Below are 144,179 nucleotides of genomic sequence, written 5' to 3' on the forward strand. Positions count from 1 at the left end.
TCTTCTCTGTCCATGACAGTGGCTCCAGGGGAAAGATCAGAAGGGACAAAAACCCGTGTTAGTGGTTCTTTCAGAAACCCACCTGTGAAAGGCCAGGAATGGTGATTGCTTCTGGTGCCAGTGCCAAGATCGATGTCGCTGTCCCTTAGGACAAAGGCATTCTGAAGGAGCCTTAGGGGGGGGTGAGGGGGAAGGTTCTCTTGAGTAAGTTCCTCTTCGTGAGAAGTATAGGTGCATAGTAAGCACGTGGTGTAGATTCTTGCCAGTTTTTTACTGATTTAACTCCGCTTCTTAAACTTTCGCGTCGTTTGTTCGTGTGAACGAAACAGTTGTATGAAATTGAACTTGCTTCATTTGACAGAGTGAGAATTACCGCAAGTTTCAGAGAAGAAGTGGGCAAGAATAGTCAAAATTCCTCCTTTCTATTTTCCCTCTACTTGCCTGGGTTTACCGCCACAATGAACAAGGGAATAATAGGAACTCCTATGGAGGTTTACTCCCGAGAGTTTCGAATCAAGAGTGACTGGTTTTTTTGGTTCCAATTCTTAGGATTCTTACTGAATTAATATATCAATCTTATCAGGATGGATAACACAGAGAAAGTTGAATGACCTCCACCAGTGCTACTGTATTGGAAAACAACCAGTTTTCGGCTTGAACTAGTTTTATCTTCGGTGAACTTGGTTATTCACCGTAAGAAGTCTCCCTTCGAGACCTGGCTTGCATCCAACCTTCATTCTACTTCATTAGAGAATGGAAGGTAGGGTCTGCTTCCAAGGTCCGTTATTATTGTCTCTCGAAATGAAGAAGAATTATACTAGTATGTTCAATTCCGTCTGTTATCAGTTACGCTTCTGAGTAATAGGCGCATATCTGTAAATTAGTTCTTCTGGTACGCAACTGAGACGAATATTACCTTAGCTTAATTAACCTGAAACTCAGGACAGCCTTTTGGGCCTCCCAAGAGTTTCTGGTTTTGATTTTGAGATGACTACTGTGCATTTCAGGGCTGTGTCTAATTGATTTTCATTGATAAAATTTTACCAAATTATCTGGTATGGATCGTATTTTGGAAATAGCTATATGAAACCACGGCCTAATTGGCAAAAATATGCAGTAATGTCTAATGTGGATAATTAAGGTACTTATTAGAGTAAATCAAAGAACTGTAAGGGGAACTTGGCTAAATTTAGTAGGCACCCAGAGAGAGGCTAGTTGTGACATAAACTATGACATAATAGCAGGGTTCCCAGTAGTGTGAATCACAAATCTTAACACTTTAGAATAAGTATTAAAGGAAGGCTAGCAAGTCACTGTTGAGAATGACAATAATATTATGGTTTCCATTGGTGATACCATGGTAATGAATAGGAATTTGGTATATATACATATGACAATATTATAGTAAGGGGATTTGGTAAATATACATATGGCAATATTACTATTTTCATTTACAGTTTTATGTTGATTATAGGAATACATAGCAGTTATAACATTATTTCTATTTACCTTTTGACTATCAGACATACAAGACTTTTGGAATTGGTCAAATACAATCATATTGAAATGAAAATATGATCATTTAGAGGTGGTTGGTACAATATTTTGCCCTAATGTACCTGGTAACCTTACATAATAGTAAACACCGCCGACAACAGGGCGAGGGCAGCCGATCGTCATTGGTTAAAGCCAGGGTATACGTGACTGCTGCTTCACCGATGACAAGCCTAACAAATTGTCCTCAAGACTTCAAGACTGCTTTCGTGTTACGTGTTTTTTGTTCCGATACGTAATACAAACCCTCGGTCCTTTAACAATAGGAAGGTAACTAGCGGCAGCTGGGACGGTCGTAAGCTTCGAACAAGGGGAGAACGGTAGTTAACTGCTTGTCCGATCGTGCGCGCGCCCGCGCGCCCGAGAGGTGAAGAATCACTTTTGCTTTCGGCCGCGGGTGTGAAGGACGTGTTCGTCATCGCTCTGCCCGCTTCATCGTCGTATGCTTTGTTTATATTGTGTTTTCTACTAATGGTTTGTTTGACTTGAAAATGAAACTGTAAGTACACTGTTTTCATTTTCATTACTTAATTATGAACCAACATGGAGCTATCGCCGTAGATGCGGCGATTTCCTCTCTTTTCATGAATTGAACCCTTGAATTATGTCTCGGTGCCGAGGGCGGAACGCTCGCGCCGAGTCATATATTTTGGGCGAAAGTGTGTAATTGAAAATGTAAGTACTCTTTTCATTATATTTTTGCCCTGTGCGTTCCTTACCGAGAGTGTGATTGTGCTCGACACGAGCCTTTTATTTTGTATAATAGAATGCAATGAAAGTGGATTCGCAATTGCAATATTCTTTTCATTTTTCATTTATTTATTTGCATGAAATTTAATTTGATCAATCGATTTTGATTTGTTCTTACCCGGGAATTGATCCTTACGATTAATTTTATGTGAAAGTGAAATCGCAAGTGCAGTATTCTGTTTCATTTTCATATATATTTTTTTATGATAGCATCATATTAATTTGGATCAAGTTTCCGTTCTTCCCCCCGGGAATTGATCTTTTCCCCTTTAAGTTCTATGAAGTGAATCGCAAGGGCAGTATTCTGTTTCATTATCATATTACTTTTCACTGCTGTGCGGGGTAGGGTGGAAGCGAAGGTCTGCCAGGAAGTTGTCGGAAAAGCTCTCCCGCGACTCCCTTGGTATCCGATTCTTCGTCTTCCTTCCTGCCCCCAGCTTCAGCTTCTTCGTTGTATTTTGTATTTGGGTCTTCCTTGCGTTCGGGGTGGGGCATGCCTTCCCCCCTGTGCGTGGAGGGAACCCCTCTTACTAATCTATGTATGTTACCGCAGGTGCTACATCCGTGGGAGACGACCTTGGACAGGTATGGACCACCGCGGCGGCAGGGCGTGCCTAGCATCCACGAGCTGCTGCAGCGTCTAGCGAGGTCTGGGGCGGTCTCCACTACTACCACGCCGCTTATGCTGCTCCCCCCCCTCCTGGTCTACACTCCCCATGCTGTGTCGGTGACGCCGTCTGCCGCTACTAGGGCCGCCGCCGTACCGAGGGGGTGTTGCCGCCGCCGCCTGTTTTCTTCGTGTTGCCTGCCCCAGACTTCCGCTGTTCCAGCAGCTCGCCTTGGACGGCCGGCCAGTACCAGGTTCCGCTGGCTGCGATGATTCTACGAGGCGATCGCTGGCCCTGCCGTACCTGCCGCTGATGTGATTCCCGCCTGTTGGCTTGGCTGTCCCTTCTGGGTCTACCGCTGCCGCTGTTCCTGCCGCTCCTGAGCTGGTTTGCTGTTCTGTCGCTCCTGGTTCCTGAGCCTGTCCATGCTGGTCTGCCACGGTGTGTCTTCCCCAGTCCCAGGTCCTTCCGGACAGGTGCAGTCGGGTGGCCGTGTTGCTTCGGCAATAGCCCCGCTCCGGCCTGGATGGAGGACCTGACGACGTGTCCTGCGTGAGCTGACGAGGAAGAGGAGAAAGAGGAAGCTGTCATCTTCGTCTTCATCGTCTGCTGCTGCCTCTTCCCCTTCGACTTTCTAAGGCCCATAAGCCGAAGAAGAAGAAGCTGCCTCCCCCCCTAAGAAGTCTCCTTCGGGAACTTCTAAGGGCCCGTCCCACCTCGGTGGGACGGGGGGTCCTTCTGCTGGTCCTCCTGCTCCTTCGGGAGCGGGGCCCGTCTCCCCTTCCGTAAGGAAGAGATAGACGGGGACCAGAGGAGTATCGGTTAGCTCTGGTACTTCCTCGCCTGGTGCTAGCGGCGATGCCGCTACGCCAGGTTCTGGCTCGGTCTCTCGTCGTTCGGCGGGAGATCCCGAGTGTACGCTCTCCCTCGGGAGACCGTGCAGCCAAAGTTTCGGCGCTAGAGTTCGCTCGGCGCCAAGACCACGGCACGGAGCAGAAGGCTGGCGAGAACCGCTCAGGTGACTCTCGCCAGGCCAGCGGCCCGCTCTCGCAGCGACCAGCTGGTAACCGGGTTTTGTTATTCCCCCTAAGAAGACTCCTTCGGGAACTTCGAAGGGCTCGTCACATTCCGGTGTGACGGGGGGGTTCTTCTGCTGGTCCTCCTGTTCCTTCGGGAAAGGGCCCGTCTCCCTTCTGAGAAGAAGAAGAAGACGGGGACCAAGGGTGTGCTGGCTACCGCTGGTACACCCTCGCCTGGTCTTGGCAGCTCTGCTGCTAAGCCAGGTACCGGCTCGGTTTCTCGTCCGCGAGAAGTTCCGAGTGTACGATCTCCTTCGGGTGACCGTGCAGCCAAAGTTAATACGTCTGAGTTCGCTCAGCGTCATGACCGAGGCACGGAGCAGAGAGCTGTCGAGAGCCGCTCAGGTGACTCTCGCCAGGCCAGCGGCCGCTCTCGCAGTGACCAGCCGGTACCTCGGGTGGACGTGACGGTCTCTGACCGGCCACGGGTTGAGGCTGGGAGAGGTCCCCCAGGTCCCCTCGACTGACGGTACCAGCCTCGGCTGGTACCAGCGGTTTGACGTGCCGCGGAGGACGCTCACCGGTCTCACGGCGAAAGCGAGCTCTGCATGTCACTGACCGCCGCGCCCTCCCACAGGGACCGGGCGGATACGGTGACCAGCAGCAGCTCGTCTGACGCACGGGACCGGGGTCGACGTGCTCAGTCGAGCCGCTCGCCACAGGTGAGCGGCACGGCCAGGCCTGCAGATCGATCCCCACCGCGGGTTGGTTGTGATCGGCTGCAGCCCCCCCACGTACGCTGGTCCTGCCAGCGAGCGGGGGGGGAGCGTCAGGTCTGTCTCTCCACTACCTTCAACTTCCTCGGGCTACACCGGGAAGAGCGAGGTAGCTAGGAGTGATCGTGAGAGGTGCGCCGCTCACGATCCCGTCACGACGCCGCACGTGCCACGTATGGTCTTAGGACCAACCAGGACGTACGCGCAAGTGATTGGAGGCGACCGTCAGGGGGAGAGGGGGGGGGGGTAGTAGCGTCAGTTCTGTCTCTCCGATACCTTCAACTTCCTTCGGCATACGCCAGGAAGAGCGAGGTATATAGGAGTGATCGTGAGAGATGCGCCGCTCACGATCCCGTCACGACGCCGCACGTGCCAGGTTGGTCTTAGGACCAACCAGGGACGTACGCGCAAGTGATTGGAGGCAACCGTCAGGGATCTGTTGCTGGTCCTTCTTCTGAAGGAGGAGGGTCCTGGGAGCTGCTCTTGTTGGAGGGACTGGACGGTCCTACTCCTCAAGACGCTGTAACTTCCGAGATTCAGAGTAACTTTACCCAGGTTATTGCACTGATTCGTCAGCACAACGACCTGGGGGAAGGAGTCGCCGCTCCCACCAGCAGAGCCCATGTCTGCTCGAGTCGTTTTGCCCGGGGCCCAAGAGGGAACCCAAACCGACGGTTGGGTTTTGCCGCGCGACGGAGCTTGCCGATTCTGTCTTGAACCAGTCTCTCTCGTCTCCGGACAAGAAGGCTCTCTCAGTTCTGGCCGGTCGATCAAGCTACTTCCACCTCCTCTACTGCGACAGCGGCGTTTCTACGTGTCTTCGGACACCGTATTTAAATACTCCTTCGGTCCTCCTGAGAGGTTTCGACCTCGCGAGGACTGGAATGAGTCGGAGGACGGTATCGGCTCTCTCCTGTCAGTGTCGATCAGCCCCACCAGACGACGTTCACAGTGGCGGCAGACCCTACCTACAGTGAGAGTTCGTAACCCTCCTCGGGAAAACGTTTTCTCTGACGATACGTTTTCCCAGACTCTGAGAGGCCATCGCCGCAAGGCGATGGCTGCTCCTTTCTTCTCCAACTGCTAGTTCCACTGGGAAGGCGAGCGAAGTATCCAATTCCTCCCCCATTCCCTCTCTCCTTACGGCTACGAGTTAAAGGGGAAGGATCCTACAGAGATTTTCTCTGTAGGATCCCACGTTGGGGATGCGCTACCAGGGGGGACCTTCGGGTCTACCTGACGTAAGCCCCGGTCGTTGAGGAGGGATCCTGCCCCATTCTCGATTTCTACGGGAATCGAGAGGACCACCAGCCGATATCGTTTGACGAATTCGGTGGGGGTTTCGCAGACTGCTTAGAATTCTACGGAATTTCTAGCGCATTCAGAGTGTTAGAGTTTCTTACGATCTCCAAACACTTAGGCGAGACCACGGTCCAAAGTGAGCGAGACGAGAATCCCCGATATGTTACACGATAATCGGGAACCTCGCCTATGCTCGAATTCCTGGAATTTCTAGCATTAGGAAGAAAGACTGCTGCTGAAAGAAGACTATCTCACAGTAGGCGACAACCTGGAATAGAGTAGAACGGACGGGAATATCCAGTTTGGCTGGAACTATCGTCTTAGTATTCTGTTCACCATTGAAGCTTTCCTTCGAGGAAGACTTCTCCTTCCATCTCTTTAATAGAGAACGAAGGTGGTCGATCTCCAATCCTTATTTTGTTTTCTTGAAGGAAAGAATTTAGGATGGAGATCGTTGTTCAGAATCCTACAAATATACTACGTATATTAACCTCGCGACATGATTCTGCTAAGCAGTTGAATGGTCCGAGGGGTAGGCGCATATCCTGGTTATTCACTGGATTGCGACTTAGACGAAAAGTATTCTAATTGAACTGCAACCCGGGTTGCCTGCAACCTCCCAGGAGTTTCCAGTTTCAATTTTATATACTTATGGTGTTGTCACAACAACACCATTTAAGCTTTTATATTTACCGAAATTCGTTTCGCTTAAATATAATTGCTCGAGCATATCTTTTTATGCTCGGTGGTTCTAGCCGAACGCATTTCCTTCGTGGAAAGGATTACTTGGCAACTCAGGATGACGAGTCAGCGACAGCTACTGCGTATTGAATTGCCCGAGGCATTTCAGTATCACTGCCGCTTTGAGATAGACGGTTGTTTATGTCTTTCTCACCTGCTTTGATTGAATAACAACCGTATCTCTGCCCAACAATCACGGACTTAAGTCTCTGATTAACGGGGATTCTCGCATACATGAATGACCATCTACTGCTGTGAAACGCTAGTATTCATCGTCTTCGGTATTGCGAGAATTTTAAACAGAGATATCTATTCGACTCTCATCTTTCTGTTTACCGCACGGTAACAGAATTCTGTAATAGTCTCTTGCTGCATCGTATCCCGATAATGCGAATGATTTTTGCGGAATCTGAGTTTGTCCTCAAAATATCTTGTATTCGGAGGTTGTAACAATTGTTTCATTGTTCACCCCGGATTAGCAGATGTATTGAAAGACATCGCCTAACTCCCACACCTGCCAGCTCTACTTCCAAACGTTCAGCCCATGAGAAGCAGTTCTTCAAGCGGCTCTCCCCTGTGTTTCATTACTGAAGAACGCCCCGCTTTCATTGCACAACGGACAGCAATGAAATGGCGGTTAGCGTTTTCAGTCATTTGTAAGCACAGGTTTAGAATCTTGAGATTCTTTCTCTCGATTCAGCTGGAAGACGTAGGTTGCATTCTTTGCCTACCTTCGTCTTCAACGTCACATAGTGTTGTTTCTCCTTAAGCTGAGATTCAACGTCTATGAGATTTTCTTGCCATCAGGGACCTCGGTCTTTTGAAGGCAATTGACTTTCGCCTTTTGAGCTTATGCATTAAGAGAATCATCGCCGCGCCAGTCCAGCATCGGTGACTAACAAATATTTTATTTGTTGGTCTCTCAGCATAACTCTTTAAAGGGCGAAGGTCAGTGACTTACCCGGATGCTTGGACAACTTTGCCTCTACTGATTCCGAACCAGTCAGTCGGCAGCTGTCAGAGCGCCCGAGTCAGTTACGAACTATGCTGTGGAACTTAGTTCGGTTGTTCCAGAGCAATCATTACTTCGTCTTAAATAGCTTGTCAGTATGAGTACTGTACATAACCAAAGTCGAGAAGAGGGATAGGTCATACGACTATTCCCTTCTTTTCGTCTTAGGTACTGCATGACTTCTCTTGAGAAGTCAAGCACAAAGGGATGGGGATTTGTGACGCTCGATTTCGTACCGATCTTCGTAGCGAAGACTCAGAACCCTTCGGTAACTGACGATTGGTTCGAGTCCATTCACAATACCCTCCCTAATGGACTTCACCGCCTCCGATACGAAGGCTATGCTGCTTTGTCCTGTGAAGGTGCGACGGAGACTGTCTGAAGAAACTCGACACCAGGATGAGTGTCGGACCTCTTCATCATTCTCTCGCGTTCCGCAAGAACTTCTCCGTGGCGCAGGTAATGAAGGCAGGCGCCTGGTCCAAGGACCGCATGCACCTCCTTCTACCTTCAGGATATTGCCCACAGTTCCTTAGATCTTTTTCCTTGGGAACCGGGTGGTGGTTGCTCAACACGTTGTGTAGTTAACCCAGACCCTCGCAGGCATGAACAGCATCGAGTCCTGGTGTGACCGTAAGAATGGATGAGGATGAGAGTGTGACTGGCTCCTCTTCCCATCTTTTTCTTCCCTCTACCTTTGGGTAGAGGGACACGGTCGTCACCCTGCTGGGTAAGGACGAGATGCAGGTGAGCTACTCAATAGAGCACCATCCTATCCCTTTCAGTAGGGATAGGAGTAAATATCCACCACTTCCTCCAACAAGGGGGAGGAAGTGGATGCCAAATTGAGACAAACCCATCATTTTATGATTGTCTCTTGCAAACAGGAACAAGTTCTTGCTTGCTGGTACGAAGAGATACGCTTGCCTCTCTCTTAGTACTTGGCCCAGAGGTCTGACCATTGATCCTGCGGTGCACACCCCGATCAATCGGACAGAGGTTTGGATCCCTCCCTTGCTCTTACGACCAGGGAGGCACTCCAGGGTTGGACGAACACCAGTCTGTTCACCAAACAGACTCAGATTCCTCCCACCAAGAAGGTGAGTCTTCCTATTGTTAAAGGACCGAGGGTTTGTATTACGTATCGGAACAAATGACAATTTGTCGAAAATTGCATTTTTCCTAACTATACAAACCTGAGGTCCTTTACATATAGTCCCACCTCATGCCACCCCTCACTCTGCAACTTTTTGCATGGGCCTAAAAGCAAAGTGATTCTTCACCTCTCGGGGCGCGCGGGCGCGCGCACGATCGGACAAGCAGTATTAAACTACCGTTTCTCCCCTTGTTCGAAGCTTACGACCGTCCCAGCTGCGCTAGTTACCTTCCTATTGTTAAAGGACCTCAGGTTTGTATAGTTAGGAAAAATGCAATTTTCGACAAATTGTCATTTTTTGCAGTATGCAACAAAGAAAGAATCCTATGCGTCATATGCTAATTATTAATGGGTAAGTGGTTAGTAAGGCAATACACAAACACCTAACGATTTAGACAACAGGACAAAGGTGACCTTTATAGGGATTTCTAGTATGACGAATATGAAAAAGAGATACAGTGGAATGTTTGGAACCCCTATAAAATCACAAAAAACAGCCTATTTTGTTAGTTAAAACTCAAGAAAAACCACTAAACATTTTCATACTTGGTTTTTTTATAGTTTATCACAAAAAAGTGCATTTTATGATGAAATGATCAAAGAACCAGGAATTTGCGGATATTTCTCACAGAAAATACAGCAAACGCAGTGAGTTTTCCGCGAATAATGCGGGGAAAACATTCCCGAGAGAAATCCGCGAATGTGTGAGTACGCGAAATCAGGGGGCCCACTGTATATTACAAATGTTTTGTTTATATCAAGGTATTTCTAACTTTTCAGACCAAGAATAAACAATGGCCAAATTTGCTTGACTAATAAACTATCTCATTGATGAGCTGCAACGACCATTTTTACAACTTGCCAATTCTCCTGACCTCCTTACACACATACACACACACATTTATATATATATACAGCATATGTATATACACCAAATTCATTACATTAACCATTATATATAGTATATATATATATATATATATATATATATATATATATATATATATATATATATATATATATATATATATATATATATATTTAGTATACATATATATAAATTATAATATAATTTCATTATGTATTATGTGTATATGCATTTATGTATGTACCATATTTGTCTATATATTATACAGTGGTACCTCGAGATATGAAATTAATCCGTTCCGAGGCAGCCTTCGTATCATGAGTTTTTCGTATCTTGAACCTCATTTTACATGTAAAATGGCTAATCTGTTCCAAGCCCTCCAAAAACACCCCAGTAAATTTCATAATAAAGCTAAATTGACCTATAAACAATGAAATACTACAACAATTTGGACCATTCAATACCTAACTTAATACGTATTAGTAGTACTAATATGTATGTACTACCTGTAAATAAAGTGTATTAGTGTTTATGGTATACAAGAAATACTGTACATACATACGTACGTATGTAGTAAAATGTGGAAGCTTACCTTTCGAGTGAGTCTATATCCGAAAGTGGCGACAGAGGAGGAGGACAAACGGCAGAAAATTTGTTACATAGTACGTACACTTAACTTAACGAAACACATTAAAAATGTCAGGGAACATAAACTAAACTTTATGAAACACATCATCAAAACCGTAACACTAAACTTTACAAAAAACTTAAAATTAATTTTTATTTATTTATTTATTTTTATTTTTATTTTTTTTTTTTTTTTTTTATTTTTTTTTTTTTTTTTTTTTTTTTTTTTTTTTTTTTTTTTTTTTTTTTTTTTTTTTTTACAAAAATTTCAATTTCTTCATCACCGAATGGATGCCAGTCTGTTTACAGAATTTTTCGAAGCACCCATGAGAAGCCTTGAACTCTGGAGTTTTGCCGCCGATGCTCCCCTCTCCTCCGTTGTCTTCGGCTTGGGCAATCAAATCGCTGAAAATAGCGCTGGCCTTCTGGCAGATTGCTGTCTCGGTTATCGTATCGCCAGCGATTTCTTTGTCCTCAATCCATAGAAGAAGCAGCCTCTCCATTTCATCATGCACGTGGCTCCTCTTGGTGGATAAAATAGTCTTGCCCTTGGAAGGTGTAGCTGCTTTGATGACTTCCTTCTGCTTAAGGATGGTGCCTATCATAGACGGATTTTGGCCGTATTCCTTAGAGATCACACTCAACTGCATGCCAGCTTCATACTTTTTTATTATCTCCATTTTTGTCTGCATAGAAAGCATTCTCTTCTTTCTGTGAGGTTCAGCAACTTTCTTGGGACCCATGACTATACTGTACGTAATTAAGTTATGTAGTATACTAATTAAGTTCTCACACAACATGATAAAGTAGTACAACGAAATCAATAACATGAATTTACGTTAACAAACTAAATCGTATATGTGAATGAACGAATTCCGTGTGCGTACGATAACGCTGGTGAGAAGCAGTGGCTGAAGAAGAACGCCGCTACGTACAATGCATGATGGGATCATGGGAGAGATGCTGACCAATAGGAGAGAGGATCTTATGGCGGTGACTAGCATCAGGAACCAATGGGAGAGCGGAAGGATGGTGGCGAGTCTACTCAGTTGGCGGCGCGCGAGTTTTAAAATTGTTATCTGTGGTCCGGGCGAATCTTGGACTTTACAGCAACAACCTTTCGTATCTTGAAAAATTTTCGTATGTAGAGCCACAAAAATCTTTGTATTTGCTTTTGTATCTCGAGTTTTTCGTAAGTTGAGCCTTTCGTATCTCGAAGTACCACTGTATATATATATGTTATATCACCCTCTTCCCTGATGTTGAAGTATGAATAAATTTCATTTATGTATTATGTGTATATGCATTTATGTATGTACTATATCCGTCTATATATGTATTTATATATGTTCTATCACCTTCTTCCCTGATGTCAAAGTATGAATAATAACAATAATGATGATGATTATAATATTAACAAGAATAATTATAATAACTGTAATGAATGTTATTGTGATTATTATCATTATGATTAATAATATCATTATCAACACTTTATGTGGCAGTGTGCATAGGAAAAACAAATTTTGTTGAATAATGCATCTGTATTCATTGGCTAAATATTGGTCTTTATCCACATAGACCCTAAGACTGTTTGGCAAATTTTGCGGGTATCAGAACGATACTTCACATGTCCTTGAAACTGGGGGGTAACAATGGTTTTCACAGGGGCTGTTCAAGACTTGGTGCATATTTCAAATCAACAAAAACGTGGATTGCGCCATGGAACTGTATTACAAAATTAATATTCTCATTTAATGCCCATTCCTTAATTGTACTCTACTTGGGAGTTAGAATGTGTGAAACAATAAAAGAATTTCATATACAGTTACCATCCGAGTTACGACCTAGATCCATTCCGACCAACACGGTCGTATGTCAGAATGGTTGTTTTAGTCGAAAATACCAGCCAAAATGGGCCGACACGTGGATTATAAGTACTCTGTTAAAGTGGAAGATTATACTGTACTCGAGGACATATGATATGAATGTGTTGCATTTTAAGTAACTTTTTCTATGTTGAATAATATTATTGTGTATATACAAGCTGTTTATTTATCATTTTATGCCTTTTAGTTTCACCTTTTATAATTTTTTATCATGCTTTTCGTTGAATAATATTACTGTACATATGTATATACAAGCTGTTTATTTATAATTTTTGCGCCTTTTAGTTTCACTGTTATCATACTTTTTCTGTTGAATAATATTACTGTTGTACTATACGTACAAGCTGTTTATGTATTTTATCATTTTTATGCCTTTTAGTTTCACTTTTATCATAACGCACGGTCGAAAGAAACGATCAGCTGTTAAGTCAGGCGAGGCAGGGGATGGGAAGGGGTGGTTACTGCGCATGGGCCCATGTAGAGGAGGGGGTGGCTTCGATGCTGGATGAGGCGGGGGCTTTTGTGTTCGTTTGACAAACATGCTAAGTGTCGTTTGGATCTTCTGCTTTTTCTTTTGAATAATATTACTGTTGTACTATACGTACAAGCTGTTTATGTATTTTATCATTTTTATGCCTTTTAGTTTCACTTTTATCATTTTATCATAGAGATATTTTAATATTATACTGTAGGTGCAATGTATTTAGCTTTTTTTTTCAGTTGCTTAGTTGATATACTACGTACATACATCTTAATATAATATGGTTTTAGAAATAAAAATATTTATTACTGCAGTTGAATTTATTATACAAAAATACAAATGAAGATCAAAATACGAAAATAGAAAAGTTACAGTTCAAAAATAGAACATACAGCTGTAGTACAAAATAGAAAATACATATGCATGTAAAAAAAATAAAGCAAAAAACAACACTCAAAATTAATGTTCACTGGTGCTTGGTTCGACGTCATCAACACTTTCTTCATACGCACGGTTGAAAGAAAGATCAGCTGTTAAGTCAGGCGAGGGGGGCAGGGGGATGGGGAAGGGGAAGGGTGGTTACTGCGCTGGCTGATGTAGGGGAGGGGGTGGCTTCGATGCTGGATGAGGCGGGCTTTTGTGTTCGTTTGACAAACATGCTAAGTGTCGTTTGGATCTTCCTGCTTTTTCTTTTCATCGTAGATTTCTTTGTATGGCCTCATTACTTCTTGCATAGATCTCTCTATCCGGGCAAACCGTTCAACATTCGGATCCATTCCTTCCAATTTATGCAGCATTGTATTAAGCATTTGTATGGCTTCCGATAATCCCTTTACAGTAAACTTTCGTTCGTGCTCCTCCTCTTCTACAACTTCCTTTTCTTCCTCCTCTTCTTCTTCATCTTTCTTTCTTCTTCTATTGCTACCAGTTCTTCTGGATGCTGTGCTGCCGGCGCCGTCGTAACTGTCATACCGCGCTGCACGCACTACGCTACCGCGCTGCACAGTAAACGCCGCCAAACAATATAAAAATAGACCCCTGTCGGACACTGTCGTAAGTACGGGTGGACGTAACTCGCGCAGGTCGTAACTCGGATGGTAACTGTACTACTGTTACTACTACTACCAACATCTTAGTCTTCATTCATAGTGTAGGGGGGGGTTATCTAGTAACGTACGTCACTACAGTATCTATGAGTCGGAGGTTTTTAGTAATGACGTTATACTAGCCTGTATGTACGAGCCTGCTAGATTTAGCTAAGTTTCCCCTTAAATTTCTTTTGATTTACTCTGATAAGTGCCTTAATTAGCAAAAATTAGACATCACTGCGTATTTTTGCAATTAGACCTGTGGCTTCAAATTGCTATTTCCAAAATACGATTCATATCCGATGTTTTGGTGAGATTTTATCGACGAAAATCAATTAGACACGACCCTGAAATGCACAGTAGTGGTATTGTTTGCCAACAACACCACAACATTTGCATTATCACCAAACAAGAGGGTTTCTTTCCCTCCCATTTTGTTTAAAATGCAGGTGCTTGAGTGTATCTTTTTTGCACTCAATGGTTCTAAGCTGAATGCATTCCAAGATGGAATACACTCAGTATAAGGAGTTGAGTGAGGGGCAGAGTGCTGCCTTCTGTCTGAGATTCTGTTCGTTTTAGTATTGTTTCTCTATCGAGGATTAACTACCATTTTGAATATCTGCTTGGCCTACATGGAGTCAGAGGAATTTATTTCTGGTGATAGAAATTCATTTCTTGACATAATGTGGTTTGGATCCCACAATAAGCTGCAGGTTCCCATTAACTAGGTGGCTAATTGGGTTCCTAGCCACGTGAAAATATCTAATCCTTCGGGCCAGCCCTAGGAGAGCTGTTAATCAGCTCAGTGGTCTGGTAAAACTAAGATATAGTACTTAACTTAACTTAGGTCTCTGGTTAGCTCAGAATTTCCGCGTAAGCCCCATGTCTCGTGCTCCACATTTTCCATTGCAAAAATTTTCAGACAGAGATATATCTCAGACTCATTATCATCATTCTGTCTACCCCATGGTATAACAGAAGTCTGTAGTCTTCTGTTCCATCCCCTTCGGTTGCTGCGATGATGCAGAATGATTTTCTTCAGACAATTTGAGTTTTGTCTTCTAATATATATTTTCCTATTCGTTAGGTGTTCAATTATTCTTTGTTCACCCCAAATTGAAAATGAATAACGGAAGACTTTGGGCCTGTCCCGCCTGACTAGCTCTGCGTCCAGAGTAGATAGAAAGTTTCCTCCCTGTTCAAACTCACAAGAAGTGGTTCTTCAGGCAGTGCAGTCCCTGTTTTCATACTAAAGAATCTCTGCCTTCATTGCAAGCACTGACTTTCTTGCTGAGTGCCATTGAAATACGCGGAATAACTTCTTCAGTCCTCTGTGAAACACGAGGGATTAGAGCGTCTTCACGGGTGGTGTGCATTGACAGGACATTTTCTATAATCATAATTGTGAGAGTTTACTTCTCACCTTAGTTATTCACTAAGTAGTATTGTTTCTCCTAAGTTGCAGTTTAACTACTGATGAGAGACTTCTCTTGCCATCACAGGGACCTTGGTCTCTAGAAGGCATTTGACTCTCGTCTAATGTATATATACCTCGCGAGAATCATCATCTCATGTCTCAGCATAGTTGCCAAAGAAGATAGACGATTTGCATTGTTTGTTATCAACATCACCCTTCAAAAGGCTGGTGTCATGTCGTTACTTGATGCGCAATCATTAGGCATCTGTTGACAAGTCCGAATCCTTCATGATTTCCTGTGCTTTGGAGTTTGTATTGGTTGATCCAGATCAGTCATTAATTTGTCCTATTGGTGTGTTGTTGTAATTAGGAAGAAGCGACACCCTTCTTTGAGTGTTGATACCTTTATCCACTGCTGACTTCCAATGCAGAAGTGTCTAACGACACGTCTTCCTCTGAGTCCTACAAGGATCGTAAGGACCTCCTCTGCAGTTGTATACGTCCACTTTACGCTCTCTCAGAGACCGACCAGTGCCAGTGGCTTGGTACTTTTCACCACTCCGAAGAATATGTTGGACTGGAAGATAGATGCGGTCTCATTATGAACACATTTATTTCTTTCTTTCTTCAGGCCTGCCCGCAGGTCCTTGTAACCTCTTTTCCTTGGACTGGTGGTGGGTGCGGTTCTAGAGGTAAGAAGGATGCAAGAGTGACTGGCCTCTCCACCTTCCCCTCCTCGTCCTTCTATTACTCTTCCTTCAGGTTGAGGATATGACTCGAACTTACACTTGCTGGTCGGGCTTTTGATGCGGTGAGCTTACACATAGAGTTTCTTTTCTATTTTTCTTATCAGAAAAATGGAAGCAATCCTGCTCCTTCCTCTAACAAAGGGAGGAAGGAGACTGGCAATAATGCAAACCCTTTTCAGAACTTTGCTTTAATGTCTCCGACCCTTTTTCAGATGAGTTACGATTTGTCACTCATTTCAAAAAGGCCCAGAAGTCTGCCTCTTGACCATGCAGCTCCTATACTCTGATCAAGTTGTCAGAGGCAGGGCACTCCTCCTCGCTCTTGATGACCAGGAGGAATAGCCCAACTGTGCCTGAACTCCAGTCAGTTCTAGAGGCTCACTTACATTCTCCCACCAATCAGTGAGTCTTCTTGATGTTAAGTGGGTTTGTATATCGTGTAGGAACAATCACAATTTTTGAAAGTAAATTGTATTTTTCCTAACTATACATACCTGAGGTCCCTTTACATTAATGCCCACCTCATGCTACCGCTCCAATCTGGAAACCTGGGCTGAAAGGCAAATTGGAGTGTTTATATCCAGGCAGGCGGGCCTACCCGCCTACCAGATGGTAGTTACTGCCTAACAACCTTGTTCAAGAATTTAATGGCTGTATTCCAGCCTACGCTAAAGATAATTCATAATGGAAAGGACCTCAGGCTTTTATAGTTAAGGAAAATACAATTTACTTTAAAAAATTGTGATATTGCTGTATTATTCTGTTGAAAAGGATGGCTGTGTTTAGCAAACATTAATTTTATATGATAACTTTCTACTCATTTTAACAGAATATGTTTGAAAGAGGGTCTTCTTTCAAGATATTATTTTATTATTATTATTCAAAACATGGATGGATTCTCTTCATGTAGAACAAGCCCACAGGGGCCGATGACTTGAAGTTCAAGCTTCTTAAGAATGTTGTGTACTATATTGAAAGAAGTAAGAGAAGTTAATGTGATAGTCAGAAAGAAAGAAGAGATCACATATTAAAAAAGAAAAAATAAAGTAAATTAATAAATAAATTAAAATGTAAATTATTGAAATACAAGGAGAACTGTATTAGGGTAGCAATGCATTTGATCTTTGCTTGAATTTGGAAATACCAATTGCATGACATCCTCAGGGAGACTGTTCCACAGTCCAGCAGTGTGAGAAGTGAGAAATAAAGGACCTTCGGAACTGAGAAGGTCAACAATACTAGTGTAGGTTGTATCCCTGAAACATAAATTTATTGAGTGACAATTAGTTTTTGGTTGTTTGTTGAAGTTCATTCCTAATAAATTTAGGTTTAAAGTTGATACCATAGAGACATTTGTTTTTGCAGAGTCTTCCTCTGGAGGTGAGTGTACTGCAGGTGTTCTACGTGTATGTTCAACAGTGCCCAAGTTCTCAGCTTGGAGAATGCTGGGGACCGTTGCTTGTCATGGTAAAAGAAGGTACCTTGACATTATCACCTCCAGCCCAGCTTGTTTTGTTAGCCACACTCAATGAGTTTGTTCAACGAGCAGCTCCTCTACAAGAGAAAAAGGACATAAAAGAGTTGCAGGTATGTTATATTGAAAGAACACTTCAAATATTTATTGAGCCCCAAACTGATTACGAGAATAAATTTTTTTTCTTCTGAAAATAGAGTGCCATTATTAAGGGTATCTAGGTTGTGCCAGTTTTCCACTATAGGGAGGTTTTGTTTTGTTATGCCTTTGACAACAGTCCTGAAAGTTCTTTGTAGCAGTCCATCTGTTTTCAGTTGTGTTTTGTCTTTTTCCTTTGCTAATTTTTTGCTTGGGTATCCAACTTTCATTTCTTTCTAGTAGAATTTTTACCCCAAGGGGATCTCTATGCAACTATATGTGTATTCCATGTACATATTGCTTGGTTCTCAAAGCATTTTACAAGGGTGCAGCTGAAGGATCACCATAGAAATATGCTGTTTCATATTGTATTACAAAACTTATTATTTTCTACATGGATACAGACCTGTGGAGTACCTTCCTACAAATGTGCTGACTGGACTAGGGGGATAAGCTAAGCCCCTTCTCACCAGCTTCCTTAATGTCCATTTGCCTGTGATGATGATCACTCTTGTGCTCTCCCTTTTCATGCGCCATTTTTGGGGCCTTTTTGTGTTTTTTATTCTTTATTTCATTGCCCAGTGCTTCCTAAACTCATTTTTAGTGACGTGGAGTTTTTGTGTGTATTGTGTGTGATTTTGTTGGTTTTGTGGTATACTTTGTTTTCTGTGCTTGCTGGCATGGAGAGTAAATAAGATTAACAATGTTATACAGCCTCCTTTGGCAGTATATTCACATTATTTTTATATTTCTTATACTCTTTCTTGTGCCTTTCCATGTTCTGAATGTATTTCTTGATTGTCTCCTTAGAGGGAACATTATCAGAAAAGGGGGAGATGAACAAGAAGGACGCATCTAGTTGCCCCTACACTGGAAGTGATGTTTGGTCCTTCTAGAACTTTCGATTCCCCTCCTACCTCTCATTCTCTTCCCCTCGGGAAAGGGCAAAGGAGCATGTTCAAGGCTTGAGGTTTGCTACCATCTTGTCTCTCAGTGAGCCTTTGAGTTTACCTCTCATTGTGACTCTTGTGCGTTCGCAGTTGCACACGAAGGGTTTGGTGTGACCTGCCCAGTGTGGGTTTACCTAGTCCAGTTGTTAGTTAGATGCCCTGGTTCTGTACCAGATGTACTGATAGTATGATCAGGTGACCATGTTGAAGTAATATCAAATAAAAAATGGTATGTGATCCACATTAACAATAAAGGTAGGATTTTAATATCCAGTAAACTATAGGCACCATTATGTCATTGATGCCATCTGATTTAATTGCAGCTACGATAAATATGTAATGATTTTGTTTGTCTTTTATTGCTTAAAAGTCATTTAATTTTGTCTTGTAGTAGCATTCACTCATTTTTTTTTATTTCAGGAAGTATCTGGTAAATTACTGGAATCCTGTAGTAACATTGCTGGATCCTGTCTTGAAGCCACTACATGGTTGAGAAGGAATTTGACTGTCAAAACTGAGTCAGCTGACAAAAAAGATGGAGTTAATGGTTGGTTTAGTTTTTTACATCTTTTAATCTAATATTCCCATTGATGTTTGAATTTAGGCTTTGCTAGCAGCACAGATGTTCCCCTTTGCTTCAATAAACTAATTAGCTGTGTAATTTGTTTTAAAATTTTCTTTAGCTTCTACTTCCAGTTCCTAGTATTGATTGATTTCTTTTGGTACTTATTAAATGTATGCTTATAGTTACTGATACTGAAATTTTTGCCAATAGATATAAGGATAAATTATTTGGGATGAATCTTGCCTACTGTTAGAGTTAGCTTATATCTCCGCATTGATAGGCGAGTTGGCATTCTCTTATTCTCCACCAAGGAGAAATTGACTCAAACTACAGAAGTTCATGCACTTCCACTAACTTGTGCATTTCATACTTAACCAATTGGAGATGCTCAGATGTCTCCTTCCATTAAGGGGGTTTTCAAAAGTGTTAAGGGTTCTATCCTTAATCAACGGGAAAACAACTGTCCTTGTGTCAGAAGCAGAGGTTTGTGTATTGCTTAGGGTCACATTTTAGAGGAATTTTCTGCACCTGGAACCTTGTGGACATCCAAGTTTCTCAGCTTTCTTAGATATAGTAAGACTTTTTTGCTGGCTGCAATCAAGGTTATCATTCCATACTTTCCTCAGTATTGTGTCATGTGCTATTAGATCTGGCTGATGATCTGCACCTCAAGGTGTTGAGGTCATTTGAGATTGAAGCTCATACAACTTGGTAACAGTCTCTGGAATGTAGACGCAGGTCTTGAATTTTATCTGCAGATTTCTTTTGAGCCTCTGGAATGAGTTCCATTGAATTATTAACTATTGAACTTTCTTTGATAGGCAGTCAAAAGAGTAAATTTATCTCAAGCACTCTCCTTAAGGCTCTTGTAAAGGGACTGTTATTTTATGTTTTTGCCTTATAGCTGAGAATGTTGTTGAGAATTCCAATTTACCATCTTTGTTTGGGAAGAAGATGAAACACTTCTCTGTCCTGTTGGGGCAATTAAAACTTACTTACTTAGGTTAATACTTACTTAGAAGGGGCAGTTATCCTTTTGTTTTGTGATTTTAGAAACTTAAAGAACGTCTTTGTCAAAGGTTAAGCCTGGATGAGACAAAGTTAACCTTTTGTTCTGTGGGGTTAGAAGACCTAGATGTCTTTGTCAAAGGTTAAGCCTGGATGAGACAAAGTTAACCTTTTGTTCTGTGGGGTTAGAAGACCTAGATGTCTTTGTCAAAGGTTAAGCCAGGAAGAGGCAAAATTAACTTTTTTGATTTGTTATTTAAGAAAATCTAGAATGTCTTTTTAAAAAAACATGAGATTTTTTGTGATTTATTTGATTAGGCTAGTGTATGGGAACTAGTTCCATACCTTCTACCTTTATTGAAGGTAAACATTCACAATGTGACAGCTGTTGCAAATTCATTTAGTGTTTTGACAGTTTGTCTCTTGAGGTTGGGATTAATGCAGTGTAGTAGAAGTGCAAATTGGTTTTGCTTACTCACTACTTTAAGTATGCAGAATTGTTTTTTAAAACAGTAAAGCCCTTAGTCCGCTACTAGTAGTCTGTAGTCTTTTCCTGAACTGAAGAAAGAGCACCCTTTTGGCTCTTTGTTTTAAATCTTGGGTATTAATATTTTGGGGAGCATGAAGGTACATGTATTGTATAAGAATGTACCTTTATTTCATAAAGGTACAAACCTTTAGCTTAATTGGCTGAGTGGGTTTATTCTAGCTGCACTACCAACCATCCTTTTCTTAATGTGGGAATCAGTTAACTTTACCAGCAGGTAAAGTTAATCCCTAATGGTATAAATTTTCCTAAGAAAATTTATTACTATTTAGATACTTACCTACTGTTTAAGTAGAGACCCACCCAGCCTCCCCACAACTTAGTAGGCTGTCAAGGAGAATTCTGCCAGTGTTTTTTTTTTATTATTTTATTAGCTGACAGGTAAGATGGGTGAAAGAAGAGTGAGGGCAGTTAGCTAGCTAACCATGGTAGGTAATAGTTTAGAAAGTTAAGTATTAGTAAGAGTAATGTAAAGTCTGGTTTATCCACAATTATATTTGGGTAAGGGTACAATTTTCTAACTTATATTAACATAATACAATAATGATTTTACATTATATTAACATGGTGAATTGTACAGAATACATATTTTGAATGTTATTTCTTAATAGTATAATCATATTTAATAAAGTTCCAATTTTCTAATTTTAACCTTAATTTTAATTATCATAATGATTTTGCATTATATCTACATAGTAAATTCTACATATTACTTTTTCACAAGACATTTCTTAAAATTATAATGGTTGAGGTTCATTGCGGTGAATATATGAAGATATGTGTTAAAACATTCAAAATACATGTGGTGGAGACACAGGTATACTAGACATTCATCTGGGCAGCCATTCAATCTTTTGTTCGAACGCTGACTCGCCTGTTGGCACGGAGATATAAACTAACTTTAAGTGTGTAAGTATCCAAATAATAAATCTTGTTACAAAGATTCATATTTACAGAGGTAAGTATGCTATGTTAATTGGTGAGCATTGAACTGTGATGCTTGTTCTTTTTTTGCTGTGACACAGTGTACAGAAATTTCATAATATTGGCAGAAGACATTTTACTGTGGTATTTCAGAAACGAGCACCCTAACCCATTGTAGATGAATATTTAAAAAGGAGGATACTATTTACGGATGGGTATGAAGTGGGCCACTGTGGAGAGATGATCATTTTGTAGCTGCCAAATAAGCTCTTAGAATGCAACAACATGATAATGTTCTGATTAATAGTGATATTTGAGTGTCTCTTGGGATATACATAGCTATTATGAAGCATCACCATTGAAGCACGACCCTCTCATGTGAGGGAGGATGTTCCTGTTGTGTTTGATATTCCCAAAGGATCAGTTTTGCTTTTCCAATATGTAAACAACTGGCTTGAGAAGTATATTTTTTTGAGTAGAGAAAATCCAGGTTGGAATACCATCAAGGTGTAAGGCAGGAGTGAAATGTGATTAATTGCTAGGACATGGCACAAGAAGAATGGTTTTCCAGTTTTTGTCTGTGATGGGCCAAATATTTGAGTACATTTAGGACCAAATTCCTTTGTAATAAGGTCAGGCTTTAATTAGGGCTATGAACAAAATGAAAACTAATGGGCCTATTGATAACCTGAACTAGAAGAATTTAAATTGGAAGACTCATTAAAGAAATTGAAGCATGTTTTAGGAGATTTATGAATAAATACTTTTAGATATCCATTCTGACAATTGATGAAAGCCTGACTTCTTTTTAAATGGATTGAAGTACTGATAAGACTGTTACAGTCATGAAGGAAGTCTTAATGTGGAATGATTTAGGCATTCTTGGCCATAGAGCCTTCAACTATAGTACTAAACTGGCTTGGTTCGAGAAATTGTTTGGCTTGTTTTTCCAGTAGGATGATGATTTTGTAATCAAGAACATGAATCTTCTGTGAGTTTTCTTTATTTGGATAAGGGATTGGGAAGCAAGCAGTGGCCCCAATACAGAGGGAGAGAAGGCTGTGTGGGAATTAGCAGCACAGGCAGGAAAGAGGACTAGCATCAGCACCTGTGCAAAAGCTACATAGGTGGGAATATGAAATTTTGATATGTTAAAGGGCTGAAACTTTTTACTGAATAGAGTGGAGATGAAAGATATCAACTCACTCAGTGGAAATCCATTACACCGAAGGATATCAAGATCTTTTTAGTACGTATTTATCTAATTGCCCACATAAAACTGAAACCCAGTGCTGTTAAGACAGTGGGTTTTTTTCTTTTTGTTACAAACACAATTTTTAAAAAGAAATTCAACTGAATATGCAAACAGTAAATATACGTACTTAAGTTGATAGTTTCTTTTCATTTTCAGATGCTGTTTCATACAGTGTAGCAGCACTTAGTGTACTGGCAGAGTTACTGGCTCCCCTTCTGGATGTCTTGTATGTGAGTGAAGAGAAAGACAAAGTTGTTCCTCTCTTAACTAATATTATGGCTCATGTTGTACCTTACCTACGTAATCACAAGTAAGTACCTTGTTTGATATTTATAAACAAATGTTAACCATAAATTGCCAAAATTTTTTGTTTCCAGTGTTATATACAGTCAACTCTTGAAATTTTAGGTTTTGGGTCCCCAGAATTGATTTAGACAGGTAACTTGCATCAATATTTAAATGGATATTTTTTTAGCTTTGTAGCGATTCACATGACCCTGCTTATAACTTACTTAGGTTAAAAATATAAAGGAAGCTAAAAAAAGTTTAGTGCGCGCGCACACACACACACACACACACACACACACACACACACACACACACACACACACACACACACACACACACACACACACACTCCTGGTTTAAAATTCTTTACAATCTACATTCCAAATATATTTTCTGCTTAAGAGGTAGGCTGCTGTCACCTGAATAGAAAATTTTGTCTGTGTTAGAATTGGGCATTTTTTTTTTTTTTTTTTTTGTAAGAATACCTTGGCTGATGACACAGATGAGTAGTATCCATGCCCTAATAAGAAAAACAATATAGTACATCTTGTAAAGTCTTTATATATAGTAGTTGATGAAACAAAATATGTAATACCCTGACTGATATGTGTATTTATGACCAAAATGGGATTATGTTTGACCTTGAAATTTCAATTTACACATTCTAGGCGAGGAAATATGGCAGCTTTTTCAGCATGCTCACAGCTGCTGTCTTCCCTGTCTGGTTACCAGTACACTGTTAGAGCTTGGCGACGAGACGTGTTAGACCTTTTGCTGGATCCTCAGGCTTTCATGATGCTTCCTCCCATTTTGCCTTATTGGCGAACAATTGTGGATTATCTTTGCACACATGATAAAACTGTTTTCAAAGAATTGCTAAGTAAGTATTTGTTCCTTAATATTACTTGAAATTCAATATCTCTTTAATTTTGTATTATTAGGGCTATTTTATTCCCATCTTCCATTTTTTGTTATAAAAAATATGAATTATTTGGTAATATAGCCTCCTTGCATAAATAGTTTTGTGATGAGATGTCTGGAAAGGGATAAATAGAAAGGAAAACAAATGGTGGGGCGAAGATGGTCAAAGAGGAGTGGAGGGAAGATAATAGAAGGAAGTAGGGAGGCTTTGAAGGACATGGCAAGAGCAAAAATATTTTGAAGCAAAAGGGGAGATGGAATATGTTTTGGAAATCTAAGTGTATAAAGAAAGATAGAAAGAAGTACTCTGAAAGCGTCAGCAAGTATAAAAAAATGACTTGAAAATTTAAAAGAATAAGTAAAGGGGATGTAAATGCAATACTTTTGAGAATTTAGTATATGAAGAGAATAAATGTGAAAAATAACTGCATATTTAACTTTATTTTCTGAATTACAGGTCGGGTTTCTATGTCCCAGGGTGGATCATTAAGCTTGTTTTCCAGCAAAGAATCAGAGTATGAAATTCGGGCAGGATTATTGAAAAGATTGTCTTTCACCATATTTTGCTCTGAAACTGATCAGTACACTCGTTATATACCTGAAATACAAGGTATTGTATTATATCATGGTTTTAAGTTCTTTGTTGCTTGTTACAGTTGTTAGTATTTTCACACTTGCTTAATAAATTGGAATTCCACCTAGGTTTATGTGTTTTTTGAAAATTTTTTTCATACATGAATGGTCAATCCTGTAATTTTACTTTGTCATGAATCGTGATCATAAGCAGGACAAAAGGTTATCCTAGTGCTACCTTTAGTCATTCTTGGAACAAGAAAAGTTGTCATCTTCCTGGTGAGCATTCTTACTCACATGCATAATTTTTTGGCTTGCTAAAGACTTTATTCCTACACAAATACAGACTTTTGGTTTTTGCATAGAATTATGCTTGCAAACTGGAGCTGGATGGCCATTAACTTTCAAAAGAGGTTGTTAGCTACCAGAGATAGGTGGGAAGCTTTCGGCCGCCATCGAGTCAAGGTGTCTGCTGCGCTCTCTGCCCAACTCCCATTTGACTTTCTTTTTGTTTTTGTGATAGATGAGTGTTTTTATATGCTTGCCTATATGCAAATCCTTAACTTTCAACAGCCTGGGGAGAGGAAACCTTTGGTTTTTAGGTGTTGTCCTGGTAAACAAACCTTATACGTAACTGGTTCCTCTCCTCATTGGAGATAAGTCCTCATACTTTGTGGTTTCCATGCAGGAAGCGTGATTACAATTAATAGTCCATGTAGTGGGTGAAGTTTCCCCAGGAGGAGAATAGAAAGAGGTAGGTTTCTTTGGTGTCATCAGGATGTAATACAGTACTCTTTTGATGACACCGAGGATTCTCTCTGACTCCTTCTCAACCCTGGCAAACTTCCACCTGCTGTTGCTACTCCTAAGGAATTAGTTTCCTCCTTCGATGTCTCCTACTGCTTCATCAATAGAGAATTAAAGTAAGGGTATGACTGACCGTTTTGACTTTTCCCCAGTGGTCTCCGATCACTTGGAGGGGGAATTGTTCTTCTCAGGATGAAAGGAGATTGCCTCCCTTAAGCTAACTTGTTTTTCAGGTTTTGTGGAGCCTGAGGGGCTTAGGGCATCCCTAAGTCTCCTGGGGGCATTGAGTGTTGAGGGTTTGATCCACCACTTGAAGGCCTCCATAACTGACTACAGTACCTACAGTACTACCTCCAGTAGTGTGCCCACTAGTATTACCCTACACATCATCTTCCCTTGTTGACATCCATCTCCACACCCTGCTGTCCAAAAGCCTGCTGCAACTGGCAGAAGTTGTAGAACAGGAATCGAGAATCGTTGTTGTCTAAGTCTTTATTTTCGTCGTGTGCTGTCACCTCCTCCCCTTCTTCTTCTAAAGCTAGCAAGCGGAGGAAGAAGAAGGCTGCCTCTCCCAGCCTTAAGCCACCTTCCATGGAGAAAGCTACAGTAAGGATGAGTTATGGAGTTCCATTTGACAACGTCTGAGAGAGAGAGAGGTGGTTGGATGGTTAACGACTGAATTGGCTGTTGGTGGGTTCTGGGTTGTTTGCTGGTGCTGTTGGAGATTAGAGTTCTGTGTTTTGAGTGAGTCTTTTTAGTCAGTCTTGGGTTAGAGCCTGTGACAGTCAGTAGTGTCGGGAGCGGTTGGTTGAAGGCATTGATATTCAGCTGAGTTGTGTGTTTTTGTTTGTTATTTAGTTGTTGTTGAGTTAGTGTTGTTTGCTTAGACTTGTTGTGCCTGTGCTGTTGTGATTTGTGTTGTTTGTGCAGTGGTCTTTTGTTGTGTTGTTGAGTTTTGTTGTTATGTGTGAGGTTGTGTTCCTCGGTTGTTTGCTGTGTTGTTAGAGTTGTGGTTGTGTTCCTTGGTTGTTGTTGTGTTGTTGTGGTCCTTGGTTGTTGAGTTGTTGGTTGTAGTCCTTGGGCGTTGGGTTGTTGTTGGGTAGTGGTTCTTGGTGGTGGTTGTTGTTGGTGTCTCAGCGACCTTGACCGGAGGACAGCACAGCATACATGTGTTTTTTTTTTTTATGTGTGTAGGTGTAGGTCAATTGTCCTGCTTGTATTCTGTAGTGTAAAGAGGAAAGTGTGACTGAGGGTGGGTTTGGCAGCTGGGGTGATTAGGTTTATGTTGGGGGGATTTGTCACTTGTTTTTTAAACTTGTAATCCCGCCACATTATTTTTTGGTGCCCGAACAGGGACTGTTGGTGCGGCAGCTGCAGGACGATTGGGGTATTGAGTTGTGTGATTTGGTGGAGAAAGGTTGAGGAGGGAGGGATTGGATTTTGGAAGGAGATAGAGGCTGAAGGAGGCAGCTGAAGGAGGTTTGGCGAGGGAAGCTAAGGAAAGATTGGAAGTGGAGAATGAGAGGTTGAGGGTAGAGTGTGAGGAGCTGAAGAGTGAGTTAGAGGAAATGAGAGCAATGCTAAAGAGTGCGAAAGTGGAAATGAAAGAAGAGGTGAAAGGAGCGGAAGAGAGAATGGTTGAGAAAATGGATGAAAAATTTGGGGTAATGATGAATGCAGTGCAAGAGATGATGCAGGAAATGATAAAAGGATTCATGGGAGAGGGAGCTGTAGGAGGTAGGTCTACTGGGTCTTGTGACAGGCCAGGAGTGGTAAAGAAAGTGAAAGAGCGAATGGATGAGAGTACGAGTGACTAAGGTGATTTAGTTGTGATAAGTAAGGGAAAGAAGGGGAAGATACAGAATAAGGATAAACCTGAGGACAAGAATAAGAAGGGGGCTGAGGAAAAGAAGAGTAAGGGAAAAAAGAAGGTTAGTAGGGTGACGGACAGGATGACTAGGTAGGACTGAATACATAGGGGAAAGGGCTGAGAGTGATTTAGATAGCGGTGAGTGGAAACAGGTAGGTAGAAAGAAGAAGGGTAAGAAGAGCATGGTTAGGAGTATGGACGTGAATATGGAAGTGGATTCGCTGTATTCGAAAGAGGGAAAGAAGGGTCAGAATGGAAGTAGCGAAAGTGAGAGTGAGAGTGAGCGGGTAGTACGAGAGGCTGTGTATATGAGAGAGGTACCCCGTTACTTGGAACCATCTCCGATTCTCATATATATAATTCTCTAGATTTAGTTGATAAATTAAACAAAATTGCTCTTTGCCCTACTGATAGATTCGTTAGTTTTGATGTATGTTCTCTTTTTACTAAAGTCCCTATAGACTCTATTTTAGAATATCTTAGTAATGAACTAACTCAGCATGAATTACCTCTACCTATAAGTCACATTATTTCACTCACGAGTTTGTGCATTTGTGATTGTAAGTTTATATTCAATGGTGAATTTTATCAACAAATATTTGGCATGGCAATGGGAAATCCTTTATCACCATTACTCTCAAACCTGTACATGGAATTCTTTGAAAAACGCTACTTACCTAATATCTTGGTTGTTGGGACTTATTTTTTTAGGAGCTAAGCCATTTCATCATCTGTGAAGTTCTTTTGTAAGCCCCTTTGACGAAGAACAGTAGCTACGCTATCAAAAAAAGATATTGAATTGGAAGAAACCTGTTCTTTGCAGCTGCTGGGAGTCCTCAAACTGCACCTCTTTCCTTTACAAAAAGGCAGGGAAACTCGGTTGAACATTTATCTTGCACAGAACTGGCACGTGATGAGGAAGATAGCGTACATACACACTGTTGCCGCATATGTGCGAGTAGGATAAAAGGAAAACCAAGGTAACTGCTGTGGACTGGAGGTCAAGCCTTGTGTCCTGAATCCTTTATATTCTATCACTGTGCCAACAAGTGCTATTCTGGCTGAGAATCCTTTGTAAATGGTTAGCCTTTCTTATGAAGGTGTGGGGGGACCATGAGAGTATAACTCCTTTGAGGACTCATAGCAGCTACCAAAAACAGATTTTTCCTGTGCCAAAGCATGTGTTTTCATACAATCAACTTACCTGTCAGATATATACATAGCTAAGACTCCGTCGTCCCCCCGACCGACAGAAATTCAAATTTCGCGCCACTCGCTACAGGTAGGTCAGGTGATTCTACCGGCCTGCCCTGGTGGCAAGGACTATGGAACCATCCCTTTTTAGTTTTCTATCATATTTTCTCTGTCGCCGGTGGTATCAACATTGTTGTTATTACCTCCTGACTTAGATCATTTTTCAACATTGATCAACGTTTTTCGGCTTTTTGGTGACGTATTTGGATCGTGTTTGGCATTCGCTTACTGTGACTGTTTTTGGAATAACTCTTTGGATTTTTCTCAGTATGTCTGATTCTAATGTGAGTGTGAGAATGTGTGTGAATGTAGGCTGCAGGGTGAGGATACCGAAAGCTTCGGTTGATCCTCACACTGTATGCCGTAAATGTAGGGGGTTCAGTGTTCTGCTATTAACACTTGTAAGGAATGCGAGGGTTTGAATGCAGAAGAATGGAAGACTTTGACTTCTTATTTGAAGAAGTTAGAGAGGGATAGAGTTAGACGACTGAAAGGTGTGAATTCAAGGCCTATTGAGCCTTTCACGGATAATTCTAACCCTACTACTGTAGATTCTCCCTATAAATCTCATTCTCAGAGTGTCTTTTCGGATTCGGCATCGGAAATCGCCAATCTGAAAGCGACTATTCGAGACATGAAGTTCCAAGAAGATGTGCGGAATCCGAAAGGTTACGGCTTAGGGATGAGTGGAACATTTATTTAGTGAAGGTGAGTCCCATCCAGTGTTGTGGCGGGGGAGGGGGTTGTTGAATCGTCCCTGCGGCGCTCCCAGGCCTAGACCTCTTCCAAGCTCACATGCCCAGAGGAGAAGGAAAGTCGAAAGCCTTAAGGAGGTCGTGGGGAATCCCCACGGTCAGACGTCCCTTCAGCTAGCTCTGCTTCATGGCAGCCAGCTCAAGGGCGCTATAGAAAAAGCGTCCTTCGCGAGTGTTTCTCGTCCTCTCCCTCTCCCTCACCTAAACGAGGGTGGAAGGAGTCGGACTTATCGAGACCGCTGAAGCGTCATATGAAGCAAGACATTGATTCCAGCCCAGAGCGCTTCTCGGATGACGCCCCGTCTGCCCTATTAAGAAGGCGAAGGTGGCGTCAGCGTCTCCTGACGCTTAGAGGAAGTACCCCATCATGCTTCTTCCCCGAGTGATGACGAGAGGCGTCATGCACTAGATGTAGGAGAAGCGTCAAGAAAGATAATTATGGCGGTTCAGGAACAACTGTCATCTCTTGTGGGAGTGTTAGCGCCCCGTCGGAAGGACGTGACGCTTCCAATTAAGAAGTCTCGTCCTCTCGCTCCTGCTCGGAGAACGGGGGCTGACGAGAGGGTTGTAAGACAAGAGAATCGAAAGACGTCTTTGAGAAGTGAAGCGTCATTTCAAGCGGATCTTAGACGTGACGCTCCGTCCAAGATTGTGACGCCGAGTAGGAAGCCCTTAGAGAGCGAGCGTCTTCCAGACGCGAAGCGTCATCAAGACGTCATATATGACGCTCGGAGAGCGGGAAGCGTCATACAAGACGTCTTCTAAAGCGCGAGAGAAGCCGCAGGTTGTGACGCCTTCCAAGTCGATCAAAACGGGAAAAAGGAAAGACTTTCATTCCCTTAGCCCCTCTCCGATCAGGAGTTTGTCTCCTCCAGAAGAGGAAAGCTCTGAAAGGAGAACAGAAACTCAGGATTATCACGAGTTGGAGCAAAACTCGGATGATGACGATCATGGAAGAGAGGGCTTGTCGAACTATAAGGTGTTGACTACCCTGCTTTTGGAGGAATACGGAGACGAGTGACTCCGGCTGCTCCTCCTTCTCCGCGCTCGCTCTTTTCTTTCGAGTGCGGAAGGCGAAGAAGCCTTCGTCTTTTTCTGAAGATGAAGCCCACCATCTCGATGAAGCGGGCTTTGTTTAAACGCCTTAGATTCCTGGATGAAGTCGAAGAAAGACTTAGTCAGGACAGTATTTTGCATGCCTCCAGCAAGGTTAGCTGGGAAAAGAGGCATATGGTACAAGACGGGAGAGGATATGGGTATCGCTCTCCCTTCTACAACAGAGGCAGACTTTTCGACGTTAGTTGACGCTTCAAGGCGTCCTAGTCTTAATTCTGCTCGGATACATGGAGTATTTCAGAAACTGGATCATCTCCTCAAGGGGACTTTTCCATGTATTGGAAGTCTTCAACTTCTTAGATTGGTCCTTGGCCGGGGTGATGTCCAAGAAAGCTCACGATTCACAGGGAATCGAACCTGAAGCCCTGTATGCATTTTGTCTTGCATCGACAAAGCGGTACAGGATGGATCTGTTGAAGTTGCTTCATTATTTGGAACAGGTCTTTTAAGAAAAGGACGGTGTATGGCGCCTTCTTAACAAAGGCAGTATCGCATGCACAGAGGGCAGCTCTACGTATGCACCTCTATCTGATATTGTTCCCTTTCTCAGGTTAGTGAAGGACGTGGCTACTCTTAACTGAGAAGGCGACGCAGGATCTTCTGACGCAGTCAGCTAGGAAGAAGAAACCTGCTTTAGTTTCTTGCCAAGAAAGAACCTAGCACTTCTATGCAGCCCTTTCGAGGTGGTCCGATCTCCAGACCTCCCGCAAGAAGGAAGGCTCCAGAGAAGAGAGGTAGGTCCGCCTTTCGTCCCTTTAAAAGGGAAAATGAAACATTTCTCCTCCAAACACCAGTAGGTGCCAGGCTCCTGGGATTCGTGGAGGCCTGGACACTGATAGACGCAGACGCGTCTTCACTAAATATCATAAGGAAGGGATATGTATCCCTTTCCTGAATACTCCGCCCTAACGTCAATACCAAGGGAACTATCAGCCAAGTACAAGGACCCTGTGCTGAGGGATACTCTTCGATCGATGGTGGAACAAATGTGGGACAAGAGTGCAATAGAACTAGTACTGGATCAAAACTCCCCGGGGTTGGGTTTTTACAATCGCCTTTTTCTAGTGGCGAAAGCCTCGGGAGGCTGGAGACCAGTACTAGACGTCAGCTCTCTGAACAAATTTGTTCAGAAGGAGAAGTCTCCATGGAGACTTCTGCTTCAGTCCTAGCGTCATTACGACAAGGAGATTGGATGTGTCTCTAGATCTCCAGGACGCCTACTTTCACGTCCCGATCCCACCCTTCATCGAAGAAGTACCTCCGTTTTCATGAGGGCGGGGGAAGGATCTTTCAGTTCAGAGCCTTGTGTTTCGGCCTGTCCACAGCTCCTCAGGTCTTCACAAGCCTGATGAGGAATGTTGGCGAGATTTCTTCATCTCAAAGGAGTGAAATGTCTCTATGTACCTAGACGACTGGCTCATCAGCCAGATCGGAGAGACAGTGTTTTTTGGAGGACCTAAAGTTAACTCTCGATTTGACCAAGGCGTTGGGATTGCTGGTGAACCTCGAGAAGTCTCAGCTGACCCCCAGACAAGACCTAGTCCTATCTGGGGATTCGGATGGATTCTCGGGGTTTCGAGTTTTTCCTTCGCAAGAGAGAACCGCAAAAGGGGTTTGAGGATAATCTCTCTCTTCTTAGAGAAACATCAAACGTCAGCGAGGGAATGGTGAGCATTCTGGGGACGCTTTCCTCGCTGGAACAGTTCTTCCCACTGGGAAGACTTCATATCCGTCCACTTCAATTCTTCCTCAAGAAGTCTTGGAGCTGGAAAACCGGACAACTGTCGGACGTTTTCCATTCCAGTGGAGATAAAGGCACACCTACAGTGGTGGTTGCTACCTCTGGAAGAGAACAAAGGGATCTCTCTAAGAACACAGAACCCAGACCTAGTGTTGTTCTCCGACGCGTCGGAGACGGGTTGGGGAGCGACATTAGGCTCAGAGGAAGTGTCAGGCACCTGGGAACCAGCACAGGTGTCCTGGCACATAACTGCAAAGAGCTCTTCGCCGTTACAACCTGGCATTGAAGAGCCTAGAAACCTCTGGTGAGAGACAAGGTAGTGCAAGTAAACGTGGACAACACCACCGCACTTGCCTACATTCGGAAACAGGGAGGACCACACTCCTCGTTCCTTTACGAACTCACGAGAGATCTATTAGTTTGGACGTCTCACAGGAACATCTCCCTGCTGACAAGGTTCGTACAGGGAGCAAGGAATGTGAGGGCGGACAGGCTCAGCAGGAGGAACCAGGTCCTTCATACAGAATGGACTCTGCACGAGGAAGTATGTCTCGATCTCTGGTCTCTGTGGGGAACTCCTCATGTGGATCTCTTCGCAACATACATTTCAAAAAAGGCTACCAGTGTTTTGCTCGGTCGTGGAAGACCCAAGAGCGATTATGGTAGACGCCTTCCTGCTAAACTGGTCTCGAGTGAGACGTTTACGCTTTTCCCCCATTCAAAATCCTGGGGTTAGTAGTGAAAAAGTTTGTGGCGTCAAAAGAGACGAGGATGACATTATAGCCCCCCTTTTGGCCGGCCCAGGAATGGTTCACGGAGGTGGTAGAGTGGATCGTAGACTTTCCAAGATCCCTACCAGGAAGGACGGATCTTCTCAAACAACCACATTCAGGAGGTACCATCAAAACCTCCCCGCTCTCGCTCTGACTGCCTTTCGACTATCGAAAGACTTGTCAGAGCGAGAGGCTTTTCTCGCGAAGTGGCAAGCGCGATCGCGAGAGCTCGCAGAACCTCCACTACGAAAGTATACCAGTCGAAGTGGGAGGTCTTTAGAAGGTGTAGAGCCAAGAAGTTGTCCTCCTCCTCTACCTCTATAGCGGAAATTGCTGATTTCTTGCTATTCCTGAGAGTAAGTCTCATCTTGCCGTATCCACAATAAAGGGATACAGAAGTATGCTCTCGGCTGTATTCAGGAACAGAGGTTTAGATCTGGCAAATAACAAAGATCTCCACGATCTCGTAAGATCTTTTGAGACTTCAAAGTCGAAGGAACCAGTACCTCCGAACTGGAACTTGGACGTAGTCCTCAAATATCTGTCTTCGGATAGATTCGAGCCTCCGCATCTGGCATCATTTAGAGACATAACGAGAAAATGCCTATTTCTTTTATCGTTAGCGACGGCAAAAGAATTAGTGAGTTACAAGCTCTGCAGGATAAAGTAGGATTCAAGGGAGACTCGGCTATTTGCTCGTTTAAGACCCTGTTTTTTAGCGAAAAAAACGAGAACCCCACGAATCCCTGGCCTAGGACATTCGAAGTCAAAGGAATGTCTAGTCTCGTAGGCAGAGAAGCAGAGAGGTCTCTATGCCCTGTTAGAGCTCTGAGTTCTATCTTCAGAGGAAGCGTCAGTTGGGAGGCTCTAGACAAGGTCTTTGTGCGCGGTAAAAGACCCACAAGAACTGATGTCCAAGAATGCTCTAGCGTTCTTTGTAAGAAACGTCATTACGGACGCTCATAAGGTCTGTCCTGACGAACAATTACAACTACTGAGGGTAAAAGCTCATGAAGTAAGAGCGGTTGCGACGTCTCTCTCGTTTTATAAGAATATTGTCGCTTAAAAACATTTTAGATACGACATATTGGAGATGCAACTCAGTATTTGCATCTCATTACTTGAAAGACGTGCGTGGTGACGTATGAGAAGTGCTTTTCTCTAGGTCCTATCGTATCGGCAGATACGATTCTGGGTACGGGAGCCGACACCAATCCTTAAAATGTATATACTGTTCTTCTGTTTGGATATGGTCGAGAATCTCTTCGAACAATGGAGGATTCAGGCTCGCAACGGGCGGCCGTATGTGTTCATAAGAGAATTCTCGTCATATCCAATAGTTGAGTATAATTTTTTTGAAAAATTATGTATGTGCGTAGTGGTTTTTGAGTTACGGTTGTTGTGACGAGTTCGGGGATAACTTGTAACAATCCTTAGTTCTAACACATGGTTAGGATCAGGTGGTCGGATTGGTTGTGTGCTCCTTCATAAGGTGTATTGTCATATAAGTGGATCAGCACCATTGACAAAGTCCTTTTAGGCTCTGCTGAGTAAGTGGGTAAGACCCCATCGGCAGACCCACAAGAACTCTTGGCCATAGATCATATATCTCGCTAAAGTCTTGAGGTGATGCAGACTACTGGGCAAACACCCACCAAGTCTACCACCTATCAGGTAGGAACAAGGTTTTATTTATACCTACAACATATGTTGTTTACCTGTCTATTCCATATAGTAGCTGTCTCTTACCCTCCACCGAAGGGTGCCAATCAGCTATGTATATATCTGACAGGTAAGTTGATTGTATGAAAATGATATTGTTATGTTACAATAAAGTTTCATACATACTTACCTGGCAGATATATACAATTAAAGGCCCACCCAGCCTCCCCGCAGGAGACAGGTGGAAGAGAGAAAATATGATAGAAAACAAAGGATGGTTTCCTAGTCCTGCCACCAGGGCAGGCCGGTAGATCACCTGACCTACCTGTAGCGAGTGGCGCGAAATTTGAATTCTGTCGGGGACGACGGAGTCTTAGCTATGTATATATCTGCCAGGTAAGTATGTATGAAACTTTATTGTAACATAACAATATCATTTTTGTTGGGAATGTCATAGATTTTCGTGGTCCTACACAATCCTGTATGTATGTTATCTTTAAAGAGTCAAGACGGTTATTTATATCTTTATCTTCAATTTTGGGTAATATTACGGTACCCTGGACACTTTGTTGTATCACCTTTTGTTAATTTAAACATTAATTTCATACAATCAACTTACCTGTCAGATATATACATAGCTAAGACTCCGTCGTCCCCGACAGAAATTCAAATTTCGCGCCACTCGCTACAGGTAGGTCAGGTGATCTACCGGCCTGCCCTGGGTGGCAAGACTAGGAACCATTCCCGTTTTCTATCATATTTTCTCTGTCGCTGGTGGTATCAACATCGTTGTTACTACCTCCTGACTGGAATTCGCTTTTCAAGGCAATTGATCATCTTTATTGGACTTTTTGGTGACGTACCTGGATCGTTGTTTTGGCATTCGCTACCGTGGACTGGATTTGGACTTGCTTTTGATTTTTCTTCAAGAATGTCTGATTCAAGTGGTTGTGTGAGAGTGTGTGTGAGTGTAGGCTGCAAGGTGAGGATACCGAAGGCTTCGGTTGATCCTCACACTGTATGCCGCAAATGTAGAGGTTTTGACTGTTCTTTAACTAACACCTGTCATGAGTGTGAGAGGTTGAATGTTGAGGAATGGAAGACTCTAACTTCTTATTTGAAGAAGTTAGAGAGGGATAGAGTGAGAAGGGCTGCATCTAAGGGTGCGGGTAGTACAAGGCCTATTGAGCCTTTTAATGATTCTAACTCTTCTTTAAACTATGCATTTGATTCTAATTCTGTATCAGGGCCCTCACAAGCTTTGCATTCAGATTCGGCCTCAGAAATCGCTGATCTGAAAGCTACACTTCATAGGATGAAATCCAAATGGCTGCCATGAAAGGTAAGGATTGTGAAAGTGACTTTTTTAGTGAAGTGAGTGCCCCCAGTGTTGTGGAGGGGGCGTCTGACCGTCTCTGCGACGCTCCCAGGCCTAGACCTCTTTCAAGCTCCCAAGCCCAGAGGAGAAGAAAAGTCGAAAGCCGTACGGAGGTTGTGGAGAATTCCCCCCGGTCAGGCGTCCCTTCAGCAGGCTCTGTAGCTCGACAGACTGCTCAGGACCACTATAGGAAAAGCGTCCTCCGAGAGTGCTTCTCTTCGTCCGCCTCTGCCTCTCCTAAACGAGGGTGGAAGGATTCGGACCTTTCCAGGCCCCTGAAAAGACACTGGAAAGAACCTGTATTTGATTCAAGCCCCGAACGCTTTTCTGAAGAAGCGCCTTCCTCGATCAAGAAGGCTAGGAGGGTTTTGACGTCTCCTGGCTTTGACAAAACTCCTTCGAGGTCTCCCTCTCCCGTTGAAGAAGACGCCGGAGAGGCTTCCAAGAGGATTATCTTAGCTGTACAAGAACAGTTATCCGCCTTGGTAGGAGTTCTTTCGAAGGATCCTCCTCGTAGGAAAGACGTGAGGCTTCCTGTCAAGAAGTCTCGTCTTCCTTCTCCCGCCAGGAGTGAGGCTCCTGTGGGACGTGAGGCGTCTTCTAGGCGTGAGATGTCTTCTAGGCGTGAGATGTCTTCTGATAGAGAGTCGTAGGCCGAATATGAAGCGCCAGACAAGCGCGAGGCACGCACCAGCCAAGCGCGAGTTTTCTTCCAGACGAGAAGCGTCTTATAGGATTGAAGCGCCAGACAAGCGCGAGCAGCCTAACAGGCGCGAGGATTTAGCCAGACGTGAGACGTCTGCCAAGCGAGCAGCGTCAGCCAAGCGTGAGGCGCCAGCCAAGCGCGAGGATTCAGCCAGGCGCGAGGCGCCAGACAAGCGTCATCCAAGCAAGGATGAAGCGCCAGAGAGGCGCGAGGTGCCAGCCAGGCGTGAGGCGTCAGCCAGGCGCGAGGATTCAGCCAGGCGCGAGGCGCCAGACAAGCGTAATCCGAACAGGGATGTAGCGCCAGAGAGGCGCGAGGCGTCAGCCAGGCGCGAGGCGCCAGCCAAGCGCAAGGAGCCAACCAGCCGCGAGACGTCTGCTTTGATTCATAGGGGCTCCGTACACGCTCTTAGCCCCTCTCCAATTAGGAGTTTGTCTCCCGCAGAGAGAGAAATTGGGGAGGAAGACCCAGACTTGAAGTTGAATTCTCCTTCTGATCCTTTCTTGGAAGAGGACTCAGAAGACGAGACTCACGGCAGAGAAGGGCTGTCTAACTACAAAGTTTTGACAGCTCTCCTTCTTCAGGAATACGGAGATGCCTTGACCCCTGCCGCTCCTCCTTCTCCATGCTCCCTTTTTTCGTGCTCCAAGACGCCAAAGTCGTCGTCTTTTCTGAAGATGAGGCCGACGATTTCTATGAAGAGAGCTCTTCAGTCTCTGGATAGCTGGATGTTAACCTAAAAGGAGTTGGTTAGAACTGTGTTCTGCATGCCTCCCGCTAGGCTTACGGGCAAGAGAGGTATTTGGTACCAGACTGGGGAGAATATGGGGGTCTCTCTCCCAGCTTCGGCTGAAGCTGACTTTTCCAGTCTGGTAGACGCATCCAGGAGACAGCCTACATAATGCACGAATAACTTTGGGTCTTTCGGAGCTGGATCATCTCCTCAAGGGACTCTTCCATATTTTGGAAGTCTTCAACTTCCTGGATTGGTCCCTTGGGGTGATGGCCAAGAAGGCCCATGCCTCGGAAGGCCTCGATCCGGACGTACTCCTCTCGATCTTGTCGTGTACGTATTGACAAGGCGGTACAGGACGGCTCAGGGGAAGTCTCTTCTTTATTTGGAGCCGGTCTCTTGAAGAAGAGGTCTGTTTTTAGCGCTTTTCTGACAAAAGCAGTATCTCATTCTCAAAGGGCAGCATTGTTATTCGCTCCCAGGTCTGACTTTTTGTTCCCTTCGCAGTTGGTGAGGGACATTTCCCGTTCGCTGACGGAGAAAGTGACACAGGATCTTCTCCTTCAGTCGTCCAGGAAAAAGAGACCAGTGGCGGTGGGAGAGAAGAAAGGTGTTAATACGCCTCTGCAGCCCTTTCGAGGAAGTCCTCCCTCTAGAGCTCCCTCAAAAAGGAAAGCGACTGAGAGGAGAGGTAGAGCTTCTTTCCGTCCCTTTAAAAGGGGAAAGTGAAGCTGCGTTCCTCCAAACACCAGTAGGTGCCAGGCTCCGGGGATTTGCGGAAGCCTGGACTCTCATCGATACAGACGCTTGGTCAATGTCTGTTCTACAGAAAGGATACCTCATTCCTTTCCTGGACAATCCTCCCCTGACGTCAACTCCGCGGGAATTGTCCGCCAATTACAAGGACCCTGTGTTGAAAGATACTCTTCAACGAATGGTGGATCAAATGTGGGACAAGAGAGCAATAGAGCTAGTGCTGGATCAAAGCTCCCCAGGGTTTTACAATTGCCTTTTCTTGGTTGCGAAAGCCTCGGGGGGCTGGAGACCAGTTCTAGATGTCAGCGCTCTGAACAAGTTTGTTCAGAAACAGAAGTTCTCCATGGAGACTAATGCATCAGTCCTTGCGGCTCTTCGCCAAGGGGATTGGATGGTTTCTCTGGATCTCCAAGATGCCTATTTTCACGTCCCGATTCATCCTTCGTCGAAGAAGTACCTCCGTTTCATGACGGGGGGAAGGATCTTCCAATTCAGAGCCTTGTGTTTCGGCCTTTCCACTGCTCCTCAGGTCTTCACAAGCCTGATGAAAAATGTGGCGAGATGGCTTCACCTGAAAGGTATCAGTATCTCTCTGTACCTAGACGACTGGCTCATCAGAGCAAAATCAGAGAGACAGTGTTTGGAGGACCTTGCTTTGACACTAAACCTGATCAAGACCTTAGGATTACTCGTGAACCTCGAGAAGTCCCAACTGATCCCCAGCCAGAACTTGGTCTATCTGGGGATTCAGATGGATTCTCGGGGTTTTCGAGTATTTCCTTCTCAAGAGAGACTAACGAGAGGCTTAGAGAAAGTCTCTCTCTTCTTAAGGAAAAAACGTACTTCGGCGAGGGAATGGTTGAGCCTTTTAGGGACCCTTTCCTCGCTCGAACAGTTCTTTCCTCTAGGAAGACTGCATCTCCGTCCTCTTCAGTTCTTCCTCAGAAGATCGTGGAACATGAAGACAGGACTTCTTTCGGACAGTTTTCCCATTCCGGAAATGATGAGACGCCACTTGGAATGGTGGTTGCCCCCACTGAAGGAGAACAAGGGTACTTCCCTAGAGACTCAGAACCCGAACCTTGTATTGTTTTCCGACGCGTCGGAAAAAGGTTGGGGAGCAACCTTGGGAAAGAGAGAGGTGTCAGGCACCTGGAATGCTCTTCAAGTGTCCTGGCACATAAATTGCAAAGAACTGTTTGCCGTACACTGGCCCTAAAGAGCTTCGAGCCTTAGTGACGAAAAAAGGTAGTCCAAGTGAATGCGGACAACACAACCGCCCTTGCCTACATTCGAAAAGCAAGGAAGGGAACACACTCGTATGCCCTATACGAACTCGCAAGAGACCTTCTTTTGTGGACATCCCAGAGGAACATCTCCCTCTTGACGAGGTTTGTTCAAGGAGTAAGGAACGTGAGAGCAGACAGGCTGAGCAGGAGGAACCAGGTCCTTCACACCGAATGGACCCTCCACTCAGAAGTTTGTCGGAGTCTCTGGTCTCTTTGGGGGATTCCTCATGTCGACCTCTTTGCCACGTTCCTCTCCAAAAGACTGGAAGTCTTTTGCTCAGTAGTAGAAGACCCCAGAGCTCTAACAGTAGATGCCTTCCTTCTAGATTGGTCTCATGTAGACGTATATGCATTTCCCCCATTCAAGATTCTGGGGCAAGTGCTCAGGAAGTTTGTGACATCGAAGGGTACGAAAATGACCCTGATAGCCCCCTTTTGGCTAGCTCAAGAGTGGTTCACGGAGGTGCTGGAGTGGATGGTAGACTTCCCCAGATCCCTCCCACAAAGGATGGATCTTCTCAGACAACCACACTTCGAGAGGTTTCATCAAAACCTCCCCGCTCTCGCTCTGACTGCCTTTCGACTATCGAAAGACTCGTCAGAGCGAGAGGCTTTTCTCGCAAGGCGGCAAGCTCGATCGCTAGAGCCCGGAGAACTTCCACTATCCGAGTTTACCAGTCTAAGTGGGAAGTATTTAGAAGGTGGTGCAAGTCGAAGAAGTTGTCCTCCTCCAGTACCTCTGTAACAGAAATCGCTGACTTTCTGTTATTTTTGAGAGAGGAATCTCGTCTCTCCGTAGCCACTATAAAGGGCTATAGGAGTATGCTTTCGGCCGTCTTTAGAAATAGAGGCCTAGATCTGGCAAATAATAGAGATCTACACGATCTGATTAGATCTTTTGAGACCATTAAGTCTAAGATTACATCTCCCCCTAACTGGAAACTCGACGTAGTCCTGAAGTTCTTGTCCTCGGGAAGATTTGAACCTCTGCATATGGCCTCGTTTCGTGACCTAACGAGAAAATGTTTGTTTCTTTTGTCACTGGCGACAGCTAAGAGAGTTAGTGAACTGCACGCCCTTAGTGATAAAGTGGGATTCAAACTAGACTCAGCCATCTGTTTATTCAAAGCTTTATTTCTGGCGAAGAATGAAAATCCTTCGAATCCCTGGCTGAGAAACCTCGAAGTTAAAGGCTTATCGGGTCTCGCCGGCAGGGAAAACTGAGAGGTCTCTTTGCCCAGTAAGGGCTCTAAAGTTTTACATGCAGAGAAAGAAACAGTTGGGAGGTTCTAGACAAGGTCTCGGGTGGCTCGGTGAAGGATCCTTCAAGACCTATGTCCAAAAATGCTTTAGCCTTTTTTGTTAGGAACGTCATTACCGACTCTCATAAGGCTTGCAAGGATGACTTTGAAACTCCTGAGAGTGAGAGTTCATGAAGTGAGAGCAGTAGCTACGTCTCTCTCTTTTCAGAGAAATATGTCACTAAAGAATATCTTGGAAGCGACATATTGGAGGTGTAATTCAGTGTTTGCTTCTCACTATTTAAAGGACGTTCGTGTGACCTACAAGAAATGTTTTTCTTTAGGTCCTTTCGTGTCTGCGGGCACAATCCTGGGTACAGGAGCTAACACCAATCCTTTAAATGATGCATAAGTCTAATAGATATGTTCTAGACTTTCTGCTGAGCAGGTGCAGGTACCGCACGGGCGGCCAGTCACTTTCGTTCAGTAAGGAACTCTTGTGATATCTTTTATTAGATGAGTATCATTAATTTTTTTTTTGAAAATTGATGTGTGCGTGTGTAATTTGGTTTTGAGTTATGGTTGTTGTGAAGAGTTTGGGGATAACTCGGAGCAATTATTAATACTAACATGGTGGTTAGGATCAGGTGGTCGGGATTGGTTGTGTGCTCCTTCATAAGGTGTGTTGTCATATAAGTGGATCAGCACCATTGACAAGTCCTTTCAGGCTCTGAGTAGTGGATAAGACCCCTTCGGCAGACCCACAAGAACTCTTGGCCATAGATCACATATCTCGCTAAAGTTTCTTGAGGTGATGCAGACTCCTGGGCTACAGCCACAAAGTCTACCACCTATCAGGTAGGAACCAAGGTTTTTTGTACCTACAACATATGTTGTTTACCTGTCTATTCCAGAAGTAGCTGTCTCTTACCCTCCACCGAAGGGTGCCAATCAGCTATGTATATATCTGACAGGTAAGTTGATTGTATGAAAATGATATTGTTATAATACAATAAAGTTTCATACATACTTACCTGGCAGATATATATGATTAGGGCCCACCCAGCCTCCCCGCAAGGAGACAGGTGGAAGAGAGAAAATATGATAGAAAACGGGAATGGTTCCTAGTCCTGCCACCCAGGGCAGGCCGGTAGATCACCTGACCCTACCTGTAGCGAGTGGCGTGAAATTTGAATTTCTGTCGGGGACGACGGAGTCTTAGCTATGTATATATCTGCCAGGTAAGTATGTATGAAACTTTATTGTATTATAACAATATCATTTTCATCTTTAGTTTTGAATACCGAGTACCTATCAGATTGACTTTTTTGGTTTCCATCCAACCATTTGGTTTCCTTAATTTTTATAAATGACATTTCTTCTGCTGGAGATGTAATCAATAGATATTTTTCTAACTTTAGCGAGGATATCTTTAATTTGTTTCTAATATCAGAAATCATAACCAATTTTCCTTCCCATAAAGGGAATCAAAATAATTCAATGTTTGATCTTACTTGAATTTTCCATTTCTTGTATGGCTAGGATATCCATATGGCTCCACTGTACTACGTGGCATGCTTATGCTTGGATTTGAGTTTTTGAGATTGGTTGATGAAATGTTCATTTCCATACTTTTGTTAATATGATCACTAAATTTATGAAAATTTATCCAGATTTTTTCCCTTGCCTACCATAAAGCTTACATTTAGTTAAAGGAAAGTTGTTCCCCTTTCTTATCAACTGCTTGAGGCTTAATACCCAAACATATGCTAAGCTCAAAGTGCCTAGAGGTCTGTCAGTCACGGTCTGATCTAGCACTAGAAGCAGAGCTTGGTGGTAGACTTTTACTTCACTTGACCATATCAGCTACTTGAATTAATTAAATTGTGACCATAGAGCAGGTTTCAGGATGGAATTGGCAAAGAATTAATGCAATTGTTCACCTCAGTTTTTGTTTATCATTGTTTCTACTTTTAAGCTTGCTAAACCCCACTCCCTAATAATACTATGACTCTCTCTGGTAGTATTAAGGATAGGATAGGATAGGATAAAAGATTAGTTTAACCAGACTTCTGAGCCTATGGTAGTGTTAAAAATATTAATATATGAACAGGAAAGATGTGAGGTAGTGAAGTTGGTCTAGTCAGAGGCATTAAGCCATTACCAGGTTCTAAAGCCTGGTACATGTATTGCATCTCATCAATTTCACCATTATCTTGCTCATCTAAAACCTTGAATTTTTGTTTAGTAAATGTTTACATTTTTTCTCTGTTATTATAAATTTTCTTTCCTGTATTTGTACATTATTACTTTCCGTTGATATTCTTTCTTCCATCTTACTTTCCACTCTCTTCTAACAATTGTTTCATAGTGCAACTGCGATGTTTTTCTTGTTACACCTCTGTAACTATTTACTCCCAATTTTCTTTTTAGTGCTGGATGACCTCATAGCTCCCAATGCTTGGCTTTCAGCCTAAATTGTATTTTCTGTTCTACATAATTACTTTGTAATCTAATATTACTAACTCGACATTTAGCTCTATTTTTCAGTTATACCATAGTTTTATTTAGACTTGCTGCTTTGTTTTTTGTTATTAATCATAATTGTTATGGCTCTGATTTATTTTTTATTTCTCTTCAGTGTTTTCCTCCTTCATGCTTTCACTTCTTCCAGTATTGAGTACTTTTATATGCAGTGTAATAACAAAAGTTAAATATAGAAAGAAAATTTTGCTTTAGTCCTAGGGTAGGGAATCATGTTATCCATTTTCAGTGTTAAAACTCAGTGGTAACAAATCACAGGGGATAACCCATGGTTCCAATGTACTTACTTAAATGTAGACTATACAAACTTCTCTCTCTTTTTTAAACAGATTTATCAAAAATTTCCATTTGAACTCTTTGTGTTTGTTTTTCTGTATACTAAGTAAATACTTTTTGCATGTCATGTATCATTATAAGTATGTAAATCAACCCAAATAGTCTTGTTTATGGATCTCTATCAACATTAGTATGATATTTTGTATACTTATGCAAAATGAATTTACACTACAGTGGAATTAACACCATGTCTATGTGAAATTGTTGATGTTCCAACATCATAGTGAATTACCAATTGTTCAGATACGTAATACAAACCCTCGGTCCTTTAACAATAGGAAGTAGCTAGCGGCAGCTGGAACGGTCGTAAGCTTCGAACAAGGGGAGAACGGTAGTTAACTGCTTGTCCGATCGTCGCGCGCCGCGCGACTGGGAGGTAAACAAATCACTTGCTTTCGGCTGTTGTGTGGGAAGGACGTGCTCGTCATCGCTCTGCCCGCTTTGTCGTTTGCTTTGAGTTTGAGTATTTGCCCTCTCTTTCTGTATAAATCAGAGTGATTGTAAGTACTTTTGCATTTCTTTGGTTAATCATTATGATGAGTGAAGGAGAAATGGAGATCTCACCACGCCCCCCGGCCCGGTCGCCCGTAGAGTGTGTCCCGGGCTGGGAGGGGTGGCGTAGATGTGGGGGATTTAGATCGTTTGTCGATGTAGATCCTCACGAGGTTTGTACTCGTTGTCGGGGGCGAGAGTGCTCCCGCAACGAGCCCTGTGTAACGTGTATGCATTGGTCCGAGGCGCAGTGGGTGCTGTACGAGGGCAGGAAGAGACTTAGGCCGCCAAGAAGTCATCGGAAAGTCCAGTGACTCCTTTGGTAACGGACACTTCGTCTTCCTGCCTGCCCCCCCGGCCAGCCCCCACGTTTCGCGCCTTCCCCTGCGGGGGGGGTAGCGGAGTCCTTCTCCTCTCTCGATCCGTCGAGTGTGGAGGAGGGCGCCCGCTACCCGGACGTCCAGTTGTACTCGGGGTCTTCCGTCCGCTCTGGGGGGGGTTCTTCTTCCCCCAGGCGTGAGGAAGCCCCTCTAACTAACCCGACTGTTGCTTCCGCAGGTGTGCCATCAGCGAAGGACGACTTGGGACAGGTGTGGGAGTCGCTGGGACTGCCAGGGGAGTGTCGAGCATACAGGGGTTGATTCAGCGGTTGGCGGGGTCGGCAGTGGTCACTCATGGTGCGGTGACCACTACAACAACCACAATCTCGACACCAGCATATGAGATGCCACCGCATCTGGTGTACACACCACATGTAATGTCGGTGACACCCACGGCTGCAATCCAGAAACCAATTTCTGCCGTGCCAAAGAGGACGGTGCCACCACCACCTGGGTTCTTTGTATTGCCGACCCCGGACTTCCGCTGCCCAAAGAGTACCCCCCTGGACCTGCCGCCAGTGCCGAGGATGACGGTAGCTGCCGACAGGACGCCTGGCTCTCCTGTGGTACCTGCCGTGCCTGCCGTACCTGTTGCTGTCCCAGCCGCTCATTCCTTTTCAGATCAGGTGCCTGCTGCTCATTCACTTTCAGATGTTCCTGCCGTTCCTGCTGTTCCTGGACCTGTTCCTGTTGTTCCTGCTGTTGGTGGTGCTGTCACAGTCTCAGGTCTTTCCGGACAGGTGCAGTCGGGCCCTGTTGCTTCGGCAACTGCCCCGGCTCCCTCCTGGATGGAAGACCTGACGTCTGTCCTGCGGAGCCTGGCGAAGAAGAAGAGGAGAGGAAGAGGTGTCGTCGTCGTCTTCGTCGTCTTCTTCGTCGTCTGCTGCCTCTCCTTCCCCTTCGACTTCTAAGGCTAAACAGCCGAAGAAGAAGAAGGTTGCCTCCTCCCCCCTAAGAAGACTCCTTCGGGATCTTCTAAGGGCCCCGGCTCGCACAGGGGAGCTGGGAGCTCTTCTGCTGGTCCTCCTGTTCCTTCGGGAACAGGGGCCCGTCACTTCTTCTGCAAAGAAGAAGTCGACGGGGACCAGAGGGGTGCACCAGCCTCGGCTGGTGCGTCCTCACCTGGTGTTAGCGGTTTCTGCCGCTAAACCAGGTTCCGTCTCGGCCGCTTCTCGTTCGCGAGGAAGCACCGAGTGGACGCTCTTCCAAAGAAGACCGTCCAGCCAAAGTTTTGACGCCCGAGCTCGCTCGCCGTCAAGACAGCGGCGCGGAGCAGAAGACTGGCGAGAGTCGTGCACACGACTCTCGCCAGGCCAGTGGACGCTCTCGCAGCGATCAACTGGCTGCTCGGGCTGACGTGACGGTCGCTGACCGGCCACGGGTTGAGGCGAGGAAGGAGTCCCCACCCGCGGCGCCGGTACCAGCCACGGCTGGTACCAGCGGCTTGACGCGCCGAGAGGACGCTGGCCGGTCTCGACGCGACAGAGAGCCTAGCAGGTCACCGTCCGCCGCTCCCGATGGGGACGGGCGGAGACGATGACCAGCGGCAGCTCGCCTGACGCTAGAGATCGGTCTCGACGTTCTCAGCCGAGCCAATCGCCCCAGGCGAGCGGCAACGCTAGGCCTGCTGCTCGACGTCACCGCGGGTTGACGATCAGCAGCAGCCCTCCACGCACGCTGGTCCTGCCAGCGAGCGAGGGGGGAGCGTCAGGTCTGTCCTCTCCCGTACTTCAACCTCCTCGGGCTATACCGGGAGGAGCGAGGTACCGAGGAGCGATCACGAGAGGTTGCGCCGCTCGTGACCCAGCTATGACGCCGTACGGCTCAGGCACGGTTTAGGACCGACCAGAACGTACGCGCAAGTAGTTGGAGGCGACCGTCAGGGGTCTGTCGCTGTTCCTCCTCCTGAAGGAGGAGTATCGCGGGATATGCTCTTGCTGGAGGGACTGGACGGTCCTACTCCACAAGACGCTGTAACTCCCGAGATACAGAGGAACTTTGCGGAGGTCATTAAGCTGAGGCGTCTGCATAATGACCTTGCGGAAGGATCGCCGCTACCACCGGCAGAGCCCACGTCCCGGCTCGAATCATTTGGGGTCCCAAGAGGGAGCCCAAAATGATGGTGGGGTTACCGCGATCTGAGCTTGCAGACTCGGTCCTGGATCAGGTGGAGAATCTCGTCTCAGGACGGGAGGATTCGCTAAAGTCCGGACGGTCTTCTAAGCTGCTTCCTCCTCCTCTACAGCGGCAGAGGCGATTCTACGTGCCTTCGGAAGACCCGACTACTGCCGAAACAGGTTAACCCGGAGTTAGCGAGGCTGACTCCAGGTGTGTCCCTGCAGCAGCTCCTGTCGGAGAACCTATGGTTCTCGCAGCATGGATGGCACTTGCCCATGGAATCTACCGCTATGGCAGCATTCCAGGCAGTTTCCTGGTTGGATTTGTGGTCCCTCACAATATCCAAAGTAGCGGCCGGCTCTGGGAGCTCTGCTCTCGAAGACGACGCTTCTTTTGAGGAGACGGTGCCAGTCTGGAGGAAGAGCAATCTCTTACCTCGCCCATCAGACTGCTAACCTGTGGGCCAACTTGGTTCTTCGACGTAGGGACGCAGTCCTTACCCGAGTGACCAAGGGGGCCGGGCGTGAGGCGGCACTCGGGCTTCGAAATGGACCTCTTAGGAGTTCCCCAGCTCTCTTCCCTGGAGAGATGGTGGACGCTGCGGTGGAAAGGCTGACGAGAGTGACCGCTTAGTTCACCAGGCAGTCTCGAAGGTTACTGGGCAATCTCGAGCGACTGCGGCCAAACAAAGAGCTTGGCTAGCGCTTCCACGGCGGCGAAGACGGTTGCACCGTCCAAACCCCGTGTGAAGACTCCTGTAGTTTCAACTTCTGCTAGAGGAGGCCGCAACCAGCCCTCCTCCCAGCCCTCCTTTCCCGAGGGGTGCTGGAAAGAAGTCGAAACGAGGTGGGAAACGCTAGGGACGGCGTTTCCCCCTCACCTGCTGCCGGAAGTGGGGGGGTGCTAGCGAGCCATTGGGCGACTTGGCAGCGCTACGGCGCGAGAACTGGATAGTAGACGTCCTTCGGGAGGGATATCTACTACCCTTCGAGTCTCGGCCCCCTCATCTCCAATCCGGTCCACCTACAGACCTATGTCCGGGGATCAGCAAAGGACAACGCTCTTCGACAGGAGATCAAGACCATGCTGGCGAAACGAGCTGTAGAAATCGTGGAGGACCAGTCACCGGGCGGGCTTTTTACAGCCGCCTCTTCCTAGTGGAGAAGGCATCGGGGGCTGGCGTCCGGTGATAGACCTCTCTCCCCTGAACCGCTTCGTTCGCACGACGCGGTTCACGATGGAGTCGGCACGATCGGTGCTCGACTCGATCAGGGGGGGGAACGATTTCATGCTTTCAGTGGACGTGAAGGACGCGTATTTTCAAATACCCATCCATCAGTCCTCCAGAAAATACCTCCGCTTCATCTTCGACGGGACGGTTGTACCAATTCAGGGCACTTTGTTTCGGTCTCTCAACCGCCCCACAGGTGTTCACGCGAGTGTTCACTGCTGGTGTCGGCTTGGGCCCATTCGCACGGGATACGTCTTCTGAGGTATCTCGACGATTGGCTAGTCCTGGCGAGCTTCCGCTCGCAGTTGCTACAGGACAGAGATCGACTCTCAAGTTTTTTGTCGCGATCTGGGGATCGTGATAAACTACGAGAAGTCCGATCTCGAACCAAGCAGAAGATGAAGTACCGGGTAATGCCTGATAGACACGGTAGCAGGGCGGGAGGTCTTTCCCGCAGACTTGCGTATCAGCAAATTCAGGGAGGCAGCCGGCCGGTTCCTGTCTCGGCAGGAACAGGCAGCACAGCAATGGCAAGTCGTGATCGGCCATCTGTCGTCACTCGAGAAGGTTAGTCCCTCACGGGCGTCTTCACCTGCGGTCTCTCCAGTGGAGACTAAGGGAGAGTTGGTCTCAGGCCAAGGATCCTCCTTACTTTCCCGTGGCTATCACGGACAAGGTGAGGCAGGACCTAGCCTGGTGGCTCGACGACAAGAACCTCTTAAGAGGAGTGCCCATACGCACTCCCCCCCCCGGAGATGCTTCTGTTCTCAGACGCATCGACCGAGGGGGATGGGGCGCACACCTGGAGGAGTTGCTGACTGCAGGTGTGTGGGACCATCACGAAAAGCACCTTCACATCAATGTCCGAAATCAAGGCGGCGTTCAACGCTCTCCAAGAGTTTCAGGACCGCTTGGTGGGACACTCACTCAGTGGTGTTGATGTGCGACAACACCACAGTAGTGGCATATGTCAACAAGCAGGGGGGGCTAGTGTCCTCTTCCGCTCCATCAGTTGACGGTGCAGGTGCACGAGTGGGCCACGGCTCACTCGATAGAGCTGTCAGCACGCTACATGCAGGCAAGAGGAATGTAGTAGCAGGACAAGCTCAGCCGTCGGGATTAAGGTGATAGGGACCGAATGGTCTCTACACCCAAGAACGTAGCGGAAAGGCTCTTCAACCTGTGGGGGCGACCGGTCGTAGACCTGTTCGCCACCCGGCACAACAGAAAAAACTTCAGGTTTTCTTTTCAAGCTGTGCCGGACCCATGGGCAGCTGCAGAGGACGCTCTCCAACACCCCTGGGACAACCTCTTCGCTTACGCCTTTCCTCCCTTCTGTCTGATTCGGAAAGTGATCAGTCGAGCACTGGTCACTCCCAATCTCAGAATGATCCTGGTGGCTCCCAAACGGCCTCAGGCCGTTTGGTATCCGGACCTGCTGGCTCTTCTTGCGGACGCACCGAGAGAGCTACCCACTTGGCACAACCTTCTAGCCCAGACCACACGTAGAACGGTACCACCAAAGCAGTCCAGTCCCTTCAACTTCACGGCTGGCTCGTTATCCACCATCTCTTGCGAACGAGAGGCTTTTCTCGTAGCGCAGCAACAGAGATGGCTGGACACGTCCGACAGTCCTCTGCAGCTGTGTACCAGGGGAAGTGGGCCGTCTTCTGTGGTTGGTGTCGTAGACAGGGTCTGTCTCCTCTCAGAGCCACTCTTCAGCAGGTAGCGGATTTCCTCGTGTTTCTTCGCCGAGAGAAGCTCCTCTCAGTACCCACAGTTAAAGGATATAGAGCAGCACTGGCGCTCGTCCTAAAAAACCTGAGGGGACTGGACATCTCGAATTCGTTCGAGATCTCCTTGCTAATGAGGAGCTTCGAAAGGTCTTGCCCACCCAGGGAACTCAGGCCCCCTGCGTGGGATGTGACTCTCGTACTTAGGAGTTTGACTCGAAGACCCTTCGAGCCACTCCGAGAGTCGTCAGAAACAGGGATCCTGACCCTCAAGACCCTCTTCTTGCTGGGCCCTCCGGGCATCGGCGAAGAGAGTAGGGGAACTACATGGCCTTTCTTATGATGTTAAACATACCAGAGGCTGGGGATCTGTGACGCTCGATTTCGTCCCGAACTTCGTAGCTAAGACTCAGAATCTGTCGATCCCTGACGACAGGTTCGAGTCTTTCACGATCCCCTCCCTTCTGGACTTCACCGATAACGATGCGGATGAGATGCTGCTTTGTCCTGTGAGGGCGCTACGGCGCTATCTGAAGAGAACTCGACATCTCAGGCCTGAGTGTCGACGCCTCTTCGTTAGCACTGGGGTTACCAAGAAAGAAGTTTCCAAGAACACGCTTTCTTTCTGGCTGCGTGAGGTGTCAGGAGAGCGTTACCGAGGCTGATTCGGGTAGCCGACCGACATCCGTACGCTCCGACCGAGAGCCACGAAGTCAGAGGTATCGGACCCTCCTTAGCGTTCCGTAAGAACTTCTCCGTGGCGCAGGTCCTGAAGGCAGGTGTCTGGGCCAACCAGACCACCTTCACGTCCTTCTACCTTCGGGATATTGCCCACAAATCCTTGGATACTTTTTCCTTGGGACCTGTGGTGGCTGCTCAACACGTTGTGTAAGCTTACCCAGCACCCGAGCAGGCAGAACAGCATCGATTCCTGGTATGACTGGGAGAATGAATGTGCGAATGAGAGAGTGACTGGCTTCTCTTCACCATCTTTCTCTACCTCTACCTGTGGGCAGAGGGATACGGTCGTTACCTCGCTGGAAGGGAGTCAGATGCAGGTAAGCTATTCAACAGAGCTCCATCCTATCTCTTTAAGTAGAGATAGGAGTGTATATCCACCACTTTCTCCAACAAGGGGGAGAAAGTGGATGCCTACATGAGACAAACCCATTACTTTACATTTGCTCATGTAAAGGAAAAAGTTCTTACAATGCTAGTACAAAGAGATACGCTTGCCTCTCTCTTAGTACTCGGCCCAGAGGTCTGACCATTGATCCTGCGGTGCACACCCCGATCAATCGGACAGAGGCTTGGATCCCTCCCTCGCTCTTACGACCAGGGAGGCATTCCAGGGATGACGAACACCAGTCTGTTCATCAAAAGACTCAGATTCCTCCCACCAAGAAGTGTCGTCCTTCCATATTGTAAAGGACCGAGGGTTTGTATTACGTATCGGAACAAATGACAATTTGTCGAAAATTGCATTTTTCCTAACTATACAAACCTGAGGTCCTTTACATATAGTCCCTCCTCATGCCACCCCTCACTCTACGCATTTTGCATGGGCCAAAAGCAAAAGTGATTTGTTTACCGCGCGACGATCGGACAAGCAGTTAACTACCGTTCTCCCCTTGTTCGAAGCTTACGACCGTTCCAGCTGCCGCTAGCTACTTCCTATTGTTAAAGGACCTCAGGTTTGTATAGTTAGGAAAAATGCAATTTTCGACAAATTGTCATATTGTCACTGCAGACATGGGAGAGCTGATACTATCACTGTAAGTTCTGGAATGAATACTGTTTTAATTACCTTTGAGTACAATTGTAAGTTTCCCTGTTTTTCAGAGCGATTGGCTGAGGTAACCCGATTAGGGCAAGTTGTTCCTTCTTTAGTGGCTCAGGTACTCCTCTGTTTTCGAGTGTTGCTCCTACGAATGTCACCACGAGGTGTGACATCACTGTGGCCTGTTATTATCACTGAACTAGTCCAAGTATTTCTTATGATGGAACAAGAATGGCTACAGATTCTGAACAATTCAGGTTATGGTTGGAATAGAATTTTCATTTTTACCAGTTTTTTGTTTTTTTAAACACTGTTATGCCCATCGATGGTTTATCCAAACTTCATTCTCAGGCTCAAATTTTTGTGTAAATAAGGCTCCTGCCCTGGGTATCGGGGGCCCTTGGTTAGTTGACATTTCAGATTTATGGTACTTGAAGAGTGATGAAAATCGGTTATTTTCAGCTCCAATATACTCTGATTTCCACTTATTGGCGCCGGTATGTACCTAACAGAGGCACTGATAACCAAAAATCAGCAATTTTCTATCCTTGTCAGTGCTGATAAGCCCCAAAAATGGCTTATTTCCAGTTATCATCACACTGTCAGAGTGAAACCCCTGCTGATAACTGGGGACTGCCTACAGTATTGGCAGTTACAGATACGTACATTGAATTTAATTATTGTTGAATGTTTGTGTTTTATTTAGCTTTTGTCTGAGTGGGACCTAAAATGTTTTAAAAGTAATGGCAGTCCCCTGGTTATCAGCGGACTTGATTAATGGTGATCCGGTGTTATGACACATAAAAAATCAGCAATTTATGGCACCATAACGGACCGCGTTTCGGCGCCATAAGTTGCTGATAATAGAGTTACGGTGCCATAACAAAGCTAACGGAGGCACCATTAATTGGTTATCGGCATCATTGACCGAAACTTATGCTGTTGCTTGAGAACATGGATTATTTAATGAAATTTTCAAGGTGTACTATCAAATTTATAGGAATTGAGAATGTGTCTCTTGTTTGGTATGTAAGATAGAGTTCTATGAGGAGGCAATGCTTGCAGTAATTATATGGCACATTGTAAATGGTACTGAAGGTTATTTCCAGTTCTATCAGTTCCAGGTACATTGCTCTTGGCCTTTTACTTTTTATCCCCTCCCATTGATCTCTTTCCTTGCTGGCCTATCAATTGTTGTAACTTTACCCATCCCCTTTCCCAGTGTTCACTTCATTTAAGAACAATCCTTTGGATAAGCCATATAAGAGTATAAAAATGTGTCCAGTTTAGACACTTACATATATATTTGTAACAATTTCAATGAAGGTAGGTTGGGAGCTGTTGTGTGTTTTGGAGAAATCCTGTCAAACAAATTCTATCAAATTTGGGAGAGAGAGAGAGAGAGAGAGAGAGAGAGAGAGAGAGAGAGAGAGAGAGAGAGAGGTGGGGTGGGGGGAGGGCCTTTAACCATCAGCCCAGTAGAGGGGTAGTTCTGTCAGTGCATCTCATGTTGTGCACTGTAGGCATTACTTAAGGCTCTTTGCAGCGTGCCTTCGGTCCCTAGCTGCAACCCCTTTCATTCCTTTTACTGTACCTCCTTTCATATTCTCTTTCTTCCATCTTATTTTCCAGCCTGTCCTAACAATTGATTCATAGTGCAACTACAAGGTTTTCCTCCTGTTACACCTTTCCAGCCTATTATTGTCAATTTCCCTTTTGGCACTGAATTACCTCCTAGATCCCAGTGCTTGGCATTTGGCCTAAATTCTATATTCAATTCAATTCAGTTAACCATCAAAGACATTATGGATTTCTGTTTCAATGGTGAAAACAAATGTGAAACAACGGCTGGGTTTGAACTCAAAATCTTACTTGGACTTAATCTCACTACGTATTCTTGAAAACTCAATGCAAACACTTTTTCTCTACCATAAGATTAATTTTGAATTTCAAGAGATTATATTTGACAAGACAAGATTTATAAATTGATGTATCTCTGAACAAGAGATAAAAACTTTTACTGTAATTTTAGGCCAGTGGTAAGGGGTCACATTTTCTCTACTAAAAATTAACTACATTTTTACAAGTATGTCTATATACAGAAAAAACAAATGGGTACGTATTATTCTTTCCAGAGTTATTTAAGGGATGGTTTTGTGGGTGTGCAGGGGTCATGACTTCAGGTAGTAGGGGTGATATTTAATCGTACTCGCTTCCATAAGTGCTTATTTGCATTATGATTAATGAAAGGTAGTACTTCAGTAATAATTATATTCCTGTGATGATGATAATGGAGCTCTGCAGTTGGTAAAAAGAATCCCTGCAAGTTTTGATCAATTATATTTGGTCTCCAATTATATATTACATAGAAAGGAGATCCCTCTTTACTTAGGCCTTGTTAAACTGGGTTGTACCTTTTTCTTTAACCAAATGGTAGTGGAATTTTGATAATGGTTTTAAGGACGATGGTCACTGGTGCAGGCTTGAGGACTCCAGACAGTGCACTAGGCCTGCTCCTCTTCAATTGACTAACAGTTTAGGAATTACAGAGGAAGAATTTTACTAACAAAAACTAAATATGGGACTTAAAACAAAAATTATTATGGGAATGTATATAGTTTCTTGTGAACACATCCTGTCAAATTCAATAAACAGGCAAATATGCCGGTGTTGAGATGCAAATGGGGAATAAGCATGGCATGAGCAAAAATGAAGATTGGAGTACATATTTGAAAGGAGAAATGAAAAATAAATAGGGCAAGACATAGTTATTTTGTTATCATAAGTTGAGTTCAAATTAGTCTGTATAAGCCCTCACCACATTTATTCTTAAGGTAGATCAAACCGGTATTTGGCTGTTATTTGTAATAAAAATCCTTAAAAGTAGGTGAATGTTAACTTTTGACGAAGGGTGCACTTAGTTACTGGAAGTCCCAAGTCAGCTTTGAATGTGTGCCAGCTTGGGGTTAGCATGCAATTATTTAGTTATCTTTGAGTTTACATACCTAGTACTATTGCAGTGCAGTTTTTTTATATGCTTAGGTTGTCAATTTATAAGGATTTTACTCATCATCTGTCAGGGATACATACCTTTCTGTCATAGATGTTATGTTAATATACAATATTTGTTTGTGGTTTATTGCATGGCAGGTGACACAATGAATTTTATTCTTTCTGGTAGAACTGCTGGTTGGTTTTTTGATTAAGGTATGTATTTCACTATAGTACAGTACTTGTATAACTTATGATTAGCTGACATTTCAATGGTGGAATTTTTTAAACAAAATTGGCCCCTCAAGGGAAAAAAAACTTTATGTTTTTTGTTTCACAAAGGGCAAAACACAAAAAGGGGCGAAAGACTGACAGTAGCTCTACATATGTCTGTTGATCTCTGTGTCCCCATTAGTTAACTGCCTCACCATCTATATGTGTGCAGGAGGATTTCTCAGATGTTGACTGATTACATAGTAAATAGGAGAGCATGAAATTCATTTAATTCATTATTATAATTAGAATCTGACCTTGAAAATCCAGCATTCCAGGGTTTAGGAACCTCCATGGCCCAGACATTTTTGAATCGGCCACCAATAGTTCTTGAGCGGCTATGAGGACAGCGACAGATTTTAGTTTTGGGATTTCGGAACTGAAGCTTGCTCTGTAAATACACAAGCACACTTTATTTCCAATAAAAATTTCTGTGAAACTCAAAAGATACAGCTTACAAAAGAACTGTATTTTGCATACATATATACTTGTGTCTCTTCCAATCTTGTGTATCATGCAATCATTAAGACATGATTTCATATACATTGTGAAATGTATTTTCATTTAATTTGACAATTTTAGGTTTTCTATGCCTGTCTTGGTTTTGGTAGATACCACTGATAATGCATATTACATTCAAGTTAGCTTTTAACTAATAAATAGGCCTAGAAGCCAAAGTTTTTTAGGTTAAATGGAAATCTTCATACATTAAATCAGCCTTATCAACATTGTGACTTGTCTAAGAATTCACTACTATTTCTTAAGATTAACAACCACTTACTACTGCATGGAGGACACTGGCATAAAAAACAGCAGGTTGTACTGGCATAAACAGTCGAATTAAGAAACAGCCGTTTGATGATGTTAGTTATGGCAACGAACACATATTTATTAAGGGTAGCATTACAGTTGTCAGCTAAAAAATTTGCTGATTTTCAACGTTGACTCCCATAAATAGAATAAAATATATCTTTATTGATCCTTCACGTAATTGAGAGGAAAGTGTTAAGAAAGTACATATGCCACCAAATTTACTGTTGTAGCTGTGGAAGAAGAAACAAATAATGCACTGGCCATGAAACATTTTAGAAGAGCCAAAAGCAGCATCCGATACTGGCAAAATCACAGCTTTACTTCATTTAATTTCCTGCTTTTATAAATTAAGTTGCATTTTTAAACCCTGCTTTGTTAAATTATATATAAAATGAATTTGAAATGCATTTCATTCAGCAACTCATGGCTATGTTGATATCGGTAAAGCGCAATTAGCTGGTGATTTTAAGACTAAATATTAGTGGAATGCAAGTGGTGTGCATTTTCTATGTTCATAAATTATAATAGTACAATAATATGTCAATATAATACATAAAATATAATTGCAGAAAGTTTGTACAACAACAGTTTTATTAAAATTATTAGTATTTTGAATACAAATATATTATTTAACTCTTGGAAATGGGTTGCAGTCGGTGTAACACACTCACTCTCTCTCTCTCTCTCTCTCTCTCTCTCTCTCTCTCTCTCTCTCTCTCTCATTTTTAAAAGTTAAGATCCAACGTAAGTCGAATCCAACTTAAGTTGCTCCTCAGGAACAGATCTCTGCCTTACCTTGGAGACTGTTTGTGGTAAAGCAAAATTCCACTAGGTGCCAATCTCAGGTTGGTCTTCATTAGAAGTACTTTATTACACATACATTGATATTTTAGTGTTAAGTTCCATACAGGCTTTGGGGGTACAATTACCCAGTACCTTTTGGCTTTTATTGTATGTTAGTTCTTGAACCTTAGACTAGTTAAGGGATTTGCAGATAGTTACAGTTCAGTAAGACTTAGAATTGGTCTTAATAAGCAATGAATGTATTTTTTCTCTCACTTAGTAAAAACGTTAACCAGCGATGAAGGGTTGTATCTAACCCTGTGAAAAGTAATAAGATGTAGTACCTAGTAGAAAAGCATTTATTATGAATGTTGAGTATGGTGATGGTGATATTTGAGTATAGTACTATACTCCTGTTGTCTCTTGTTGTAGCTTAATTAGTTTTATCATGAAATTATTAAATAATGTGATAGGTGTCTGCTAAGTGGTAATTTTGGTGTTTGTTCTCTTCACAGGTATATTGTTTTTTTTTTTTTTGATTTATTTTTAATCCAACTAAGCAACATAGTTGCGTGTGCAAGATTTCTTTTATGCTTCCATAAACACTAGCTTTATATTACTGGATCCTTGAGATAAGTTTTTTGTTATCAGTGGTTTTGTAAGTCCTATTTTATTTTGTAGTCCTTCCTGATGTAATTCTTGCTTGGCTTTTTATTCATTTTCTCTTGTTTTTTCAGTAAGGCTGAAAAATGATATTTTGTAACCGGTCACCTCTTGAAATTTTAAAATTTAATTTTCAAACATCTAACTCACCTGGTAGTTATATATATAGCTTACGTCCCTGACGTCACGGCAGAATTTCAAAACTCGCGGCAATCGCCGATTGGGTAGTCAGGTGCACCACCTGTGCGCCCTCTACCAGGTACGTAGCACCATACCAACTATTCCTCAGATCTTCCTGCCGCCGCCTACGGTGACATCGTTGGAACTTCGCTCGTTATAGCCCGTGTCTTTTGCAGTATTATTTGGTGAAGTACACTTTGGCTTTGGCTTTCGCTTGATTGGATTTTGATTTCGTTTCGATATTGTTGGTTTGACCTTTGCTTGTTTTTGATCTCTCTTTTTGATTTCTCATCATGTCTGATTCTGCTTCAAGTTTGAGAATGTGTGTGAAAGGTTGCAAGACTAGACTTGCTAAATCCTCTTTAGATCCTCATTCTATTTGTAGTAAATGCAGAGGAAAAGTTTGTGAGATAGGTGATAGATGTGATGAATGTGTGGGCTTGCCTGAGACTGAATGGATTGAATATTACCGCTATGTGCGTAAATTAGAGAAGGATAGGATAAGGAGAGCGAAGAAGACCTTGTCTCGCTCCTCCATAGACGTCAAGGAATAGATAGTTCTCTATCCCTCGATAATCCTATTGATCCTCCTCCTGTTGTATCATTACCAAATCCAGTTTCAGAAACAGGTAAAAGTCCATCATTACAGGACATGATGACAGCCATTCAAGCCCTTGGTCAACGGGTAGAATCCCTGGCACAAGACAGGGATAAATTATGGTAATAATATGAGAGATATTAAAGTGAATAGTGAAATTAGTGCAAGTGCAGTGGAGGGTGCGGCCGCTCGGACTTGTCGTGCTCCTAGTCCTAGACCTCTTCCAAGCTCACCAACCCCTGTGAGAAGGAAAGTCGACCGACGAAGGGAGGCGAGAGGTTTTAGCTCCCGAGCGGGGGAAAGGTGTCGTCCCCTCGAGCGTACCTGTAGACGATCCCCAGGACGCTCACCCTCGCTATAGGAAAGGCGAGGTTAAAGTGTTTTTCTTCGTCTTCTGACGACGCAGTACCCAGACGGGGCTGGCGTCAGACTTCTTAAATCCAGACCCATTAAAAGGAAATCCCAGGACGCCGAGCGTCTTGATACTGGACGCCAGGACGATATACGTCAAGAGCGTCCAGGATGTAGTCATTGGAAGCAGCCCAGAGCGCTTCCCTTTTCAGGTTCCGATATTTGCTCTCCTACAAATTAAGACGTAAGACGTCGCACAGGCGACCTTCGTCTTTGGTAGGAGGCAAGGAAATATTGGAAAGGGGGAAACCTTCAGTGCAAACTGCAACTCCGGATCGTTTCTCTTTCGATTCCGATGCTTGCTCTCCTGCCAAATCAAGACGCATGATGTCGCACAAGCGGCCGTCGTCTTTGGCAGGAATAAAGGAAGGATCGGACGAAGGGAGACTTTCGGTGCGTGCTACAACTCCTGTTCGCTTCCGTTTCGTCTCCGATGTTTGCTCTCCTACCAATATAAGACGTAAAGATACCGCACAGGCGGCCGTCGTCTTTGGTAGGAGTAAAGGAAGCATCGGACGATTGGATGCCTTCAGTGCATGCTCCTGCTCCTCCTTCGGATTGGCGTTCTTCAGGCCTTTCATCTCAAGACGAACAGAATGAAGAGAGAGAGATTGACTTTGCAACTTCTCTAGTCTGTTCCCAGCAGCAAAGAAGCTCCCACCGTTTTCCGTACTGCAAGATTTTAAGCAGAAACTCTCCTCTCTTATGCAGTCATATCAACCTGCTACTCTTACTGTTAAACGCCAGGAACGAAAAACGTTTTAAAGCACGACGACAGGACGAAAAATGTCTTGAAACAAGACGCCAGGATGAAAAACATCTGAAGCAAGACAGCAGGACGATAAGCGTCTTGAAGCAAGACGCCAGGACAAAAGAAGTCTTGAAGGAAGACACCAGGACGAAAAACGTCTTGAAGCAAGACGCCAGGACGAAAAACGTCTTGAAGCACGACGCAAGGACGAAAAACGTCTTGAAAGCAAGACGCCAGGACGAAAAACGTCTTGAAGCAAGACGCCAGGACGAAAATCGTCATGAGACAGGACGCCAGGACACCAGGCATCAAGGTACTGGACGACAAGACTCCAGGCATCAAGAAACTGGACAGCATGCTGCACCAACTCAACATGACATCGCTACATCAGTTGTGTCTCAATCAGAAGGAAGGAAATGAAGACATCCCCCATTCTCCTTTTGATCAGATGCAAGTCGTTTCCGAGGAAGAATATCAAACAGATCTACAACCTTCAGCAGATCTTAAAAGGCTTATGAAAGTTTTTGCGGAACTTTTTCCAGAAAGTTTTGTGCCAGCTGCCCCTCGTTCTCCACCTTCAGAGTTCACTTTAGGGAAGGCTTCTAAAGAATCCGACTTTACGAAGATGGTATTATCGCGCTCTTCGAAAAGAGCCTTGAAATTAATGAAGGAATGGATGGACTCTAAGAAAGACCAGGGAAAAACAGCTTTCTCATTTCCTCCGGCCAGATTAGCTTCCAGATCCAGCATCTGGTACGACACTGGAGAAGTCCTAGGTTTGGGAGTTCCAGCTTCTTCCCATGGGGACTTCTCTAGTCTTGTGGACTCTTCTCGTCGGACGGCCATGGGGAAGACGAAAGTGTTTTGGTCTTCCTCTGAAATGGACCACCTACCTCAAAGGGATTTTTAGAGCCTTCGAAGTCTTTAACTTCCTAGACTGGACTCTGGGTTCGTTGGGAAAGAAAATTGAAAACTTGAAGTCTACCAAAACGGAAGAACTCGTTCACCTTATTGTCATGCATTGACAAAGCGCTTCGAGACGGGTCGAACGATGCTAGCAGCCCTTTCTCAGCTGGAATCTTGAAGAAAAAGGGCCCAATTTTGTTCTTTTCTTTCGAGTGGAGTAACGCTCACTCAGAGAGCGGAACTGCTTTTCGCTCCCCTTTCGACTCATCTTTTTCCGCATAGTTTGGTAAAAGAAGTATCCTCAGCTCTGACTCAAAAAGCGACACAAGATCTGATGACTAAAGCAGCAAGGAGAGTTGTTCCGTCAAGTTTTGCAGGACAGAAACTTAAAGAAACCACTCCTCTACCACGTAGTTCTCGGCCCTTTCGAGGTAGATCCCTCAGGAGAGGGAATGCAAGACCTATTACAAAAAACTCCAAGAAAAGAGGCTTCAGAGGAGGAAGTAATAAAGTCTGACAAAGTTCTCCTTCAGACAGTGGTAGGAGCCAGACTCAAAAATTTCTGGCAAACATGGGAGAAAAAGGGAGCAGATCCTTGGTCTATTCAGCTTCTCAAAGAAGGATACAAGATCCCTTTCTGGAAAAAACCCCCCTTAGCAGAAAGACCGATCGATCTGTCAGCCAAGTACAGAGAGGAGTCCAAGACTCTAGCGATACAACAAGAGGTTTCTATGCTAATTCAGAAGGAAGCAATAGAAAGAGTTCAGAACCTGGAATCTCCGGGGTTTTACAATCGATTATTCCTGGTCCAACCAAGAACTCGGGCGGATGGAGACCGATTTTGGACGTGAGTTCCCTGAATTTTTTTCGTGAAGAAAACAAAATTCACTATGGAGACAACGAAATCAGTTCTTGCTGCAGTCAGACGAGACGACTGGATGGTTTCGTTGGATCTCCAGGATGCTTATTTTCACGTCCCGATCCACCCAAACTCCAGAAAGTACCTAAGATTTGTTTACAAGACAGAAACATTTCAATTCCGAGCTCTTTGTTTCGGTCTAAATACCGCACCTCAAATTTTCACAAAACTTATGAGCAACGTAGCAGCAATGCTACACAAGAAAACGCATCAGAGCCTCATTGTATCTGGACGATTGGCTCCTCAGAGCCCATTCCTTCCCTACGCCGACTGTCTGGAGAATCTTCAGAAAACAATTCGATTATCAGAAGACCTAGGCCTTCTGATAAACCACCAGAAATCCCAACTGATCCCATCCCAGGAAATCTTGTACTTGGGGATGAGGATTCAGAGTCAGGTTTTTCGGGCTTTTCCGTCCACATTGAGAACGGAACAAGCTTTAGAGAAAATAAGAAACTTCCTAAAGAAAACAGAAGTGCTCTGCGAGGGAATGGATGAGTCTGCTGGGACCTTTTCCTCGCTAGACAGTTTGTCTCCTTGGGAAGACTGAACCTACGCCCTCTGCAGTTTCATCTAAATCAGCATTGGGACAAAGAAGAAGACACTAGAGTCAATGTGTATTCCCGTTTCGAACGACATGAAACACTATCTACAGTGGTGGAACGATCCCGTCAAGCTCCAGGAAGGCCTCTCCCTAGAGCAGAGGAACCCAGACCTAGTGTTGTTTTCCTGACGCCTCGGACTCGGCTGGGGAGCAACACTGGGGAAGTTAGAAGTCTCGGGTTTCTGGAACAAGGAGCAAGTAAAGTTCCACATCAATCTGAAAGAATTGACTGCAGTTTACTAGCTCTCAAGGAATTAGAGAGCGTAGTCCGGAACAAAGTGGTACAGGTCAACTCCGACAACACAACGGCGTTGGCCTACATCAGCAAACAAGGCGGGACTCACTCAGTCTCTATGTACCAGAGCATCAAGAGAACTGCTCCTCTGACAAAAGGAAAAACGTGATTCTGGTAACACGCTTCATTCAGGGAGAAAAGAATGTGAGAGCAGACATCTGAGCAGAAAACATCAAGTCTTGACAACAGAATGGACTCTCCATCAGGAAGTTTGCAAGAGTCTATTGCGAATCTGGGGTCGCCCTTGCATAGATCTCTTTGCAACAGCGCAGACAAGACGGATGGAGACTTACTGTTCTCCAGTCCCAGACCCCGAAGCAATCCACATAGATGCGTTCCTTCTGAATTGGACACATCTAGACGTGTAGCTTTTCCCCCATTCAAAGTGGTACACAGAGTGTTACAAAAGTTTGTGGCTCACGAAGGAACCAGGATGACTCTAGTGGCACCCTTCTGGCCGACAAGAGAATGGTTCACAGAGGTACTGGAATGGATGGTGGACACCCCAAGAAGCCTTCCGTTAAGAGTAGATCTACTCAAACAGCCCCACTGGAAAGGTATCACCAAAACCTCCAAGCTCTTCAGCTAACTGCCTTCGACTATCGAAAAACTCACAGAGCTAGAGGATTTTCGAGGGAGGCAGCGAGTGCAATTGCAAGAGCAAGGAGGTCTTCAACCATTAAGGTATACCAATCGAAGTGGGAGACTTTTAGAGGATGGTGCAGGGACAACTCTATTTCCTCTTCCAGTACCTCTGTGACTCAGATAGCAGATTTTTCTGCTATACCTCAAGAAGAGACGTAACTTTTCTGCTTCTACTATCAAGGGTTATAGGAGCATGCTAGCAGCTGTCTTCAGGCATAGAAACCATTAAATCTAATCTGATAATAAGGATCTACAAGATCTTCTTAGATCCTTCGAGACAACTAAGGAAAGAATACAATCCTCAACATCTTGGAATTTGGATGTAGTCCTCAAGTTTCTCATGAGTGACAGGTTCGAACCCTTACAGGAAACATCCCTTAAGGACTCACCATGAAAACTCTCTTCCTGATTAGCCTAGCAACAGCAAAGAGGGTCAGCGAAATCCATGCCTTCAGCAAAACTGTAGGTTTCAGACAGGGCAAAGCCATCTGCTCGCTACAGTTGGGATTCCTAGCCAAAAACAAACGAACGCCCCTCTCAACCCTGGCCCAAGTCATTCGAAATTCCGAACCTCTCGGATCTCACGGGTGAGGAAGTAGAGAGAGTTCTTTGTCCGGTAAGGTCTCTGAGGCATTACTTGGAGAGAACGAGACAAATACGTGGCACTTCAGAAGGGCTTTGGTGTTCGGTCAAGAAACCCTCTCTGCAAATGTCGAAGAATGCGCTATCCTTTTTTTATAAGGCATTAATTAGGGAAGCGCATTCAGCATGTACTGAAGCAGATATGAAGCTACTTAAAGTTAAGACTCACGAGGTTAGAGCTGTAGCAACCTCGGTAGCATTTAAACAAAATAGATCTCTTCAGAATATCCTGGACGCAACATTCTGGAGGAGCAAGTCAGTTTTGCGTCGCACTATCTTACGCAAGTGCAAACTTTGTATGAAGACGCTACAACACTGGGTCCGTTTGTAGCAGCTCTTTCAGTAGTGGGAAAAGGGTCTACCCCCTAAAAACCCATAATCCAATACTCTTTTTCTTCTCTTGGAACTATTGAAAAGTTATGGTTGTTTGTGGAGACTGGATGCAGTCTTCCACAATCATTGATCTTTAGTCAGGTGATCAACTTGTCCTTAGTAGTGCCCGGAACAAGAGTATTGTAGGGAGTCTAGGTCACATAGAGGTTTGACCGGTTGACAGTCTCCAAGAGGTCTTCAGCCCCCTGGGTGGATCGCTGGACCTCATAAGGAAAGCAGACACAATGAGACAGGATATCATTAAAGTCAGCTTCCTTAACAGGTACGAACCCGTAAAGTTTGTTTTTATTAAACACTTATGTCAATTTCCAACGATGATAGCTGTTTCTGACCCTCCACCAAAGGTGTTAATCAGCTATATATACTACCAGGTGAGTTAGATGTTTGAAAATGTTATTTTCATGATAAAATAAATTTTTGAACATACTCACCTGGTAGGTTATATATAATTAAATTCCCACCCTCCTCCCCTCTAGAAAACTATGGGCATGGAAGATCTGAGGAATAGTTGTATGGTGCTACGTACCTGGTAGAGGGCGCACAGGTGGTGCACCTGACTACCCAATCGGCGATTGCCGCGAGTTTTGAAATTCTGCCGTGACGTCAGGGACGTAAGCTATATATATAACTACCAGGTGAGTATGTTCAAAAATTTATTTTATCATGAAAATAACATTTTTTCTCACTTAATTGATCTTACTAATCGGTCATGTCATTGGGTTGGTGTATAATTATAAAATTTAGATCTCTTCTTGTAAAAGCCACGAAAATGCTTTTATGAACTTCATACTTTATGTGCTTACCAGCAGCTACACAAGTACTTAATTTATTGGTTTATAGCTGATGTTTTGTACTTTCCAAAGGTTTTCATAAATGGTATTCCCAAAGTGGGTACCTTTTAATGATTGTTGCACAGCATATACGTTTGGCCTTAGTTTTACATGTTTCTTTTTTTGTAGTTTTTGTTCACTCCCTTTCATCTCCTCCCACCTAACTCCTCAGCTACTTATACTTTATCATGCCCCATTTATAACATTCCATGCAAAAAATGCTCCCTCATGAAAGTCATGGTTTTGAACACTGTTTATTTATTTTCTTTCTAAAAGGAATATATTCTTTTAGAGGTAGAATATTTTGGAGAATGAACTTATTCTTGTGATATGGGCTTTTTGCTTATTTAAAGATAAGTATTTTATTTCCAGAAGTATGATTCAAATAATTTATGCATTAACCTATCATTATTTAAGTATGAACTTTATACTGGACATAAGCATCCTGTTAATGAAACTTTGACTGCATTCATTATCAACAGGAGTTGACATACATTGTACCGGGAATTTTACCCTAATATGGCTTACCATTGAATTTTTCAGAATTTAATTCTTTCTGTTCCTTAATTACTGTTATGAAAAAGTTGTTAGAACAAGAATTCAAGTACTCACAAAGGGGAAATATTTCCTTGATGGTGATTGTTTATGTAGCTCATATCAGAAGTCATTAACTAAAGACCTTTTGTTGCTTTCACTTCCAGCAAACCGAGACAGTGCATGTTTATTTGTATAGGAAATCACATTGTCATTAGACATTATAATTTTAAATCGTGTAAAGTCATGTGTAAAGTTTACATTGCATATGAATAGTTATAGTAGATAGTTTTTTTTGTTAATGATTAGATACTTTGTATAGAATTGCTACGAGCACAATGGATTTTTGAAACAATATGTATGGTACTATGTACAGAATGACCACTATGTTTTGAGTTTAATGACGAATCATGTGAAAAGGGTGAAGAGTGCTTGCATCTTAAAGCATGTAAGGAGATAGCATCTAGCATTTCATGTTACTGAAATGTGTTTTAAACATCAGCTTTAAAGATACCAGTTTTGTGTTACAGCAAATATAAATACATATCAATTATTACATACTATATTAAAATATGCTTGTACAATTGAAATAGCTCTGATGTTTTTTTTTTTTTTAGCTTCATTTAAGGTCATTAATTGTAACAGTTTACTTCTAATCTGCATTTTAAAATTTCCTTGTCATGTACCATGCAAATTGGATAATACTTAGAGCTAAAATATATGGAATTACCATTGAGTCTGTTCAGGCTTGTGCAATAAAGTACCACATTTAAGATAAGAGTATATAATTAGCTGTTACTATAACTTACTCATGTATTTCTTCCACAACTTCACTATGTTGGTGATGGTGCACTGATGTCGATGCAGCAAAAAGGGGGCAAGGTAATAAACCCGTAGACATGGGAATCTTACATGTGAATTGCTTTGTAATTAATCAAGCTTAGCAGTTTGCTTTCTTTTCTTGCTACATAATTTAGTCATTAAGTGTTTTGTAGGTCGGAGAAGGTTTTTTGTTGTGGTTTTATGTTTTAAATGTTTGGAATGTTTATCACATGTCTGTTAGCTTTAGATTCATAATTTATTTTGTATTCTTTTTGTAAATAATTTCTTGGAATGATTTTCAACAAAGTATATACTATTACTGAAATAGTTCCAGGCACTTACAGCATGGTAGTTTAGTGACCATTTAAAAAGAATTGACACATATTTTGGTGGTGGTATTATAACTAAGCGCTTGGGAACTAATCCTTGTTGAACCTTTCACTTTTTTTTTTTTTAGTTTTACAGGAACAATTCTTGGACCATTTCAGATTTTGTTAATGGTATAGTAGTTTACCGAGGCCTAGACCATAAAAAATGACATTGACATGAGTATATCGGAAAGGTTGAGATTTGACATTAGTATGTTATGTACCTTCCCAGAGCTCAAACTAAGGTACCTTCATTCTGAATATTTATATAGAGGCCAGCAGTGATATAGGTTGGCCCCAGGGCAGGTGATGGGGAGTATAAATGTGAAGTTTATTAATCTAAGACCATTATTGTTCAACAAAGAAAATAATACTGTTTATGATACATATTGCATTGTTTTGAGATTACCCAGAATTTATGCATTGATCAAGTTGTGTTTTTTTAACTATTTTGATGGATGCTTTTAGTAAAATGCTTGATTATCATTGAAGTTTTACTGTAAAGTTGTACAATTTTCATGCATTCTCAGATTTAGCACACAAAAATAGTATGCTTAGAAACAAAAATCTACTTTCTAATTTAACATCTTTCCCAGTTTTTGATGGGTTTTCTGAAGCATTCTCTTTGTAGAGGTTTTTTACTGATTTAGAATAACTTGGTGTTTGATAAGTTTTGCTATTAGTTTTACTCATGAGGAGTAAAGCATGATAAAAGAATATTCAGTTGGCGTTTCCTCAGTTATCTGTTGCAAAAGTCCTCCTTGCCTGAATTCCTAAAAGGTCAGTTTATTAAGCATTATAAGGGGTTGGATATGGATTCAGTTCCCCGTTAATTTGGCAGAATATGGCTTTCCTATAGTGATAATACAGTATATATGGTACAATGCTATGACTACAACAGTGAAAAGATATTCAGAGGTCTACTTTATAACATTTTGTTTCTTTTTATTTTTTCCTTTTACTGTTTTCCTTAATGGTCAGTGCAGTGGTACCTCAATTGTCAAACGTTTTTTATGTCGAACATTCTGTTTTTCGAATGAAATTTTCAACAATACTTTGTATCGTTTGTCAAACAAATACTCGTACTTTGAACTGACCGATTATTTTGTTTGTGCTTGTATTCAACAGCCTACTGCGTCCTTCAAGAAAAACTGTATTAACATGTTTTTTCATTAACAATATGTAGTTTAATGATAACCATATTCGGCAAAATAAATAAAAGAATAAAGCATTTAAATATAAAATTTAGCATGAAAGATGTAAAAAATCTTAAGTCACCGCAGTGACATCATGTGCAGCTGACTTGAGACTGAATGAGGGATTTTTGATATGTTGGGGAGAGAAGAAGAGAGTTCAAAGATTGTGTGTAAAAATAATAACAATTCACATAAAATAAGGGAATTTCACAATAAATTTAACATTATGATGATAAAATATGAAAACTATCAAATGCAGTACAGAAACAAAGCTTTTCACAATAAAATTTAGCATAAACAATTAACAAAATCATTCGTCAATGTGGTGATATACAGCCAACTTGAGATCGAGGGCGGGACCGTTTATATTTTCAAGGAATAGTGAATGAATAATTTTAAGTTATCATGCGTTGTGATATTGTTGAGGAGAGAAGAAGAGACAGTAAAATCTTTTATTATATAATATGTACGTAAAAGCAGTACCAATAAACATAAAAAAATAAAATTTTATTTCACAATAAATTTAACATAATGATAAAACATGAAAACTTTCAAATGCAAGACATTATAATAATAATAATAAAAAAGTCTTACTTGAGCCAGTGTTCAGTGCACTGAGTGAGATGCTAGAGAGGAGAGGGAAAGGATGGTGGTGAATTATTGGGTGGGAGATTGGGGTCTGCTTCCTACTGACTTACCAGCTGGGCTGGGATCATTGATTATTCACCTGTTTCTTTCACTTACACTCGATTTGCCCAAATCACTTCTTTTTGTTATGGTAAACTACATATCTAGCGATACTTGCTTTTTACGATTTTGTACCACTGTAAAAGTAACTCTGCTTCATAATAAACACACTGGCACCAAGTTCAACTTCAGTGTGCCTTCGATTGTTTGTTTAAACGACTTCTTTGTGAAAAGTTATTTAATCTCTCTTTCCTTTTTCTTACATTCTTTACTTGAGGATTTTGCATACAAATAAAGTAATAAGTAAAGAATGCAAGAAAAGGGAAGAGAGATTAGATAACTTTACACAAGGAAGTCATTACTTATTTGTTTGCAAAATCCTATTGTTTACTTTAAATTCGGCTGTTTGCCAACAGTAAGTTGATGCATTGTGGCATAATTAATCTCTTTCATGCACTTAAGATCCAAGTGTAAACATGTCAACAATAATACACGCTGATTACTCTCTCTCTCTCTCTCTGAAAGAAAGAGAACTAACAATACTTTTTGTTATGTGGGGTACCTTGAAAGAGAATTAAAAAAACAATAGAAGGAAAGCGGGAAAAGTTTCCTGATTATTCAGTTACTAATTGCGGAATGCATGAATTTTTAAAAAATTATTTTAGTTTCTACGTAGTTATCACATTACAGTATATGTAATATTATATATAATCATAAATAAGTATAATTAACTCATTTTGATGATTAGAAAACAATATTCTTTAAATTTTAACATCCCTTGCCCAGTGAAAGAAATTGCAGTAATTACATTTAAAGCCAGGAACTCATAAGTAACAAATTGCCTCATAGGCATTCAAATAATTGGAAGTAATGAAACTAAGATTTTCAGATTTTTAGATGTGATCTGTAAATTTATATTTAAATGATCTGTAGAGAGTTTGATTATGGTGATTATTATTGTCATTGCATTGAAAGATAAATGTTTAGAGAATATATTGTTTCTACAGCTTGGTAATCGTTGTGGGAAGACTTACAGCCTCATTGTTGACAGTATAAAATATCAGATCATTTATGTATACAATTTTTGTTAAATATCAGTTTCACCTGTATATGCTAAGCACACAAAGGTTTAAGCATATGTGACATATTGATATACAGGATAATATCTAGAAAGAGAAAATTTATACTACCAAAACAGCTACCATGGGTTGTGAACTGCTCTTGTTTCTTTGTGGGGTTTATATCTTACCTAGCAGACCTTTAACTGTGTATTGTAGATGGGATACTTTTTGTTATTATTTTACAGTATTTGATGATGTATATATCGTTTCACTGTGTTCTTGTAGATATTATATACTTCATTTGGAACATAACTGAATCTTAATTGGAGTAAGATATTTAAAGTAAAGCAAAGTTAGGAAGATGCATGGTAGGTATGTATTTGGTCATTAATGTGTTACTTGGTTGATATTTTCCTATACTTTCCTACATTATTTTTCTTAATCTGAGATGCAGGTATTTAGGTCTATTTTGATATATAGTTTCTTTGCATTTATCTTACCACAAAAAGTTTGAATACAAGGTTCTTGTGAAAAGGAGCATGAAATCTACTGTGACTTCTGCATGTTGAAGTAATTTAATATAGCAATGCTTTATTGTATTTGGATGTGCCGTATTTATACAAATCGTTATTTATTTTCAACAACTCTTGTTGATATATACTGCGAAACAAGATGGAAGTAAGTAATGCTTTGCTAATATAGCAATGTTTTTGATGTTGCTGAAAGCATCATAACTCTAGCATAAATTTTTTGGTTTAGTGGCTTTCCATTACATTTACATTCTTGTGTTATAAACCATATAGGAGCTTGATCTCAGATCTCATTGGTGTGGTTGAATAATTTCATAATGATAGTTTTTTGTATTTTATCAGTTAGAGATGAACAGTAACTTTAACTGATAAGAGACTGTGAGGAACTTGATGTGTGAACCATTTTGGCCAAACTCTTGACTGATTGTTTTGGGTTCTCAGAAACAAACTTATTGAACTACAAAAATAGGCCACAGTTTACCTCTAGATTGGGAGGGATAGTGATGTGTTGATGAGGAGGTTTATTTGGCAGTTATTATTCATGTGGAAGTTTATGACCATTCGTTATATCTTTTTGTGTTTGTTGATGTTGTTGAGTGGTAAACATCAATAATTTTTATGATAAAAAATCCCCAATTCCCAGCACTTTGTTGCTGATTGGGGCTTTTCATATACCAACTACCTAGACCTGAATCATAACTTTTTGCCTAGTAGTTCCAAAATAAATATGCTATGCTTTGAAAAAGGCTAAAAACTGATGTAATGTGCCCTCAATGTTGGGTCGGATAACTTTGAACTGCACTGTTGGTAAAGTCTATACACTTTCAGAGATACAAACAGACTGGGTCACAAGTTAAAATTGTGTCTGGAGCACTCCCCTTTGCCACCCGTAACTTCAAATTTTGCTCTGGGTGCCTATTCTGCTGGTAAGAATTTGTGCAAAGAACAGAACGAGGAAGAAGAAGAGTGTTCCTTTAACCCCTTCCCTGATTATCCCTAGTATTCTCATGATTAAGTATGTACCATGTATTCTTCTGACAATCATGAGAATATTTGTTGATACTCTTAAAACATTCCCACTTGTTTCTATCTTCTCAATTTAACTCAGTATGTAATAAATACCCATTTTCTAAATTTCCCATTTTTCTGTAATGCAAACTTGCATTATATTTGGTATGTACTGTGATGTGTAACTAAAATAGAGGTTTGTATTGATTGAACATAAAAACTGTTAAGAATTTTACATATTTATGCTTGTCTTTTCTGCTCAAATACAAATAGTAAAGAAAGCTGTGCTTTTGGTTTGGATGTGCAAAAACATTATTGCAGATCTCAAAACATGTTTGAATAATTCTGATAGACTGAAATTTGAGTGATCATTGGGTAATACTTAATTAGCAGCTGTTAAGTTACTTGGAGGATATACTGGGCATTGTAGTTTGTGATTTTGTCTAATTCTAGCAAAAGAAATTTATCACAGCTCTTAAGCCAATTATTGTATAACAGAAATCATCCTTTTCAGTGAATTAAGTTCTGAGGCAATGGGTTATCCGTCTGTGACAGACTTCAGGCTTCTGGTGACTTTTGCAGAAAAATTAACCAGTGAAATTATGTATGCCAGGTATTGGATATAAAATACTCAGAAAAAATGAAAACTTTAAGCTAGTATTACAATCTTGGCTAGAATATATGTGCTGTACATCATTTGTAACAGTGTTAATTTTAATTATTTTTTTTATTTAAAACACATTGCTCAATGTGTTTGGGAGGGTAAATAGAAAGTAACTTTTAAGTAGCTTTATATGGTAATTACTATATAATGCATTATTATAACCAGCTGCTGCTAGTTTGGCAATTATGAAAAGCATATTTTTTCTCTCGTGCTGATTTGACATTCAATATTAACTTCAGTATTAGTCTCTTTTTTTTATATTCAGTAATATTTTTTATCATATAGTATATAGCTGTTGTAGTAGAATTTAGGATTAAAAGGCTACATTTGTGGAAGCTGTAGTGGTGCAGTGTGTTTTTTTTTTAATTTAAAAGGCTGTTGTGGAAGTAATTTTTTAGGTTGTACAATTATTGAGTACTGTAATTTTATTATTCCATATATGTATTCTTATTGCTGTTTTTTTATTTGATTCTTATGTCAGTAACCAGCTGTTTCAAGGACCATTTGAATTTTATCTCCATGTTCATGTTCACTTCTGTTAGACTTCTGATAATGAAATGGTTATCTCAAGCTTCCTTCTTTTTACATTAGAATGCTTTTCAACTTTGTGTCGCTCAAATTTTTTTCCCTCATGCCCCTCCACATGTAAACTGATTTCAATTACCCATTTTATCTAAGGTTTTTGACAAGCTGCTCTTCACTTGGCTCGCTTTTCTATTTAACCTGCACCTATATGCTTTTCAACTTTTGTGTCGTTCAAATTTTTGTCCCTCATGCCTCTCCACATATAAACTGATTTCAGTTACCCATTTTGTCTAAGGTTTTTGATAAGCTGCTCTTCATTTGACTCGCTCTTCTATTTTACCCGAAATAAGAGCCATTTCTACTTATTTACTCATAGTATTGCTTTTCAACTTTTGTGTCGCTCAAATTTTTGTCCCTTGTACCCCTCCACATATAAACTGATTTCAAGTACCCATTTTATCTAAGGTTTTTGATAAGCTGCTTTCCAAGCATCTATATAGGTTTGTTGAAGATACTAACCTAGCAGCCTTGGTACTTGTGATTACTCTTGTCAGTATTTGCTAGCTTGCAGAGTGCTCTTTTTGAGGGTGCAAAGGCATGCATGATTGGTCTAGATTTTATGGCAGCCTTTAATTGCATGAATCATGAAGCACTTATCTATATGTTAATATTATTGGGAGTTGGTAGATCTTTTGTTAATATTTTAAATGAATTTTTAATAGGCAGAACCCAGAGCATCTGTGTTGATGGCCAGTATAATAGCTTTAGTAATTTCAAAGTTTTCCTGAAAGTACATAGTGTACTTGGCCCTTTGCTATTTATAATCTATATTAGTGACATATGACAAGGTCTAGAGAACAGTCCTTTGGAAAGGTCTGGAGAACAAACTGATTGTGTTTGCTGATGATATTGCTCTTCTAGCTGTTGTTCCTTCCCCATACCTTAGGTCTATGGGTGCAGAATCCTTGAACAGAGATCTGGTTCATATTTATTAGTAGATTCAGATGCCTTTGCATCCTGATTTACTTATATACGGTTTAAAAGTAATCCCTCAGTTATCCAGATTAATAGAGCCAATAATGTTAAAGTCCGGATATTGGTGAAAAAAAAAATTAATGGGTGTGCAAGGGCTGCTCCCTATTTCTTCCTCACCTAACATTGTCAGTTCTGAATGGTGGTAGACACACAATATTCTTATCAACAAAAACCATCACACTTTAAACTGAAAGCTTTATGCAAAAAGCAATTTAACTCGTTATTTTCTCATATCTGTAAACAAAGTAAACCCCATAAATATACTAACATGAAAAGTAACCTCCTTTTCTCTTGTACCTGATGCAGTTCAGTAGGGTACACATTTTTCATTTGTAGCCATAAACATTAAATATGCTTATAAACAACATCCATCACACTTTAAACTGAAAACTTTATGCCAAAAATGATTGTCTACCATATTTTCCCATTTTTAAATATCTAACTTCCCTGGTAGTTACATATATATAGCTCAATCCCGCTGATTCGTCGCGCGCACGGCAGAAATTCAAAATTCGCGGCTATCGCTGATAGACGGTCAGGTGATCATACCTGTACTCCCTCTATCCAGGTATCTGGAACCATTCCCATTTGTCCTCAGAAATTCCCTGCCGTCGCTCGGTGCAGCACGTTTGGAAATTCGCTCTTCTTTGTTTGGGTTTGCTACAATTGGTGAAGTACCCATTTTTTCTTGGTTTTTTCGTTGATGGCTTTCGCTGATTTTGGACTATTCTTGGCTTTTCTTTGTGCTTAGATAGACTTTGTTGTTTTCCGACTTGGAATTTTTTCTCTGATTTTGGTTTTCTCAAGATGGCTGACTCTGTTGTGAGAATGTGTGTGAAGGGGTGCAAGACCCGGCTTCCTAAAGCCGCTCTTGATCCTCACTCAATTTGTAAGCATTGCAGAGGACACGTTTGTACTGTTGAAGATAGATGCAATGAATGTGAGAGTCTGTCGGAGAGAGAATGGAGAGACTATGATAGATATGTGAGACGTTTAGAAAGAGACAGAATTAGGAGAGCTAGATCTTCTAGTGTTCTTTCTTCTAGATCTTCTGATAATCTGCCCCCTTCTAATGTATCTAAATCTAATATTCCTAATCTTGATCCTAAGGTAGTAGTACCAGATCCTCCTACGGAGTCGGAGGTAAGTGAACCAACCATGAAGGATATTATGGCCGCGATTTCTGCCTTAGGGGTACAAGTGAAATCCCTTACTTCGGATAAGGAAGTGATGTGGGGTGTGCAACGCAAATTCGGTGATAGTGATAGTGCAGTGGAGGGTGCGTCCGTTCGTGTCTGTCATGCTCCTAGCCCTGGACCTCTTCCATGCTCCCCAACCCCTGGGAGAAGGAACGTTTGACCGGCTAAGGGAGGTGAGAGACGTTAAACAGCGGAACGGGCGTCCCCATCGCGTAATCCTGTGACCGTCATCCCCAGGAACACACTAAAGTCGCCACAGGAAAGGTGAAGAATGAGGAATGTTGTTCGGATCCTTGCTCTCATGCCAATATAAGAGGCAAGATGTTCGACCACAGGCGGCTGTCCCCTTTGGCAGGAGGTAGGGAAGTTTCGGACGAAGAGAGACTTTCGGTGCTTGCGTCTTCGTCTGATGACGCAAGACCTCGACGCGGTTGGCGTCAACCCCTACAGTCAAGACCCCTCAAGAGACGCAAGTCCCCCGTAGCGTTACAACAACCGTCGTGCAGTAATTGGAGCTCGCCGGAGAAGTTCTTATCGGAGGAGGACGACGCATCCGCTCCGAAACAGAGACGCATGACGCACAGCTCTTCGGAAGAAGGAGAAGTTTGCTTTACATCGGTGCATGCTTCCTCCCCCTCCCCAGACTGGGAGGTGTCTCAAAGAGCGTCTCCACCTCGTCGACAAAAGACCACTACTAGTGTCCTCCGAAGCGGTAGATGGACGGGCAGTGCCGCCTTCAGTCATTCCCCAACAGCAATAGGCCACCCGCAAGCAGCGTTCTTGTCGGACTTCAACAGTCCATTTCGTCCCTGTTTGACGCCTTCAAGTCACAAGGATTGAAAGGAGAGACGCACAAGAGAGAACCCAAGGACATTAACGGGCCAGTCAAGAGGATACGATCGGAATCGGCTCAGGGAGACGCTTCCGGTCAGCGTGACTCGGACTCGCTGCAAGCTGCAGCGGGGGTAGACGCTCCCTCGCAGCAAGCTGGACGCATAACGGAAAGCTCAAGGAGCGTGAACGCTCCGGTCACAGGCTGCGGGACGCAGTCAGGACCGCCGGACAGACAGGACGACGGAGGTGAATTCTTCCACGCTCGTTCGACATCGACAATGTCAATCCGCTAGAAGAGATCTCGGACTTTGAGACGCAAGAAAATCTGCACGAAGCGGATCTCAAAAGGTTACTTGCGGTCTTGGTAGACTTGTATCCGGCAGACTTCCAGCAAGCAGTTCCTCGAAGTCCACCCTCGCAATTTTTGAAGAGCAGACCTCAGAAGTCTTCCTCCTTCAGGAAGACGGTTTTGGCCAGATCGGCCAAGAAAGCTTTGTCTACGCTGAACGATTGGATTCTCAAGAAGAAGGAACAGGGTAGGACTACCTTTTCCGTTCCTTCCCCCCAACGAGATTGGCCTCTCGATCGAGCGTGTGGTAGAGACGGGGGTGGGAAAGCTCCTCGGATTGGGAGTTCCTGCTTCCTTCCAAGGGGACTTTTCCAGGCTTGTAGACGCATCGCGTAGGACTGCCATGTCCAAGGCTAAGGTTATGTGGTCCGGTTCAGAAATAGAACACTTGCTGAAAGGCATTTTCAGAACCATTGAAGTCTTCAGCTTAATGGATTGGACTCTTGGAGCTCTCGCTGATGTGTCGGACGACAAGAACGAGAGACTGATGCATTTGATTGCCTGTCTCGATAAGGCGGTAAGGGAAGGCACTGTCGAGCTAACGGCCCTTTTTGCAGCTGGCATCCTTAAGAAGAGGGCTATGTTTTGTTCCTTTCTTTCGTCGGGAGTGACTTTAGCACAGAAGTCAGAGCTTTTATATGCTCCGCGTTAACGAAACAGCTATTCCCTTCAGAGCTGGTAAAGGACTTGTCGGCTGTTCTTGCTCAACAAGCAACGCAAGACTTGATCACCAGGACTGCTAGGAAGGTACTTCCGGCTAACTTTTTAGCCAGGAAGGAGAAGGAGACTCCTCCCACGCGTCAGCCCTTTCGTGGGAAGGCTTTTGCGAGAGGAACCCAGAAGACGGTGCAGGAGGACAACCCAGGAAAACCCCTAAGCTGCAACTAAACCCCGGAAATGATTTTGTCAGCCTCCAGACACGAGGTGGGAGCCAGGCTTTACCAATACTGGCAAGAGTGGAAAAAACTAAGGGGACGGACGAATGGACAATCGAGGCAATCAAGGAAGGATACAAGATCCCTTTCCAAGGAAGCCCCCTCTTTCGTCAGAACCGTTAGAGTTGACAGCCACTTATTCAGGAAACAAAGCAACAGCTCTGCAGGAGCAAGTCGATCAGATGCTGTCAAAAGCGGCGATAGAAATAGTAGAGAATACCTCTTCGGAGGGATTTTACAACAGGCTATTTCTGGTACCAAAGAACTCGGGGGGGGGGGGGGGGGGGGGGGGGGGGGGGGGGGGGGTGGAGACTCGTGCTGGACGTAAGTCCTCTGAACAATTTCGTAAGCAAAGTCAAGTTTGCTATGGAGACAGCAGGCGTCAGTCCTAGCAGGCACAGACAGGGGGACTGGATGGTGTCGATAGACCTGCAGGACGCTTATTTCCACGTCCCAATCCATCCGGATTACAGGAAATACCTGAGATTTGTTCATCGGTCAAAAACGTATCAGTTCAGAGCACTTTGTTTTGGACTAAACACGGCTCCTTACGTTTTCACTCGAGTGGTGTCGAACGTATCCTGGTGGTTACATCTGGAAGGGGTACGGATTTCGATGTACCTGGACGACTGGATAATCAGAGCCAAGTCGCAAGTAAGGTGTCTGGAGGACCTACAAGTAACTATGACGTTAACACAACAGTTGGGGCTGTTAGTAAACCTAGACAAATCACAACTGACTCCTTCACAAGACATCATCTACCTGGGGATGAGGATTCAGTCAGTGGTTTTTCGGGCTTTTCCAGCCCCGAATCGCATTCTAGAATGCTTAAGAAAGGTGAAGCTCTTCCCAGGGAGATGGACCTGCTCGGCGAGGGAATGGATGAGTCTGCTGGGGACCCTTTCCTCGATCGAACAATTCGTCTCCCTGGGAAGATTGCACCTTCGTCCACTTCAGTTTCATCTAGCAAGTTACTGGACGAGAGACCAAGACCTCGAGACATGGATTCCGATTCCTCGGGAAATCAAGGATCATTTGAGTTGGTGGGACGATCCCAAAAAACTTCAAGAGGGCCTCGAACTTCAACAGAAGAAACCCGATCTAGTGTTGTATTCAGACGCATCGGACGTGGGATGGGGTGCAACACTGGGGAAGGACAAGATCTCTGGTCTATGGCAAGATCATCAAAAAGAATGGCATATAAATATGAAGGAGCTGACGGCCATTCATTTAGCCCTTCTGCACTTCCAGGAGGAAGTCAAGAACAAGGTAGTTCAGGTCAACGCGGACAACACCACGGCGTTGGCCCACATAAAGAAACAGGGAGGCACTCGGTCGGACTCCCTTTACGAGGCAGCAAAGGATCTCTTATTGTGGGCGAAAGAGAGGAACATTACGCTTCTAACTCGCTTCATAGAAGGAGAGAAGAACGTCAGGGCGGATCTCCTCAGCAGAGAAAGACAGGTTCTCACGACGGAGTGGACCCTGCATCACGAGGTATGCAACAGACTTTGGGTTTGGGAAACTATGGGGAGAACCGACAAATAGACCTCTTTGCGACGCAGAAGACAAAGAGGCTACCTGTTTATTGCTCACCAATTCCAGACCAGGAAGCAGTGGCAGTGGACGCTTTCCTCATGGATTGGGAAAGACTAAACGCGTTCGCCTTCCCCCCCTTTCAAGGTCCTTGACAGAGTCCTGAAAAAATCAGGGAATCGGTCAACGCCCGGATGATTCTAATAGCTCCGTTGTTTTGGCCCACGAGATCCTGGATCACGGAGGTGATGAATGGCTGGTAGACACCCCCAGATCGTTGCCCTGTCGGAGCGATCTACTCAAACAGCCACACTTAGAGAGATACCATCAAAATCTCCTCGCTCTCAATCTAACTGCCTTTTTACTATCGAAAAACTGGCAAGAGCAAAAGGCTTTTCGAGGGAAGCTGCGAGAGCAATCGCAAGAGCGAGGAGGACGTCCACGATCAAATTATATAAATCTAAGTGGGACGCCTTTAGAGAATGGTGCAGGATTAGAAACATTTCCTCTTCCAATACCTCTATAATTCAAATAAACAAGACTTTTTTTTGGTTATTTTCTAAGAAACCAACAGAAACTAGCGGTTCTACCATCAAAGGATACCGCAGTATGCTGACATCTGTTTTTCCGTCATAGGAACATTGACGTATCAGGAAACAAGGATCTCTCGGGACCTCATAAGGGTCTTCGAGACAGCTAAAAGGAAAAAGGACAATCAACCCCCGCCTTGGAATTTGGATGTTGTCCTGTCATTTTTAACTTCGAGTAGGTTCGAACCCCTCGACAAGGCGTCATGGAAGGACCTCACCAAGAAGACACTATTCCTGGTTGCATTGGCAACAGCCAAGAGAATAGGAGAGCTGCAAGCCTTTAGCAAGAATGTAGGCTTCAGTCGGGAGAATGCAGTCTGCTCGCTGCAACTAGGTTTTCTCGCTAAAAATGAGAATCCTTCTCATCCATTGCCTAGATCCTTTACCATCCCGGGGTTGTCTCATTTAGTAGGACAGGAAAAGGAGAGAGGACTTTGTCCAGTGAGAGCCCTAAAATTTTATTTACAGAAAACCAAACACTTAAGAGGACAGACGGACAATCTCTGGTGTTCGGTAAAAAAGCCTTCACTACCTTTGTCGAAGAACGCACTGGCGTTCTTTATCAAAGACTTGATAAGGGAAGCTCACCAGAACTGTGATAGAAAAGCTTCTCAATCCTCAAATCAAGGCGGCACCGAAAGTAAGAGCTGTGGCGACTTTGATGGCGTATCGACACAACAAGTCGATGAAGGCTATTTTAGAAGCGACTTTTTGGAGAAGCAAGTCGATCTTCGCAGATTGCTACCTCAAAGAGGTACAGACCCAGTATGAAGATTGTTGCTCCCTGGGTCCGTACATTGCCTCCGGCGCCGTAGTTGGAGAAGGTGCTACTGCCTCTAACCCATAACCTTTTTTTTTTATATATACCCTTGCTTTTCTTGAACTTGGTATCACAGGTTGTCTGTGAAGGTTGTCGCAACCTTCCACAGTCTGGGATGCAAGTCTAAGTTAGTGTTTTTTAGTGTGTTAGTTGGTCAGGTGGTCAGCTCATTGTCCATGGCTTTGCCAGGATAGCAAGGGTGGTGGTCTAGTCAGGTTAAGGTCGAGGACCGTCTGACAGCCCCACAGAGACTTTCTACAGCCCCTGGGTGGATCGCTCGGGTCTCTCAAGGAATGCAGGCTAATGAGGCAGGAAAACTTTAAAGCCAGCTTCCTTATCAGGTAAGAACCAGATTATTAGTCCAGCTAATTTGTAGCGATTAATAATTTTACGAATTCCCAACGGTGTCGCGGGTCAGTTCTCGAACCCACCACCAAAGGTGTCAATCAGCTATATATATGTAACTACCAGGGAAGTTAGATATTTAAAAATGTTTTTATTTTCATTTTAAAATAAGTTTTTTAAATATACTTACCTGGTAGTTACATATATAAAGGTCCCTCCCTCCTCCCCTCTGAGAACAGGGCATGGAATTTCTGAGGACAAATGGGAATGGTTCCAGATACCTGGATAGAGGGAGTACAGGTATGATCACCTGACCGTCTATCGGCGATAGCCGCGAATTTTGAATTTCTGCCGTGCGCGCGACGAATCGGCGGGATTAAGCTATATATATGTAACTACCAGGTAAGTATATTTAAAAACTTATTTTAAAATGAAAATAACATATTTATAACAAAGTAAATGGCATAAATTAAACTTAAAAACAAAAAAAGCCACCCCCTGCCTTTGCTCTCATACATGTCATGTAGTTCAGTAGGCTACGTGTTTTTCATTTACTGTAGAATACATTGTACCTATTGTTCATATAAAAGTATGTAATCCTTTTTACTCCTATTCAAACACAATCACATATAATAATTTATTCATACACTATTTCATCAAAGTACAATTCTAATAAACACTATAAAAAAAATATTTTTACTCTCTCCCTTACAGTGTGCGCTGACTTTCATGCTTAAGACGACCGGGCAATGCCATACTCCATTATTTGTGACCGGGTCCAACCTTGCTCCATCCTCTCAACAATTTCCAATTTTTGTTTATGGTCAACACCTTCCTTGCCCTCTTTAGGACAAGGTGGGCCATACACACCACACTGTCAGCAGCATGACACAATACATGCTTGAATTGCAATACTGCAGGCACTGCTAAAAACTTCACATGCTCAAAAATAGGCATATAGAATACAGTCCACTGAAAAACAGTTCAAACACTTTACAGATCAAGCACTAAGAGGGAAATCGGTCTTTGTTACCGAGTGCACTACTGCTTTTCCATGTGTAGCCAACTAGCATATAGTATGTTTATGAAGCTGTCTATCAGCCGTTCAAAAAAAAATAAAAAATCCAATGACATATTATTTGTCCACCCATGCACCTTCTACAGTTTGCTTATAAACTGACGATGTATCCATATCAGCCACTAACAAGTGATAAACAATGTGACGTTTCGTGACGTGAAGTGATGTTAACCTTTTGAGCCAATAGCCATCACGAAAGCTAACTCTTTCCCTTTAACTCTTTCACTGTGTATGTTCATGAGTTTGTGTCTCAGTGCATTACTGTATCACGTTTTACTATTTTTTTTACTGTGCTCGATTTAATGTACCATACTTCATTACAAGTTTAGGTTAATCCTGTTTATGATTAGCACACTGTTTATTTATGATTATCACACATCATAACAGTACCAACAGAGAATATTTTATATCTATTGATATTTCACCTCTAATCACCATAAAAATGTTTGAAATACCAAGGAATAAGTGCATATGTACATGTTACCTTTTTAAAAAATTTTCTGTACTACGTCTAATGTACCTTACTTCATTACAAGTTTTGTTGACGCTAGTTATTATCTCACATATCATAACAGTACACAAGAGAATACTTTGTCACTGTGATATTTATCATCTAATCACTGTAAAAATATTTAAAAGCAAATTTCATACTTACGCAAGACAAAACCAAGCAGGCTGTAGCATGTTTACCCATGCCATGGAATTAGTGTGTACATATGTGTTGCCTTTTTTTATTTGCTGCAGTGGGAGAGGGTGTGTTAGTGAACTTTAGTGGACCACCAAATGGCTTGTGAGTCATGGCTTCCATTAAGAGGATTACTAGGAAGATGGTAGAATCAAATATAAGTCACAATGAAGAAATGGTTACCTTTCGTTATGAAAATCAAATGACACTACCCTACAAATAGGATAAACATATTATAAAAGACAAGTTTAAAGTTAAATTGATTCTAAGTACGATTATCTCTCTCTCCTCTCTCTCCCTTCTCTCTCTCCCCTTCCCTCCCCTCTCTTCCTCCCTTCCCCTCCTCCCCCCTCCTCCTCCCCTTCCTCGGTCTTCCCCCCTCTCCTCTTTCTCTCTCCTCTCCTCTCCTCTCTCCTCTCCCCCCTTTCTCCCGCTCTCTCTCTCTCCTCTCTCTCTCTCTCTCTCTCTGTACACTGCACAAATCCATTAACAAAATGTGAATTACTATATAATAAACATAAAAACATGAAACCAAACAAGCTCTATCAAGTCGGTCTACTCTGTTTTCTTCACCTATGCTACACTGTATCCCCACCCCTTTCCAACCATAGAAACTGCTTCCCAGCTCCACCTAACTTCCAAACAACAACTCTGAGTCCTCCTCTATGCAGCCTTACTGCCTCTCTTCTCCAATGGCACCAACAGTGTTACCAGCATGTTCTTGAGGCTGTACATCATTGCTAACCATTGGAGGCAGTTTTTTCAAATTTTTTGGAATTCATATATATCATATATCTTTGGGGCCTTGATCCCTGGTTTGAGTGTGTCGGATAATGTCGAGTTTTGGATAATGGCAATCTGGATAACTGAGGGATTGCTGTAGATGGTATAGTTTCAAATATCAGTGATTAAGATTTTAGGCATAACTTTTGCTAGTAAATGGCCTTTTTAGCTTCCTGTTCTTCAGTGTGGTCTTCCTGTGCTGTCGCTCACTTCACAAAGTCTTGGATAGTGTTACATTAACAGCAAAGTTTATTTTGCCCACTCTTAATGTTTACTTGTGGCATATTTGTGAAGAAAGTTCATTGTTTGTTTCATAAAATGTACTACAATGACAGACTTCCTCTCTGCTCTCTTTACTTGACTTACATAGTTGCTTTTGCTCACAACACCAGACAGACTGCTTCTGATTTCCAAATATTTGAAAGAGGTGCAAATGAATTCCTGCTCTCTGCTGATGTCTCCTGAATATCGGCTGTATTGGTTTTATTAACCTAACCTAATCTAACCTCTACAGGCTAATATGCCATCGGTGCCCTCTTAGGTTTGTAGTCTGGTAACTCTGTCCATAAGAGTTTACAGCTGAAGATTTAAAGAAAGAAAGAAAGAAAGAAAGAGAAACAAAAATTTCTTGCTTGTCTAGTAAGTTTAGAAGCATAAGTTGTGATGAAATTCCATAATGCTCCTATTGATTAAACTTCATTTTCCATTTTTCATTGGAAGATGAATACCATTGCCTAATATGCTACAACAGACTTGATTGGTTATAATCTGTGTATCAGTTGGGGATTTATGTGACATGATTTACTGTAAAACAGATTCACTGAGGTGATGATGGCTTCCAAGCCACCTTCCTTCGTGCAGTTTCATATTGTTTGACTTTCATAATTCTTTTGTTTCATTTGTTTTGAGTGCTTGTTCAGCTAAGTTTCATGACTTTTTATGAATGTTTGTTTATTTGCTTTTCAAGTCCACCTGAAGATACTACAGTCGTCTCCTGATATTCGCGTAGGATACATACCACACCCACTTGCGAATACCGGAACCCTCTCAAGAAATGCTTATAACTGCCTATTTTGATATTAGTTTGAACACCAAAGTCCCCCTCTAAAATGCTTATGACTGCCACATATTTTAATAGTTTAAACGCCAAATATGGATACCTTAAACTATCATTCTAAAACAGTCAGGAAAATATTAAAATTAATTCCTGTATGAAAGAATCTGTGAATAGACAAATTTTCCACGAGTAAAATGGATATATGCTCCCCAGAAAAATCAGTGAATAACAGAAGCCGCGAATAAGCGGGAGTCGACTGTGCTTTTAGTTTTTAAATATGTAGTTGTCATATCACTAAGGTAAGTTATTTTCTGACCCTTAGGAGGCTTTTAGTGATCATATACTACAGGTTCACAATCCCTTATCTGAAATCCTGGGAGGCCAACTGTGTTTAGGTGTTCAGATTTTTTTTGATTTTGGAACTAAAGTTTGCTGCTCTGGAGTAGCATCTTGTAATTAAACATTACTACTGTAACATTAAAACATGAATATTCCTATACATATGAACACTCACACCGAGTGAGACAAATAAAAAACTACGAGGTTTATAAAGTAATAATATGTATATTGATAGATGAAATACAGTAGTACCTCAACTTATAAGATGCTTTTGGGGTCTGGCCTTTCTGGTAAGTAACACAACTTTTCAAGTAACAAAAACTACATTATAGCCGGCGCTTGAATGTTTTCCTAATATCTTACAGCCAACAGCATTTCCACATAGTTCCTAACGTAGACATAACATTCAATATAAGGGACATATCTACATAACATTCAGTATAAGGGACATCTGAAAATGTCTCAAATCTAAAATGGAGATCGGTTAAGTTGAGGTGTTACTTAGGTGATTAAAGCTGAAATAATGAAAGAGTGGATAATTAAGACCATAGGTAAACAATGTACGTACTAGCAGATTTTTATTTTCAACAACAACATTATGTAAAAACTAAAAAATATGCAGATTTAAAAAGAATTGTAATTAGAGTAGTACTATCTTTGGTGATCTCAGTATAAAGCAAGAAAAGCCAGCAAATAGCACTGTGAGCACTGAGCCATAATGGACAGCTGCCACACCTAAGTGACTCAGGGTGTCTTAGTTCAGCTGCTGGCACTCCAAATGAACCTTATGACTGCCACTGAACCCTCCACAAAAAATTAAAGTTTATTTATCTTTTTGGTTTTAAAATTTTGGATAAGGGATTATTAATCTGTAGCCTAGAATTTGAATGCATGCCATTTTATTTATTTCTAATCAAGTGCACATGCATTTATGGTGCACATATTATTTTTTTATGTTGCTTTGTAATTTTTTTTATAAGATTTGAGATTTTAATCATTGCACTATCAAACCCCTAACGTCTCAGATTTTATCACAGGTTAATTATTACTGTGATAATTAAGTTACGTGCCTTCAACTGTTTTGTGCATGTACAGTACGTACTGTTAAATATAAAAAAAAGAAAATTACGCATTTAATTATTTTGATGTGTACTTCTATCAGGGTAAGTATGGTTAGACCTGTGTTGCTTGCTTGCTTATCAAGATCATAATGTAGAGAGGTCTGATACAGAAGTTTTAAAGTACTGAAGATTTTATATTCAGTTTATGCTAAAGAACTAAACTTTAGTACTGTCATTTTAATCTAACAGGATTTAGTTTTTTAATCATTTTCAGTGTTTGACTTGTAAACAGCTTGATCATTTATTTTCAGTTCACACCTGAAACGTCTTTCAACTTTGGATTCTTCGTGGGTGTTCAGCTCTCAGAATGGGTTGAATGCACGGAATCATCCTGCTTGGCTAACTTTATATCTAGAAGCCTGTAAGCTTTTAGATCTAATGTTAGCTTTGCCTGCACAACATTTGCCGCAGTTCCAAATGTGAGTACAAGTGTAGTGTTATCTGATGCAGTTTAAAAATAGTAGTATAGTGTTCCAAGACTGCAAGTATGTAAATGTGTTTAAAATCAAGTAATAGTATCAGAAGAGCATTTTTTCAGATTAGCGGCTGACATAGCATAATTATACTGGAACCCTATGCTCCAGCATGGAGCAAATGGAGATTTACAAATGTAATATGTAAAATATGACCAGGGATATTTTAACCCTCTGCTTATGATAATTGTATCTGAAGGTAGGAAAAAATGGACAGTAGAATCTATGTCGTGAAAAGAGAGTGGAAAATTAAAGGCATTATTTTTATCTTGGAGGAGTTAAAGTAGACTGCTCAGTAGATGTTTTCTGGAATCACTCCAAGTGAATGATATTTGCACCCCAACTGATGATGAATTTAGAAGATAAACTTGTATAAGAATTAAAAGGTGTGATTAGAATTGAAAGAATGAAAATGATCAATGGAGCTTCATTTTCACTTCCAGATGTAATTATTACATTCAATTGTACCTGCTTACCTAATGTAATAAAATCAGCATGGTAACGTTTTAAGGTTAAACAACATATTCCAAGACCAAGGAGATGTTTTTATTATGAAGAATATGGTCATTTCTTAGGATCTTGGAGGCAGAAGCTACAAGGCAGACCTGCCACGTGTGTTAGATGTAGTGAATAGAGCATGGTGTATGTTATAATGAAACAAAATGTATACATTGTGGAGACAATCTTCCATCTTCACAATATTGTGATGTGTACATCATAGGAAAAGAAATACAGACATTAAGGGTAACTGAATATCTCATGTCGTCGCCTTATTAAGATAAGTGCATAAGTAATTTTTTCAACTTTATGGGAAATAAGAAAAAACTTTTTCATTTTCTAGATTTTGGTATCAGTGAAATGCTTAGCATTTTATAACTGAATGATAGACAGACAAAAACATTTATATGCTTTTCTTATGTGTAAAGTGTTATTCTTTAAAATAAAACAAATTAAATTGACTTAGGCAATTTTAATGGAAAAGTTTTCATATGACATAGGCAAAATGCTAAAGTACCATTTAGTTCAAAACAGGGGAAAAAATAGGTACACATTCTGAAAAAAGTAGTTCAGACATTCTGAAGATGAAAATCAGTGAACAGTTCAAAATATAGTGCCAAAATCAGTGAAAAGTTCAAAATATAGTACCAATATATTTATTAGTAACAAAAAGTAATTAAGTATAAGACCACCTGAAAAATAAAGGAAAATTAATTATCTGATTCTCAAAACACTGTTTCCCTACATCTTTTCACAATCATGATTTATCTGTATAGTAACTTAATTTTTGAAAATAAACTTAAACATGAAAGGGGGAAATTAATCAAATAATTCTCAAAACCTTGTTTCCTTGTCTTTGTTCATAATTATGACTTACAGTACCTAAATCTTGTCACTATTCATTACTCGTGAGGCAAGGTATCAAAATAATTATAGCAGTCAGCTGGCATAACTGTCTTCATGGACTGTAGGTCGTTGAATGTATGCTTAGTTATAGGCAGTCTTGATGAAAACAATGGAATCCATTTAACTTCTACATTTTGAATCCGGTTTGGCAGAGTCTCTCACGTTGAGTGGATGTTAAATGACACCCTGAACTTCACTGTTCCATCAGTTTGGTACATTAAACCTCACAGATTGTGGACCACTGGATCGCCTGACCTTTTACCAGGTCTGATGCTGGTGAAGAATAAATTCTCCATCTTCATGAAGTCTTGGTGCTTCATCTGTTTGACTATGTATGTGGATAGTTTGATCCTCGCACACTGAATAAGTACTGCATAATCTTGTTCTGTGAAGACATCATTCACTAGTTTTCTTTCAATAGCGCTATGCATGGAGTCGCACCCATTTGCGTATGGCCTACAACAAGGTACTTCTGCACAATGCTGATGCCATGTTTTCTGGTAAGAGCAGAATAGGCATTGGCAACTTTCACGTTTCTGTTCTGGTAGCTACATCCATCACTCCAGATCACAAGCTCTTGTAAATTAGGGCTCTCTGAAATATAGTCTCTCTGAGATAAGTTCCCTCATTGAATTTATTTGTGAAGTAAAAAATTTCCACAGCTCTTGCTCCACCTAAATCACATTGTTTGACTTAGACAGTAAGGTCTATTTGCCCAAGTCACAAGACTGACTTAGGCAGTGCAGAGACTAATGCCTAAATCACCTTGTGATTCAGGCAAAATGTTTACCATGAATTCTCGCCCACTCATACTGAACCAATAATTTAGGTCATTTAGCAAAAGCTGCGCCACAGCCGGGAGAACTGACTTAGGCAAAAATCCAAAAATCACCCAAAAATGACCTAGGCAATTATTTTAATAAGGTGACGATATTTAAATGGGTTTAACTAAAAGGATGATGCACTCCCACTCTCCAGTTATATCACCAAGCAAGTATATGATGTAAATGGGAATCCCCATAATGGCTATACAGTGGACGCCCACCTATTCACGGTTCTGGGTTTGTGGCTTCACCTATTCGCAAATTTTTCTATAGAATGTCTATCCACATTATTCGCCGAAAATTTGCTTATTAGCTGAATTTTGTATAGAGAAATATATTTAGTAATTACAGTAATTTTAATTTTCATGACTACTAAATGTATTTTTCATGATAAAACTATTAAAAAATGCAGGTATAGTGTAAGTGTTTTAAGAAGGATATTTTTTGGTGTTTGAACTATCAAAATAGGCAGTTACTGTATAAGCACTTTCAGAGGGGTGTCAAGTATTCGTGTATTTGAGCTATTTGCGGGAGGGTTGTGGTATGCATCCCGCACAAATCCTGTGAGTCCACTGTATGTATCTGTAGAAGGGTGAAGGAAGGTTGGTCACTCCTTTACCATTCTTTTTGGAAAGGATCATAGTCTGGTAGTATTAGGGATTACCCACACTTCCCATGAACAGCATCTGGATTTCTAAAAATGCTTAAGAATGACTAGAACACTGATACTGAGATGACTGTATCCAAGGAACCTAGCCATGCTACTGTCACCCATAAATATTCAAACAAACATGCTGGATGTAGGTGCAGCCAAGTAGGCAGCATTAATGAAAGAAGAGGTGACTTGGGAGAGCAATTGTTAACATGGGTCATCTGGACAACTAATGTGTGAAGGGAAAGGTGAGGAGAGAAAGAACTGGAAAACAGATAAAAACATTGATAATTTCCCTCTACTAATACAGTCTGGAACATTTTAAACCACAAATGAATGTGCATGTACATTGGACAAGCAAATGTGAATAGGAAGGAGAGAAGAGAGAGGGAAAGTGGGTGAAAAATGAGGGAAGTATTGATAATTTCCATGTTGCAGTGCTTGAACATTAAAAAACCACAAAAGGGAACATTATATGAGTCATGAATCTATTTGAAAAAAAAATTGTTTTTAAAAATCTGGTGAGGACTATTATTACAGTTATCCATTTGATATGCAAAATTGATTTTTCTGAAATTTCTGTTACTCTTTTTTTTTGCAGGTATCGTTGGGCATTTGTTGGTCCAATTCCTAATGTAAAGAATGAAGAAAAGAATGAAGGAGCTGGCAACATTCTTCTTAAAAGCTGTGATTTTGTGCCTCACATTGCCCGCATAGCTAAACTGATGGCTGACAAGGTATTTGAGTGCTAAAATCCAAATTTCTTTTTTTATTATTGATTTTTATTTTGATATAAATATTTTTAGCCATGTTTATATATTTCAGTATCAAGTGGCAGAATTGCAATTGCATTAGCCTCCTTTTTTTGTTGTTTTTCATCAGAAATTTTAGTAAGTTGAGATCTCATTATTCCTATCTCTATGTACCACTTCTCCTTTAACTGCATATTAAGGTTTGCTACAGTGATCCATGCTCAAAAGTGATACCATATGATTAATTTTATCACCCTGTATCACTGATGCAACGTAAAATGTCATTCAACTGCCAAGTCATGTTAAACTTTTATTTTTTTTATTTTACCATCATATATGTTAAGTTTGTAAATTCATAACTGACTTTTTTCATGTGGCTGTATAAAGGATCACCGTTATGCATAGGTGTTATTCGTAGTCTGTGTGAAATTATTTTTTTTCAGCATGCTAAGCTCAAAGCTACTCAAATTGGCAATTAAAATTACCTCTGCAGCATGTACATAATATGTAACATTTGGTCTAACAAGCTCAAAGTTATAAAGCATTTTCAAAATAGAAATATGAATAGTACTAGTTAATTCACATTTTCTTCACTTTTTCATTTATATTTCATGGTACAGTATTCTCATTTATGTGAGAGAGAGAGAGAGAGAGAGAGAGAGAGAGAGAGAGAGAGAGAGAGAGAGAGAGAGAGAGAGAGAGAGAGAGAGAGAGAGAGAGCAGTAACATGCACATCTTCACTTTTTTATATATTTTTCATGGTACAGTATTCTCATTTATATTTGTTACTGTATTTTTTAATTTTTTTAATCTTTCAAACTAAAAGGTAAACGCAATTGTGTGTGGAGAGAGAGAGAGAGAGTGTCTACTTATTTAAACAGATACTTTTATTGGCAAAATGCTCATTACATTACAGAATGTATCTATACATCAGTCAGGAAACATTTTTCCTTGAAATTTCTCATTTTTCTTTCTTTGTTACAGCCTGCAAATAATAAGAACAACAACAAACTGCTCGACCATTGCCCAGGTCATTTGCTACTTACTGCACCCAACATATCTACTTTGGTAGATCTTCAGCCATTCTTTAATACCTTAGTATCCCCATCATTTACTCCAGTAGCAGCGACTGTTGGTCATTCAACTACTTCATCAACTGTATCAACTTCAGGATCTGGTCTATCCTCTAGTCTTTCTCACATAGAGGCAGTTATTGAAAGGGATTTTCTTGAACCCTTGCCTTCATAGATTGTGGTTTTTATGATTTTCTGTTTTCTTCAAATGTGATTATTGCAGTTATCAACCAAAGATTTATTGTAGCTGAACTGGGTGTGCAGTTGACTGTGCAGACAATAATTCTAATTGATTTCTAAAATGTAAATCACTCAGGTGCAGCTGTAGTTGTTATTGTAGTAACAGAATATTTTAATAAGTTTTAGTGTAGTTATTTTATCAAAGATTTGTTTAATGTAAGACTTATCATGGAGCAAAAATCTCTGTCCTTTGTGATTATTTGACTCTTCTGAACTTGAGAGGTGTCTTGATACCTTTCAAATGTGGAGTGATGATTATTATATATATATATTTGCAATTTTTCCTCTCATGGAAGATGAGAAGTTGTCAATAATAGAATTGCTTTAGAGCACAATATAAGACCAGCCCAGTGGCATGCAGATAGTACACATACTGATATATGAAATTCCCTTCTATGTATACACATACTGAAAATGTTTCTAGTTGAGATTTAGATTTAGATTATTACTTTATTTGGAACTGCTGTTAAATATAGGGTGCTTGGTCATCAGGTTTTTTTTTGATTTTTCATTGGATTTTGACCTTTTCAGTCACAATGTAGATAAGGTACCGTTATGAAGAAAAATTATTCCCATAGGGAGGTGGAACATGACTTAACAAATATTGTAATTTGAATAATTTTCTCAAATTTGAACAGCGAAAAAATATGTTCTTCATAGAAATTGCGGTTACAGGTTCCAGTTTATTTGTTGTTGTGTGGGCATATTTACAATGATGGTCATCACTAATGTGTATAAAAATATGAGTAAATCCTCATGTAATAGTATGTAATACTTGAGAAAGGTATAAGTTTTGTAACCATGGAATATCAGATGTAATTACATGAAGTAACAAGTACTGCAGTATTTTGTGATTAAAGTAACTGTGGTGTAAGTCAAGAGAAATAATTATGCTATATTTTGTTGCCTTTGTTAGTGTTTTTGTTGTATTTACTTGTAGGAAATTCTCCGTTTGAATGAAATACATAGTATTTTCACTGGAATGTCTGTGCCGATACTATTTTTCCTTTAAAAAATATGGGATTTATCTGTGCATATTTTCTTTTTATGTAATTTTATGTCTAATTGGTTTGTTTGCAGTTCTATATTTAGTATGTAGCGTGCCATTGCATATAACTGGGATTTTCAGTTCTTTTTGTAACTTAGTTTTTTAATATTTGTAGGTGCTAATAGCATTTTGTTGTTTATTGAAGTTGTTTGATATAGTACTGTTAAAAAAAGCATATATAAAAAGTAGTGTAAAGTCAGTATTATTTTGTTGTTACTTGATTTGTATGGATAATAATTGCTGTGATTTGGAACTGTACCCTAGTTTTCTCTAAATAATTTAATCCTTCTTTAAATGAGGCACTGCAAATATTTTTATCAATATGTTCTAAGAGGTATATTTGTATGTGTTGTAAATGGCGTTCAAATGAACATTGGATGGGTCCTGATACAAAGTATGAGCGGTCTATTCAAGAAACTGTATACTAATGCATTAATTTTTTTTCTGTCTAGTTGAAATAGGCCATTCTTACTCCTGAAGCACTATAATATATAGTGAAGCATTGTGTTTTGACTTTCATTTGCAAGGATTACTTGAAAGTATACATTTATATTTCTGATGAACAGATAGCTGGTAGTAAATGCAGAACAACTAGCATACACACTGTTGTAAGGGAATAATACTTGTATGCATTTTGTTTGCCAAATTACAAAGTACGACATAAATTTTGTGCATGTTATGTTGGCTTTGCCTTTGGAATTCTGGTACATTATACGTGAGGCTTATTTAATCTAAAAAATTTGTATGAAATTGTATTGAAATTACATACTGTATAGCTACCATTTGGAAAATTAGCAACAAAAACTTTACATACCTTGATAGGGTTCTATTGTTAAGCTTTGTGATGAATGTGGAAATTTGAGTAGAAATGATGGTGAACTGGGGGGGAATGTTTTGTATGGGTTTCACAATTTTATGTCATAGTTTTAAATCTCATGAAAATACCTTTCTATTGTTCTTGATAGGGGCAATCATAACTCAGAATACATTGCATTCTTTATCCTGGGGTGAAAACAAGAAAAATATGAGATTCCTCTTTGTTGGTCTCACCCGTCGCCCGGTTCTTGCCCTTGAGCAATGTATATATCGTGAATGAAATTTCTTAGAAATTGGTTCATCTTTTCCAGTCTACTCCCACAACCTATTTCCTCTAACCTATAAGTAAATTACCAAGTCCCAAGGAAATTGCCAAATTATATTTGTCGTACAATTCTAAAAAAAATGCAAATTAGTAACACTTTGTGATGAAAGGATCATTCCCTTGGAAGATCCAGTAAAAGGCGTTAGTTCTTGATGAGGAGGTGATGAATCTTGTTTTCTGAGGGTGATATAATAACACAGGAAGTTATTCTGAAGTGGTGTCATATATTAAAGCTACCATCGTATTGGAAGGAAACTGTATTTGTTGTATCAGTTTTACTTAGTACAGTGGAAATAGGAACTAAAATGGGGTTATAAAGGTTTGAATTGAAGGATTAAAATTAGAGTAGTATGTACAGTTGCAGAAGTTGGCCAACCAAGAATGAAGAAAACAAAGAGAATGAATAAGAGCTGAAGAGATTAGTGCAGGTAGGAGTCCAAGGGACACAGCAAAGAATCTTGATTACTGTTTGTAGTGTGTTACATAGTACGAACTGTAGGTATCGCCCCCATTTGGATCACTATTTTGTAGTTATGTGGGATATATTTTCAATATTGTTTTTAAAACTTGAAAGATAATCTACAGATTTCAAGAATCATAGTGAGAGAGATCTTATCGTGCACCAGATTTAAACATACTTATTTGATATTGCACAGGAAGGTGGACCTTAAAAAAATGCCAGTAGCTTATGTAGCCTTAGATTGGGGACTGCTCTGGATATTAGAAATATTTTATGAGTTGGAGAAGAGAGTAGTTATGTAAATTATACCTAATTCTTGATTCCAAAGCTGAAAAAGACCATGCAATAGTAGATTACGGTGGAATGCACGCATATAAAGCAGGAGTCGTTTCACTGCTGCGTGAAAGATAGAAATTTATCTGGGCTTGTTTTTCTTGTGGCCGTAAGTGTTGCATTGTAAGATTTTATTTATTAATTTAAAGGCTTATGGCATCACAGAGTCCAGTATTAGTATTAAAAGTAATTGCTTGAGTGATACATGGTGTTGTAGGGGGTTTTGTAAATGATTCAATCAAGAAGGAAGAGTCGTAGTCATAACTAACTAGGGTCTTTGGCATGTCATATTATTTTGTTAAGAATTTAATAATCTTGTAATACTTTGAAATGGAGTTATTAATATCTTCATAAAAACTTATTAACATTTTGAGGAGCACCATAAAGTTCTTCGTAAACTATCTACATTATGTGCTATATTTAATACAGCAAATGCTAACTGATTATAATCTTTTATTTTTTTCTGTGTCCTTCAGTAAAATAATATATAAATTTTTATTGCTATAATATCCACATGAAAATTTTTTATTTAAACCTGATGTCAGGTCTATGTACATTATTGATGCATCTGATCATCAAACCTGCTCAGAAAGCTATATATATTATTGTATCTTGCCCATACATGTTTATGCAAACCCTTGCATGTCAAGCCAGTGGTAGTGAACTAAAGTATTAACTTGTTTAAAAGAAAGACCACTTAAATAATTTAGTGAAAACACCACTCAGAAATCTTTTTAAATGTCCTAATATAGATTAAAAGTAATATTTTGTTGGAAATTGTTTGCTTAAAAGAATTAGTGGTTTGTTCTGCATCCTTCCTTTGTTGTAAGATAGAGATAATTGACAAAGCATCCAATTCATCTTAGTAAAGTATTACTGTACTAAAAAAAGTACAGTTCTCTGGACTGTAAGTGGTCTTTTTTTTTAAATTTTAGACTCAGATTTTTTTTATGATATTTTTAGGTATTAAAATTTGTTGACAATGTAGATTTTATGACTTAATCATGGTGTTTAGTTTTTTAGGATAATTATGTTTGTGGAAGAGTCACTTCATATTTTAGTTATATGGTGAGTAGGTTACAGTGGAAATACTGTGGCATAAATTTTATCAAATAAAGATATATTGACACAAATAAAGAAATATTGACAAATACAATATGTTAAGTGGAGAATAGTTAATTGGTTATTTTAATTACATTCATAGAAATGTTTTCCAAAGCTTTTATGTATGTGTGGAATGTAATATTTTGTCTTATTTCTTCTGGTGTCTATTTTATTTAAATCTTGTGGATAAGAATTGAGCTTTTGCTATTTTGCAAATAGTTCATTATGTTATATTCATGGCAATGTTGGCCAAGATATATCTTTTGGCTTTTGACAGACATTACCAGTGTTATTTTTATAAGTTTATTAACATAGTTTTTTTTCATGTTTTCCGAGTGACTTAATCATAGGTCTTTACTTCTTCTTGCCTTTTGTGCTGGGCATTGTGTACTATAAGAATTCTGCATCTTGTTATCACCAAATCCTTTGAGTCAGCCATTGAAACAAGAATCATGAAACCTAGGATGAGGTTTCATGTAGCATATGGTTTCCAAATATTTTAATATCCCCAAACAACATTTTTTAAGATTGATGGCGTTTTGTCGAGAAATTGGATATGGGAAGCAGAAATATGTTACAATTAGCAATTAAGCACTCACAGCAAGATGGCCTCAGACTAAGTTTTGACAGCTACCTGTGTAGGCCTACAAAACTGAATGTAATGAAATTATATAAAAAAAGGAAGCTCTGTAACTGTGCAATTGGTTTCTCATTTGTGATTCTTTAATTTGACGGGCCATGAGAATGACAAGGAGAAAGGGAACATGAAATACTGTATTAGATTGTTGTTACAAATTTGCCCTTACATAACATCATTCATTATGAAACAATTGACATGGGGAAAAGAGCATAATGTTTAGAAACATATGTCAGTTGTAAGAGCTTGTCCTAGATGTGGCTAACCATTTAGTGAGTTAGTGCTGCATATCATTAATGCCTATTAAGTGTAAAGTGGTTTGTAACCAGACTAAAAAATATGATGGAAGGGATAGTGCTACAATTGGGAACAATATACAAACAACAAAACAAAAAAGAAAACTATTGCAGTCTTCATTAACATACCAGCCGAACAATTATGTTATGTCAGTCTTAAGCTGATCTTAAACAAAACTCGCTCATGGTGAATCTTAAATGGGACTTCCATAGCAAACATTTGTAGTTTTTTTTCAGAGTAGTTTTGAAGCCCTATTTCTCAATGTTGTGTCTTTGCAATACAGAATGTTTCAAAAATGCTGGAAATTTGTTTTTAAGAAATTAACATTGTCTAATCAGCCATGGGAAGGGTCCCATAATTTCAGTCCCACTTTTGACCAGTTTTTATACAGGCAGTTCCCGGGTTACATCGGGTTCCATTCCTACACTGCAACATAGCCTAAAAATGGCATAACCTGAGACATTGTCAAAAATTGTAAGAAAACTTAATTTTAATCCTTTGGGTGTCTTGAAAACAATGTTACATGCATTTTGATTGAGCTATTAATCAAACAGCCACCCAATTTTCACCAATCTGCTGTTTAGGAGGCATATTAGAGTTCCATTCTTAAGTTGGACTGGCGACATAAACGTAACCTCAGAATGATGTAAGCTGAGTCCAAAGTAACCCTGGGACTCCTGTACCTTGTTCCCAATACGTAGTAGCACCTCAACTCAACAGGTGCTCTAGGGGCCTGGTATTTATGTAAAGTAATAAAGTTTGTTAAGTAACAAGATGCTATATTACAGCCTGCTCTTGAATATTTTCTAGATCTTACAGTTAACAGTGCCTAACCTAAACTAACATGTACATGAAGGCAAGAAGAGGCCAGGGCCCATCTACACTCTCCCCATTGTTTGATGTATTTTTAACCAGATCCAGCTGTGTTAGAGAGATTTTCCCCATACTCAAAGCCCTCAGGGTTGTTAGTTATGAAAAATACAAATTTATTGAAAATTTGACATTATACATGTAACATTTAACTTCAGAGATTTACCTAAAATGTATCACATCTAGGACAGTAGCATAGCAGAAAGTGATGATAATGTAGCTGATAAATACAAATGAATGTTAAGATGAGGTGTTAACTTTATTATTACTAATGTGCTATTGGACATCTGTTTGAACAGTCCATGGCTTTCTGCTTTCCATTCCCATATTTGTCTACTCTGTGTAATATAACTTTCTATTTTATAGGTTACTTAGAATTTGAAGGGCCTAATGAATGTAAATCAGTAAATTCGGTACAGCAAGGATAAAAAGCTAATAATAATACAAGTATATATATATATATATATATATATATATATATATATATATATATATATATATATATATATATATATATATATATATCCAAATATACACACACACATATATATATGTATATGTATGTATGTATGTATGTATGTATGTATGTATGTATGTATGTATGTATGTATGTATGTATGTATGTATGTATGTAAACCCTATATCCTGTGTGTTTCTGTTTTTTCTTTTCATGAAAGTGAAGTGGATGTGTAAAATTATATTAAATATGAAGCAGTTTAGTTACTTTCATAGAATTATGCTTTGTAGGTATGTATTGAGGAGTTAGTAGGGTTTTAAAATGAAGTCTACTGGCTGGTGGCACACAGCCAGTTTTGAAATGGATTAGATGTGCAAGGGTTTAGATACAGATAATGTGGTTTTATATAAACTGTAGTATATTCTTAGTTGATAAGTTGATATTTATTTTTTATGTCCCCTTTAATAATGATATTAATGCTGTTATTTCAGGTAAATGTATCCAAGAGTAACTAATGTTTTCAGCGGGAAACCTGTGTACAAGCAATAGTTTTGCAGTACCAGTCTCATGGAAGTATGAGTTATTGCAATAATTGTAATCCCTCCATTCCTTTCAATTTTTATTGATTTCCACTTCTGTTGGTTATTTACAATTTAGTTGGAAACTATAAATAATAGAAATACCATGTTGTGCTTAATAATGGCCTGAATTATGGTTGGCCTTCTTAGAAGTGCTACCTATTCAAAGTTCAGAGAAGAATGTCAAATAATGTGAAGAGATTCTTTAATATTAATAGTATTTAATATAGTTCACTGGTGGCTCTGAGGAAGTAAGTTGCCAGATGCCACAGAGTCCTTGCTTTACAATCTCTATTGTTTTTAACCAGTTTACAAATGGCACAAGATTATCCTATTGTTAAGACCTCAGGTTTGTTTGCTATGAAAAATATAAATTTATTAAAAATTTGTCATTTCAGGGTAAGTTTGAAAATTTTTTTTAGACTTGTGAAGAGTTTAGCCATTTCTTTTCAATGTTTGTCTTTTTTTAGTTTGTTAATTTTTCTCCATTTCTGGAAGTTTTCTCCATATTAATGCAGTCCTCTGATAGAAAGTCTTTTAGTTTTTTCAAATTCACATCATAATGTCAAATGTGGTGATGTTAATTAGGGTAAATGGTTTTGGAACTAAGAGTTACAGTGTACGTATGTAAGGGTTATTCTTTGCAGTCTCTGTATTCAGTGCTGTACAGATTCAAAGATAAAAGGTAGGTCCTTGAATGCAAGATAATAGAGCCATCAGCATGGGTGCAAGAGCGAAGGGCTTTTGCAAAATAATTCATGTTCTTCAGTTCATGCATCTGGGATCTTACAACATACATTTTTTTATATTTTAACTGCAAGTCGTCAGTTTGAGAGGCAAATAGCATGTCTCAATTTACAAGGCAAAACTTTGTGGCCCCTCAGCATGGATGATTATGTACGTACCTTCATAGACACTTGAGATTTGAATGGTTTTACAGTCTTGATCTTAGCAAAGAAAATTATAATTGTCAGAGAGAAGACATTTAAAACCTAATTATTGGTACTATTTAGAAACACTTGACTTTTTATTCATGGGGACAATGGCTAAATATTGAAAAGAAGAGTAGGTTTCATTGATATAAGTAAATTGAGGAGTGATTTCCAGCCTTCATAAGTTTTAGAATACTTTTGGTGTCATTACTTACGGTAAATTTAAAAACTGGATGTTGTAAGTCTATTTCTGTATACATTACTATATTATTTATATGTATTACTTTGTCTTTGCCACAGTAATCTTCTCTATTACCTACATAGTATTAAAGTAATTTTCAGTCTGTTACAAACTTATGATGTCAAATCAGTAATTTACACTTAACTTCACTTGCAAATTTTCCTTCATGAAATATTTCAGTAAAAGGTTTAGCTTACCAATTATGTAAAAAAAAACTTTCAGCAACATGTAAACCTTTGCTACTTGATGTTAGGCACACATTCAAAGGTGTGGCACATTATACTTTTTAGTGTTACTTTTGAGCTTAATGCCCTGTGCCCATTATGGAACCTTAATCTTTCAGTGAAGTGCATCTGATTCAAGAACCAAGGTTTGAGCCAGTCTTTAGGTGATTATTAGAGTCTACCTAAGACTCAGAGGTCTGGAAAAACTAAGCCATATTAATAGTAATAATTTAGGTGATATTAATGGTATCTGTTGAGTTTTTGTTTACAGTTCAAGGGAGGAAACTCGATTTGCAAACCAACTGGGAAATACAAGATGATATATATATATATGCATATACAGGTAGTCCCCGGATTACGACGCGTCGTAAGCAGAAAATCGTCGTAAGCCGGAACATCGTAAAAAATCCTAAGAAAACCTTACTTTTAATGCTTTGGGTGCATTTAAAACTATGTAAACTGCATTCTTATTGCATTTTTCATAAAAACCTTCAAATATTGATTATTTTGCATTTTTGGTGTCATATTTCATCTGCCAGATGAGCGTTGTAGGCATTGTAACCCTGGAACATGCGTCGTAACCCTGGAAATAATGTCTGATGAATATAATTGAGAAGCGCCTTAACCTCGGAACATCGTAACCTTGGGACTGCCTGTACTTGAAGAAATCTTTATCTGAAATTTCTCTAGGTACACAGTTTACAGTATTTGTTTGAAGTTCCATGTTACTGTTTGGTTGCTTGCACATCCTTGTATACTTTTTAAGTGTTGCTTCTATTTCTTATTCGCTATAGACAGTGTTATCATGTTGAAATAATTGTTATATAATACATATTCCTATTTTTCATATTATTGGATGTGTAATTAGAAAAATCTGTAAACTTATTGGGGTTTTCATTACAGTACTGTTTATTGGGAAAAAAAAAAAGAAAACAGGTTGCATGCATGCATTTATACCCAAAGATTATTTTGGCTAGTTTGCAAATTTTCTAGATGAGACATTACACAAAGATGATTGCCCTCAAGTAAATATTGAGTTGCTGTTATGAACAATGAAGGCTTGTTGTAAGAACAGGTTATTCACATTAATGATCACCTGAAGTATTTGAATGTTATCTGAAAGCACTTTGTTAGTTTATTCCTCTTAACTATGATGAAAGCAGCTCTGGACCCCACAAAATGTAAGGGAAATCATTCTCTAAAAGGTAAATCAGCTGTTTCTTTTAATAATATCGTCAATATTCTGACTTCTCATGCAAGTTGTATACATTAAGTGATACTGAAAGATACCATATTAGTAGAAGAGAAAAAAGTTATGTACAGTATTAGCTTTGTGTGTGAAATGAAGGGAGTGAGTAGATACACTACGAGTAACTTTGTATGTGGAGAAAGTACATTTCTTGGATCCTAGTGCATTAATAAGAGAATCAAATTTTGCAATAAGTAGTAAATAAGAACAAGAATTTTGTTGTACAGAAGGCCACGAATTATCTTGCAAAAACTAAAAACTTCATTATGTTTTAATTTTAAATATTACATATGCATATGTGTTTTGTTACCCGGAACTTCTTGCATTACAAGTTTCATAGGTCTTGTAAATGTGGAATTGTCACTTCAGATTTCGAACGGATTGTTACAGAAACTTGGAGTGCTGTAAATTGTAGTTGTATTCCAAAAAAATTATTGGAGGGGAACAAGTTATCATTTTTTTCAAGAGATTATTTGGAGTGTTGAAATATTTGATTTTGGTGGTGCTATGTGTCTGTTTTTCCAATGCATTCTCTTAGGTCTAAAAATGGCCTGGGTTTATTAAAGAATATTCATAAGTGGTGATTTACTTTGATGTTGTTTTTATTGGTACTAATTAGTTTACTCACTGCTAGATGGTTAACATTCTAAATCTTCACATTAGATCTTAATATATTACAATTCCTAAAGATTGAATTATGGGATAAACTGAAAATGTTGAAGATTCTGACAAAATTTTTTTCAAGGGTTTGTCACAGATACTTGATATACCTAGTTGGTTGAAAGTTGGGCCAACACTATAAGCATTAACTGCATTTATGGTTTGGGTCGTGTGGGTTATTCATCAAATGTATGTGGGCAAGAAGCATGACCAACTTGAAGATGGGATATTACTTGGGCAAGAAGCACGTTACCAACTTTAAGATAGGATATTACTTCCTTCAGTTATTTTTTTAGAATGCCTTAAATCTTTCACTTTCCTTGTTTTTGTATTTTATTACATTAGATATGAAGCCTCTTGAGTTTTTCAACTTGAGGTCACAGGAAGGCCTAGGAATGTAAATTTAGATGTTGATAAAAAATTTTGACGATCATTTAAGTGAATACTAATGGTAGTACGTACTAACATTTGATATATTTTGGTTACACTATCACATACATTCCAGTTTTAGAACCTCATTATTCTGGTCTTTATACAATTTAAAGTATAATTTTGCTGATAGGTTTTTTTAGTTAGTAATTTCATATTTTGACCCAACTTATTTTATTCAACCATAATGAAGAAAAGTAGTATTACAGTCTCATACTATAGTATAAGTTTGATATATGTACATTATTTTGATTGTAATACTGTATGTGCATTATGTTTCATTTGAATACAATTATGATTTGAAAGCAAAAGCTGGAAGCATTAGGGCAATATGTTGTGAACATAAGGGCAATAAGTAGATGACAACAACTCAGGAGCAGATATTTTTCAGACATAATAGATTTTTCGTTTCAGGAAGTACAAAACCTTCACTGGTTGGAATTCTTGAGAATGTCAGTGTATTGTACAGTAGAAAAAAAGTATGCCATTCCTTCCCCAACTTCATTTGTATGAAAAAAAAGTTAATAGAGATCAAGAATGACTTTGTAAATAGCTTTCTGTGAATAGCAGCAGCTTTTTTCTCAAATTTTGCACCTACCAAACAGCCAATTTGCTGAAAGTTGTTGCATGTTTGTGTTATTTGTATGGAAATTAGGACTCCTAACATTGTATTCATAATGTCAGTATTTTGCTAAAAAGGTGCCTTATAGTTAACACTGAAGATCTGTGATTTGAATGCTACTAAGATTTTGAACAAAAGTCACTAGTATATGTATATTAGAAAGCTGTAAGGAATTATATTTTGGCTTGGTCTAATCTAAAACATTGGATTAGTTATGTAATGTTTTGATGGTAGCCACTTTTTGGAAAACAGATTTTATTTGATAATTAATTGTATATTGGTAACCATTTTGCTTGTACTGTATATATATTATAACTGCTGTACTGATCTGTATGGAAGATGTTTTGCTACAACCATAATTTCACAAGAGTTTTGAAGAGGTGTAAAAGATCTTTAACTTTTCTTGAAATAAAAAGAAGAAAAACAAACATTTAAAGCTTTTTTTATTCACCCCTTTCCCAGAGCAGGAAGAAGTTAGAAGGGATCATTGTACTGAGAATGTTGATGTAATATCCTTGTACTATTACGATAAGAGTCTGATTTTACATTCATTTACAGCATCATATTGCCATTGTATTGTTAATAGTACTGTGTATTCTAAATGTTCATTACATATTTTCTGACCTGCGAATAAGTTAAGCAGCATTAATGTTGATATCCCAAAGCAGTGTAAAATGCTTACAAAACTGTTGATAGCTTGAAAAAAAATTGTTTTACAAGAACATTCTTTCCAGTGAGAGCCCAAGTTAGTTGCTAAAAATGCCAGATTTATAATTTAATTAATTCATTAGTGCATTTTCAATTACCTTATTGAATACCTTCTTTATGAACCACCGTTTTCATTGTCATTGAGAAATGTAAATACAACGGTAGTACCTCTACTCTTGGACTTAATCAGGTCTATAAGGCTGTCTGAATGTTGATGATCTATTCCAGCACAAAAATACAAAATGGAAAAACATTTGAACTAGAATTCAACAAGCCGCCATACAGAAATCAAACAAAAAAACTTAAACGACAAACATAAATGCACAACCCCACTCTGGAGAGTTTATGATGTATGTGAAAGGTGAAGAGGAGAGATTTCATTGCTTGAGATACACTGTTACATTGGGAACATTCTTGCTGGCCTGAGAAGAGTCAAAATGCAAGAAGCCACTGCTGCAACATAGAAACAGTGTAACTAACACCTGCGCTGAGCCTTCTTAAACTTCCAAGAAACATTGCCACTCTATCTGCAAACAAAGAACTCTTCACTCTTGTGCAAGTAAAACAAGCAGTGCAAGAGGGCCCATAGATGCCACAGTAACCCCGAATATGTAGTATTACATAGATAGCTCAGTAGACTGCAGCTTACCTGCCACAGCTGCAGTAGTAGTCTTCCCCTCCCCAAAAGTGAGCCGGAGAATATCAAGCACTGCCTCTACCCCACAAAAAAAAGCTAGGTTACCTTCCTGAAGGCACTAGAAGAGGCAACTACACAATATACACCGATTCGAGAGAGAGAGAGAATCTTCAAATGCACAAAGTTAAAATTGAGTATGGTATGTAATACATGCTTTCTGTGTATTACATACCACATGAATGAACTCGTGCTATAGTCACTTCCTTGCACCCCTCCACGTGCTAAAAACACTTCTTTTTATGGAAAGGTTATAAAAAGGTTATTAAAAAAAGTTTGAGTATGATCAGCAAGGATTTTCCAGTTTCTGTAAAACGACAAATTTTCTAAGATAATGTGTTTTTCATAGCTACAAACCTGAGGTCTTAACAATACGATAATTTCTAGCGCCTAGCTGGATCCGGTTAAAAAGCAGATGAAAGCAAGGAATCTTGTGATATCTGGCAACGCATGCGTAGCTTGAGTTAGGATTGGTCCAGGACAACGCGCTATGCCAGTCTTTCCCAACTCAGGATGACTTAACAAACAGAGGGGCGGCTAGAGGTGGGCAGTATAACATTAAGACCTCAGGTTTGTAGCTATGAAAAATACAAATTGTCATAGAAAACTTGTCATTTGTTCATACGCGAACAAACTTTCGGTCTTAACAATAGGATAAACTCATACTTGGAGGGAGGTATAAGACATCCTAGACCAGCTGTGGGCCTACCTACCAGTCCAGCCCTCAAAAGAAATGGTTCTTGGAGAGGGACTGAAGCCCGTCGAGGAGCTAGATAAATTGATATCTAACCACCCAGAACCTGAGTGATTTACAATGATATATGGGATAACCATTGTATAGGGAACCAAAGAGAAGCTTTGACTGTCCAATAACAAACAAAAGACACCAGGTTTTGTATTACTCCCAACTCCCCCTTGCCAAGGAATGAAGTATATGCTACCAAATAGCGGGTAAGATATTGCACAACCTCACTATCAGTATGACTACATTACTCACCTATATCAGACCAATCCAGCGAATGACGTGTCTATTCCTTAAACCGCCCGAAGGAAGAAGGAAAGGAACAAGAGAAAGGAGACCAGCCAACTCACTCATTCTCTCATCCACGCAATCTCCTTAGGTAAGATACAAAGGTGCCCTGTTAAGGACAACTATGAGTTACACAACCTGTTGGGCAGCCACCACAGGACCCAGGGAAAACGTGTCCGTAGATCTGTGGGCAACATCCTTGAGATAGAAGGAGGTGAACGTGGACTGGCATAACCAAGTACCAGCGCTCAACACTCTATGTACAGCCAAGTTCTTTTTGAAAGCCAGAGAGGGACCAATACCTCTAACTTCATGGCCTCTAGCCCACACAGACGTGATGGTGGAATCATCAAGTGTCAAGTATGCCTGTCTGATGGATTCCCGTATCCAAAAAGAGATAGCATTCTTAGACACCTCTTTCTTTGTACGGCCTGTGCTAACTAAAAGTCTGCGGCAGCCTGGTCTAAAGTGCCGAGTCCTTTTAAGATATCAACGCAGGGCCCAGACAGGACACAACAAAAGCTCTTGAGCATCACCACCCACAAAGTCAGTCAGTGATGGAATGGAAAACAAAGTGAACCTGTCATCATGCACCGAGGGATTTTGGGTCTTGGCCACAAATTCCACAACAAATTCGAGGGACATCGACCCCCAACCCCTGGTGTGCTTCACCTCATAGCTCAGACCGTGGAGCTCTCCTACCCTCTTGGAAGATGCCAAAGCCAGCAGGAAAACTGTCTTGAGCGTCAGGTTCCTAGCAGATGAGCGACACAAGGGCTCATATGGACTCTTAGTGAAGCTCTTAAGAACCAAGGAAACATCCCACATTGGAGGCTTGAGCTCTCTAGGAGAACTCGATTGCTCAAACCCTTTAACTAGCAGGAAAAGTTCCCAGGAAGAGGAGATGTCGATACCCTTAAGGCATAACACCAAACTCGGTGCCGCCCTGTAGCCTCTAATAGCAGAAATGGATAAACGTTTCTCGTCTCTGAGGATGGTTAAAAAGTCTGCTAGTATTTGCTGAATAGAGGTGGTGAGTGGAGAAAAACCCTGTTTACGACACCAGTCACAGTAGATCACCCATTTGCCTTGGTAAACTGTGGAGGTCGACTTTCTAAGACTGCTGGACATGTGCCCAGCTGTTCTCTGAGAAAAGCCTCTTGCTCGGAGGAGATACTTGATAGCCTCCAACCGTGAAGAGACAGGGATTTTACTGACTGGTGGAACCTTTCTGCATAAGGCTGACACAGAAGATGTTGCTAAGGGGGAATCTCCTTCGGAACCTCTGACAACGACAGCAGATCTGGAAACCATTCTGCCTGAGGCCACAGAGGGGCTACCATAGTCATCCTGAGACCCTGTGAACTCATCAGCTTGTTCAGAACCTGACGAATCAAACCAAACGGAGGGAAGGCATACACCTCCAGGTTGTCCCAGGGATGTTGGAATGCGTCCTCTGCCAATGCTAAAGGATCTGGAACCACTGAACAGAACACCTCCAGCTTCCTGTTGAAGCGTGTCATGAAGAGGTCCAGCATGGGCCTCCCCCAAATCTGGTAAAGCTTGTCTGCCACCACTTGATGAAGGGACCACTCTGTGCCTAGGATCTGATCCCGGCGACTGAGTTTGTCTGCGACCACGTTCTGTTTCTCTGGGATATACCTGGCTGAGAGCTCTACCGAATTGCTGACCACCCACTGGTGAAGCTCGATGGTCAAGGCGTGAAGTTGATGTGAAACCAGGCGCCCCTGTTTATTCACATAGGCTACCACCATGGTGTTGTACGACATGAGAACGACAGAATGACCCTCTACCTTCCCCCGAAACTGCTTCAGACCCAGGAAAGCCGCCTTCAACTCCAAGATGTTGATATGCTGCTGCTTGTCCTCCAAATGCCTGAAGCGATGAGGCTGCCTATATGAGCACTGCAACCTGCGAGGGAGGCGTCCGAGGACAGAAGGAAGTCCGGTGGGAGAGAACGCAGAGGGACACCCTTCAACAGATTCTGGTCGTCCAACCACCAACAAAGGTCTTCTCTCACTTCCAGAGACAGAGGAACCATAAACGGGAGAGTCCCCCGCCGGAGACCAGAATTTTCCCAGTCTCCATTGCAGAGACCGAAGATGAAGACACCCATGAGGGACCAGCTTCTCCAGGGAAGACAACACTCCCATAAGAACCTGCCACTGATGAGCCGACTGATGGGACTTTGACAGGAGGTTGCGTCCTACCGCCCGCAATTTCTCCAATCTCTGATTTGACGGGAAAACTTTTGCCACTGTCGTATCGATGACCATGCCCAGGTAGAGAATCCTTTGAGTGGGTATGAGGTTCGACTTTTCCTGGTTGACTAATATGCCCAGGTCCAGACAGAACCGAAGTAGACGATCCCTGTCCTTCAGCAGTTTCTCCCTGGAAACTGCCAAGATTAACCAATCGTCGAGGTACCTCAGCAAACGGATCTCCTGAGCATGGGCCCAACTTGACATGAGAGAGAAGACCCATGTGAACACTCGAGGGGCCGTTGTCAGCCTGAAGCACAAGACTTTGAACTCGAAGATCTTGTCTGCAAGAGAGAAGCGAGGGAACTTCCTGGACATGGGCTGAACAGGGATTTGGAAGTATGCGTCCCTTAAGTCTATCGACAGCATGAAGTCGCCTTCCCTCACGGCTGCCAACACTGAGCGTGGGGTCTCCATCTTGAACCATGTCTTCCTGACAAAGTGATTCAAGGTGGATGAGTCGATCACAGGCCTCCATCCTCCCAACGCCTTAGGCACCAAGAAGATGTGACTGTAAAACCCCGGGGACAGACACACTACTTCCTCTATTGCATCCTTGTCCAGCATTTTCTGCATTTCCTCCTGAAGAGCTAAGAACTTCAGAGAATCTGGAGGATATGCCTTTCTGAGTTGCGGCTTGTCCGACAGAGGAGGAGAGAAGTCGAATGGCAGTAGGTATCCCACCAGAAGGACATCTACCACCCACTTCTCCGCCCCATAACTCTGCCACTTGGCCCAATGGCCAGCCAGGCAACCCCCCACCTGTGGTGCAGGTGAGGGAGAGGCGCCTAACCTACTGATGGCCCCCTTTACCTCTGCCCCTTGGGCTCCTTCTTGGCTCAAAGGAATAAGAGCGAAAGGGGTGTTGATCTTCTGACTTAGGGTGTGTTGAATGGGAAGGCCCTGCCGAACTCGAGGCCCTCAACGGTCTACCAGGCGACGATCTCCTTAACTGCTGCTGGACAGGAGGAGGAGGAGGAGCCGGACGTCTCAGAGGACGAAACTCCAACTTCGACACGGCCTGGTGCACCAGTTGGTCTTTGGTGTCAGCCTGGCACCGGTCTATCGCATTCTCGAGTTCTGTCTGAGGAAACAAAAATTGGGATTCCAACAGATCTCCGTTCCTCAATGCCAGCAAGGACTCTGTGTCAAGCGATCTCTCCATCCTAGACAAAGCTGCGTCCCTTCTAATCAGATAAAGATTAGCCCATAAATTGGCACTGAGGTGAGCCAAATATGAAAACGCCTTGCCCCCGGACTGCAACAGACTGGCAAGCGAGGAGGCGATCATCAACCCTTCCAGGGACCTGTCGGAAGCTATCTTGGTAATAACCACAGACCAGAGGTGCAGCCAAGAAACCGTCTGCAACATGGAGGCCGCCGTAGATTCCAATGCTGAGGCATCTTGCAGAGACAAGGACGGAGACACCGACCTCACCTGTTCCAAAGTCAAACCCGGCTTCAGGCAAATGATGATGTCTGGGTTAAGATGGCATGACAACAAAAATGCAGAGCTCGTAGCATAGTACTTCCTATGTTTCGTGAGAGGCGGGGCTAGTAGTTTGGTAGAGCCCCTAGAGCGAAGCAACCCGTCCCAGTCCGAAACAGAGACATTAACCTTCTGCAAGACCAACTGAACGTACCTCGACAAAGGAAGCTGAAGAGGAAGATTTGGGGTCCTGAGTAGCTCCCAGCATGGCTTCCAAGCAAGAACGCGTGTAAGACAACCGAGCCTGAGTCCTACTTTCCAAATTGTTAAACCCACGAATGAGATCAACAACTTCCAAAAAGGAAGACAGAAACTTGCGAGTCTCCCTCCTCCTGCTCCGGCAACAGAGACCAACGATGAGAAAGATGTGTAGGCTCTTCTAAGACGCCTTCTCCACCAAAATTAACGGATGGGTTAGCAGCCAAACAATCTCTCCATCCTAGACAAAGCTGCGTCCCTTCTAATCAGATGAAGATTAGCCCATAAATTGGCACTGAGGTGAGCCAAATATGAAAACGCCTTGCCCCCGGATTGCAACAGACTGGCAAGCGAGGAGGCGATCACCAACCCTTCCAGGGACCTGTTGGAAGCTATCTTGATAATAACCACAGACCAGAGGAGCAGCCAAGAAACTGTCTGCAACATGGAGGCCGCCGTAGATTCCAATTCTGAGGCATCTTGCAGAGACAAGGACGGAGCCACCGACCTCACCTGTTCCAAAGTCAAACCCGGCTTCGGGCGAATGATGATGTCTGGGTTAAGATGTCATGAAAACAAAAATGCAGAGCTCGTAGCATAGTACTTCCTATGTCTCGTGAGAGGCGGGGCTAGTAGTTTGGTAGAGCTCCTAGAGCGAAGCAACCCGTCCCGGTCCGAAACAGAGGCGTTAACCTTCTGCAAGACCGACTGAACGTGCCTCGACAAAGGAAGCTGAAGGGAAGATTTGGGGTCCTGAGTAGGACAGAAACTCTTGTGTGTCTCCCTCCTCCTGCTCCAGCAACAGAGACCAACAATGAGAAGGATGTGTAGGCTCTTCTAAGACGCCTTCTCCACCAAAATTAACGGATGGGTTAGCAGCCAAACAATCCGAAACCCCAACTAACCTGTCTGGGCTGGGTCCAAGCGTCGGCCTTGGAGACGAACCCACTATAGCACTAGGAACATCACTTACCTCAACAGATGACTCCACATGTCTATGAATGGTCACGGGCGTGGCGGATGTACGTACGTGTGATGGGGGGAAACTCAAACACTCAAGATCGAAGGAGAATCCCTTAGAGTCAAACTCTTGGAAGCACCAGTGAGAGAGGCAGGCAAATGCTCCAGCTGCACCAACTCCGTGCTCACTATCTTCGACCTCTTGACAGGCGCCTTGAGATCCTTACGACGACGAATAGGCCTTGGAGAAGAAGGAGCACTAATATCACGTGCACGGGCAGGGGAGGTTGCAACAGGCTCGTGATGTGCATGGCCGGGGGCAGGTCACACGCTCGAGATTCAAGGCAGAGGATGAAGCATCTCCTGCAGAAAGCACATCGCTAACACTACCCGAAACAACAGCCCTCTCAGGAACACGTCCACATTCTTCCTCCCTCGAAGGCGAAGGAAGGGCAAAGTCTTTAGCCTTCCAACACTTGATACACTGACGGGGCATAGAGGGGGAAGAGGGAGAGGAAGAGAGCACTAGTTTCTTATGCGCACTCTTCTCAGAAGGCGGGGCAAAGCAACACGCTTCCTACCAGTCCTCCCAACCGATAAGCAGCCAACATCACATCCAATACAGAGTTCAACCACTGAAGCACTGGCTGGCATATGACCTCAGACTGATGTGCCAGAAAAGGCTACAATGACAAGGAAGGGCGATAAAGCAAACTGGGTGGCAGTGATGACGTCACGGCTGAGAAAGGCGGATCAGAGGAGACGACTGGGAGAGACGTCATCGATATGAGTGACATCACAAGCGGCGGTGACGTCGATGGCTTACCCTCGGTGCGAGGGGGAAAGAAATGCCACTAGTGGAAATACACAAAGACGGACCCCATGACATCATCAACGGGGCTGATGCCACAGCGTCACTCCAACTCAAAGCGGCGGCAGACACTGGCAGAGCAATACAAGATGGCTGACTGCTGCTACCCACGAAGACGATGGCGGGGGGAGGGGGAGGCTTGGCCAGAACGGGAAGGGGGAGGTGCAAACCTCCACAAAATGCGCTAGCAACCCCTCCAAGGACGGGGTACCCCATAGTCCAAGCGTCTTCCAAATCGCCGCCATTTTGGACGCCTCTGACTCTGGAAGAGAAGAGATTGATGAAAAAGCCTCACCCTTCTCGGAAACCAAATAAACTCCTAAGGAAGAAGGGGCTACATTACAAATATTATCCTGGCGGCCTTCCGATACTTCCATCGACGAATCAAAGGAAGGAGATGCAGGGACAACGCTACTATGAAGGTTGGCTACTGCCATAAAACGACCTCCACTGCTCCTTAGGCCATGACCAGCATTCCATGCAAGGATTCGTAATAGTTCAAAAATTAGAAGGACACCTATTGCATGTAATGTGAGGGTCGGTCGCTACCAAAGCCAAAACACGAGAACATGGAAAACCTGGAACTCCCGGGCACATACGCTCACACACACTAAAAGAAACGAAACGGGCAATGAACCGGGAAAAGGCCTAGAGAGGTGAAACACAACTCTCGCCCAGGCGGTCAAAAGAAGGATGCGCAGCAGCGTCATCCTTGACCAAAGCTACGCATGCGTTGCCAGATATCACAAGATTCCTTGCTTTCATCTGCTTTTTAACTGGATCCAGCTAGGCGCTAGAAATGATCCTATTTTTAAGACCAAAGGTTTGTTTGCGTATGAACAACAATATTTCCATAAAAGAATTCACTCTTGTATTAATCTGTGACGCAACTGCAGGATATTAAGTTGCTTTACAATGCATATATTTGTGAATTAGTTTACTAATATCCATCGGTAACCAAAGTAGCCTACCAATCTTCAATAGGATAAAGAGAGCCTGGTTCCAACGAGGAACTATTTAATTTTTCCGATACGAAATACTTGTATTTGGATGAACGGAGTTCATATCTACGTATGTGGACATTATAGAACTGTAGGTACAAATGTTTTGCTATTTCCACATTAAATAACAACTCCTCTAATGGATCTCTTCTTGGAGCGTTTATTAAGTTAAGAATTTTTTTTACAGAGTATGTAGACAAGAAAGGCCTAAAGTCTTGAAAATAAGAACTACCATTACTAAAAATCTAGCAATTTGAACCAAAAACATAAACAGTAAAAGGATACAATAAAACAATAAAAGCAGTTGAGCAACTGCGAATTACCAGAATATCCAATGAGGTACAGTAATAAACACATTTGGAACAGCCCAACATGTGGTGAAACTAAACTGAATTTTAGGGCCACATTTGGTACGATTTCATTCAACCTTAAGCCCTCCTACACTAGCTTTGATTGAGACCAAGTTACAGTGCTGAGGAGTTTACTAACTTAATTAAAGTCAAGAAACATTACATTTTTATTCAACAAAAGTGCAGTTGAGAAACAATCAACTGTATTTCCTGGACCAATTCTTTTTTGGGTGATGCCACACAGGTTCACAAAGACGCATGTAAAGGTTTAACACATATAATTAATATTTAAAGAACACAACAATTATCCAAATTACGTTAAGAAGCAAGAAAACTAACACATTACTGCAAAAATTATTAACAAAACGTTACGTTACAGGATCTCAGAATATCCTTATCAAGCAGTTACTGCAATGGCGACGACAATTCACGAGGTGATGTGGCTGGATTCTACAAGAATATCTTCTTTTACTTGCCTTTGTGGAGGCAGATGCTAATATCCTGGAGCTTCACCTTTCCAACCTAGAAGAAAACTCGGGAGGAGTATATTGCATAACAGTGTCACATCTACCAAATTACAGGGTTACGTAACAAACATAAATTTAAAAACAAACATCAAGTGCTTTAATTGTAACCCAACATACAAAAAAAGGGGGTTTTGTCCAGAAGGCAAGCATAAATTACTGGCATGTGCCCTTACAATAAGAAAATAATATATATAGTCTCCACAGGAAGAAGTTTGACAACACTAATGATACGTCATCTAATTTTTATAGAGATGGACAAAATTTGCAAAAAAAGTGGTTTTTTACTTTGAATATCAATGTACTAATTTATACCAACTCATTGCTATAGTTAATATAATAAAAACTACTTCTGTGGAGCAAAATAATCATATATCAACGTATTTTCATAGAAACTGGGAAAATACTTCAAAACAAGTACTCATAAAAAACTAGGAAATTTTATTCAAGGGGAATAAATGGCAATTTTTGACACAACATATTAACAAACGCATAGCATAGGATAATTAATGGGTAACATTATCCAATTTGTACTGATGCCTTATAACAGGTAAAATAAAAGGAATGTGGGCTTGGGGATTGGGCGGGGGTTTGTAAAGGTAAAGATGGCAAGTAGTTGGCATAAGAAGAAGGGAGTGTTGAAGTTGTGTTCAAGTCGAGAGGTCTCGACACTCGACAGTCCATGGCCGTTTTTGGTGACGTTGTTTCTGGTTGCTTGGAGCTTGGCACTACCACAGCCATTAAATTTGTTTTGGAAATCGGAATTAGAAAGGCAGAGTCCCCTGTACTGAAGTCTAAAAAGGTAACTAGGGTTTTGGTTATGGATTTTTCATGTTATGTTGAACTAAAATTGTCACTTATTCTTCAGAAAATGAATGATGTGGCTGCTCTCAATGTTTGTATCAAGTGATTGAATCAAGAAGGTAGGAAGGGTCACCTATTTGGGTTTAGTAAGGGGGACTGGTTGGAACGCACAGGAAGGTTTGCTGTTAGTAGCCTACGTAGGCCAAAGTCTGTTGAGGGGTAAATGATAGGGTGAACAACTGACTGGACTAGCGGATCCAGTTTCCACCGCGTTTGAAGCCACCCTCCGAAAAATTACTTTAACACGCCCTGACATCGGAGATGGTCATCAGTCACGAGGTGTTGGTGGTGAGAGAAGGAGCTCGAGGCCTCTACTCTCCTTTCGAAATAAGTATTTTCTCCAAAGTTAGAAATTAAGGTCATATTTTAAGATTAAACAGAGGGTAATGAAAAGTCTGGGTATACGCAGTGCACACTACCTCCATGACGCTTTCGAAAATTTTACTTACAACTCCAAATATTTAGAAGATTGACGTCATCTCGATGTTTGCGGAGTCGCTTGTGTCAATAACCTTCCCATTCCATGTGCTAAATCCGCACACCACTTGTACCCATAGACGCTGGGGCACTTTCTTCACAAAAATCGTAAACAATGACTTCCAACCACGACTTTTCCAAAGGAACTACGATTTTTGGTAGAAGAAGAAGAAGAAGAAGCGTGCACTAGATAATTATTTAAATAAATAGTTAAACGGCAGTGTAAGATCATGAATTGCACAATTTTTTTTGCATAATCATGATTATTAATTTGAAAATATTCGTTGTTGAAAAAGTAACTAGATTCCTGACTCAAATATCAACAGTTTTGCTTGTGAACTGTCCTACGGCGTTCTTCGCGCTCTTCAATTGTTTATCAGTGTTGCTAATTGGTATGTGTTTACCCTCCGAAGTCCAAACTTGGTATAAGACTTACACAAAAACCGGGAAAATAAGTGAAATTAGCGTATCTATTTGTAGTATATATACATAATAGAGCAATTTTACCATTATTGCATTATTATGACAACTAGAATTCATGGCAACAGTTTGTAAATGCATGGGGGTATTTGTGAAGTTCCACTAGATTGGTGACGGCGAGTCATTTTGCCGTCATCTGCTCGTATCTACTTCAAAAATATCTAATTTTTCGGGGTTAATTTGTGTTTGTGGAGTGAGCGCTTAGGAACCAGGAACCGCAACGTAGTTCAAGTGCAATTTGAAGTGAATTAAGATCAAAACATGTATAATTACGATCAAATAAGCACTGTGGAGTTTCAGTTGTGATGGTAGTAAGGATAAAACCACCGATTACATGTAAAAATGAATTTCAGTTCAAACCATGAACCCGGGAATAAGAAGTTTCATACTTTCACTAATATATGCAACAAAATGTTGTTTTATTGTGCTAATTACAACTGCAGTCTTGAGTAAGATCAATAAACGTTACATACATATGCTAACATTGTTCAAATGAGTGCTGGGAAGGCTGGGAAAGATGCTGGCTCCGCTGTGCTTACGAACGGCACCTCACGCGGGTGTCACCATATTGGTTTTCAAAACTACCTTGAAAACATATTTTACAAAGACCTCAGTCTTTTGAATGGGATGCTTAAAGATGTAATTGTATGCTTGTTTCACCAATTAAATATTGAGTGAGTAAGGCTGATCCACGCGATGACGATGGGATCCAATGCGGTGTTTCCCCCTACAGCCTATGGGACGGTACTGGTTGACAAATAACTAAAGTATTCGGATCTTGGCCAATTCGGACCAGGCTGATTCGGACCATGTAGTACTGGCTCATTTGGACCTTTATCCAGGCTTATTCGGACCTTCATGTGATTGACCGATTCGGACCTAATGTGCAGTGGCGGCTCCTGGCTATCCTATGATTTATAGGGGTGCTGTTACATAATTTTTTTTCAATTCATTGATATTAACTGCATAAATACACACAATATATAGTACATATATATAAAGCACTTTAAACAATGCCGAAAACTTAATTTCTTCAAGTTCTGTTTTTCTTGGGCGATGACTGATTACTAATGGATGATTACCCTAATCAAATTTGAAACTGTAAACAAAACTGAAAAAGTATTAAAATACTAAAATTCAAAGCAGTAACTTTCGGCAGCGGAGAGACTGGCGGACGGACTGACGGAAAATTGAGAATATGAGGTTACATAAAAATATTAATTTTATGTAAACTAAGGGTAGTAAAATAAAAATAATTAAACCACTAAAAAGATTAAAAGCTCGAAAACAAAAACATTAAGATAGTACAAAACTGAATATGACAGTAAAATAAAATAATATATGCCTATATAAAACAAAAGGACTGAAGAACACCCACCTAAAACACAGACGCATGCATACACATTCTCTCTCTCTCTCTCTCTCTCTCTCTCTCTCTCTCTCTCTCTCTCTCTCTCTCTGAGGAAGGCAGCAGAATGGCTGCCGAAAGCTATTTTGAATTTTAGTATAATTGACATTATTGTGGTTATCATTTTTTCCCATTTATTGCAACTCGCCACTGAGTTGATTATTCTGCATTACATTTCATATCATTAGTATCATCACTGATTTGATCACTATCACTAATACCACATATTGATAGTCTATTGACGAATTTCAAATCACACCTTCGCCCTCCAACAGCTAGGCTAACACTGCTCGAGAGGGCAGTGCTCCCATCACCCTTACGTGCAAGCTGGCTACATATCACCCTACTAGCAAAATAAGAACTGCCGAGTACCAGCAGTTCCACATAGTTTCAATTATTATTATAATTTTTTTTTACAAAAAGAGAATGGTAATCATTTTAAAAGGATTATTGATAAACTATACTTAATTTCTCATATTCATGTATATATTCATAATTTTGTGCATATATATTATAAAATCTATAGGGGGTGCTGCAGTTCCACAGTGCCTGCTGACGAGCCGCCACTGCTAATATAAATTTACATATGTAACATTGTTTTATAATATTGTTTCAATGTTTGTAATCCATAATAATTCCAAAGTCTATTATGAAAATATATTGGGGAAGTAATGGAAATCCACTCCTCTCACGTTTCTAGGACCATTTATTTCGTACAGTTACACATTGCTTTAATTTTTTAAATAGTTCATATAAAAATAAAGCCCAAATTCACTCAAATTCACCCGAAATTGCCCCTTTATTTGCACTGGCGCATAGCATAATATATGTGCACATTTCTTCAGTAGCTGACCAGTTGTTACTGTCCTTTCATTATAGTCCTGCCACGGTTTCATGACACGCCCTTGTAGTTCCTTGACCTGCTTTCTCTGATGTCTCTTTAATTTGCCCTCGTTAACAAGCTTAATTCACCTGATTCGGTATTTCCTTTGCCTCTAAGTATATTAAAGATATAAGTGAATAAGATGCGAGGTTACTTTTTGGGCTTTTTTGTTCCGCTTATGATCCCACCCCTCTACATGACATGGTTGTTTGACCCAATACTGCGCCCAAACAGTGACCAGTTTTCCATTTTCCACACCTGACTCTGCAACCACGTTAGGTCAACATAATCCATAAACTCTCTAAATGGCCCAATGACACCCACCTTGCCTGAGAGTTCATCAAAGGTTTCCCTAATATATTTGCTATAATATGAAATTATTATTATGGGTCCAAATCACCCAAAACAAAGGTCCGAAACAGCCGAGCAAATGGTCCGAATCAGCCTAAACAATTGTCCGAATCAGCCTAGTAAATGGTTCGAATCAGCCAAGACTAAGGTCCGAATCTGATCAGAATCAGCCACGGTCCGAATCAGCCAAGGGCCGGATCCGAATACTTCCAATACTATTTCGAAATTCGATTAGTCTCTCACAGGCAGCGTCTTTGCACAATATTTCAAACAATTTATCGACAATTTCATTCATTTGAAAATCTCGATGGCAAAAGAAGCTTTCACCATAAATACCAAAAATGTTATTTGTTATAATTTCCACATAATGCCTTCAATTGGATGCATAGCTCAAAAGATCGAGACATTAACTGAAAACCCCACTACATGGACAGCTATGTCAACACAATATAACGTCGTTAAACCATGCAGTGACTTTAGGTTGAATAAAATAAGCAAATATTCAGCAAAGATAAAGGTGGACTTGACCAATAACTGAAGTTTCCCTCCAAGGCTTATGTTATCTATTAGGGAGAAACTAAAACGAACACATCGAAATAAATGGAAATCGTTCAATACAGTGAACGAACTACATTATCAGTGAAATGTTCCAGTTCAGCTATATTCTATTAACAATCAATATACCAATCTTTAATTAGTGTGAATATGTGATTCAAATATTTCCCATTTTCTATTGTGTTCACGTAATTCTAGACTGCACTCCTATGACATCTGTTGAGAATTAAAGGAACTATAAAATATAAACAACCAAATATTAGTAACTGTGTATAACTGAATCACGAAAGTTAGGAACGTGATAAATCCATAAATAAAGATAAATGCCACGAAGGAAAAATAAACGAAGGAGGTCTGCAAGATCTTTCGACTTTAAAAGTCCTTTACTGAGCAGATACTGACATATATACGAGAAAAGACAATACAAGAAGGTTCGTATAACTGACAGATAGGGATTATAAAGGGATTAGTACCTAGAATCCGACACACCTGGAAGTTAAGAAACCTTCCCAAACGAGCATAAACAATGGGTGCAATTAAAGGTTTAAGACAATCATCTCAGATACAATTTCCAGACAATTAAAGGATTATAGGTGACAGCTATTCGGAACTTGGTAAACAAAACCATATTCAACAATACATGACAGACATACATTACAACAAAATTTAATAACTCTAAGGCAACTGATTTTTATTTAAGTCAGTAATTATATCTTTGAGGTCATTCTTAAACATGTTCCAGATACAAGGGTCTAAATGGAAAAGGCCACGACTAACATTGAAATTACAATGAAAAGTAAGTTGTATTAAAGCAGATTCTAAAAGATTTCGTGATAAGACATCTCTTGACCTTGCAATTACTGAACTATCAATCCAATTAATTCGGTGGTTGTTTTCACTTAAGTGAATGAATAATGCATTAGATTTTTGCCCAGATTTTACAGAGTATTTATGCTGGCTTAGCCTTACTTCTAAGCCTTTGCTGGACTGTCCGAGATAGAATGAGGGACAATCCATACATGGAATTTTATATTATATATTATGTTGTTGCTTTCTCTGGGTCCATTTTTTATTAACATTCTATTTAGTGTGTTATTATAGGAAAAAACAAGGTTGACATTAAAAGCTTTTAACAATGGTTTAATGGTTTCAAATCCGTTAAAATAAGGCAAACCGAGAATGTTCTTAGAATTTTCTTTGTGTGTTATTTACAGTATAAAACTTTTTGTGGGCTTTATTATAACAAATGTCTAATATATGTGAAGGATAGCATAAATCTTTCCCTATTTTTCTTATGTATTCAATTTCTTGATCCAAATATTGTGGACTGACAATTCGCAATGCTCGTAAAAACATAGAGGAAAAAATTGATATTTTTATATTAAGATGGTGGCCTGAGAAGAAATGAACATAAGTTAAGTTGTTAGTCGGTTTCCTATAAATACTGAATTTACATTGAAATGGTTCTCTATGTATCAAAACGTCTAAGAAAGGGAGGCAATTGTCTTTTTCTAATTCTAGAGTAAACTTAATCGATGGTACCTGGTTATTTAATTTAGAGAGTAAATCATTTACATCAATACCGACAGGAAGAACAGCTAAACAATCATCAACGTAACGATACCACTTTACAGGAATATGAATGATATTAGGTAAGTAGCGTTTTTCAAAGAATTCCATATTCTTTGAAAAACGCTACTTACCTAATATCATTCATATTCCTGTAAAGTGGTATCGTTACGTTGATGATTGTTTAGCTGTTCTTCCTGTCGGTATTGATGTAAATGATTTACTCTCTAAATTAAATAACCAGGTACCATCGATTAAGTTTACTCTAGAATTAGAAAAAGACAATTGCCTCCCTTTCTTAGACGTTTTGATACATAGGGAACCATTTCAATGTAAATTCAGTATTTATAGGAAACCGACTAACAACTTAACTTATGTTCATTTCTTCTCAGGCCACCATCTTAATATAAAAATATCAATTTTTTCCTCTATGTTTTTACGAGCATTGCGAATTGTCAGTCCACAATATTTGGATCAAGAAATTGAATACATAAGAAAAATAGGGAAAGATTTATGCTATCCTTCACATATATTAGACATTTGTTATAATAAAGCCCACAAAAAGTTTTATACTGTAAATAACACACAAAGAAAATTCTAAGAACATTCTCGGTTTGCCTTATTTTAACGGATTTGAAACCATTAAACCATTGTTAAAAGCTTTTAATGTCAACCTTGTTTTTTCCTATAATAACACACTAAATAGAATGTTAATAAAAAATGGACCCAGAGAAAGCAACAACATAATATATAAAATTCCATGTATGGATTGTCCCTCATTCTATCTCGGACAGTCCAGCAAAGGCTTAGAAGTAAGGCTAAGCCAGCATAAATACTCTGTAAAATCTGGGCAAAAATCTAATGCATTATTCATTCACTTAAGTGAAAACAACCACCGAATTAATTGGATTGATAGTTCAGTAATTGCAAGGTCAAGAGATGTCTTATCACGAAATCTTTTAGAATCTGCTTTAATACAACTTACTTTTCATTGTAATTTCAATGTTAGTCGTGGCCTTTTTCATTTAGACCCTTGTATCTGGAACATGTTTAAGAATGACCTCAAAGATATAATTACTGACTTAAATAAAAATCAGTTGCCTTAGAGTTATTAAATTTTGTTGTAATGTATGTCTGTCATGTATTGTTGAATATGGTTTTGTTTACCAAGTTCCGAATAGCTGTCACCTATAATCCTTTAATTGTCTGGAAATTGTATCTGAGATGATTGTCTTAAACCTTTAATTGCACCCATTGTTTATGCTTGTTTGGGAAGGTTTCTTATCTTCCAGGTGTGTCGGATTCTAGGTACTAATCCCTTTATAATCCCTATCTGTCAGTTATACGAACCTTCTTGTATTGTCTTTTCTCGTATTTATGTCAGTATCTGCTCAGTAAAGGACTTTTAAAGTCGAAAGATCTTGCAGACCTCCTTCGTTTATTTTTCCTTCGTGGCATTTATCTTTATTTATTAGTAACTGTCAGTTGGTTACGTGCAATTTAATTTTCAATTTTACGTGAGATATAAAAAATAATCAAATTCATACAAATTATGAATTATAAGAGTATGTAAGTTTTATGCAATTCTAAAGAATGTACGTTTTTATGTCTATAATTTCTAAATAATTAAAATAATAAAAATTACATGTCAACTATTCTAAGTCAAGCTTTTATAATAAACGACTATTGTCTAACCTCTAAAGTATCAACATTTAGGCATATTTATCTCACTGCAAGAACTGAAATATAAAAAAATATCATACTAAACCAATTAACTAAGGCTAAAACGTAAGAGTAAGGATATATTTAATTTAGAAATTATTAATCTGAAAGGTATTTTCCTAAATATGTCTTGTAATAAAAAGTTTAAGACCAAATGTGAATACTGATCGACGTTCTAGTAACAGTAAAACACAGCATATTACTAAATAATCGTTAAACAGACATTGGAATAGCATCATAATCCAAAATAAATATTACTAAATATTAAGTGCTTGAATGTTAGAATTTGCTAAAATACTTGGTATTTTGACAAGCTTTTGTTAGGTCCTCTTGTAAAAGACGAAGCAGACGTCATTAAAAATGGGAAACAGCTAGCATTGAAATCATATTCAAATAATATTAAGTAACTTGAAGTGAATTTATTTCATATTGGTATCAAATTAGATAAATAAGGACATAAATGAGACTGGTTTAGCTAATTTAATAGTTTTATGTACTTTATAATAATAATGAACAGGCAATAAATACCTAAGATGTAGTCTTGACATTTCAGAGTTCTGTGTGAAATTGATCTCTGTTCCATGTACACTTTACAATATGAAATCAATAATTGTTAATTCGCAATTAGAACTTCCTATTGGAAGTTACAGAAATTACCTGCATAATTAATATACAAAATTATCCTTGAAAACTCTGAAAAACTGCCTAACTTAAATTCCTTTGCTATAAGGTAATATAAAGCTAAAGTCTTTAAGAATAGTACAGAAAACTTAATATACACAATATTTTCCATATTTTAATAAAAAAAATGTTTATTTATATCTTTTAAATTTCATCATATTTCTATTTTAGGCCTGTTTCCCAGCCAAAAATTCGTCTACTCTATTTTGTCACCTGATTTTATATGTAGTCCCATTTTAATTTTTTCATATTCTTATATACATTCATTATCAAATATGTAAGTATGTATTATTAAAAATAGTATCAATAACAGCAAATTTTGTTACAAAATAAGTATTTGAGGAGGATTTCTTCCTTACAGGTTTTGGTACACAAACCGAGCAGACGACGACTTACTGAAGAGACAACAGCGTGAACTTTTTAAATTGTTTAAAATAAACAAATTCCATTGACATACCTACAGTTGGAAGATTTTATTTTTTTTCATCCATAACAAATTTTGAAGTGACCTTGCAAGTTCAGCTTTCTAGATGGTCTATTCAATTTTTCATCAATATATCTTGATTATAAAAAGTAAAGGACCTTAAATAGTTTAAAGGGGGATAGATACCACCAAGGAGAGAGAGAGAGAGAGAGAGAGAGAGAGAGAGAGAGAGAGAGAGAGAGAGAGAGAGAGAGAGAGAGAGAGTTGGTATCATCTTACACTTGAATTTTATGGAGCCAAATGGAAATATAATAATAATAATATACTTTATTAAAAGTAATGGTTACTTCAGCAGCGTTACACCAGGAGCTTTAGAAAATTCTTCCTACAGCGGCAATTAGTGATCAAGACTACCGAACTGCGTGCTCTCCAGAACGAGACCAAGAGACTGCGGGAGGAGTGGGAGAGAGTGAGAAGCAGCCCTGGCACCAGTGGAGTAGGAGAGGAACCTATAGCAGCACGTCCTGGTGCGCTTCGAGAAGAAGGTAGTCATGGACTGGACAACACTGAATTCGATAACCCTGAACGTGACACACCCATTGAAGAGGACAACCCTGCAGGAGATGAACCAACCTACCCTGGGAACATCGAAAGATGCCTCGCCCACCTTCAGGAGAATGACATGAAGCAACGGGTGAGAGGTGCTCTTCGCAAGCTCATTTCCCTGAACGGCGGCAAACTCCTCGTCCCTGAACGAACCCAAGGATATATTAACCTTACTGATTACGACCACACCCCCAATCAAGACGCCCTTCTGAAGCTGGGTCTTCATTTCGAGACCCAGACCCCACGACAAGAGACTCGAAATCGAGTTGCTCCTCGACTCCATCCAACAGCTCGAAGCCCGGAGCATCGTGAGAACTACCGATGCCCTTCAACCCCTCCTACTTGCTGAGGCCCTTACGGAGAGGGGCTTGCACTCCAGCGGGATCCTCACCAAGGAGATGAAGAAAGCGGCGAAGGAACTGAAGGAGAAAGAGAACATCGCGGTGTGACGCGCGGACAAGACGGCAGCCTTCGTCTTGATTGACACTGCTGAATACCACGAGAAGCTGGATGCCATTTTGTCCGACGAGAGCAAGTTTGAGCGCCTGACAAGAAACCCGACAGACGACATCAAGAGGGAGGCCAATGGGGTCACCAGTATAGTGAATGCTGCGACTAACGCTGTCCACCTCCCGCCCATACAAGGATACTACAGCCTGGGTTATCTATACGGTAACATAAAAACTCACAAACCAGGAAACCCCCTCCGGCCGATCATCAGCCAGACGCCCGCCCCTACGTACACCTTGGCTAAGCGTCTTAACCAAATTTTGACCCCCTACGTCCCGAGTCGGTACAGCCTGCAGTTGTCAGTAGAATTCCTAGAAGTCATCAAGGATGCCCCTGGCACCGGGATTATCGCCTCGCTGGACGTAGAGTCCCTGTTTACGAACGTGCCTGTCGACGAAACCATTGACATCATTCTTGAGCGTGTCTACAGGAGTCAGTCGACGGCGCCCCTCAACTTACTCAAAGCCTCGCTCCATACGCTGCTGGAGATCTGCACAAAGAAGGCCCTTTTCTCCACCCACCGTGACCAGATGTACTGCCAAAAGGACCGCGTAGCGATAAGCTCCCCACTGGGGGTACTCTTCGCTAACTTTTACATGGGCACCGTGGAGGAACGAGTCTTCACTAGGATGCAGCAACCCCGCAGATATGGACGATATATCGACGACATCTTTGTTCAAGTTGACGCCGAGAATGAGGTAGAAGCCCTCCGTCAGGCATTTCAGCAGTGCAGCGTGCTGAATTACACGGTTGAATACAGCACCGACGATCGGCTCCCCTTCCTTGACGTCCTTGTGAGTAAGACGGAAGACGGCCTCCGTATTTAAGTCTACACAAAGAAAACCTATCTAGGACTTTGCCTCAATGGTGACAGCGAGTGCCCCGCCAGATTCAAAAGCACGACCGTCTGGGCCTCCGTCAGGCGAGCCCTCTCCCACTGCTTGACCTGGCAGGACACTCATCAGGAACTCGACCGCGCCTCCCAAGTACTCGTAAATAACGGGTATTCAAATAAATTAATAAGCAGAGAAGTCCGTACAGCCCTGGAGAAATGGTAAGTATTAGTATCACTTAAAAGGGAATTGACCTTACTAATATAGTCCTCGGTATCCATCACCACTGTGGCGCCCCCCTTATCCGCCTTCAAGACCTTAATTTGTTGATACTTGGACAAAGAAACTAAGGCGCCTCTATGCCTTTTAGGTAAAACATCTTACGAAATTGTCTCTTCCCCTCCCACAGTCACCAAACTTCAACAGGACTTTAATCGGTCTCTGAGAAAAATAGCAAAATCTATTCCTGATCCGCAGCGAAGGGCTACTGTCTTGTCTAAAATTTCAGCCAAAAACCCATCATTCCCGTATTTCTACGGGATTCCAAAAGTACACAAACCTGGGTATCCATAAGACCCATTGTGGCGACTTGCAATTTCCCTCAAGACAATTTGGCAGAATGGCTAGCTTTGATTTTAGGAGGTTTTGTCGGAAAAATTTCCGACTCACATTTGATCCATTCCTACGATTTTATTGAAAGAATAAGGAACAATTTTGACACTGACTGCAGAATGGTTAGTTTAGACGTCACAGCTTTATTCACCAATGTTCCTTTGGAATATGTTTTAGATAACCTTAGGGCAAAGATTTTAGAAGAACAGTTACACATCCCCATTCCATTAGAACCTTTTTTGGCATTAGTTAGACTGTGCATATCTACTAATCATTTTTACTTTAACAATATTTGTTATAAGCAACTGTTTGGTGTGTCTATGGGTTCAAAATTATCGCCCATCTTGTCCAATCTGTGCATGGAGATCGTGGAGAAGAGTATTTTAGAACATTGTGATCCACACATTAAGTCACTGGTCTGGGTCAGATTTGTTGATGATATTTTTATTCTTTTCAAAGGAGACGACGCACGGCTACAACAGCTAGTTGACCGTGCCAATAGCATTGTACCCTCTATTAAATTTACTGTTGAACTGGAGGAAGATAATAAGCTTGCATTTTTGGATGTTTTGGTTAATAGAGATAACGTAAGTAACAGGTTTAAATTTTCCGTGTTTCGTAAAAGTACTAATGCTGAGGGGTCCAATCATTTCTATTCCTTTCATTCGTTGAGGGTAAAAGCGAATATTATTGTCAAGTTTTGTCTTAGAGCCCTTCGTATTTGTGATATCGAACTTTTAGAACTTGAGCTTCAGCATATCTTAATGTTTTTAAGGGTCTGAAATATCCCACTCACATTATAGAAAGAGCTGTCTCTAAAGCAAAACGAATATATTACGGTATGAGTGCAGCAGGTAATCCTAATGTGGTCAAAAATAAGAAGTATTTATCCATAGCTTACAATCCGAAACCTGAAAAGAAAATACCCTGCTATCTTTGTAAAATAGTAAGCAAAACAAAAAGAAATTCAAATTGCTTTCAATTTAAAAAAAAACTATCAGAAATCGGTTAGTGTGCAATAATAACAAGAATGGTATTAGGAAAACATCCGGTGTTTATCAAATTCCCTGTGCCAATTGCCCTCAGAAATACTTTGGAATGGTGCCTGTCATTTTTAAGAGTGGGGATGTTGGTGTTCGTCGCTTAGTGGAAGGAGCTGCTATTAGAAAGGGGTGTGCTTTTGAAGGGAACAAAACCTTCACTGATGAAGATAGTTTTACCAATTCTTTAATAATTGACCACTTTGTCAACGATTTTAGGATTCATATGTCTGGTGATTGTGAGACCCCTGAAGTTGCTCCCACCTCTCTTTTATCCCAGATGACTGAGATTACTACAGCTTCAAGTCATGACACCGTTGGAGTGTCTGCTCAGCTGGAATCACCTGAACGACCACTTCGCCGTTCCAGCCATTTCGCCAACAGAAACAACCGAACGGGGATTACCTGACCAACACTTAAATCCATCCGCCTTGAACCAGTTTTTTTTTTCACTGTTGTAACGCTCCCTCCATTGTTTGACCGTCAGTAGGACTGAAGAGGGATACGGAGCAGTATCCGAAAGTCTCTCCTTGTATTTTTTACCATTGCACAATAATATATTTTAACACTACTGTGGCTTTTGATTGTCAATAATAATAATATATTAATAATAATAATAAATAATAATATAATAATAATAATAATAATATAATCATAATAATAATAATAATAATAATAATACTTACAAGCTCTGGAATAAGACTAGCAGAGGTTAATATCAGGAGAGGGATCTTCCAGGGCGACTCACTGTCCCCACTACTTTTCGTAGTAGCCATGATTCCCATGACAAAAGTACTACAGAAGATGGATGCCGGGTACCAACTCAAGAAAAGAGGCAACAGAATCAACCATCTGATGTTCATGGACGACATCAAGCTGTATGGTAAGAGCATCAAGGAAATAGATACCCTAATCCAGACTGTAAGGATTATATCTGGGGACATCAGGATGGAGTTTGGAATAGAAAAATGCGCCTTAGTCAACATACAAAAAGGCAAAGTAACGAGAATGAAGGATAAAGCTACCAGATGGAGCAACATCAACATAGATGAGACAGGATACAAATACCTGGAATAATGGAAGGAGGGGATATAAAACACCAAGAGATGAAGGACACGATCAGGAAAGAATATATGCAGAGACTCAAGGCGATACTCAAGTCAAAACTCTACGCCGGAAATATGATAAAAGCCATAAACACATGGGCAGTGCCAGTAATCAGATACAGCGCAGGAATAGTGGAATGGAAGAAGGCAGAACTCGCAGCATAGATGAGAAAACCAGGAAACATATGACAATACACAAAGCACTACACCCAAGAGCAAATACGGACAGACTATACATAACACGAAAGGAAGGAGGGAGAGGACTACTAAGTATAGAGGACTGCGTCAACATCGAGAACAGAGCACTGGGCAATATCTGAAAACCAGTGAAGACGAGTGGCTAAAGAGTGCATGGAAGAAGGACTAATAAAAGTAGACGAAGACCCAGAAATATACAGAGACAGGAGAATGACAGACAGAACAGAGGACTGGCACAACAAACCAATGCACGGACAATACATGAGACAGACTAAAGAACTAGCCAGCGATGACACATGGCAATGGCTACAGAGGGGAGAGCTAAAGAAGGAAACTGAAGGAATGATAACAGCGGCACAAGATCAGGTTCCTAAGAACCAGATATGTTCAAAGAACGATAGACGGAAATAACTCTCTCCCATATGTAGGAAGTGCAATACGAAAAATGAAACCATAAACCACATAGCAAGCGAATGCCCGGCACTTGCACAGAACCAGTACAAAAAGAGGCATGATTCAGTGGCAAAAGCCCTCCACTGGAGCCTGTGCAAGAAACCTCAGCTACCTTGCAGTAATAAGTGATACGAGCACCAACCTGAGGGAGTGATAGAAAACGATTAGGCAAAGATCCTCTGGGACTATGATATCAGAACGGATAGGGTGATACGTGCAAACAGACCAGACGTGACGTTGATTGACAAAGTCGAGAAGAAAGTATCATTCATTAATGTCGCAATACCATGGGACACCAGAGTTGAAGAGAAAGAGAGGGAAAAAATGGATAAGTATCAAGATCTGAAAATAGAAATAAGGAATGATTATGGGAATTGCCAGTGGAAATTGTACCCATAATCATAGGAGCACTAGGCACGATCCCAAGATCCCTGAAAAGGAATCTAGAAAAACTAGACGCTGAGGTAGCTCCAGGACTCATGCAGAAGAGTGTAATCCTAGAAACGGCACACATAGTAAGAAAAGTGATGGACTCCTAAGGAGGCAGAATGCAACCCGGAACCCCACACTATAACTACCACCCAGTCGAATTGGAGGACTGTGATAGAGCAAAAAAAATAATGATAGAACAGACAATGGATAGAGCCAGATACAGAGAGAACAAAGATCCCCTCCATGAAAGCCTACAACACCAAGAAATTAAGGGAGAAAACAAGTGAGGTCAGTGAAATAATGGGAATAATACACACCACCAGTATCGCAGAAACAAATAACTGGGTCCATAATGCAGGAGGCAATAGATTTAATAGTAGAACTGAATTGGGGCTACGAACTCCAACAACCACCAAACACAACCCCCAACCAACTGAAACTAAAACCAGCAAACCACAGCCTTGGAAAAGGCGCCTGGAAAAGCAAATCATGGTGATGCGGTCTAACTTGAGTCAACCGAAAGAGATGGCAGAAAAAAGAGTAAGAAGCAAAAAAACAAGGGAGGAATTGAACGAGAAATACAAAGTACAGGAGAGGGGACTAAACAACACAATAGAAGATGTAAAACAGAGGCTTAAGGCCAAAGCACATAAGATTCAACGGTACATGAACAGGAATAAGGGATACCAACAGAACAAACAATTCGGAACCAACCAGAAAAGACTATACAGCCAACTAAGAGGGGAAGACAACCACCAAGAAATTCCTGAAGCCGAACTAAGTAAGAGACTCTGGGAAAACATATGGAACAATCCGGTATCACACAACAAATATACAACATGGCTCCAGGGAGTCAAGGAAGAAGAAACAGGGAGAATAAAACAAAGATTCACTGAGATCACGACAGACACAGTCAGACACCAACTAAAGAAAATGCCCAACTGGAAAGCCCCAGGTCCCGATGAAGCACATGGATACTGGCTCAAAAACTTCAAGGCCTTACAAAGCGCCTCAGTGGCGTGATCGGTATGGTCTTGGCCTGCCACCTTGGTGGCCTCGAGTTCGATTCTCGGGCATTCCATTGAGGTGTGAGAGATGTGCATTTCTGGTGATAGAAGTCACTCTCCACGTGGTTCGGAAGTCACGTAAAGCTGTTGGTCCCGTTGCTGAATAACCACTGGTTCCATGCAACGCAAAAACACCATACTAACAATCAAGGCCTTACACCCATGAATAGCAGAACAACTCCAGCATTGTATCACAAATCACCATAAGCCCAAATGGATGACCACAGGAAGAACATCCTTAGTAAAAAAAAGAGAGGAGTAAGGGAAATATAGCCAGTAACTACAGGCCTATCACATGCCTACCAATATTGTGGAAGTTACTAACAGGTATCAACAGTGGAAGGCAATACAACTACCTAGAGGAGGCAAACACCATCCCCCACCAACAGAAAGGCTGCAGAAGGAATTGTAGGGGCACAAAAGACCAGCTCCTGATAGACAAAATAGTAATGAAGAACAGTAGGAGAAGGAAAACCAACCTAAGCATGGCATGGATTGACTATAAGAAAGCCTTCGACATGATACCACACACATGGCTAATAGAATGCCTGAAAATATATGGGACAGAAGAAAACGCCATCAGCTTCCTCAAAAATACAATGTGCAACTGGAATACAATACTTACAAGCTCTGGAATAAGACTAGCAGAGGGTAATATCAGGAGGGGGATCTTCCAGGGCGACTCACTGTCATCACTACTCATCATAGTAGCCATGATTCCCATGACAAAAGTACTGCAGAAGTATCAACTCGAAAAAATAGGCAACAGAATTAACCATCTGATGTTCATGGATGACATCAAGCTGTATGGTAAGAGCATCAAGGAAATAGATACCCTAATCCAGACTGTAAGGATTGTATCTGGGGACATCAGGATGGAGTTTGGAATAGAAAAATGTGCCTTAGTCAACATACAAAAGGGCAAAGTAACAAGGACTGAAGGGATAAAGCTACCAGATGGGAGCAACATCAAACACATAGATGAGACGGGATACAAATACCTGGGAATAATGGAAGGAGGGGATATAAAACACCAAGAGATGAAGGACACGATCAGGAAAGAATATATGCAGAGACTCGAGGCGATACTCAAGTCAAAACTCTACGCCGGAAATATGATAAAAGCCATAAACACATGGGCAGGAATAGTGGAATGGACGAAGGCAGAACTCCGCAGCATTGACCAGAAAACTAGGAAACATATGACAATACACAAAGCACTACACCCAAGAGCAAATACGGACAGATTATACATAATACGAAAGGAAGGAGGGAGAGGATTACTTAGTGTAGAGTACTGCGTCAACATCGAGAATAGAGCACTGGGGCAATATCTGAAAACCAGTGAAGACGAGTGGCCCAAGAGTGCATGGGAAGAAGGACTGATAAAAGTAGAAGAAGACCCAGAAATATACAGAGACAGGAGAATGACAAACAAAACAGAGGAGTGGCACAACAAACCAATCCACGTTCAATACATGAAACAGACTAAAGAACTGGCCAGCGATGACACAAGGCAATGGCTACAGAGGGGAGAGCTCAAGAAGGAAACCGGATGAATGATAACAGCGGCACAAGATCAGACCCTGAGAACCAGATATGTTCAAAGAACGATAGATGGAAATTACATCTCTCCCATATGTAGGAAGTGCAATACGAAAATTGAAACCATAAACCACATAGCAAGCGAATGTCCGGCACTTGCACAGAACCAGTACAAAAAGAGGCATGATTCAGTGGCAAAAGCCCTCCACTGGAGCCTGTGCAAGAAACATCAGCTACCTGGAGTAATAGAAAACGATCAGGCAAAGATGCTGTGGGACTATGGTATCAGAACGGAGAGGGTGATACATGCAAATAGACCAGACGTGACGTTGATTGACAGAATCAAGACGAAAGTATCTCATTGATGTCGCAATACCATCTAACACCAGAGTTGAAGAGTAAGACAGGGAAAAAATGGATAAGTATAAAGACCTGAAACTAGAAATAAGAAGGATATGGGATATGTCAGTGGAAATTGTACCCATAATCTTAGGAACACTAGGCACGATCCCAAGAGCCCTGAAAAGGAATCTCGAAAAACTAGAGGCTGAAGTAGCTCCAGGACTCTTGCAGAAGTGTGTGATCCTAGAAACAGCGCACATAGTAAGAAAAGTGATGGACTCCTAAGGAGGCAGAATGCAACCCGGAACCCCACACTATAAATACCACCCAGTCGAATTGGAGGACTGTGATAGACCAAGAAAAAAGAATAATAATATACCTTTCTGATACCGAGAACGTCCCTTTAATTAGTTATGGGATTTGACATAACTTAACTTGCATTGTTTATGCTAGCAATATTTCTATTACTTTAAAACTTCAGAAAAAGTTTGCTTCACTTCTCTGCTATCGATAAAGCTCGAACTTCACATTGGGTCCTCATACTGTCACCACTCAAGACATAGCAAAGAAATGGTCAAATCATACCCAAATTTCAGCCATTGAAAATGGCCGATGAAAGGAAGGACGGTTTTGATTGGTTACCGAGTATAAGGGGTATACTGACCACCTACCAAATACTCCAGTTTTCACTTACAACTAATAAACTTACGGCTGAGAGATATATTGGTGCTTGGCCCCATGTATCTCGAACACAATCCCATTTTGTTGTACAGTCTGATTTATTCAGTATGATAACATCTATATAAAAAAGAACCTATATATTAGATGCAACATCTAATATATTCCTGTTTATGTTAGACATACAAAGTTTTTTATAAGCATCCGAGTTCCCAAACCTTTTGCAATAATGGCGATGAAAGAAAATAAGTGCAGTTGCTCATTAGAATTCTGTGGGGGTGTTAACGTCTGCTATAATGTATAGGGAGTCTCATGGGCCATTACCTGCCTTTTGATAATGAGGATACAAAGATGATCAATGGATGCTGATTGTCTTTTGTTTGTGAGTCATCGCTCAGGGTACTCAATAGCCACACTGCTTTCGTTCTGACTGCTTATGAGCCTTTGTTTTTCTTGCTTGTCACACACATACATATAGTGGAGTAAATTCTAATAATTTAATAACGGCAGCAACATAAATCAACGGACAGATGCAGCAATGGAGTTATCATTAATATTCAGTTTAAATTATATACAAGCACACTTGGCTACTACAGGGTCAGATTTCCTTTTTGCCTCCAATCTCAATTAACGTGTGCAGTCGAAAAGCCCAAACAACTGGTCCTACAGGATTTGTTACTCTTTAGAGTCACACTTAGTTGAGGTTATTACATCCTACGTATGATTCTGCTGGGCTAATTAGTGATTACCGACTTCATGATTTTTTGTTTGTTAGTTGCGTATCGCAATAATCCGCAAAATTAGGTCCTTGTTACTTAGAATATGATGAATTCTGACATGCTATTATATTTCGCTGAACTATAATAATACTCTGTATGATACGATGTTAATTGCAAAAAATATGATCATTACTATTATAACTATTATAATAGCAGTGGTAGTAGAATCACTACTCCTGCTAATAATGATAATAGTAACTGTGGTGAATCCATCTCTTTTTACAGGAATCTTAATCTCAAAACGTGAAGACAATACTAAACTATACGGCATTCTCTTAGTTTTTATAAAAGGAAACTTAGAATTCCTGTCCAATTAGACAATTTTTCTAATGGTACGGTATAATATGTCCAGGTTTACAAAAAAACAAAAAAGTATTGTTCTGTCTTGCCATTCTGTGAATAGAGCTGAGAGAAATTACAACAATTCCTTGAAGAGGAAACTTGACGGAATTACTGTCTCATCTGTGGGGTGGACCATATTGGTCTTTGTGTCAGGCATAGATGTCCCTCTCCCTATTGTTGATATGTGGGGAGGGGGAAAGGGGGAGGGGTAATGCCCTATAAACAGGATCGAGTCATTAACACCTGGGCGGGTCGTTGGATGCTTGAAAACACAGCTAAACCGAGTGATAATTTCATCTGATCGTAAACCCTACCTCTCACACACTTCAGAATCTCTAACTAGATTATAAATAGGATAGTAATAGTATAGAGTCTAAGTATAGACGCTACGGTGTATAGAGACTAGGTATAGAGGCTATGCACAGAAAAGAAGTATAGAGCCTGTATAAAGAGGCAAATTATAGAACCAAAAGTATATTGGTAGTAGTAATGAGCCTGTAGCATATAGGTTATAACAGAGCTATGGCGATAGTATAGAGGTTATTAGAGATGCTGTCTAGAGAGAGTTTGTCTTAGACCGGCCAGCAAAATGTATTTGTTTTCGTTTCCTCTTTGAGCTATGTTTTCTTTTATATTTTCTAGCAGTAACCTACCTAAATGAGTCTAGGTTCCCCTTTAGTTCAATTTGGTTTCTAAACTAAGGTGACTGACTATTCAAAGTAACTAAATCTACGTCTGCAGCACTTTTCATAAAAAATGAAAGAATAATGTAGGGAATTATGGTAAGAAAGAATGTCATATAGTTATGTCTTTTATTTTTTTTTATAGTAGCCATACCAGGTTACTCTCAGTATGCGTAGACGTTTGGGCAATAAGATGGCTAGCCAGTCTTATAAGGGTCATAAGTCCGCTGGTAATGACATTTCAATCATATGATGGTTTTGCATTTCTGTTTATGGTCTCTAATTTTCAATGACAACAGTAATTCTGTATGGAAAATGGAGCATTAAAACACTCACGATCCAGCTAATATATCTGTTACCGTTTATTATCGAAACAGCAACAAACACCGTTCAAAAACATGTCGAGGAACTGATCTATCACTATGAATCCCAGATGCCTTGTGTTTCGACACTTCCAGATCAGACCTTGGCGAACACTGGAACCCTTCCTACGACCAAGGCCTTGCCTACGACACTCCTCCCAGTAAACGTCCGACAGAGGGACGGTGCTGCTCCAAATGGTGAGGTTTGAGGACCTCGGTAACAGCTCGCGAGAGATTTTGTTGTAATGATCGACGAGCTTTGGGTTCATGGCCCCGTTCTCGCTGGTTATCTAAGAGAAAAGGGAAGAGGAAGAGTTAAGTCACGATGGTACAAAATTTTCTTGGAGAAGAGACGAGACCGAGGGAGGGAGTGATGGATGATGATGTTAAGGGAGGTTTTCCTGAGAGAACAGATGATTAAGGAATGTTTTTCTAAGAGAAAAGAGGATTAAGAGATTTTTTGAAGTGAAAAGGGCCATGGGGACGTTTTTCTAAGAGAAAAGAGGTTAAGGATGTTTTTCTAGTAGAAAGGAGGATTAAGGGACGTTTTTCTAAGATAAAAGAGGATTAAGTTTTTTCCTAAAATAAACGAGGTTTATGGGTTGTTTTTGATAAGAGGAAAGAGTAGTATTAAGGGACTTTCATATGAGAAAAGGGGCTTAGGAGACGTTTTTCTAGGAGAAAAGAGGATTAATGGACGTTATTCTAAGAGGAAAGAGGGTTAAGGGATTTTTTTCTAAGAGAAATGGGCTTAGGGGTTTTTTTCTAAGAGAAGAGAGGTTAAGGTTGTTTTCCTAGTAGGAAAGATGGTTAAGGGACGTTTTTCTGAGATAGTATAGGATTAATGCTTTTTTCAGTAGAAAAGAGGATTAAGGTATTTTTTTTTTTAAAGAAAAGGGGCTTATTGGATGTTTTTTTTCCCCCAAGAGAACAGAGGATTAAAGGACGTTGTTTTTTTCTCAGAGAATAAGAGGATTTAGGGATGTTTGTCTAAGAGAAAAGAGGAATAAGAGAGTTATTCTAAGAGAAAAGAGGATTAAGGGATGTTTTTCTGGGAGAAGAGAGGATTGGGGGATGTTTTTCAAGGAGATAAGAGGATTGGGGATGTTTTTCAAGGAGATAAGAGATTGGGGAAGTTTTTTCAAGGAGATAAGAGGATTGAGGATAATTTTCTAAGAGAGAAGAGTGTTATTCGCTGTATTTGATCAGTGGCTTTGGGAAGGCCACAACATTCTTCATTTGTTAAACAATTTGTCAAATTATTTGTTAAATATAAATCCTTTTGCTGTAACAACCAAAGGTAAGAACAAAAATAAAAGAATAATAAATACACATAACAAAAAAGGTAATATATGCATGGTTTTCAACATACCATTATATGGTCCTGCTGTTTGAAGACAATTGGTGTGGTCTTTGAAAACTGCCAGCAGAGGAGAGATTTCCTTCAGTTGGTTGAAGAATAGCCTTGAGGAAGCCTCAGTACCTTCGGCGAAGTAGGTGAGCTCTGTAACTAGCATGAAATGCAGCATTGTGCCTGCTGTAGAGAGAGAGAGAGAGAGAGAGAGAGAGAGAGAGAGAGAGAGAGAGAGAGAAATACGAAAATCGTAGAATGGTACTTTATTGAAATGCGCTGTGGAGTATTTACACGTATTCCGATCACGATATTTTTTACAATTTTGATGAACAACGTTTTCTAGCAGACCTGAAATTCATCTTTCAAGAACTAGACTTCTGAGTTCCTAGTTTTATTCATCAGAGCTTTTTTTTTTTTTATCTAGGAAAAATGGACTTACATTTTGGGAGATGACGATCCTTTGTTAGGATGTTGGCGAGAGTAACTGACTGTTGAACTTGACAATTAAATTTATAGTGCTGTGGACTTTACGGGTCTGATTTCTTACAAGTTGGAGCAATTAGGCAAAGACTATTGATTATTTCCACTAACATTCACAAAGATACGTTGGTAAATGTAACCTTGATGCAGAAATCTAGGCTCAAATTCAAGGTAAGATCAGATATTAGGATTTCACTAGAAAGCTTGTCAATGGGTCCGTCTGGATGGCCAAATGAATAATGACAATGGACCTCCAAATTATCGTAGAAATGGAAAACAGGTGAATATTACCTTACCAGTGATTAAATAGGTAGGTTTACTGGCATTGCCAGACATCCAGGAAGCTATGTATGAGGGCAATAGAGCCAGCAGAGGATCCCAGTAGAACGTGAGCCTCAGTGGGAAGTCCAAATGAATGAGTTCGTCGGAGTTTCCTTTATTATTATTTTTCCAATTTACCTCGTGGAAACCACGATTATCCCATTCATTCTGAAATTACAATGCAAAATCTGTAACTGACGGTTCGGTGAGATAATTAGTTTCACCTCTCAAGCAGGGTTCGAACTTTATCTTCCGAGTTCAACGCAGCTTTGCTCTGATCCCTCTGAGAGAGATGATTATTTCTCCTGATAGGAAATCAGCACTTCCATTTATGTGCATACCTGCTGTTTGGCCGCAAAGATATTTCCGTGGAAGGAAGGCTCTGTTGCACGCGAGTATATCACGTGAAATAGATTAAAAAGGGCGCCTAGGCTCACGTGCAAGAGGGCTTTCTGTGGAAGTGTGCCTGGGTTTTTGGACAGCATCCAAAGAGCAATGATGTCGAAGGTCGATTGACCCATGAGAGCAATAACCCAGGATCTCCCTATACCTGAAATTTTAAGCAAAAAACCTGAATTGATCTGATGGACGTGAACCATTTGGTTCTGACAGAAAACAAGCCAGCTAATCGATGACTTCCTAAATATATATGTATATTTGAGCTATGCTACATCAGCAGTGCAATGCAAGATTACACTGGAAATTTCAGCATTCCGAGATGACTGGTACCTTTCTCCAGAAATCTGGAATCTCCTTACCTCTCCCATTTCAGAACTGCGGTACATAACCCGACTGTTAATTATACGGAGGAAAAAGACTTCGAAGAGATTTCTAATGTGTGAATCTCCCACGAAGACCAGATGCACGGACGGCCTCTTGGAAATAGTCACTGCTGAAGAAGGACTAGCAGTCCTCCGCCTCCATGGATCGGGTTGGCTTTTGTTCCTGCAAAGGGAGGAGAAATTGGACAGGTGAGTCATTAAACCATAAACTTATGGAAAATTGTGATGCCCGAGGAATGGGAAACATTACTTCTTCGTGATGAGTCTGCTAATGGTTTAAAATATTTCAGTATGGGTAAAGCATATGAGGATTATTAAGGACATGATAACATCTCACTGGCGTCTCTCTAGTTTGTTTACACAATTACTGAAGATTAAATGACATGAAGGACAAATATCTCATTAAGTTAATGCATTAACAGTGATGATAACGATGCAGAAACCATGGTATCGATAACATTAAGAATGATTAGAACAGATTAAAAAAAAGAAATAAAAGAAAGACAATGGTTCCACCTTACGACCTCCCACAGATTCCAAAAGCATTCAGAAATGCTTTCTCTAGAGAACGTTCGAAACGAGAGAGAATCATTACAGGTGAATCTTGCTGTGATGCCTTCGTAAGAATAGCACTGTCGAAGAAAGTAACGATGCTGGATTAGAGCTGGGATTCTCCGACTCGGAAGTGAAGAATTCGACACTAAATCTTCCCCAGAGCCCCACTCGATCGGAACTGAAGGACTCGGAAGGGGTCTTAGTAACGTCGTGTCAATGTTGAATGTAAACATGTACACACACGTGACCACGAACGTCACGTACCACCAGGTAACGTTTCTCTTCCGTATATTTTCCTTATTTTCAGCCTGGAAAATAAAAATCATATTATGCAGGTTACCATATTAATTTTGGAAAATCTCTCGTTCATTTTGGTCTCCTCTGAATAAATAAATTATTATTATTTTGGAGTTTCTTATTAAAATACTGATTATTTTTTCCACCAATATAACAACACACACGAAATTTCTGGTCTCAGTTCAAAGCAAAGTTCAAAAGTCTCTAATTTCCACCTTTTTCCAAATATTACTGAGACAACAAGGCTATTTTATTCAATGCACTCACCTAGCATCTCTCTCTCTCTCTCTCTCTCTCTCTCTCTGTTAGTGGCATCAAAATGATAAAGGGGAATAATATACATATTTTTGAAAAGGGGATATATTTATATAACTATACACATTTTTGTATATTGCATATTCAGACTGAAATCGGTGAGGAGATCGTTCATACTGTATGAACAGTGTGTGTGTGTGGGTCGATAACGAAAATCGTTCAGACAGTCGTTCAGACAATCGGTCAGTGTATGGGGCCTTAATTAACATTTGATAGACAGACAGATAGATAGATATTACTCACCATTTCCTAAGAATGAGGGCCAGTGTTACTGAATCTCCTGGTTTCACCGAATCAATAATAATGTTTCTCCCTGCAATAACCGAATTGAATTAAAGAAGTAATTTTCAATGTTCATCTGTTTCAGTAAAGATTTCATTTCTCATTCATTTTAGCCTTTGGCGATTCCACAGAAAACATCTGGAATTTTATTTTTATGAACCTAGACTCTATTCTTAAAATCCATTGGAAAGAAAGATCAATGAGTCCAGTTATTTAGAAAAAAAAAAAGCATTTATGGTAAGAATATGAATGTATGTCCAAGTATGTATAAACGTCGTCTGATAATATCAAAAGAAATATGTAAAATGTTTAACGTCTGAGGAAGGTAGAGGTTGTATGAGGAAAATGGTTAACCAAATTTGGAAATGGAGTTCGTGACCTCAGCTGCAAATGAGTGTATGGTTCCAATCTCGACACCTGTCAGGTGTGGATTTGTAGTTTCCAAAGGTCTGCGTGTTTGTATGTACTGTCCTCCTGGCACACACACATGTATATATATATATATATATATTATATATATATCTATATATATATATATATATATATATTATATATATTATATTACATACATACATACATTCATGAATAAGGGGTTCTGACACGAAGTAATTCCAAAATTCACTCCCCAATCTCTCCTCCTCACGTCCACGTTACTATTGAACCTTCTTCCCCAACTGGGGACAACTCACTCTCCAACTGGAATTCACTCCCTCCCCAACTGTGAATAACTTCTTCACCACCTGGGAGTAACTTCTTCCCCTACTACGAGTAACTCTTTCCCAAATTTGGAATACCACCTTCCCCAACTGTAAATAACTTCTTCCCCACCTGGGAGTAGCTTCTTCCCCACTTGGAAATAACTTCTTCCCCACCTGGGAGTAACTTCTTCCCCACCTGTGAGTAACTTCTTACTCAACTGGGAGTAACTTCCTCCCCACCTGGGAGTAACTTCTTACTCAACTGGGAGTAACCTCTTCCTCACCTGGGAGTAACTTCTTCCCCACTTGGGAGTAACTTCCTCCTCACCTGGGAGTAACTTCTTCCCCACTTGGGAGTAACTTCCTCCTCACCTGGGAGTAACTTCTTCCCCTACTACGAGTAACTCTTTCCCAAACTTGGAATAACACCTTCCCCAAGTGTAAATAACTTCTCCCCCACCTGGGAGTAACTTCTTGCCCACTTGGAAATAACTTCTTCCCCACCTGGGAGTAACTTCTTATCCAACTGCGAGTAACTTCTTACCCAACTGAGAGTAACTTTTTACCCAACTGGGAGTAACTTCTTACCCAACTGGGAGTAACTTTTTCCTCACCTGGGAGTATCTTCTTTCCCTACTACGAGTAACTCTTTCCCAAACTTGGAATAACACCTTCCCCAACTGTAAATAACTTCTTCCCCACCTGGGAGTATCTTCTTCCCCACTTGGGAATAACTCCTTCCCCCACCTGTGAATAACTTCTGCAACTGGGAAAACACCAGGAAAATGACCTTAGTCCTTGTTCTATGAACCTGAAATAAGGTAGAGATTCTTGCGCTGAAAACTTCCACAAGATCTTTGTTAACACGGAAGCTACGGCAAAAGCAAAAGCAAAAAAAAAAAAAAATAAATAATAAAAAAAAAATAAAATAATAAAAAAAAAAAAGGCCGAGTTCGAGTTATATAAGTGGGTTGCCACACCTTCCCAAGAAGAACGCCGAGGAAAGATTGGCTGGCTGTCACTTGGTCTATGTAAATTATAGTACCTGTGAAGGTCTGCTCCCTTCATATTCAAGATCTACAGGTGTTAGCGTAAGGCGATAAATGATCTCACCTGGACACCAGCCATGATACGAGGTCGAAAGATGGTAAAATACGGAAAGTTTAGTTTTTAGTTTTCCTTGGGATAATGGCTTTCGCAAGAGCCAGCGCTGTTTGACCAAATGTCCAGGAACTGTTCTGCCAATAGAAAACGCCTTCGATAAACGGTTTAATGGCTAGAAAAAATGAAAGCCAACGATATTTAAAGGGAGAAGTGACTGTGAATTTCCAAAATGAAAGAAAACTCCTTTTTGCATTTTTATTTAATGTAGTTAAGAAATGAAAACGGTACCTTTCACCTGCTGTTGTTTTTAATACCAGTTACATTTGACAAAAATGTGAAGGTGGATTAGTTCTCGAATGGTGAAGATTGCTTGCTGTAGCAACCAGGGGAAATTGTAAATTTTCAGCAATATTTATTGATATTTTTTTTTCAGGAGCGTTCGAAGAACAAGTCATAGTCAGCTGTCATGAATATCATTGAGCTTGTAGTGACGCTGTTATTATTGTTTGTGTGATGGGTATTATCGAAAAAGTTGTCTTTGTGAATATACTACATATTAAAAATGTCTTGTTTCAATTTAGTAAATTCACTTGGGAGCAAATATTTTTGGGATATGGTTCTGAGAATTTGACCGAATTTAAATGTAGTTTCGAATACATCATCTAAAAAATGATTTTTCTCATTGTATTACATGAAAAAAAAGAAGTCTTTTTTCGATTTAGTAAATTCATCCGGGAGGAAACATATTTGGGATGTGGTTCTGCTAATCTGACTGAATTTGACTGTCTTTTTGAATACATCATCTGAAAAATTGTCTTTCAGAATATATTATACGGAAAATGTCTTGGTTCGATTGATTCAATTCATTTGGGAGCAAACATTTCTTGAATATGGTTCTAAGAATCTGACTAAATTTGACCGTCTTTTTGAAAGTAGCATCTAAATTGTATTGTATAAAAAAAGTCTTGTTTCGATTCATTGAATTCAGTGGGATGCCAAGATTTTGGGAATATGCTGCTGAGAATATAAATGAATTTTACGGAATTTAAAATGGCAAACCTTTCCTTGCATTTAACAAGTTCTTGCAGAGTTAACCTTATATATTTCAGTACCTTTCATCTTGCGAATGTCATAATCAATTTCAGTCGAAGCTCATTTTTTTTCCCCAGCCCCTGGCTGCAGCCAATGTCTAACCTTTTACTTGACCTCCACCCCGCTTCCTCTTTTCGGTCTCACTGTCCAGCCTCTCTAACCATGACTTCTTAATGTAGTATTTATCGATCAGCGGAAGACTTGGGTGAAAAATGAGCACGAAAAAATGATATTTTTTCATGCTAAATGATACTGGCCTGACACACGCACATACATATGTGCCACAGGTGACATTGGCATAGTCATTAACATATAATTTTTCTGTTATCTCGATTTATTTCTTCGCCAGCCAATGTAGTTTCTCGTGCGTAAGCATCGATAAAGAATCCCTGACGTGTACTACCGTGTATGCTACGTACTTACGCGTATGCGCATGCATTTTTGCCTAATATTTCTTCAGTGACATCAGAGATTTGTGGAATAGATTTTAAATTTTTATTTTTCATAGATATGCAAACCGAAGCCTTTCATATAGGGAGCGTCCTTTAGCGCATGCGCTAGGAGATAGGGTTACTACACTCGCTTCAGGCCCGATCACGACCCCCGATATTCACGATCAGGCTTACCTGTCAGCACGGTTCACTCGCGACCGTTCGACGGATGAGCGCCCGCGTGAAAAGAGAACTGTCAGTCGGACCTTCCAGGTTATCGTCTTCAGTTCACGCCTTGCCTTCGTCGTGGCAACACTATATACCACCTATGGCTGAGGAGGAGGTGGAGCTATGCAGACTGCCTGCTTCGGCAATTTATTTCATAATAGGAAAGAAACAAAAAGACGTCTATTTTCACACAATAGTAACGACTAAGTTTAAATTGAAATGGACCGTGAAGGCTACTTTCACTAGTAATACCTTTCATAAAAAGGCATGACACTTGCCTAGGCCTATACCGAACAATGGAATGAATTGGGCCTATACATAGTTTATTCATATTCTGGTCCGAGTGGTTGAGATTCTTCCCAGGCGAAATCCAGCGGCGAACTGTCACAAAATCGGTGCTTACCATTAAGTCCACACCTGACAGTCGGTCGGAAGAACTTTTGGTAATGTCATCGGTTCATCCGTTCTGGTGACTGGACTGACCCCGCCCATAAACTGTCGTCTACACGCAGGTTTTAACGCCAGATTTGATAAACTGACAGCAGAACTGACAGGTAAACCTGATCGTAATCACCCGGCCTTGGGCACTCCATTCAGTCTATCTTCAGACACCGTAAACCCCCCCCTCTCTCTCTCTCTAACTTACATTCCCCCGTACACCATCGTATTTCAAAATGGGAGTTGACGCATGCGCTCACACCTGACTCGAGAGGGGGAGGTTACAAGGATTAGGATGCCTCCAAGACTTGTTAGTCCATCCGAGGAGACATCGTGTGCTCACTTATCTGTAGGAGCAGGTTTTACTGTTCGTTCACAGTCTCCTAATGATTTTGCCTAGCTTTCTCTTAAACTCTTCCACACTGTTGCTGTGAATGAGGTGATAAGAGGCGTGCATCACGGAAAAACTGTATTAAGCTTACACACAGACATACGCTTTCTGAAACTGTAAAAAAAAAAAAAAAAAAAAAAAAACCAGTATTCTCCAAATATTTGTGGAGAAAGTGGTCTATGTCACTGTCAATCGTTGTTTCTAAACCATACATTAGTTTGATTCCAGGCTTGGCCGAAAAACTTATCGTTTATAATAAATTTCCCCTTGGATGTAAGTTATTCGTAAGGTATAGTGATATGGATAATTATAGACGGTATTAATGAATTAAAAAGGCTTTGCTGGTTAAGGCGATGAAAATAACTTCACTTTCGCAAAATATTATTTTAGATATCTCCCAGGCTGCTGAATAAATCATAATGTTATCTCTATCCATCAGCTCTTGACGGAAGAATTCTATTTTTGAGTGTTGAGCTGGAAAAGTTTTTTTTTTTTTTTTTTTTTTTTTTTTTTTTTTTTTTTTTGTGCGCGCGATGCATAAACATATAATCAGTTTCCAAATCGACTTAAGATAACGGTCATGATATCTTTGATTAAGATTTGTAAACGATTTGACTAGTTAGATATATACTATATACGTATATATATATGTATGTACTATATTATATATATATATATATATATATATATATTCTATATAAATTCTATATGTATGATATGTATTGATAGATGGATAGATAAATAGATGGTTATATATGTATTTTTATAAATGTACATATAAATCTGTCTGTCTGTACATATATATATATATATATATATATATATATATATATATATATATATATATATGCACACACATGTGTATATATATATTTATTTATATATATAAGCATATATATATATATATATATAATATATATATATATATATATATGCACACACATGTGTATATATATATATATATATATATATATATATAATATATATATATATATACACATATACACACACATACACGCATATATATATATATATATATATATATATATATATATATATACACATATATATATGTTAGAGAGAGAGAGAGAGAGAGAGAGAGAGAGGGTGGGTTTTACGGTGTCTGAAGATAGACTGAATGGCGTGCCCAAGGCCGGGTGATCACGATCAGGTTTACCTGTCAGTTCTTCTGTCAGTTATCAAATCTGGCGTTAAAACCTGCGTGTAGACGAGTTTATGGGCGGAGTCAGTCCAGTCACGAAAACGGATGAACCGATGTCATTACCAAAAGTTCTTCCGATTTCGCCTGGGAAGAATCTTAACCACTCGGACCAGAATATGAATAAACTATGTATAGGCCCAATTCATTCCTTTGTTGGACCCTGCAGCGCTATTTTAGGCCGTTGTGACCTCAAACAATATAATTAATATATATATATATATAGTATATATATATATATATATATATATATATATATATATATATATATATATATATATATTTACGTATGAGCCCGGCCTTAATGGCCCAAACACGTAAAGGAAAATATTCCAGGGAAAAATGCAGAATAACTTACCTTAAAAGGTTTGCTTTGGGTTAGATTACTCTATAATAAGGTCGCCATTGAAACCAGCTGATTAATTTACATTACACATTTATTTACACGAGGCCGTTGAATGGCCTGGAGAAAGAGTAAATGCATCTTGTCTGCACGGGGACCAATCTTATCTCTCACAAGGGGAGCTGGCTAAAATAAGATTAACATAAATGCTGGCTTTCAAAATTATTCATATTATCTTGCATTAAGGCAGCACTTGCGAAGAGACTTGAACACTTGACTCAGCCGATCTGGAAAAATTCCCAGATTAGACACAAATGAATTAAAGATTTCTTGCACAAGTTACAGTTACTCACTTTGTCTAACACACTGGGGAGGAGCTCTAAGTGTTAAATGAAAAATTCAATGACTTCATTTGTCTGGGACGATCGCAAAAGGGAGACATGTGGCCACGAGGCAGTGAAAGGAACAAAGGAATGTTCATTTGAGAATTAGGAGTTTGAATTTTGAAAATGGGGAGTAGTTACGGGACTCGGAGGGAAAGAACTGGCAATATGACTGATTCACAAGATGTACCTGGATGCCATAGTAAGTGGACCTTTGTAGGGGAACTGGCATCCGCTTTGTCTGAGGTCTGGGCACGCCAGTCGCGCCGTGATAGGCCTAATGGAAGGCTGGCTGGGCAGGACGTCAGTCCTGGATGACCGACTCGAGTGGACTGAGGCCGAATGTACGTGTGTTTCATGGGCATATCGCCAGCGAGAAGTTCACAGGATAAAAGATCTTAGGAGTAGGCCTACGAAGTAACTAGCTACCTACACACTCCCTTTTGGGATACGTCCCTAAGGCTGACAAGAGTCTTTATTTCCCCTTCCCGCAACTACGGCTGGCCTGCTTTGGGTTCCCTCCTAAAATCAGCTGATATTAGGGTAAACATGGCTGCTCTTTTAGAAATAAAATAGATTAGATAAATGCTGGGAAGATGAGGTGATCAATATTTGTAACAATATATATATATATATATACATATATATATATATATATATATATATATATATATATATATTATATATATATATATAATAAATTGCCAGCATTCGTTATCAGGCGGAAATGACGTTATATTTTCTGGAGCCCGAGAGAAAAACGTATTGGTGCACAGGGAAGGCTGTATATTTTCCTTCTCTCTCTTTCTCTCTATCTCCTTCATTTTAGTAGAGTTCTTCTATATGTTTTCTCAGTATAAAAGAAAATTTATAAGTTTTAAATGCCAAGAAAAAAAACATATATATATGTATATATATAGTATATATATATATATATATATGTATATATATATATATATATATATATATATATATATATATATATATATATATGTATGTATGTTTTCTTAGCATGTAAACTTATTATACATTTTCTTTTATACTGAGAAACCGGAAGATGTACTAGCAACTCTCTGGTAGACATTAGAGGCGCCTCACACTGAGGGACCTGGGCAACCCGAACGAACTGTAAGGTCTGTAAGGTAAGGTCTTCATTTTAGTAGAGTTCCTCTATATGGTTTCTCAGTATAAAAGAAAATGTATAATAAGTTTACATGCTAAGAAAAAACATAACATACAGTATTTATATATATATATATATATATATTATAGATATTATATATAATATATATGTATGTATGTATGTATGTTTTTCTTAGCATGTAAACTTATTATACATTTTCTTTTATACTGAGAAACCATATAGAGGAACTCTACTAAAATGAAGACCTTACCTTACAGACCTTACAGTTCGTTCGGGTTGCCCCAGGTCCCTCAGTGTGAGGCGCCTCTAATGTCTACCAGAGAGTTGCTAGTACTCTTCC

General features: G+C 40.8%; 1 protein-coding gene across 2 annotated transcripts; it reads left to right on the forward strand.

The window, feature by feature from the left end:
* Positions 1–17,375: 17,375 nt before the first annotated feature.
* Positions 17,376–84,567, forward strand: LOC135209704 (protein dopey-1 homolog). 2 transcript variants are annotated; one of them, XM_064242466.1, is made up of 8 exons: positions 17,376–17,624; positions 19,020–19,146; positions 23,055–23,208; positions 23,855–24,066; positions 24,565–24,717; positions 51,438–51,632; positions 65,474–65,488; positions 84,425–84,567. In XM_064242466.1, the coding sequence occupies exons 1-8, from the start codon at positions 17,502–17,504 to the stop codon at positions 84,433–84,435; spliced, it is 990 nt and encodes a 329-aa protein (XP_064098536.1). In that variant the 5' UTR covers positions 17,376–17,501; the 3' UTR covers positions 84,436–84,567. The 2 variants fall into 2 exon arrangements, with proteins under 2 accessions (XP_064098536.1, XP_064098537.1); XM_064242467.1 differs by lacking the exon at positions 65,474–65,488.
* The last annotated feature ends 59,612 nt before the right edge of the window (positions 84,568–144,179 follow it).

Source organism: Macrobrachium nipponense, chromosome 38 (assembly GCF_015104395.2).
Source record: "Macrobrachium nipponense isolate FS-2020 chromosome 38, ASM1510439v2, whole genome shotgun sequence".
Lineage (NCBI taxonomy): Eukaryota > Metazoa > Arthropoda > Malacostraca > Decapoda > Palaemonidae > Macrobrachium > Macrobrachium nipponense.

Excerpts from the sequence above, each read along its gene's own strand:
- LOC135209704 (XM_064242466.1), top strand. The coding sequence starts at position 17,502 with ATGGTAAAAGAAGGTACCTTGACATTATCACCTCCAGCCCAGCTTGTT. Across the intron at positions 19,147-23,054 it reads CAAAAAAGATGGAGTTAATG|ATGCTGTTTCATACAGTGTA; the intron begins GTTGGTTTAGTT and ends TTTCATTTTCAG. Across the intron at positions 24,718-51,437 it reads TTATATACCTGAAATACAAG|AGCGATTGGCTGAGGTAACC; the intron begins GTATTGTATTAT and ends CCTGTTTTTCAG.